This window comes from Pan troglodytes, chromosome 13 (assembly GCF_028858775.2).
Source record: "Pan troglodytes isolate AG18354 chromosome 13, NHGRI_mPanTro3-v2.0_pri, whole genome shotgun sequence".
Classification (NCBI taxonomy): Eukaryota; Metazoa; Chordata; class Mammalia; order Primates; family Hominidae; genus Pan; species Pan troglodytes.
This window is the reverse complement of record NC_072411.2, coordinates 109,738,347-109,882,525: the sequence shown is the minus strand read 5'-3', so window position 1 is coordinate 109,882,525 and position 144,179 is coordinate 109,738,347. Positions and strand designations below refer to the sequence as shown.

Below are 144,179 nucleotides of genomic sequence, written 5' to 3'. Positions count from 1 at the left end.
GCCCCACCCACAACACTGGGGATTCCATTTCAACATGAGATTTGGTGGGGACACAGATACAAACCATATCATCACCCTTGCTGATGCTCAGTTTACCATAAATGTAAAGGTTTATTTCTGGACTTCCAATTCTATTGTGTTGGTCTACATGTCTCTCTTTATGTCAGTTCCACACAGCCTCGGTTACTAGAGCTTTGTAGTAAGTTTTGATATTGAGAAGTGTGAATCCTCCAACTTTCTTTTTCAAGATTGGTTTGGCTATTCTAGGTCTCTTGCATTTTCTTCTGAATTTTAGAATTAACTTGCCAATTTCTCCAAAAAGTCTAGCTGGAATTTTTGATAGGTATTGCACTGAATCTGTAGATCAATTTGAGGGTATTATTATCTTAATAATAGTGTATTGTGATCCACAAACATGGAATAGCTTTCCATTTATTAGGTCTTTAATCCCTTTCAACAATACTTGTTAGCTTTCCGTGTACAAATTTTGCACTTCTTTTATTAAATTTATCCAGAAGTGTTTTATTCTTTTTGATGCAATTGTAACTAGAATTGTTTTCTTAATTTCATTTTGGATTGTACGTCACTAGTATATAAAAATATAATTGACTTTTGTATATTGACCTACTATCCTGCAGCCTTGCTTAACTTGTCTATTAGTTCTAATAGCTTTTGTCTTATTTTGTTTGGTGTGGATTTCTAAGGATATTCTATGTACAAGATCACGTCATCGGAAAATAGAGATAGCTTTACTTTTTCTTCCTGAATTTGGATGCCTTTTATTTCTTTTTCTTGCCCTGACTGGAACCTTTACTACAATATGAAACAGAAGTAGTGAGATCAAACATCCTTTCACTCTAAGGAGGAATGCATTCAGTCTTTGACTATTAAGTATAGTGTTAGCTGTGGGTGTTTCATAGCTGCCCCATATCAGGTGAAGAAATTCACTTCTGCTTCTAGTTTGTTGTGTATTTTTTTTAATCACAGAAGGGTGTTGCATTTTGTCAAATGCTTTTTCTACGTGTGTTGAGAGAATTATGTGGTTTCAGTCCTTTATTCTATTAATATGGCATACTATTTTGATTGATTTTTGGATGTTAAATCAACCGCGCATTCCTGTGATAAATCCCACTTCGTCATGGTGTATAATCCTTAAAATGTCTTTGTCTGGTTTTGGTATTAGGGCAATACTGGCCTCACAAAATGAATTGGGAAGCATTTCCTCCTGTTCTAGTTTTTGGAAGTTTGTGAATCGTTGGTATTAATTCTTCTTTAAAGAAGAATTTTGGTGGAATTCACCAGTGAAGTCATCTGGGCCTAGGCTTTTCTTTGTGAAAAGTTTTAAAATTGCTGATTCAATCTGTTTATTTATTTATTTTTTTTGTGAGACGGAGTCTCACTCTGTTGCCCAGATTGGAGTGCAGTGACACAATATCGGCTCACTGCAACCTCCACCTCCCGGGTTCATGCGATTTCCAGCTAATTTTTGTATTTTTAGTACAGACAGTGTTTCACCATGTTGGCCAGGCTGGTCTCAAACTCCTGACCTCAAGTGATCCGCCCGCCTTGGCCTCCCAAAGTGCTAGGATTACAGGCGTAAGCCACCGTGCCCGGCAATCTATTTACTTACTATAGGCCTGTTCAGATTTCCTATTTCTTAAGCCAGTAGTTTGTGTCTTTCTAGGAATTTGTTCATTTTATCTAAGTTATCAAGTTTGTTGGCATACAGTTGCTCATAGTATTCCCCTGTAATTATTATCATTTTCTTTCAAGATCTGTTTGTGGACCCTTGTAATTATTTTTATTTCTATAAGGTTGGTGGTGATATTCCCTTTTTCATTTGGGTCTTCTTTCTTTTTTTCTTGGTCAGTCTAACCAACTGTTTGTTAATTTTGTTGATCTTTTCAAAGAGCAATTTCTCGCTTCATTGATTTTCTCTGTTGGTTTTCTATTCTGTTTCATTTATTTTTTCTATGTTTGTTATCATTTTTTTTCTAAGTTTGCTATTTGTTTTTCTTTTTTCTTTTCTTTTCTTTTTTTTTTTTTTGAGACAGAGTTTTGCTCTTGTTGCCCAGCCTGGAGTGCAATGATGCAATCTCGGCTCACCGCAACTTCCATCTCCCAGGTTCAAGTGATTCTCCTGCCTCAGCCTCCCTCGTAGCTGGGATTACAGGCATGTGCCACCACGCCCGGCTAATTTTTGTATTTTTAGTAGAGACAGGGTTTCTCCATGTTGGTCAGGCTGGTCTCAAACTCCCAACTTCAGGTGATCCACCCATCTTGGCCTCCCAAAGTGCTGGGATTACAGGTGTGAGCCACTGTGCCTGGCCTGCTATTTGTTTTTCATATGTCTTACGTCTTTTTTGTTTGTTTCTCTATTCTTTAATTACTGCCATTGTGTTGAATAGATATTTTCTGGTGTATTATTTTTATTCCCATATATATAGATATAGATATAGATATAGATAATGTTCCCTATATATGTTCCCATGTATATATGTTCCCATATATGTTCTCATATATATGTTCCCATATATATATTTTCCCATATATATATATTTTCCCATATATACATATTCCCATATATATACGAGAATATATATATATGAGAAAATATATATATATGGGAATATATATATATGGGAATATATATATATATATTTTTTTTTAAATTGAGAGAGAGTTTCACTCTTTTTGCCAGGCTAGAGTACAATGGCATGATCTCAACTCACGGCAACCTCTGCCTCCCAGGTTCAAGTGCTTCTCCTGCCTCAGCCTCCCAAGTAGCTGGGATTACAGGCTCCCGCCACCATGCCCAGCTAATTTTTGTATTTTTAGTAGAGATGGGTTTTCGTCATGTTGGCCAGGTTGGTCTCATACTCCTGACCTGAGGTGATCCACCCACCTCAGCCTCCCAAAGTGCTGGGATTACAGGCATGAGCCACTGCTCTCGGCCTTTTACTATGTATGTTTTAGTTATTTCTTTTTTTAATGATTTCTCTGGGGATTACAATTAGCATCTTAAAACAATCTAGTTTGGATTAATATTAGCTTCATTTCAATGGTATACAGAAACTTTGTAACAATATATCTGTTTCCCCCATCCTCATTTGTTCTTTGTATTATAGTGCCATACAAATGACATCTTTATGATTTATATATGCATGAACACAGTTTTACAGGTGCTACTTTATGCCCTTGTCTTTTTTTTTTTTTTTTTTGAGATGGAGTTTTGCTCTTGTTGCCCAGGTTGGAGTGCAATGGTGTGATCTCCGCTCATTGCAACCTCCACTTCCCAGGTTCAAGCAATTTTTCTGCCTCAGCCTCCTGAGTACCTGGGATTACAGGCGCCCACCACCACGCCCAGCTAATTTTTGTATTTTTAGTAGAGACGGGGTTTCACCATGTTGGCCAGGCTTGTCTCAAACTCCCGACCTCAGGTGATCTGCCCACCTTAGCCTCCCAAAGTACCGGGATTACAGGTGTGAGCCACCATGCCTGGCTGCCCTTGTCTTTTAAATTAGGTAGGAAAAGAGTTACAGACACAAACAGAAACCCATTTATAAGGTTATTTATATTTACCTTTGCAGTTTTATTTTTACCTTTACTGGTGCTCTTTATTTCTTGGATTCAATTACTGTCTAGTGTTCTTTCATGTAGCTAAAGGATTCCCTTTAGTATTTCTTACAGGGCAGGTCTACTAGAGATGAATTTTTTCAGTTTTTGTGTATCTTTGTTTATTTGAATGTCTTAATGTCTCAATTTTTGAAGGATATTTTGCTGGATGTAGAATTCTTGTGTGATGGTCTTTGTTTCAGCACTTTGAATGTCATTCTACTGACTTTTGGCCCCTACAGTTTCAGATGAAAAGTAAGCTGTTAATCTATTTGAGGATCCCTTGTACATTATATGTGATTTTTCTCTTGCTGTTCTCAAGATTCTCTCATTGTCTTGAGATAACTTGCTAACTTGACTATAATGTGTTTCAGTGTGGATATCTTTGAGTTTATCCCACTTGGAGTTTATTGGGTCTCTAGGATGTGTAAATTAATATTTTCCATTAAATTTGGAAAGGTTTTGGCAATTGTTTCTTCAAATATTATTTTTGCCTCTTTTTTTTTCTCCTCCCTCTGTGGGATTCCCATTATGCATATGTGGTTAATTTGATTGCCTTATTCAAAATTTTTATTACAGGCATAAGTACTCCTATAGGTGTACTCTTTAAGTGGAACTGCTAGGTTATGGCAGTGACATTAAGAATTTTGATAAGGCTGGGTGTGGTGGCTCATGTCGGTCATCCCAGCATGTTGGGAGGCCGAGTCAGGTGGATCACTTGAGGTCAGGAGTTTGATAACAGCCTGGCCAACATGGCAAAACCCAATCTCTACCAGAAATACAAAAATTAGCCAGGCATGCCTGTAATCCCAGGTACTAGGGAAGCTGAGGCATAAGAATTGCTTGAACCCGAGAGGCAGAGGTTGCAGTGAGCTGAGATTGCACCACTGCACTCCAGCCTGTGTTACAGAGTGAGACTTTGTCTCAAAAAAAAAAAAAAAAGAATTTTGATACCTATTGTCAATTGCCTTCTCAAACGTTTATAACAATATATCCTCATACCAACAATGTATGAGCAAGCCCATTTTTCTTAGGAAATTTTTAATTGATTACACTGAAGATGCTTTTCAAATACTAGATAAATAACTTCTTTTCAGTTGGCTAGAGTTCCTTAGGTGTGACTTACTGCCTCTCAGAATCTTCCATCAATGCTGCTGTTACCTACTCCTCTAGTTCCTTCTAGAATCATCCTTGAAAAACATTCATGAATGAGGAAGAAATGATGGGTATGTTTCCCAATACTTTTTTGTCTGATCTGTTCTGTTTCGTTCTTTTTTGTGTTTCAGCATCTAACACAGAATCTGCTTGATAAAAGACACCCAGTAAATATGGATAGAAAAAATGTGTTTGAGGCCGGGCATGGTGACTCATGACTATAATCCCAGCATTTTGGGAGGCCGAGGCGGGCAGATTGCTTGAGGTCAGGAGTTCGAGACCAGCCTGCCCAACATAGTGAAACCCCATCTCTACTAAAAATACAAAAATTAGTCGGGTATAGTGGCTCACGCCTGTAGTCCTAGCTACTCAGGAGGTTGAGGCAGGAGAATTGCTTGAACCCAGGAGGTAGAAGTTGCAGTGAGCTGAGATCGCACCACTGCACTCCAGCCTGGGTGACAGAGTGAAACTCCATCTCAAAAAAAAAAAACTGTGTTTGAATAACCAGCTTTTTTTTTTTTTTTTTGAGAAGGGGGTCTCACTCTGTCACCCAGGCTGGAGTGCAGTGGTGCTAACTCGGCTCACTGCAAGCTCCGCCTCCCAGGTTTGTGCCATTCTCCTGCTTCAGCCTCCTGAGTAGCTGGTACTACAGGTGCCTGCCACCACCCCTGGTTAATTTTTTTGTATTTTTAGTAGAGATGGGGTTTCACCATGTTTGCCAGGATGCTCTTGATCTCCTGACCTTGTGATCCACCCGCCTTGGCCTCCCAAAGTGCTGGGATTACAGGTGTGAGCCACTGTGCCTGGCCGAATAACAAGCTTTTATGTATTTAAATCTTTATTCACAAATTCAATTATTTCCTTTTGAAAAATCCTCAGAGGGGAAATTGCTAAGTAGGTGGATCTGTTTATTTTTTGAACCCTTGGTTGGTATTTTCAAATTGCCTGCAGAAAGGTTTGGCCATTTTCCACTCTACCAGGAATATCTGTTTTTCTACCCTGACCAACTACTGATTCGTTTAAATCTATGTAATTGCTGGTTGAAGAATAGGGCATTACAGTTTTAATGCAGATTTCTTGTAGGACAAATGATGTTGAACTTTTTTTTTCTTGCAACCCATGCAGGCATGTTGGACTTTCTATTGTCTTTTGCCATTTTGCTCTCTTGATCAGCAAAAGCACATCACTTTGGGAAGGAGAGCTGGTCTCTCTGAATCCCAGGGGCCACAGCCTGGGGCTGCTCAGGAAATGAGAGGGCTGTTTAGGGCTTGTGACAATCCATTTGTTTCTGAGGCAGTCTCACAAGATGTCATTCTCATTGGTAACAAGAAAAGCAGGAGAGGTTTAATTGTACCTTGCTTCTGGTAGGTTCTCCTTTCCCTGTACCATGACCCAGGCAATTCAGTTTATCTTTTGGATCATAGGAACTCAAGTGTGGGCTTTTGTGATCAGCATCTTGATTAGTGTTGACCTTCCTCTAGGTAGGTAGACTCCAAGCTTTTTTAGTTTTGCACACACATTAGTAAACAATTTCCAAGCATGCATTTCAAATATATGTCTATTAATGAATAAAGTCTAATACATGTATTACATAATACTAGTGTATCAAATACATATAAACCTATCACACAAAACTCTACATCTAGTATATCAAATACATATAAACCTATCACACAAAGCTCTACATTTTAAAGGGTGAGATGAAAAAGATATACAAACATGGTAGTACCAACATTCCTTCTTGGTCAGTGATATTTCCTTCTGAGCACCTCACTTTTGAGTCCACTGCTCTCGTGTATTTGCAGAAAAGTGGGTTGTCTCCTGTCTGAGCTTGTGAGTCGTTTAAATATTTCTTAGGGTGCTAGACTTTCTCAGACACTGATCAGCTGGCTGTGTAAACCAGCACTTTCTATGGGGTTGAAAGAAGGGCACTTTAAACTACTGATCAGTAAACTGAGCCCAATGTCCTTTAAGGCAAAATGTATACAATGGACAGCCAGAGAAGCAAGCAGTGCTAGCCATCTTTCTTATTCTCCTCAATCTCCACTGCCTCAGAATTAGTAGTTAATCTTTTTATTCAAAAATTGCCATTGGAAAGACATAGTGCTCATGCTTGCAACTCCAGATCTTTGGGAGGCCCCAGCAGGAGGATTGCTTGAGGCCAGGAGTTTGAGATTAGCCTGGGCAACATAGTGAGACTCTGTCTCTATTTTTTTTTAAATTGCCATTGACATTTGAGTAAAGGAAAGCAACAGTAGGAGGCTTGGCAGGACCTACCCTATGCTGTTACAGTTTGTTTCCAATTATCCAATTGAGTAAAGTATTATATTACATCATATTGTGTGATATGGTTTGGCTGTGTCCCCAACCAAATCTCATCTTGACTTGTAGTTCCCATAATCCCACAGTGGGGGGTAATTAAATCATGGGTGTGATTACCTCCATACTGTTTTCATGATAGTGAGTGAGTTCTCACGAGATCTGATGGTTTTATAAGGGGCTTTTCCTGCTTTTGCTTGGCACTTCTCCTTCCTGCTGCCATGTAAAGAAGGACATGTTTGCTTCCCCTTGTGCTATGATTGTAAGTTTCCTAATGTCTCTCCAGCCCTGTGGAACTGTGAATCAATTAAACCTCTTTCTTTTATAAATTACCCAGTCTTGGGCAGTTTATAGCAGTGTGAGACTGGACTAATATACTGTGTAAACATGTAAGGTCTCTATATATATTAGACCATTCTTGCATTGCTAACAAGAAATACCTGAGACTGGGTAATTTACAAAGAAAACAGGTTTAACTGGCTCATGGTTCTGCAGGCTGTATAAGCACGGCACAGACATTGCTTGGCTTCTGAAGAGGCCTCAGGGAGCTTTCATTCATAGCAGAAGGTGAAGTGGGAACAGGCATTTCACATTGCAAAAGCAGGAACAAGAGAGGGGGGCAGGCAGTTGCCACACTTTAAAACAACCAGTTCTTGCAATAACTCGCTATTGAAAGGACAGCACCAAAGGGATAGTGCTTAGCTATTCATTAGAAATCTACCCTTATGGGCTGGGCGTGGTGGCTCACACCTGTAATCCTGGCTCACACCTGTAATCCCAGCACTTTGGGAGGTCGAGGCAGGAGGATCATCTGAGGTCAGGAGTTCAAGACCAGCCTGGCTAAATGGTGAAACCTCGTTTCTACTAAAAATAGAAAAATTACCCACTGCATGTGTGCCAGGCTCCTCTCATAAATATGTATAGCTTTTCACTCAAACTTGGTCACTATGTATGATACTGGCCCTGTGAGTCATAAAACCTAACCTGTCCTTTCAAGAGGGAGCACCTTTATTTGACACTGGGGACTTCCTCTTCACGGCTTGGAAATTGATGTGGCCAATAAAGCTCTAAAATAATAATAGTAATATGGCCAGGTGCGGTGGCTCACGCCTATAATCTCTGCATTTTGGGAGGCTGAGGTGGGTGGATTACTTGAGGTCAGGAGTTCGAGACCAGCCTGGCCAACATGGTGAAACCCTATCTCTACTAAAAATACAAAAATTAGCCAGGCATGGTGGCAGGCACCTGTAATCCCAGCTATTTGGGAGGCTGAGGCAGGAGAATCACTTGAACTTGGGAGGTGGAAGTTGCTGTGAGCCGAGATGGTGCCACTGCACTCCAGCCTGGGTGAGAGAGTGAGAGCCAGTCTCAAAATAAATAAATAAATAAATAAATAAATAAATAAAATAATCATAGTAAAAGTAACAACATACAAATAAAAGTTATGAGGGAATTTTTCACCCTCCCAAAGTTTTGGGATTACAGGCATGGGCCACTGCACTTGGCCCAGAATTTCTTCACAGAAAAATTTACTATCAAATGTTTTCATGGAAGTAGTTTTCCCTGAAGAAAGAAGGAAAATCAGCTGGGTGCAGTGCCTCATCCCTGTAATCCCAGCACTCTGGGAGACCATGGTGGGAAACTGCTCGAGGCAAGGAGTTTGAGACCAGCTTGAATCACATAGCAAGACCCCATGTCTTAGAAAAAAAAAGAAAGAGGCCAGGTGCAGTGGCTCACGCCTGTAATCCCAGCACTTTGGGAGGCCGAGGCGGGCAGATCACGAGGTCAGGAGATCGAGACCATCCTGGCCGACATGGTGAAACCCCATCTCTATTAAAAATACAAAAATTAGCTGGGCGTGGTGGCATGCACCTGTAATCCCAGCTACTCAGGAGGCTGAGGCAGAAGAATTGCTTGAACCTGGGAGGAGGAGGTTGCAGTGAGCCGAGATCGTGCCCCTGCACTCCAGCCTGGGCGACAGAGTGAGACTCAGTCTCAAAAAAAAAAAAAAAATTATCCAGTCTCAGGTATTTCCTTGTAGCAATGCAGGAATAGACTAATACAAGTTATATTATGAAACTCAAAGGAGAGAATGCCCACCAATCATCTTGCATGTGGTAGTTGCTCAATAAATGTTCATTCCTTTCTCACTTTTTTTTTTCTTTTTTAAGCCACGGGAATTTCCTTCATTCCTGCTAACTTTGCCACTCTTTTTTTTTTTTTTTTTTTTTTTGAGATGGAGTCTCGCTCTGTTGCCCAGGCTGGAGTGCAGTGGCGTGATCTCTGCTCACTGCAACCTCTGCCTCCCAGGTTCAAGTGGTTTTCATGCCTAAGCCTCCAGAGTAGCTGGGACTACTGGCGCCTGGCACCATGTCCAGCTAATTTTTTTTGTGTGTTTTTGGTAGAGATGGAGTTTCACCATGTTGGCCAGGCTGGTCTTGAACTCCTGACCTAAAGTGGTCCACCCGCCTCAGCCTCCCAAATTGCTGGGATTACAGGTGTGAGCCGCCAAGCCTGGCCCAAAGTTTGCCTCTTTTTTCTTTCAGCATCGATAATGTAAAACATTTCTCCTAGGGTTACTTTAACTAGCTAAAAAAAATTCTTAAGCTTGAAACTTCTATTAGAAAAATCTATGCTCGGCTAGGCGTGGTGGCTCATGCCTGTAATCCCAGCACTTTGGGAGGCTGAGGTGGGCGGATCACAAGGTCGGGAGATCGAGACCATCCTGGCTAATATGGTGAAACCCCGTCTCTACTAAAAATACAAAAAAGTAGCCGGGCGTGGTGGCAGGTGCCTGTAGTCCCAGCTACTCGGGATTCTGAGGCAGGAGAATGGTGTGAACCCGGGAGGCAGAGGTTGCAGTGAGCCGAGACCACGCCACTGCACTCCAGCCTGGGCGACAGATCGAGACTCCGTCTCAAAAAAAAAAGAAAAATCTATGCTCTATTTGATCATCTCCACGTCTATCATGCAACCAAATGGGTTTACTGCTGAGGGAAGTTAGTGGATAGAGGCCGGGCATGGTGGCTCATGCCTGTAATCCCAGCACTTTGGGAGGCCGAGGCAGGCGGATTGCCTGAGCTCAGGAGTTCGAGACCAGCCTGGGCAACAGGGTGAAATCCTGTCTCTACTAAAATACAAAAAATTAGCTGGGCATGGTGGCAGGCGCTTGTAAGTCACAGCTACTTGGAAGGCTGAGGCAGGAGAATGGCTTGAACCCAGGAGGCGGAAGTTGCAGTGAGCCGAGATAGTGCCACTGCACTCCAGCCTGGGCGACAGGGTGAAACTCTGTCACACACACACACACACAAAACAAAAAACGAAAAAAACAAAGAAAGTTAGTGGATAGAGGGATAGAGCCTTGGGTACTTCTGTAATGTGACTGGCATCAAAATTATTTTTGGCATCATGATTTTTTCTTTTCTTTTTTTAACTGTAGGTAACACTGGTGTTCTAGAAATTCACATACACTGAACATACACACAGAAAAACCTGTCTTGAGAGAAAGCTTATCCATCCAGCTCTTTCTGTTCAAATTTTCTTTGCTCCTGATTCAGTTCTGTAAATATAGATTTATATTTAGCCACTTTTTGACTCTCCATATGTTCCTTCTAAAAACATTTCCTATTAAGGAAATTTACACAGTTGTTCTCTTAGAGAACTGCTGAGTGAACGTGACTCTATACAGGTATGTGTTAGGTTTGTCTGCTGGTGGCATCGTGACTACAGAATCAGGAGTCAAGGAAGTCCCTGGAAGAAGGTTCTCCTGCCACACAGCTCCCCAGCTTTTCTGGAAACCTTGTTGCTGATGACTGGAGAGGGTCAAAAACAGTGTCTGTGAAGGCTGGTTTCATATCCCTGGGTGTTTAGCTTTTCTCACCTACCTTCTTTGGCTAGGTGTTGCTCTGTGGTGTGGAGTGGGGACTGGACAGCCAGAGGAGGGGTCGGTCAGGTCACAGCACCACAGGGAAGAGGATGAACAGGAAGACGAAAATGAGTGCTTGTTAGCAGGAAGATGCGCCAATGCTTGGACTCTCTGGGCAGGGTGAGCCTTGAGTTTCCAGCCCCAGCTGAGGGCCTTGGCTCCAGACCTGCCCTTCTTTTTATTTTATTTTGTTTATTTTTTTGAAACAAGGTCTTGCTCTGTTGCCCAGGCTGGAGTGCAGTGGCATGATCATAGCTCACTGCAGCCTCGACCTCCTAGGCTCGAGGGATCCTCCCACCTCAGCCTCCTGAGTAGCTGGGACTACAGGCATGTGCCACAATGCTTGGCTAATTTTGTTTATATTTTGTAGAGACAGTGTCTCTCTGTGTTGCCCAGGCTGGCCTCAAACTCCTGAGCTCAAAGAATCCTCCCCCCTCTGCCTACCAAAGTGCTGGGATTACAGGTGTGAGCCACTGCACCTGCCCTGCCCTTCTTTAAAGGAGCCGATTCCAGCCATCCCAGAGGCCTCAGGCTGCTCCTGCTGTCTATGAAGCCCCATTTATTTGGCTGAAACAGCAGGCAAGGAGAGGGGAAAGGTTCCTTTCGGAGTCAGTGGTGCTGCCTGTGGAATCTCTCCACTGGCCTTTTGGAATCACTCTCTGCTTCAATTTCCTCATCTCTAAAGTGGGGTTCACATGACCTACTTTGCATCGTCACAAATGTGCATGGCACCAGCTAGTGCTCAATGAATATGGTGGTTATACCTCACTCACTGGCCCCTGGACCGCACTTGGCCACCTGTCTGTGCCTGGGCCCTTTCTTGTTTTCCTCAATTTAGCATCTATCTTAACAGCACATCTTGGATTCCCTTTTGATTCGTTTTTTTTTATTCTCTTGCCTTTGCTTTTTATTCTAGTTGATTTGCCCCAGTAGATGGTGAGTTCTGCTTTTTTCTTCCTAGAAACTTTTATGTTTCCATGGTAGCTGAATGTTACCATATTTACTTGAGCTAAAAACCCCTTAAAAAAAAAATCAGCATGACCATGGAGAGGACATCAGGTATTCTTTGCTTGGGATGTTAAAGAAATCTTCCGTAGCCTTCATCAACTCCAGACCTGTGAGGCCCCGGTGAGTTGAGGAGTGCTACTTCTCCTCAACGGGAGTTCTGTGAATGCCACTCCAGGCCTCTCTGCCCTGGAGCATGCATTGGCAGTAAATTCCCTATGTGCGGCTCAGTCCAGATCTTTCTGCCTCTAGGAGCAGGCCTGTGGGCAGAACCTGCACTCTCCTCTGCTCCTTCATGCTACAGGAATTACATGCGAGGCCTGCCCCATCCAGTGCTGGATGAGTCACCTTAGCGGTCTTCGTTCTTCGTAGGTCCATCTGCCTGCAGATATAAGCCTCGCCCTCCAACTTCTTCTGTCTCAGTAAATAGAGGGGATGTTTTTGCCTTCAGCTTTAGTCGTTGTTTTATTTCTCAGCTTGTTTAGAACCCAGAGAAAATAAAGTGAGAGGCTGTTTACTGGTGCTCCCTCACAGACCCTGACAGTATCGTAAGTAAATGAATGAAGCTTGTGGGGACAAGACAACAAGCAGGGGAGGGGACCGTGGCACACTGAGAGGAGACCATAATGTCCAAAGGAAGAGCCAGCTTGGCTCTAGCTCATTGCCATCTTGTGGGCATTTGGACCCATGTTTGCCAGATATTTCAAAATTTTCAAAGAAAGCCATTTCAAATAATTATCTCAATTTTACTATCTTGATTTTTATCTGACATCTTGCTACGGTTTGAATGTGTTCCCCCAAAAGGCATGCATTGGAAACTTAATCAGTGTTGGGAGGTGGGGCCTAATGGAGGTATTTAGGTCATAAGGCTCCACCCTCATGAATGGATTAATAATGATTATAAAAGGGCTTGAGGGTGCAAGTTTGAACTCTTGGTCTCTCTCACTCCTTCTTTGTGTTTCCTTCATGGGATAACGCAGCAAGAAGGTTCTCCCCAGATGCCAGCCCCTTGATCTTGGACGTTCTAGCCTCCAGAACCAGAAGTCAATAAATTTCTGCTCATTATAAATTACTCAGTCTTAGACAATTCTTTTTCTTTTTTTTGAGATGGAGTCTCGCCCTGTCACCCAGGCTGGAATACAGTGGTGCGATCTTGGCTCACTGCAACCTCCGCCTCCTGAGTTCAAGTGATTCTCCTGCCCCAGCCTCCCAAGTAGCTGGGATTACAGGTGCACGCCACTATGCCCAGCTAATTTTTGTATTTTTAGTAGAGACAGGGTTTCACTATGTTGGTCAGGCTGGTCTCAAACTCTTGACCTCGTGATCTGCCCACCTTGGCCTCCCAAAGTGCTGGGATTACAGGCATGAGCCACCGCGCCCAGCCGGTAATTCTTCTATAGCAGCACAAAATGGACTAAGATACATCTCCTTACTTTCAAATATTGACACTAAACTAAAAAACAAAACACCATGAGAGCCAAGTCTGCATGGGACACACAAAACACATCTGTAGGTCAAGGCTTTTTGGAGGCTGCCAGTCGGGGACACTGCCTCCATCCTGCCCTGGATCCTCAGCACTGCATCCTCTCTGATCACATTAGCATGTAACTCCACTCCCACTCCTGTACATACCACCAGGAAAACCTGAACTCCAAATGCCCTGTGTCACCTGGGAAGAGGCACTGCTATAAATACATGAGCTCTTGGAATTACAAGCTAGCATTTTCACTTGACTATTTACTATTCTCTTCTTGATGTTGTCTTTTGGTTTGACTTACTTAAAATGTACCTGCTTTTCTAATTACACACAAATTAACCTATAAATTATGAAAAGGCAAATGGCTTCATACCTTTTCTTGGAATCATCAAAAAATAAGACAGTCAATAGCTTCTTACCCAAACATGTACTATACCTGGGAATATTATTGAACCCTAGGTTAATGAAACACAAATAATGAAAGTAACTACAAATTCTTCAGCATCATTAACTCAAAGGTATCTAATAAGTTGAATTCGCATTTAAACACTTTTGGAGTGAAGTGGGCAATAATTTGATGTGATGTATTGTAACATTCATTCATTCATTCATTCATTCAACAAATAGTTGTCCAGCCGTTTCCAGCTGAAAGCCACAGATGTGACTCTAAAACCCAACAGAACACAAGTCTGGAAACTTCTCCCCTAGCTGCTGCTTCTATTTTGTTGTAGAACAAGAGCATCAGGCATGGCTGCAGTTGTCCAGGAGCTGTGATCAAAAGTGTGATTTCATCAGCAAAATGAAAAATCCAAATGTAGCTATTTATGCTGCATATTCCCTCAAGGTAGCGCTGAGCAGTTGTCTTGTTTTTTCTCTCTGCAGTCAGGTCTTACGGAAATACTGAGAAGCTAGACAAGAACTTAAAAAAGACGGTGGTGAACACAGTTATACCAAGACTCTGTCTATGGTTGTCTTTCTTTAGCACCAGCTGCAGCTTTATTCCTTAAGGCTTTTTGAATATCCTTAAGCCAACTCCTTAGCTGTATGGTAGTGTCTTCAGGGCAGCCAGCCTCACCCTTGAGGGCACCCAGGGTCTGTGACTCACACAGAGAGTTGTGTAGTGATGATGCAAAAATAACTCTCCTGCAGGGTGTAAGTTGTTAGTGGAGTTTGGGTAGTTCAAAGCTTTCATTCTTCTGTTTGACTTAATCTTAAGAGATCTTGTGCCACTTCCCCCTTGCTCCTGGCTGGTCAGTTGACAGTTTCTTCTGCCTGGGGGCTTTTGCAGTTTCTGTTCCCTTGCTTGAAATGCCATTCCCTTGGCTCTTCAAGTGGCTGTTTTCTTCTACTCTTTTAAATTTCCATTTAAACATCACCTCTTCAGAGCCCTCTCCTTTCCCCAGCTCAAATGGCCTGCCCTTGTGTATTAATGGAGATAGGCTATATGCTACAATAGTGAATAAATTCCAAATGTCAGTGGTTAACATGACAAAGATTGATTTCTTGCTGATGTCACAATCCACTGTGAGTTGAGCAACTCTCCTCTAAGCAATGACTCAGGGATCCAGCTTCTCCAGTTTGCCCACCTCTGAGGGTGTGCAGATGGGGAAGAAAGGGCTTTTAGGCAGGGACATTACGGCCCACATCATACTGGCCAGGACCCAGGCATATGAGCAAATGGCCTCAAGTTATTTCGAAGGAGGGGTGAAAAACTAGTTTTCTTCTACATTGATATTTTTTTTTTTTTTTGAGATAGGGCCTCACTCTGTCACCCAGGCTAGAGTGCAGTGGTGCGATCATAGCTCACTGCAGCCTCGAATTCCTAGGCTCAAGTGATCCGGCTACCTTGACCTTCCAAATTGCTGGGATTAAAGGCGTGAGCCACCGCGCCCAGCCAGTTTTTTTTTTTTTTTTCTAATAAAAATTTTACTTTATTTTCTTTCTCCACTTTTGAAGAATAGATTAATTCACTTAATTTTCACAGCAAAGATAAATAGTAATATAATGATCATTTTACAGATAGGACATTGAGGCTCAGAAAGGCTAGGTGACTCACCCACGGTCACCCAGCTAAGCACTGAGGTTAGAATCCAGGACACCAGCCTCCAAAGCCCACTTTGAACACACTCTCTCTATACTGCTTTCACGTTAAAGATAACAAGAAAATTGATAACGTATCAGTTGTATATTTACAGTCAGTGATAGGAAGTCAGTGTTATAAGTATTCTTATTATTTAGTCCTTGAACAACAGTAACTTAGACAAAAGATAGTTTTGCTAAGAAGGCTAAGAAGCAGTGTAGACTAGTGGTTCTCAAAATATGGTCTGCGGCTTCTGGGAAACTCTAACACCTCTCTACAGCATCTATGAGATTGTAACTATTTTCGTAATAATACTAAGATGTGATTTGCCCTTTTCGTTCTCATTCTCCCATGAGTATACTGTGAAGTTTTCCAGGGGTTCCCTGATATGTGAGGATGTCACTGCTGTGATGTTAATCCATAATGGAGGTATGGCTGCTACCTTTACATAAAATAACAAATAGTTTATTATTTTAAGTTTTAACTTCTTAAAACTTAACATTTCTAACACAATAAATATGAATGGTTCTTAGGAGTCCTTAATAATTTTAAGGAGTGTAATAGATCCTGAGACCAAAAAATGTGAGAACTGCTGCTGGGTTAGACAGTGCAAGGAAATGTGTTTTCTGCTATCAGTTTAATCTCTAGTGTACAGCAATTAAGGATCTCAGTTAAAAAAAAAATATTTTAGGCTAGGCACGGTGGCTCATGCTTGTGCTTTTGGAGGCCGAGGTGGGTGGATTGCTTGAGTGTAGGAATTCAAGACCAGCCTGGGCAACACAGTGAGATGCCATCTCTAAAAAGAAAAAAAAATCGTTAAAAATTGTCTCAATTTCTTTTTTTTTTTTTTTTTTTTGAGATGAGGTCTTGCTCTGTTGCCCAAGATGGCGTGCAAGGGTGCAATCTCAGCTCACTGCATTCTCCGCCTCCCGGGTTCAAGCAATTCTTCTACCTCAGCATCCTGAGTAGCTGGGATTACAGTGGTGCACCACCACGCCCGGTTATTCTTTGCATTTTCAGTAGAGATGGGGTTTCACCATGTTGGCCAGGCTGGTCTCGAACTCCTGACCTCAGGTGATCCACCCGCCTCAGCCTCCCAAAGTGCTGGGATTACAGACGTGAGTCACAGTGCCTGGTCTTCAATTTCTTTTTCCTATTTTTTTTTTTTTTTTTGAGACGGAGTCTCACTCTGTCGCCCAGGCTGGTGTGCAGTGGCACGATCTCGGCTCACTGCAAGCTCTGCCTCCCGGGTTCATGCCATTCTCCTGCCCCATACTCCCGACTAGCTGGAACCACAGGCGCCCGCCACCATGCCCGGCTAATTTTTTGTATTTTTAGTAGAGATGGGGTTTCACCGTTTTAGCCAGGATGGTCTCGATCTCCTGACCTCGTGATCCGCCCGCCTCAGCCTCCCAAAGTGCTGGGATTACAGGCGTGAGCCACCGCGCCTGGCCTCAATTTCTTTAAATTTTTTGAAGAACACTTTTAATACTACCTATATTATAACATTGAATAAAAGATTAATTTAAAACATCTCACAGTAACCTGGATTAGAATCAAGAACTCTAAAGAACTAACAGAGGAGCATTAATAATAAATTCAAAAATGTCCTCAATTTTCTCTTTTCCCTAATTCCATTAAAATGGGTCCAATTTGTTATCAGCACAACATTCAATCACTGAGGTCTTCTGTTTATTGGAGATTAGTAGTCTAATCAATTTACCTTCATTGACTTACTCAATTAATGAAAATTGGATACAGGTGAAATTCCATGGCAAAACTCATTCTAACTGCCTGCTGTGTGAACAAATAGCTCTCAAACTTGGCTGATGGTTGGATGTGTTGTCCTATGTTGTTGTCATTATGGTAAACTTCAGTTTAAATAAAATCAAGTGGCCACTTTCTTCCAGTTCACTGCAATAGCTATATGTCATAATAACTTGATATTAACAATTCATGTTACCTTATATAAAAAAAATTGCTGTGTGGCACAAAGTAGCCCATTATCATGCATGAGTAAAGGCTTGATAACAATGGATTCATTTAAATTATTCCAGCTTTTTGAAAACTTAAGTTTCTAAATAGTAAATTAAAAAAACAGAGCCAGGCGCAGTGGCTCACGCCTGTAATCCCAGCACTATGGGAGGCTGAGGCGGGAGGATCACCTGAGGTTGGGAGTTCGAAACCAGCCTGACCAACTTGGAGAAACCCCGTCTCTACTAAAAATAGAAAATTAGCCAGGCGTGGTGGCGCATGCCTGTAATCCCAGCTATTCGGGAGGCTGAGGCAGGAGAATCACTTGACCCCAGGAGGCAGAGGTTGCTGTGAGCTGAGATCACGCCATTGCACTCCAGCCTGGGCAACAAGAGCAAAACTGTCTCAAAAAAAATAATAAAAATAAAAATAAAAAAACAGTAAACCAGGTGAAATTATCCCATACTCTCATGGGTTAATAATGGCTAAGTGCTATTAAGTAATAACTCTGTGCAGGCATACACATGGTGATTCGTATGTTTCAGTGCATTCACCACCACTTCCCAATACTCCAAAGATGTAGGCATTAGTATTATTCAATTTTTTTTTTTTTTTTGAGATGGAGTCTCCCTCTGTCACCAGGCTGGAGTGCAGTGGCAGGATCTCGGCTCACTGCAACCTCCGACTCCCTGGTTCAAGCGATTCTCCTGCCTCAGCCTCTTGAGTAGCTGGGATTACAGGCATGTGCCACCAAACCCAGCTAATTTTTGTATTTTTAATAGAGAAAGGGTTTCACCATGTTGGCCAGGATGGTCTTGATCTCCTGACCTCGTGATCCGCCCACCTTGGCCTCCGAAAGTGCTGGGATTAGAGGTGTGAGCTACTGCGCCCTGCTCTATTATTCAATTTTTTATAAAAGTGAAGAAATTGATCTTTGCAGGATTTAAACTCAGACGGTATGAGTCAATAACCCAGGCTCTCAACCACTATCCTATGCTTTTTTTTTTTTTTTTTTTTTTTTAAGACTGTATCTCACTTTGTCACCCAGGCTGGAGATCTCGGCTCACTGAAGTCTCCTCAACCTCCCAGGTTCAAGCGATCCTCCTGCTTCAGCCCCGCAAGTAGCTGGGACTACAGGTGCACACCATCACACCCGGCTAATTTTTGTATATTTTTGTAGAGACGGGGTTTTGCCATGTGGCCCAGGTTGGTCTCGAACTCCTGGGCTCAAGCATCCACCCCTCTCAGCCTTCCAAAGTGCTAGGATTACAGGCGAGAGCCCCTGTGCCCAACCTATCCTATGCTTTTAAAACAAATCCCTAACAGGTTTTTTTTTTCTTTTTTTTTAGAGATGGGGGTCTTGCTATGTTGCCAGTCTAGACTCAAACTCCTTGGGCTCAAGTGATCCTCCCATCTCAGCCTCCTGAGTAGCTGGGACTACAAGTTTTTGCCATCATACCCAGATCAAATTCAGAGTTTTGAAATAGAAATATTTTCATTACAATTTTATCCTCATTTGCTTGTCTTTGCTGTTTTGGTTTCCAACTATTGTGAGTTGAATTGTTCCTCCCTCTGCCCCGCTCCCCAAAAAGATACACTGAAGTCCTAAACTCCATCTCTGTGACTGTGACCTTATTTGCAAATACACACATTTGCAGATGTAATCAGGTAAAGATGAGGCCATACAGGATTAGGGTGGGCCCTAAATCCAGTGACTGGTGTCCTTCTAAGGAGAGGGAGAATGAGACACAGATACATAGGGACGGGACCGCCACATGAAGACAGAGGCAAACTGGGGTTATGCTGATGCCAGCTAAGGAACACCTAGGGCCACCAGAAGCTACAAAAGGCAAGGAAGGATTCTGTACTGGAACCTCTGGAGGGAGCGTGGCCCTGCTGACACCTTGATTTCAGACTCCCAGCCTCCAGAACTGTGAGAGAATCATTTTTTTTCCCAAGCCACCCAATTGGTGGTCCTTTTTATGGCAGCCATGGGAACTAATACAATGACTTCCTGGGCTGCGGTCCCAGATGAACCTAGAGCCCAAGAGAGACCTTGACTTTTGTATCCCTAGGGAGATGGCAATCAAATGAACAGATGACCTGAGCACACTGAGCTCATGATTTAATCTGGGTTCTTGGGTTATTTTGGTGGTTAGTTTTCGAGTGAGATCATTGTGAATTGTAAAAACCATAATAATGAGACTGCCTGAAAGTTTCTGGAACAAGGTAGAATATTAAGAAAAATACAGCAGGCTTTTGAATTGAATGTAATGATGATGACAGTAGGTTTTTAGGGGAGGGTGGTAGAGTGATCATCTGCAAAGGCTGGGCACTGACCAATGGGATGGCAGTGGGGGCCTGAAGACGCTCCCGCCCCACCTGGGAGGCAGCCCTCGGGCTGACAGCAGAGTGGTGTAGTGTTTTAAACTCTGGTGTGGCTGCCCAATGTGTGCTGATGCTGGCACATGGACGGGAGACTAGGTGGCCTGTCTGAAAATACTGGGGTTTGTCTCAGAGGAGGAAAGAAGGTTTTAGGGAGAAACAAGAAGACTGCTATACATTAAGTATCCTAAAGTTCAGACAGACCTGGGTTGGGGGCTTATGCCTATAATCCCAGCATTTTGGGATGCCAAGACGGGAGATCGCTTGAGGTTGCAGTGAGCTCTGATTCACACCACTGCACTCTAGCCTGGGTGACAGAGCGAGACCCTGTCTCTAAAAAAAAAAAAAAAAAAAATTCAGACATAACCTGAAAGATGGCAAATGATGCAAGTCCTTCTCTAAGTCCTCAGGTCAGAGGCAGACCCCACAGCTTGGTGGCGGAAGAGCAGAGGGAAACCCTGGGCTTCTTCCCAGGGCACATCCCCCAGGACTAGTCCTTTGAAAATTCCCATGAAGGCAGAGCCACTTTGGCTACCTGGGATCATACAAGCATCAACCACCCAGATGAAAATTATGGGCACTGGGCTGGGTGTGGTGGCTCACACCTGTAATCCCAGTACTTTAGGAGGCCAAGGCGGTGGATCACCTGAGGTCAGGAGTTCGAGACCAGCCTGGCCAACATGGTGAAACCCCATCTCTGCTAAAAATACAAAAAACTAGCTGGGCATGGTGGTGGGTGCCTGTAATCCCATTTATTCGGGAGGCTGAGGCAGGAGAATTGCTTCAACCTGGGAGGCTGAGGTTGTAGTGAGCTGAGATCCCGCCACTGCACTCCAGCCCGGGCAACAAGAGCAAAACTCTGTTTCAAAAAAAAAAATATATATATATATGGGCAGTGAATGGGAAGAAGGAGCTACATATGTGTGGCTCTCAGGTTACAAATCCTGTTTACCAGGAAAAAAACTGGTGCAACACCCAAGAATGAAGAAGTAAGTAACAGCAAGTATTTAGTAAATGCTTATAGTCCACTAGGCACTGCTGTAAGCACTGAGTATGTGTTAACTACCTTCTCCTCTCACAACAAGCCTGGGGGGCACGGTAATATCTCCATTTTGCAGATGAGGCACAGAAATGCTAATTCATTGGTCAAGATGGTCCAGCTAGGAAAAGACATAGCCAGGAGTTACATCTAGTCCTTTGACTCCAGGCTGGTTTTCTTCATTCTTGTGCTACATACTGTGTTACTCTATGGTATGTGCTGCAGTGTTCAAGGAGTGTTTGCATACATCATGAGTTTGGTATTATTGCCAATTCCATTTTACAGTTGAGGAAATGGAGGCTCAAGGAGTTTTAGTGCCTTGCCTATGGTTGAATGGTTGGAGAATAGCAGATGTGGGACTCAAGTTCAAGTCCTGCAATCTCAACCTCCCCGCTCCTTCCACTACACCGCTGTGGCTGCTGAGCAGAGGACGTGGCTTGTGTGGAGGTGGTACTCTTGAACATGTTGAATCCGAAGTCACAGTAAAATGGTTAAGCAGGCAAAAGTGCAGGAAAAAAGAAAAGCAAGCCCTCTGAGAAGCTGCACTAGCCTAGGGGAAACCTAGAGGTTGAGTGGAAGTGGTGGGAGAGGGGGAAGAGGGTGAGACTGGAAACTGGTGGCCCAATGTCATGGGAAGGAACCCTGCAGACAGAAGGGCCTCTTAAGTCCAGTGCCATAAAGAAGTCTGGGGGGTCCAAGATAGTGGCAAGACCTGATGTTGGCCAGGAGTAGCTCATCTCAGTAGGGCACAGAGAGCAGACACAGACTCCAGGCAGCTGACTGAGCAGTGCAAACCCAGAGGCAGTAAGCTTGGATCACTCTTCAAATCCTGATTGTGACGGAAGGAGCAAGACAGCATGCTGGAGAGAATGAAAAGAGTTCGAGTCTTCAGATAACAGGGGACTCTCATACACGTGTAAAGGCAAAAAGGAGATGGTGGCGGGAACAAATTGAGGGGCAAGCCTCCTCTGGACTGGAGAGGGGACAGAACACCCAGGGCCATTTGTGGTGGTGGTGGTGGTGGCAGGGGCAGGCAGGGTCTGCCTCTTCATCTTGGAATGGACAGAAAGATGGAGCCAGAGATCACACTTCCATTTCACAAACATGTATTGATGTTTGTGCTAGCTCAAGTCACTTGCAGACAGCAGGTGTGGTGAGGGGACTGACGTCTTTCAAATACAAGCCATCTGTTAGGATCAGGTTGTTTGGTAAATAGGATGGAAGTCAGCCATTATCAAAATAGGTCTGAGGAACTTATAGAATGTTTATATTCTGTTTACATCACTTCCTAAAAACAAAAAACATCCTTTTCACTGGGACTCTGGCTGTATGTATGTCACAGGCACTCCAGCTAGCTTAATCAAGAAAGGAAAATGTCTTGTCTGGTTACCCCGGGTTCCCATGGGACCTGAGAACCCAGGTGCAGCCAGGAAGGGCTCAGGACAAGAGAGGCATCGGGAAACCGGCGGATGGCAGCTCAGCCCCAAGTTTCTGCTGGTGACTGCTCTCTGTAGAATGATTTCTCCATCTATACCGCACAGTGAAGATGTCCCCATACAGGCATGGCTTTATATCTCTCCTTTGCTCAAGGGACCGGCCCAGACTGAATGTATTAGGATTGTTTTTCTTCTTCAGGATATGGGAAAAAAAAAAAAAGCTGCTCAAATGACAGCTTAAGCTAATTAGGGAATTTAATGGCTCAAATAACTGAAAATTCCAGGACAGCTGGATCCAGGTGGTCAAACATCAACAGGAGGCAGCCTCTCTCTCCACCAGCGCCTTCACTGGCCACATTTGCTGCTAGTTTTGTTCTCTTGGGACCAGATGACCAATAGGACCTCTAAATTTCTATCCTTCCCCAACAGGCTGGTTCTCTGAGAGTCTCAAGTCTCAGAATGGGTTCTGGTTAGGCCCAGCTTTGGTTACATGTTCACGTCTCACCTACCTGTGGCCAGGTAGAAGGACTGTGTTCATATTGGCCAGGCCTGGGACATGTGCCTGATCATGTTGTAAGGGCTGAGGATAGACCAGTCCAAACACATCACAGTATAAGCAAATGCTCTATAAAATGTGTTTGTTGGGCGCAATTCTAAGTAGATAAGTTAACTCATTTTAATCTCAGGTTATCTTTGTTGTTTACTCATACAATAATCGCATTATCCCTATTTTATAGATGAGGACATTGAGACACAGGTTAATGCATTTCACCCAAGCCCTCACAGCTAATAAATTGCAGAGCTGAGTTGGTGCAGAACTTGCACTCCAGAAGCTGGGCTCCTGACCATCAGCAGAAGAGAACTGCTGCTACCAGGAAAATGAGAAATAGATGTTGGGCAGGCAGTAACAACAGATGTCTGATAGTCACTCTGCATTCTTTCTGCAGAGAGAATTATGTACCCAGTGCGGGGTTGGGTATCCACCCTGGCCTAAAAAGGGAACATGCCTGGGGGAACATAGGGATCAAGCTGTGCCAAGGTAGTAGCAAGGTGACTGCTTCTACTATGACCTTGGACATGGACTAGTTCCAGGAGACAGGAGGGACAAAGGCCTAAGTGTCCTTCTACCATTATTTTGCAGTCAGGCGTCATAGGATTGGGAAAAGGCCATTTCAGTCATTCAGATAAAAGTAAAAAACACTTTTTTTTTTTTTTGAGACAGAGTTTCACTCTTGTTGCCCAGGCTGGAGTGCAATGGCGTGATCTTGGCTCACTGCAACCTCCGCCTACTGGGTTCAAGTGATTCTCCTGCCTCAGCCTCCCGAGTAGCTGGGATTACAGGCATGCGCCATCATGCCAGACTAATTTTGTATTTTTAGTAGAGACGGGTTTTCTCCATGTTGGTCAGGCTGGTCTCGAACTCCTGACCTCAGGTGATCCGTCCGCCTCGGCCTCCTAAAGTGCTAGGATTACAGGCGTGAGCCACCTCGCCCAGCTAAAGCACTATTTCATACACTGTTAACACTACGATTAAACTGCACTTCGGAATTACAAACAATGCGGGAAAGTAAATCTATCTTTTTGCATATTCCTAACAAGACTGTCAGGAGAGGCCAGGCTCAGTGGCTCCCGCCTGTAATCCCAGCACTTTGGGAGGCTGAAGCAGGAGGTGGGGGGATCACTTGAGGCTAGGAGTTCAAGTCCAGCCTGGGCATCATGTCAAGACTCTATGTCAAGACTCTCTCTATACAAAAAATAAAATTAGCCGGGTGTGGTGGCACACACCTGTAGTCCCAGCTACTTAGGAGGCTGAGGTGGGAGGATGCCTGAACCCAGGAGGTCCAGGCTGCAGTGAGCCATGATTGCACCACTGCACTCCAGCCTGGGTGACAGAGTGAGAAGACTCTGTGTCAAAAAAAAAAAAAAAAAAAAAAAAGATTGTCAGAATTTCTTTTTTTTTTTTTGAGACAGGGTCTTGCTATGTCACCCAGGATACAGTGCAGTGGTGTGACTTCAGGACTCACTGAAGCCTCCACCTCTGGGCTCACATGATCCTCCCACCTCAACCTCCCACGTAGCTGGGACTATAGGTGTGCACCACCATGCTCGGCTATTTTTTTTTTTTAATTTTTTTTTTTTTGAGACGGAGTCTCGCTCTGTCACCCAGGCTGGAGTACAGTAGCGCAATCTCAGCTCACTGAAAGCTCTGCCTCCTGGGTTCACGCCATTCTTCTGCCTCAGCCTCCCGAGTAGCTGGGACTACAGGCGTCCACCACCATGCCCGGCTAATTTTTAGTATTTTAGGTAGACATGGGGTTTCACCGTGTTAGCCAGGATGGTCTCGATCTTCTGACCTTGTGATCCACCCGCCTCAGCCTCCCAAAGTGCTGGGATTACAGGTGTGAGCCACCGCACCTGGCCTTTAAAAAAATTTTTTTAGACATGGGGTCTTACTATGTTGGCCAGGCTGATCCTGAACTCCTGGGCTCAAGTGATCCTCCCACCCTGGCCTCCCAAAGTGTTAGGATTACAGGCGTGAGCCACCACACTTGGCCAACTACTCCAAACAATACGTAGTCTGCCACACACCAACTTGTTTTTAGGATTAAAAATGTATTTTCAAATATTCAGTGGACCACTGGCTTATTTTGATAAAAACAGAGCTCTGCTTAATGGCTACACTGCTATACGAGTTGCATATGTTCCTCAATATTCCTTTTGGTGCTTCCTGAGCCATCTGATACAGCTTAGAACATTGGGAGGACAAGACGGTTGAGAAAAAGTAAATGACACCTTCCTAGAAAACTCATAATATAATGAGGCACATGTTCTATGTTAGAGTGCTGGAGAGGTGGGGAAGGTTTTGCTTTGTTTTTTGAGGTCATATGCTTGATTTCAGCAGAAAGGATGGAGAATAGGGAGAAAAAACAGAAGGGGCCCAAGGCTCCATGCCAGGCTTCAGGGATGAGCAGTCTGGGATCTAGCGAGGTTTAGTAATTTCCCAAAGTCATCCCACTTAAAGAGTCAGAGGAAGAATTTAAATTTTCCATATTTGTCTGGCCCCAAAGCCCATACATGTTCTTTCTTGTGCCCAATGCTGGTTCTCCCTGCAAAAAGGGACAGAGAGAAAATAAAGGCAAGAAAGGGAGGTCTTCGATAAAGGGAAAGCTGAGAGGCAGAAACAACACCAAGTGCAGGAGGTAAGAGAGAAAGGAAATACTAAGAGAGAAAGCGAGAGGACCAAAAAAGAAAACGAAAAAGGAGGTAAAAGACCCTCACTGGTGGTCTTCCAAGTTCCCTGAAGTTACCCTCGAAGCCGCAGGCCCCACCTTCCGATGGAAGATTAATCTGGAGGCCGGGGACGCCGCCTACAGGACGGAAGAGGCCAGGAGAGGGAGGTTCAGGCCCCCGCCAGGCTCCCACCGCGGGAAGCAGGCTCGTGGGGGGGGGGAGGCCCCGGGAGCTCTTAAAAATATCAGCGCTTGCCGGGCGCGGTGGCTCATGCCTGTGATCCCAGCACTTTGCGAGGCCGAGGCGGGTGGATCACCTTTAGTCATGAGTTCGAGACCAGTCTGGCCAACGTGGTGAAACCCCCGTCTCTACTAAAAATACAAAAATTAGCCAGTCGTGGTGGTGGGCCCCTTAATCTAAGCTACTTGGAGGCTGAGGCAGGAGAATCCCTTGAACCTGGGAGGCGGAGGTTGCAGTGAGCCGAGATCATGCCATTGCACTCCACCCTGGGTGACAAGAGGGAAACTCTGAATAATAATAATAATAATAATAATAATAATAATAATAATAAAATCAGCGCTCGGGCGGTAGGGGTGGGGGAGGTGGCAGTGGTTCACACCTGTAATCTCGCATTTTGGGAGGCTGAGATGAGCGGATCACCGGAGATCAGGAGTTCGAGGCCAGCCTGGCCAACATGGTGAAACCCCGTCCCTACTAAAAACACAAAAAAAGCCGGGTGTGGCGGCGGGCGCCTGTAATTCCAGCTACTTTGGAGGCTGAGGCAGGAGAACTGCTTGAACCCGGGAGGTGGAGGCTGCAGTGAGCCGAGATCGCGCCACTGCACTCCAGCCTGGCGACAGAGCAAGACTCCGTCTCAAACAAACAAACAAACAAAATCCCACAAAAATTAGCTGGCGTGCTGGCGCAGGCCTGTAATCCTAGCTACACGGGAGAATGAGGCAGGAGAATCGCTTGAACCCGGAAGGCGGAGACTGCAGTGAGCCGAGTTTGCGCCCTTGCACTCCAGCCTGGGCGACAGAGAGAGACTCCGTCTCAAAAAAAACAAAAACAAAAACAAAAGCAAAAAACCAAACAAAAAATCAGCGCTCGGGCCCCCTCCCATGGCCGGCTCTTGGGGCGGGGGACTGGTAAGGGAGGTTTACCCCAGCTGGTTCTAACGTGCAGCCGCCAGAGCGCAGCGGGCGGTGTGGGGCGAGGGGGCCCAGGAGGAAAAAGAAGCCTGCCCCGGGAGGATGCCGGTCCCCGCACGGTCCCACTCAACGGACCCACTCCAGCCGCGCGCTCTGCCAGGGCCTGCGGCCAGGGTACAAGGCCCTCGGCACCTTCCACGTCCAGCGTGGGTCCTCACGGGCAGGTGCGTCTTGGCATCGGGAGGAGGGAGACTGGGGCACTGGAGTCTGCAGCGCCGCCTGGGGCCGGGGCTGGAGCCGAGCGCACGCCCAGAGCTCCGCGCTTCCGACTGCAGCCAGAGCCCGCCGCCCCCCGCCCCACTTTAAAAACCTGGACTCGGGCGCCACGTGTTCACTTCCCCCACTGTGCTTTAGTTGAAAAGGGTTTTGTGACTTTTCCACTCGATTGCCGCCAAGCGGGCTATTACGCCGCTTCTGACCCCACCGTGGAGACGCGGAGACGAGAGTGACCATGCCTTCTTCGGAGCGAGCTGTCTCCATCATCCGCTAACGCGCCACCTTTAAAAAACAGGCACAACGCGCAAGCGACAAAGTCAGAGGCAGAGAGCGGCGGAGCACATGATAGAAGAGGTCGAGAGGCACATTCAGCGCCAGGTGGGTGGCTTTTCTCTCCCGCTAGGAGAGCCCGGGGCACCCCATGCTCTCCCTGTGCACCCGCGGCAGTTCGGCACCCCGATCTCACTCTTGCTCCCGCCCCCACAGCGCCTCCCTCGGCGGCGGGGGAAACGGATTAAGTCGTCCGTGTACCTTGGGGACGCACGAGGGAAAGCCCCGGTCCCCCCTCCCGCAACGTCACTCCTCCACCGCGCCACGGCCTGGCCCCGCCCTCGCCGTGAGCTCTGGGGGCACCTGCCGGAGGCGGGGTGCCGGGAGACCGGAAATGCGTGGCTCCGGGCCGGGGCCGCCCGCCCCCGCGTCGCGGGCTCTTTAAGGTCGGCGGTTTTTCGCAGCCAGCCCGGGGCGGGGAAAGCGGAGCGCGCGCTCCACGCGGGACCGCCTCCCGGGCCGTAAGTACCGGCGTGGCGGCGCCTCAGCCCGGCCTGGGCGAGCCCTGGGTGCTCCGCCGGGCAGCTCACGGCGCCCCGTATGGCCTGGGGATCGTAAGAGGCCCTGTGACCCCCCCCCCCTCGCCTGGTCTCCCTCTCACCCCTGGAGGGTTGCCGCAGCTCCGGGGCCCCCGGGCAGGAAGGGCGCACTGGTCGTCCCGGGAGAGGGGTGAGTGGGGGGCAGCCATAGGGGGAGTTCGGGGAGGCCTCCGAGTCCCCGCTGTCCCCGCGAGCCGCTTGGAGGCCCCCAGTGTCGCTCACTTCCAGGGTCGGGGAGACGGAACTGCGGCGACCATGTATTTCTGGTTTATCAAACCGCTAACACCCAGTCTAAGGGCAGGTTCTGTCCCATTGTTATCACTATTGAAGCAGCCGATGGAGGAGGGGAGGTGGGTAGCGAAACCGTAGCGAAAGAACCCGGGCCGCCCGGCTGGCTGCAGCTGCAGTCCGGGCGCCCGGGTCTGGGTTGGAAGCGCTGCTTTCCGCGCTGCTTTGGGGCCCTGGGCGATCACCGCCGCTTCCGCCGCTTGTGTAGTTCTGAATTCACGGAGTGGTAGCAGTGCAGTGTATAGGGTATTCTGCGGAAGTTGGAATGTTCTGGGCTTTTTTTTTCTTCTTCCCCAAACAACATCCGTTGAAACAAATTCCGAGCCAAATCTCACTCAGATTCGGAAGAGCCATGCAAAAGAAATTGGACAAAGGCTTCCTCCACCTGTTTCTTTTTTTCTTTTGAACTTGTAAACGACCGTAAAAGCATTTGGAGTTAGTTAAGAACAGATAATGTATCTTTTGGCCAGAGCGTCACCCAGGATTCTTTTGCACGGCAGGTCTGAGCAGAGGGCGGGGTGCAGGCGGAATGGCCCTCGTGCCCTATGAGGAGACCACGGAATTTGGGTTGCAGAAATTCCACAAGCCTCTTGCAACTTTTTCCTTTGCAAACCACACGATCCAGATCCGGCAGGACTGGAGACACCTGGGAGTCGCAGCGGTGGTTTGGGATGCGGTAAGTAAGCCCTGGGGGACCTCTGAAAACGTTCACACTTGCAAGACTGGCTTTTATTTTTTATTTTTTTTAGAACAGCTTTATTGAGATATAATTCACATAGCATACACTTTACCAATTTAAAGTGCACAATTCAGTGCGGTTTTAAAAATACAGTATATTCACAGAGTAGTGCAACTATTACCGCTTCAATTTTAAAAGTTTTACTATCACTGCCACTCTGAAACCCGTATCCCTTAGTCACTCCTCTTGTCCCTCCACATAGATTACATTTTAAAGGTGTAAATGAAAGCTGAGGAAAGTTAATGACTTGCCGGAGAGAATAGGAAGGAAAGCCCCCAACTGCTTTGGACACGAGTTAGTCTTTTTTTCTTTTGAGACATAGTCTCGTTCTGTTGCCCAGGCTGGAGTGCAGTGGCGCGATCCTGGCTCAATGCAGCCTCCGCTTCCTGGGTTCAAGTGATTCTCCCACCTCAGCCTCTGGAGTAGCTGGGGCTACAGGTGCACGCCACCACACCTGGTTAATTTTTGTATTTTTTGGTAGAGATGGGGTTTCGACATGTTGGCCAGGCTGATCTGGAACTCCTGACCTCAAGTGATCCACCTGCCTCAGCCTCCCAAAGTGCTGGGATTACAGGCGTGAGCCACAGCGCCCAGCCGAGTTAGTCTCTTTATTTCACAGAGTATTGTAAAGTGGCAGAGCCCAAAATGGAGATTATGTGTTTTCTTTAAGTTTTCCATAGTTGTAATTGTTAAAAAATTGTAACTGCTTTTTAACTTCTTCCTCTCCCAGCCCTGTTCTGACTTGAGCCCTCAGCATCTAGCCCCACACCTAGGACTCAGTGGGAACTCAATTAATGTTGAATGCATGATTGGCATAAATACAGTTTGACAGTTTTAACATTGTTAGGGATGTTAAACACGTAGGAATAAAAATCTCAATATATTCTAATGTAGTAATACCACTTCTAGGAATCCAGTCCAGGTAACTACATGAAAGTTACTCTGGTAATAATAAAGATATAGGCCTGGTGTGGTGGCTCACACCTGTAATCCCAGCAGTTTGGAAGGCCGAGGTGGGCGGATCACTTGAAGTCAGGAGTTCGAAACCAGTCTAGCCAACATGGCGAAACTCCATCTCTACTGAAAATACAAAAATTAGCCGTGGTGGCGCACACCTGTAGTCCTAGCTACTCGGAAGGCTGAGGCAGGAGAATCGCTTGAACCTGGGAGGCAGAGGTTGCAGGGAGCTGGGATTGCACCACTGCACTACATCCTGGGTGACAGAGTGAGACTACATCTCAAAAAAAAAAAAAAAGATAAATAATAACGAGGAATGGGAAGACTCATAAATGCTCACCAAGAAGAGGAATTGCCAATTATACTCACAGTATGCGGCTGTGAGAAATAAATTATAGTAACAAGTTATGTTAGCTTTATACACTTCTTTCTGTAGGGTCATAAACAAATGTTGAAACCACACATCAAGTATCCAAAACTTTGGCCAAAACTTACCTTCTGATGCCCAAAACGTATGGTGAGGGCCCCTGTGGGGCGATGACCGTCAGTGACGCAGTTCAGAGACCCTTGGGCAATGTGTTGCTTTTTCCCTATGGGTGAAGTTGTGGCTTTGCTGACCTGAGTTTGGTTTAGGAACTGGGCATTCCCTTAAACAAAATCATAGAAATTGTTCATGTCAGTTCTTGTAGAATAGTTGTGTAAACTTCAAGCATAAAAGTGCTGTGACACAGTAAAAAGTTAAGCTTTCCAGGCTGGGTGTGATAGCTCACGCCTATAATCCTAGCACTTTGGGAAGCTGACGCAGGAGCTCAGGAGTTCAAGACCAGCTTGGCCAACATGGCAAAACCCCATCTCTACCAAAAAAAACTACAAAAATTAGCTGGGTGTGGTGGTGCACACCTGTGTCCCAGTTACTGGGGGTGCTGAGGTGGGAGAATCGCTTGAGCTTGGGAGGTGGAGGTTGCAGTGAGCTGAGATTGTGCCCCTGCACTCCAGCCTGGGTGACAGATGGACTGAGACTCCATCTCAAAAAAAAAAAAAAAAAAAAAAATTAAGCTTTCCAGATCCAGCAGGACCCCATTTAGTGTGGGCATCATCTCTGGGCACTGCTATGGGACCCTGTGCTTGTTCTAAGGGGGAGGTTACCTTGCTGCACCAGCTAAGTTCCTGTGTGTGTTGTTAAGCTGGGAATTGAACCTCGAAGTGGGAGAGGGGTGTGTGTAGCTGACCTGAAACCCTGCAGCTACTCAAGCACATGTTGACCTTAATCGTCATCACACTGTGTTTTCACTCAGGCCATCGTTCTTTCCACGTATCTGGAGATGGGAGCTGTGGAGCTCAGGGGCCGCTCTGCCGTGGAGCTGGGTGCTGGCACGGGGCTGGTGGGCATAGTGGCTGCCCTGCTGGGTGAGTGTCACGCATTGACTCCTTAGTGAGCAGAACTCATTGAGAGGTGCATTTGCTGTTTTCTTAGCGCAAAACCCTTTGTGGGTTTTCCCCTTACTGGGTTACTATCTTTTGCTTATACTTATGAGTTGTGGGCCAACTGCTGGGGTTCTTAACTCCAGTGAGGCTAACGGGCTAATTTCTCTCTCTCTAATTTCTGTCTCTCTCTCTCTCTCACACACACACACACTCTGTTATTTATACTTCCCATGGGAGATTGCTCTGCCCCCTTCAATTCTGTGATGCCAATACTGTGATCTTAAAGTGAGTTGATTCAAGGAGAATAATCTTACCCATGTATAGAGTTTTTTTCACATTCAGGGGCTTTCTTTCCCATACACTATCTGATTTAACCCTGTGAGGGAGATAGAGCAGACAGTCTTTTCTTCATTGCTGAGGAAACTTTGCTGGTTTTTCTCTTGTAGGGAGGGCTAGCCCCCACTATAGTTTGTACTGACTTCTTATTTTTAAAATTGTATGAACAGTATACAGTTCTGACTTGATATCAAAGTTTGTCATTTTAAAATTTGGTATACACACATTAATTGAGGCTTGGAGCTAGAGCATTTTTAGGCTTCATTGTTATTTTTATTATTGACTATTGACTCATTTCTATAACTTCTGACATATATAGTTCAAGCTATCTAATCATAAGAGTAGACCAGCTTTCAAGATACAATGTATAATGTTTATCACTTCCATATTGTCACCTGGTGCTCTTGTTAAAATGCAGATTCTGATTTGGCAGGGCTGGACCGGGGCCTGGGAACCTGCATTTCTAACAAGCAGTAGAAATGTCAGTAGTGATGCTGACACTGCTGGTTCTCAGACCACACTTGGGTAGGAAGGATCCAGGATTCCAGAGTATTCTAAACCCATCGCATTGTCTACAGATATTTGAGGACCAGCTAAAGCCCCTCTTTTGTTCTGCCTGTTTTCCAGAAACCCAATACTTTTTCACTATTTCTTTTTCTGCTTAGCTGTTGCTTTCCAAAATTCGACAGGGAGCATGGGCAGGGGTGGTGGTTAAAAGTCTGTGTAAATTGACAGAGGTTTCCGTCCGTTTTCAACCACAGCACTTAAGTCATCGATGAAGTCCTTGCTGGTACACTGCCTTTTATTCTTTTCAGGTGAGCCTTAGAACATTCCCATGTATGTTAGGTATTATTTTTAATTTTCATTTTTCAAACAAAGCTGGGATTCTGGGAGATGAAGCTACTTTCTGAAGTCCTGATCACTGGAGATCTGGGACTCAAAACCAGGCTTGTTAGACACAGTTAGTTGTTTTATTTTATTTTATTTTATTTTATTTTATTTATTTATTTTTTGAGATGGAGTCTCACTCTGTTGCCCAGGCTGGAGTGCAGTGGCATGATCTCGGCTCACTGCAACCTCCGCCTCCCGGGTTCAAGCAATTCTCCTGCCTTAGTTTCCCTAGTAGCTGGGACTACAGGCATGTGCCACCACGCCCAGCTAATTTTTTATTTTTGGTAGAGATGGGGTTTTACCATGTTGGCCAGGCTGGTCTCGAACTCCTGACCTCAGGTGATCTGCCCACCTTGGCCTCCCAAAGTGCTGGGATTACAGGAGTGAGCCACCGTGCCCGGCCTGTTTTATTTTTTTCTGTAACACCAACTTCTCTCTCTGCTGATATAAGAGTTACTATAAGGGGAAATGAGGTTTCTTCTGTTTCCTCCTGAGAACCAGGGATTCATGCAAAACTTTCTTGGCTGGTGTATAGACATGTTAGTGTAGCAAAGTGCATAGGCTTAGTTATACTTGGTTTTGACATTTCTTTTCATTCTTACTAGTCGTGTGACCTTGGGCAAGTTGCTTAACCTTTAAACATTGATTACCCCATCTGTACATTGTGCATAATAGTAATATTTACTCCACAGTGAGGAACCAATGAGATTGCGTGTATAACATCTGCTGGCTCATTGAGTGACACAAAGGAAGTGCTCCATGAGTGTTGATTACTCTCTGAGTACTGCTTTTTCTGATCTAGCAATCTGGATCTCTGGGGTTGGGAAAGTCAGAATAAGATATTTCAGATACCACCACAGAGTTACCATTAGCATTTTGGTATGTTTTGTTTCTCTCCATCTGTATTTTTAATCATAGTTGTAATTATGATTATATATATGTAAATATATATGTCTGCGTATGTGTGTTTTGTGTATCTGTATACACACACCTATACAAATGATGTTTTCACATTATGTCATAAGCATTTCTCTGCTACTGTATGATTTTCATACACACTATTTGTAGTCGCTACAAAGTGTTAGGTTGGAGAGGTTTTGCTGTTGGAGCCTGAGGGTAAGAAAATGTTAGTCTCTTCAAAATAGAATCAGTGAGTACTAGAACAGGTAGTGATTTTGAAATGTCAGGAAGAGATTAATTATTATTCTTTTTAAAGTATATTCTCTTTTTGTAACCTTAGTCATTTATTCCTGAATTTGGGGAGAACCCACCAGAAGCCTGGCGGTCCACTGTGGATGGGGCAGTAAACAGGCTGGCAGGTGTCTCCGGAAGCTTACGTTCTGAGTTTAGTGGGTAGAGGTAAAGAAAGAAGATTAAAAAAAAAAAAAAAAAAGTGGTGCTATGTAGATATTAATATAGGGTGATGAGACTTTCCTGTTAAAAACCAGCTGCTAATTCCCGAGTAGTTCCTGTGTTCTGAGGACTGTGCATTACACCCTTTCATTCTCACAGTCACCCTGCATGGTAAGTAGGCCTTACCTACTTATAGCGCCCTTCCAGTGGTGAAAGGGAGGCTTCTTGGAGGGTAAGTAACTTGCCTGAGGTCACAAAGCTAATGGATTGTGCTTAGAATTTGAATCCAATCTGACTCTCAGACCCTCGTTCTTAGTTTGAAAATCTCCCTGGTCTTATGGTACTTGGAACTGTAGCAGTCCCCCCTCACCTGTGATCACTTTCCCTGGCTTCAGTTACCCACTGTCAGCCTTGGTCTGAAAACAGGTGACTAGAGTATGATAAGATATTTTTTAGAGAGAGAGAGAGACCACATTCACATACCTTTTGTTGTTGTTGTTGTTTTTGAGATGGAGTCTCACTCTGTCACCCAGGCTGGAGTGCAGTGGTGTGATCTTGGCTCACTTCAATCTCTGCCCCCGCCTCTGGGTTCTAGCGAGTCTCCTGCCTCAGCCCATTGAGTAGCTGGGATTGCAGGCACCTGCCTCTACACCAGGCTAATTTTTTTTGTATTTTTAATAGAGATAGGGTTTCAACATTTTGGCCAGGCTGGTCTTGAACTCCTGACCTTGTGATCCCCCCATAACTTTTATTATGGTATATTGTTATAATTATTTTGTTTTATTATTTATCTCTTACTGTGCCTATTGTAGAAATTAAACTTTACCATAGGTATATACATATTGGAAAAAGCATCTTATATACAGGGTTTGTTACTATCTGTGGTTTCAGGCATCCACTGGGGGTATTGGAACGTATCCCTTGCAGATAAGAGGGAACTGCTGTATCCATAGAATAAAAACACCCCATCTTGAAGATAGGAGGATTCTGTAAATTGGGATGGGGTCAGGGAATCTGAATTTTAAGTTTCCCATGTGATTTGATGCCCAGCCAAGCCTGGGGACCACTGTCTTGAAATATAATCCTCAGGAAGATACTGTCTTTGATTTTCCTGTAATTCGAGTGCAAATCTCAGCTGAACTTATGGCTTGTGTGTTTAACTGAAAGCTGGATATCTATACCTGGCTATTTCCCAGCACCTCAAATGGTATCTGTTTAAAGCCAAACTCTTTTCTTTCTAAACTTGTTCTTCCTCCTTTATTCTGAGTTGGCATCGCCTTCTAAGTAGTCACCGCCCCCACCCAACTCCTTGACTCCCCGTCTACCTCCCCTACCCCTTGGAGTCCCACTGATTCCATCTTTTAACTATTTCCTGGATCTGTCTCTCTCTATCCACTCCCACTGCCTGGCTTGAGCTCTCATCATCTGTCACCTGCCTGCATGATCACATCACTCTTCCACCTGGCCTATCTGCCTCTGTTTTGTCTTTTTAAACCTATTTTCTCAATAGCTGTCAGAGTGGCCCATCTAAAATGCAAAATTGATGGCATGACCTGTGCTTGAACACTTGTTTGCCTTCCCACTGCCTGCCTGCAGGCTAAATCCCAGGCTTCTTAGTAAGGCTTTGTTATCGCATCCTGCCTGACTCTTCAGCCTCACTTTTTCTCAGCAAGATTGGAGTGCATGAAGTTCCTGGGACACACATCCTGCTCTGGCCTGTCCCATCTGCCTTGGATGCCCTTTCTTCACACCTTTTCCTTGGTTCATGCCTCATCTTTTAAGCATAAGCTCAGATTTCCCTTCCTTTGGGAATTTTTCTTTGACCTCTGCTCCTCTTGAAAGAATTTCTCCTTTGTGACCTCATGATTTCCTGCGCACACTCATGTTTCTATTATTTTTCTTCCCACACTGCATCACAACTGTGTTTATGTGTCTCTCCCACATGAGACTTTTGAGCTGTGGGTAAGGACTTTCTTCCTCATCTTTGTATCTCTAGCACATAGTATGTGCTCGAATGTTTGCATAAATAAGGTGTTATAAAACTAAAACGAAAAGTGATGACACATGTTTATACATTCTTTTCCCATTACTAATGGACAGCATACTGTGTTGTCCTATTGGGTCAGTCTCCACTAGTCTTTTCTGAACTAAATACTGTCTCACCCTCCTTACCCAGCATAAATCTCACAGGCAGTCATTTTATCACCATCTTCATGTACGGTTGACACCAACTCCCTGCCTTTCCTTGCTTCAAAACAAGCCAGGTTAACTGCAGCCTTCCACTGTCCCTGGTCTGTGCCTCTGTGGCTGAGTGGGGCTGAAGGAAATGCTGCTGCTGGGTTTCACTGTATTTTTTCTTTTGAGATGGGAGTTTCGCTCTTGTCGCCCAGGCTGGAGTGCAGTGGGGCGATCTTCACTGCAACCTCTGCCTCCCGGGTTCAAGCGATTCTCCTGCCTCAGCCTCTTGAGTAGCTGGGATTACAGGCGCCTGCCACCACGCCTGGCTAATTTTTTGTAATTTTAGTAGAGACAGGGTTTCATCATGTTGGCCAGGCTGGTCTCGAACTCCTGACCTCAGGTGATCCACCCGCCTTGGCCTCCCAAAGTGCTGAGATTACAGGCGTGAGTCACCGCACCCAGCCGGATATTCTGTTTTTTTAAAAAACATCTTACTGCCTATCTCTCACTTGAATGTAAGTTGTATGAGGGGAGAGGTTTCTGTTCCATGGCTGATGGTAGTCATTCAGATATGTGTGGAATTACAGGGGGTGGTCAACTGACATTAAGATCCTATTCAGACTTCTGGAATACCTACCAGGTTAGAAGTAGCCTTTGAAATGCCTGGGACAGGCATTAGAGAAGGCCTTTATCTATGAGCTGGTAAAATGAATACTGAGGTGATGTGCAGATGACTCAGTCACTCCAATATTGCCTGCAGAGTGCTCTGTGTACTGTTAAGAAATTCAGAGATACAGTTCTAACTCAAACCTTGGAAAAGGCTGTCTGCATTTTTTTTTTTTTTAAAGGGATAGGGTCTCGCTCTGTTGCCCAGGCTGGAGTGCAGTGGCATGACCATGGCTCATTGCTCACATGACAAAATACCAAAAATAGGGAAAGCCTGTTTCGTGAGGTTAAAATTTTAAAAAAGAATAATAGGGCTGAGTACAGTAGCTCACGCCTGTAATCCCAGCACTTTGGGAGGCCAAGATGGGTGGATTGCTTGAGCCCAGGGGTTGGAGGCCAGCCTGGACAACATGGCAAAACCCTCTCTGTATGTTTGGGGAAAAAAAACAATCATAGAAGAGAGACATTGGCTATTAAGAAATCCCAGTCCACCTCTCCTTAGGCTGTTATGAAGCAGCCAATCTATATGTGTTTATGTAATACATATATAATCACTGAAAAATTACTGAATTGTATGACAGTAATGTAAGTGAAAATACTTGTTCTTTAAGTGGTAAGTTAAAGTTGTTCTTTTCTTTCCTTTTTTTTTCTTTTTTTTTTTAGACGGAGTCTCACTCTGTTGCCAGGCTGGAGTGCAGTGGTATGATCTCGGCTCACTGCAACCTCCACCTCCTAGGTTCAAGCAATTTTCCTGCCTCAGCCTCCTGAGTAGCCGGGACTACAGGCACGTGCCACCATGCCCAGCTAATTTTTGTAGTTTTAGTAGAGACCATGTTGGCCAGGATAATCTCGATCTCTTGACCTCATGATCCACCTGCCTCGGCCTCCCAAAGTGCTGGGATTACAGGCATGAGCCACCACGCCTGGCCTAAAGTTGTTCTTTTAAGTGCAGCCTTGACCTCCTGGGCTCCAGTGATCCTCCCACTCAGCCTCCTGAATAGTGCCACCACGCCTGGCTAATTTTTTTATTTTTTTGTGGAGATGGGATCTCTCTATGTTGTCAGGGCTGGTCTTGAACTCCTGGGCTCAAGTGATGCTCCTGCCTCGACCTCCCAAAGTGCTTGGATTACAGGTTGAGCTACTCGGCCTGGCTGTCTGCAATTTTTATTTTCAGAAAAGATGAAAACTGTCATTGAAATCTATCCACTGGGCAACACACTGTCTAGCAACGAATGGTCAAAGTGGTAGGTTCAGGCTTGTAAAATCTACAACTTGAGCATTTTCATCAGTATCTCATACTAGGACTGTAAATGTCAAATTGAATTACTGCCCTAACTTATGTGTCAAGATAAGAAACACTGAGTATCAGCTGCCACTGAAATAGTGCTTATTGCAACTAGTCTGGAATCCTGTGGGAAGATTACCTATGAAGATTACCAACTGAAGAAGGATGCAAATGGAAAGAATTTTATGAAAGATTGAAACATAATTTTAAATTTCAGAATTTCTGGGGTCAGAAGTAAAGAGTACTACACATATTATATCTTTCCTACAACGTAGATGAGGTGGATCCGACCTGACCTTATGTGCTTGCTCCACCTTAAGGTCTTCTCTTACCCACATTGATTCAAAAAAAAGGATCTTTTTGTCAACAACCCATAAGAAACAGTTTAATTTTCCTACACTGTGTGTAGAAACTTAGCATTAAGAACAAGCATTTTAACCTACATTAATAAAATTAAGTAATTTTTAAGCTTACAATTTTTCAAGAAATATGTAAAACATGTAAGTTGGCTGCTTCATAACAGCCTAAGGAGAAGTGGACTGGGATTTCTTAGTAGCCAATTTATTTCTTCCATGATTCTTTTTTAAACTGTAACCTTACAAAACAGCCTTTCTCTGTTTTTGGTATCTTGTCATCTTTGCAATAATAGTCTGCTCCCAGATATTTGTTTTTTTTGAGACTGGGTGTTGCTCTGTTGCCCAGGCACAATAACAGTTCACTGCAGCCTCGATCTCCCACACTCACATGATATCCCACCTCCGCCTCCTGAGTAGTTAAGACCACAGGTGTGCACTGTGCTTAATTAAAAAAAATTATTTGTAGAGATGGAGTCTCCCTGTGTTACCCAGGCTGGTCTTGAACTCCTGGGCTCAAGGGCTTCTCCCACCTAAGCCTCCCTAAGTGCTGGGATTACAGGCCTGAGCCACCATACCTGGCCTGCTCCCAGATATTTCATTCTTGGATTCCATTTTAGCCTGCGGCCAACTGACTTAAAGATAATGACCCAATGAATAAAGTATGGGCCAGCTCTGTTGGCAGAATTCAGAAGCATCAGCCGTGTCACTGGTTAATTCTACTTTTTTTTGAGATGGAGTTTTGCTCTTGTCACCCAGGCTGGAGTGCAGTGGCGAGATCTCAGCTCACTGCAACCTCTGCCTCCCAGGTTTAAGTGATTCCCCTGCCTCAGCCTCCCGAGTAGCTGGGATTACAGGTGCCCGCCACCATGCCTGGCTAATTTTGTATTTTTAGTTGGCCATGTTGGCCAGGCTGGTCTCCAACTCCTGACCTCAGGTGATCCACCCACTTTGGCCTCCCAAAGTGCTGGGATTAAAGGCATGAGCCACCACACCCAGCCAATTCTGCAATTTATAGGCACAATTTTAGCAAATAGCAGGTATGTCATAGAGGCAAATCAAGAGTCACTTCTACCAGTAGTTAATGCAAAAGGAGCTGTGAGTCATTTTTCTATTGCAGCTGTCCATGAAAGGTGTGATTGATATTCTGCATATCAGATGCAATATTTAAGAGACACTCTACATTTAACTTGACCCCCTCTCTACCTAACAGAATTGTACTGATGTACACATCACTTTTTCTTTGTTCCACATTGTAGGTGCTCATGTGACTATCACGGATCGAAAAGTAGCATTAGAATTTCTTAAATCAAACGTTCAAGCCAACTTACCTCCTCATATCCAACCCAAAACTGTTGTTAAGGAGCTGACTTGGGGACAAAATTTGGGGAGTTTTTCTCCTGGAGAATTTGACCTGATACTTGGTGCTGATATCATATATTTAGAAGAAACATTCACAGATCTTCTTCAAACACTGGAACATCTCTGTAGCAATCACTCTGTGATTCTTTTAGCATGCCGAATTCGCTATGAACGGGATAACAACTTTTTAGCAATGCTGGAGAGGCAATTTACTGTGAGAAAGGTTCACTACGATCCTGAAAAAGATGTACATATTTACGAAGCACAGAAGAGAAACCAGAAGGAGGACTTATAATTGGCTATAATTTATAAGAATGTTGTCATTGAGTGTGTCACTTAAGGTCTTAGACTGCAAATCTAACCATATTTAATGAAATGTCTTACTGTACAAAAAGTCTAAGCCAAAGGTTCTCAGGGGAGAAAGCACATGTGCAGTTTTAAAACAAAGCAGTGCTTTGTCCCATTACTGTGATTTTTAGTCAGACTTTACTCAGTCTGAAATGCAATTAACATTAAAGGATTAAGTGTGAGATTTCGATTTATGCTATTTGTGTATCCCATACTCCTCCCTTTTAATAAACAGTTTCCACTGATGATATGAAGGGCCGGTATAAAGAAGTCTTTAAATGAGTAAGCTTTCTTTGGTAAGATTAAATCTTACAAATTATTTTTAAAACCTTCTGATATATACAATGTTTAGCCGAGTTTTCTAATTTTCTGGATGTAAAACAAAAGGTTTAACCTATACATTCCTTGAGCTGTTAGTGCTATTTAAATCTTTTGCCCTGTTTAGGTCCTAAACACTTTTAGTTGAGTAGGATATGAGCTTTTTTGGGTCTCATATCATGCTTTTTGCCTTAATTTCAGGTATATATATATATAAATAAAGGAATTAAGTAAAAATAAAATTTCAGTTACTTTTTAAAAGCACCTGAAATCTGGCCAGATGCGGTGGCTCATGCCTGTAATCCCACCACTTTGGGAGGCCGAGGCGGGCAGATCACCTGAGGTCAGGAGTTCAAGACCAGCCTGGCCAACATGGTGAAACCCCATCTCTACTAAAAATACAAAAATTAGCCGGGCGTGGTGTCAGGCGCCTGTAATCCCAGCTACTCAGGAGGCTGAGGCAGGAGAATCGCTTGAACCTGGGAGGCAGAGGTTGCAGTGAGCTGAGATTGCACCATTGTACTCCAGCCTGGGGGGGACAAGAGCGAGACTCCATCTCAAAAAAAAAAAAAAAAAGCACCTGAAATCTTGAATAGGTTTTCTATTTCAAGTCAAGAGCTGAGGTTTTCCCCTTCTGTTTTACCCTTGCTCAAATGTCTTAATGCAGTTCTTTCCCAAGCTTTCCCTGCTTCCTTAACAACGCATAGGATGACATTAAAAGTTTTAAATCTCATCCCTGACTGAGAGGTTAGCTTCCTACATATAAGCTCCTTTTGTATTGGACTTGTAATTGCTCATTCAGTGTTAGTATTGCCCTGTAGAGTGTAAGCTCCTTGAGGGCCAAGAATGCTTCTGCCTCTTCCATTGTTGCTTCCCCAGTACCTTCTGTATATTTCATAACCAAATAATGAAAAAGATATATTCCATTTAAAGGGCATTGACTTTGGGTTAAATGATTGTTATATTGTTTTAGGATTATCTATGATACACTTTGACATCTCACACACACACATGAACTTTTCTTTTTACAATGCAAAAGTTTAAACAATAGCTTAAATTTAGACTGCAAGAATATTATAATCTCAATATGGTATTTGGTACTAGAGATAGATTTCTTTTATAAAATCTTAAAAACAGGACGTTCTCTTCCTTTTGAACCTTTATCCCAGAGGTGAAAATATCCAATATGTTGTTTTCTGCATATATTGAAGTAGTAGTTTCACTTTAATAAAGATGGATTAAAAGTTGTGAGCATTCTGTGATATACCAGTTCAACACAATTCTAATACACATGAAATGGAAATATCCATAGCTTACTGAATCCATAAAATGTCAGTACTGCACCATGAATATGAAAGATTGTTTAAAACAAAATAAAGCCTGGCAGTATCACCAACACCATAATGACAAGCCAGTCCCACTTAGGTATGTTATTGGGAATGCATATTCGCTCTGTCACCCAGGCTGGAGTGCGGGGCACGATCTCAGCTCACTGCAAGCTCCGCCTCCCGTGTTCACGCCATTCTCCTGCCTCAGCCTCCCGAGTAGCTGGGACTACAGGTGCCTGCCACCACGGTCCGGCTAATTTTTTGTATTTTTAATAGAGATGGGGTTTCACCGTGTTAGCCAGGGTGGTCTCGATCTCCTCATGATCCACCTGTCTCAGCCTCCCAATGTGCTGGGATTACAGGCATGAGCCACCGCGCCCGGCAGAGTTCAGTTTCTTTAAGATTCATTAACTTTGGAGATGGAAGTTAACGTGGATGGGGCAGGGTGGGTTAGAGGTGGGGAGCTTCAATAATATCCCTGGGTGATCTACCAAATGAGGTAAGCTGTTATTGGGTTGTTTTCTGTTTTCATAAAACATTAGGAATCAGAAAAATTTGAAGGCAGTTTTTTTCCCTTGCCCTACAAATTAGAAGCACAGGCAAGAAAAAAAAAATTCATCAGAAATAGTTGGGTTGTCCAAGTGAAAATCAAGTGATTTTCTTGGCTTTGGACTTAGAATGTTGTTGCAGGTCAGGTTCCTTGGGGAAATAGACTCAAAGATTGAGATTAGGGTGTGAAAAGTTCATATGGGAATGCTTTTTCCAAGATCAATATTCTGATCTTGGAAAGAAGACAGACTGGGAAAGAGGAAGAAATTGGGCTGGGATGTAGTCGGGGAAGTCCTCAGCTAATTCTTTAGAGCTGAGATGGTCCTGCAGTTAGGCCATATTGAGGCAGGGTGATGGTCCTTTATGACCCTGCATGGACTAGTGGATACAAGGGTTATAACCTGAGGCTGAAGACAATATTGGAGAGGGAATCAGTTGGGAGCCATCAGCCACCAACATTCCTGGAAGCTGGGGAAATGAGTGTTTCAGGTGTGGGGTGTGTGTGAGAGAGAAGAGAGAGCGCGCGCGTATCTGGGCAGCACACCACAGTGTCCACTACCAATGTCAGTGAAGTTGGGACTTATTTTTTACTTACATATTTTATCCCATAAATGTACATTTTAAGTGTGCTTGTTTTGTTCTCAAAGATAGAAACCTAATCCAAACCTATTTTACTAAGTCTTGATTCTCACTCACATTGCCCAATTTCTTTAAAGTTATGCAGTTAAATAATCCAGTGGTATCACTAATTTTTCCCCCAATTAATACCAAATACTGCTGCCAAGATGCTATGTTAAAATGTATGTATGATACCAGGTTCTTGGAACCCCACTGTAAAGAATGCTGTTTTCGAAGTAGATTATCACTTAAAGGGTGGCTTGCTTTAGTTCATGGTAGATGGCCTGGATACCATCTTCAAATAGTAGTTGATCAAAATGCTTTTATCTGTTAACTGAACACTAGATTGCAAACTCAGGGCAGAATAACATTATTTGGAATGTTTTATCTTAGCAAATATAATTTATGCTCCTAGAAGGCAAGGATGATAGCATATATCCATATATCATTTTCTTTCTTTCTTTCTTTCTTTTTTTTGAGATGGAATTTTGCTTGTTACCCAGGGTGGAGTGGAGTGCAGTGGCGTGATCTTGGCACACTGCAGCCTCTGCCTGGGTTCAGGCGATTCTTCTGTCTCAGCCTCCTGAGTAGCTGGGATTACAGGCATCTGCCACCATGCCCAGCTAATTTTTTGTATTTTTAGTAGAGATGGGGTTTTAATTATATTGGGCAGGCTGGTCTTGAACTCTTGACCTCGTGATCGACCTGCCTCGCCCTCCCAAAGTGCAGGGATTACAGGTGTGAGCCACCAGGCCCGACCTTATATTCTGTATTTCAAGTGGTAACATGGTGCCCTGTTCATAAAGGGAGTTCACACTGACTCATGAAAAATACACATTCCTTTACAGATGAGTTACCATATGCCTAATTTATGTGCTTTATTTCTCCTTGCCGAAGGTATGGGAGAAATAAATTCTCAGGGATATTAAAGTATCAAGGCATATGCTGAATAACAAAATTACCATAATGCAAAAGATTCACCTCCAATAATAATACCATTTAATTGCTATTTATGGGAAGCATTTACTGCCAATTCTTTAAAAATGAACAAAAATAAAATTTTAAAGTACTTTAAAAAATCACTAATGTACCCCAGTACTGTTAAGTGGCCCTAGATATAGGACTTCACTTAATAGTTGGTAAAACAGACTTGTAATTTGTGTTAGTGTTAGACGAAGTCACAACCTCACTGCTCCCCAGAACCTCTACCTAGAGAGAAGTAGCTTTCTCAAGGTCTTTAACATGAATTGGTAAGTACAGTGAGTATAGAGAACCCTCCTCTGGGAAGCTGGAAACTTGTACTGTCTTAGCACTGACATAAACAGCATGACACCGGACAGTCCTTAGCTCTGTTTTACCTTAAAACTTGAAGTTTTTTTTTTTGAGACGGGAGCCTTGCTCTGTCGCCCAGGCTGGAGTGCAATGGCGCAATCTCGGCTCACTGCAACCTCCGCCTCCTGGGTTCAAGTGATTCTCCTGCCTCAGCCTCCCGAGTAGCTGGGATTACAGGCGCCCGCCACCATGCCTGGCTAATTTTTGTATTTTTTAGTAGAGATGAGGTTTCACCATGTTGGTCAGGCTGGTCTCGAACTCCTGACCTCAGGTCATCTGCCCTCCTCTGCCTCGGCCTCCCAAAGTGATGGGATTACAGGCGTGAGCCACCCGCACCCCGGCCCAACTTGAAGATTTAATTGTTAGCTTTCTGCTCTAAAATCATGTTACACCTTTCCTTCTACAACCAGAGGGGTTAAAAATTTAGTAACACTAGAAAAGATGGCATATTGAAAACTTGTTTCTTTGCTAAGAACAGTTATTTCTGAGGATATTAGAAAGAAAACAGTATTAACAGAGATGAGAAAAGGAAAGCCTTATGAAAGTCTGTGCCACTTCTAATTTTAATTCCAGAAAAAAATGCCTAGACTGTAAAGTTTGACATAAAAATAGTAATCAACATAAGTTAATAAAAATTGCTTAGCAGATACCTAATAATCATTAGGGAACAATATCCAAATATGAAGAAAACCATAATTCAGAAATAACTTTTACTTCTCAGTATCCTGGAGATACAACTTGTGTAGACCTAGTTACCAACCTCTGTATATCTGTAACAGTAAAAAATTTCAAACAGCCAAATGTCCCCAAAAGAGGACTGGTTAAACTGTATCTGTACAACGGCAGCAGTTTATAAACCACTGTTTGTACCTACCTTTTGTGTAAAAAAAGGGAGAGGGAGGAGGAGAGAACATACATTATATTTGTGTATATATGCACAGACTGTCACAAAAAACATAACACAAAAAACTACTTCTTACAGTTTGCCCTTTTCCATGTTTCTTTTTTTTAGAAGTGTACATATTACATAAAGTAAGTTTGAAAACAGTGAGGACATTATAAAGCAAAAACTTATAGGCGAAAATATTATAAGGGCCTAGTACCCAGAATATATAAGGAACTCAGAACCCAACAACAAAATTTCAATGAACAAAGGACCTCAACAGACATTTCTTCAAAGAAGATACGCAGATGGCCAAAGACAACAAAAGATGCTCCACATTACTAGTAATCAGGGAAATGCAAATCAAAACCACAATGAGAGACCACACCCATGAGGATGGCTATAATTTTTAAAATGGCAAAATAAGTGTTGGTGAAGGTGTGGAGAAATTGGAACCTTCATACATCAATGGTGGAAGGTAAAACGGTACAGCTGCTGAGGGAAAGTTTGACAGTTCCTCAAAAAGTTAAATGTGCGATTTCAACATGACCCAGCAACTCCACTCCCAGGCATATACCCCAAATAATTGAAAACACGGACTCAAATACTTGTACACGAACATTCATAACAGCACTATGAACATTAGCCAAACAGTAGAAACAACTCAACTGGATGAATCGATAAACTTGTGGTATATATCTACAATGGCATACTTACTATAAAAAGTGTACTTAGCTATAAAAAGGAATGAAGTACTGATAACATGTTACAATGGATCAACCTCAACAACACGTTAAAGCTAGACCAAAGAAGTAATACACAGTGTATGAGTCTCACATGAAATACCCGGATGTAAATCCAAAGAAACAGGAAGCAGATTGGTGGTTGCCAGGGACAAGGGCGGGGGGAGGAGAAAATGGAGAGTAACGGGACTGTATTTTTGGAGTGATGAGAATGTTTTGGAGCTAGATAGAAGTGGTGGTTGTACACCATTGTGGATGTACTACCACTTAATTGTTCACTTAAAAAGTTAATTTATGTGAATTGCATCTTAATTAAAAACAAGGATAGCATTCCAACTCCTGGACATTATCCTTCCTTTCCATTTGATGTCAGGCCCGTGTTAGAATTCTCATCCGGTTTGGTCACTGCACTTAAGAAAGATGTGGAGAAATTAGGACGCACAGTTAAGAGGAAGGATAACACTGATTAAGGTAGTGCTTTTCTAGGTTTCCCCTAAACAATTTAACAGATGGATAGTGGCACCACTTACGAGATGGAAAAACCAGCGGAAGGAAGATTTGGGGGAGAAGTTAAGTTTTGTCTTGGGCCTGTGTTTTGCAACCTGAGTGTAAAAGACATATGTTAAGTCTTCAGTGGCGAAACACTAAAACTAGAAATGGATCAGTATTTTATCTTTGGATGTGACTTCTCAAGGATGGTCTTGTCACTTCAGTGCCTGGTCAAATGACAAGATGGGCAATCTTTTCCTGAAGGTCCAAGCACCTGAACGTGGCAGGGTGACCCCAGATTCCGATTTGCTTAGAACAATCCTAGTTCATGCCTATTGTCCCTCATGTAATTAACATCACTCTCAAAATGTCTCATTTTGTGCAATAAATTATGTAATCGTTGTTGCAGAAAATAAATGAAATTCATTAAGCCTTCCAATACAATGGCAGGTATAGCAGGCTTGAACACATCTTGGCAGTGAAGAAACATACAAATAATGCAGCTGCTTATTTTCAGATGTCTCATCTCAGAACTTATTTCAGAAGTTAATAGTATAGGAGATAACTTTTTTATTCTTACATCTTAAGCAAAGATTAACCATATCCCCTCCCCTTTCCTTCCAATTTATATGATCACAGAGTTTTAGAATTGCAAGGGGACCTGAGAAGGTATATATTCTTATTGTCCTTTCAGTGAACACGTGTTTTATGACATCAGACACAGCTGGTCGTATGTCTCCATTAGTCATCTTGACAGTAACATCTCCAAATCCACAAATAGGCACTGTTCAATCTTATTGAAAAACAGGTTTTGTCCTGAAAATTAGGGATCCAGTAACTGAAGACATGTTGTTGTTGTCTGAATTAGTTTTGCTGCCTTCCAACACAAGCTTGTAATATATTGTAACTTTAAGTCCAATAAAACATGGCTTCACACTACTAGCAAAAAAACCCCAACAAAATATAGAGATCCCATCCCCAAAAAAGAGACTTACAGAGTTTTTAAAAGCATGTTTATGTGACTGCACATAAATGTTTGTGTAAAAAGAGCATTATGACAGTTGATACCACAAAGATTACAGTAAGAAAAAGCACTTTATGACAATATTTCACAAATTCACAAGGATCACTTTAATATACAAAGCAACTGCTACCATTCTGAACACAAAGCAGCTATTATGTACATAGTGTTAATAAAATGCATTGTAACTCAGTACATTTTTTTCTTTACACATAAAGCACAAAAAGATTTAGATAAAAAATTAAAACAGGGATGTTTCTAGAATGTAGGGAATTTTATTAGAAATGTATTTCCCTCATTATAGTTATTTATTTAGTATTCAACTCCAATGGAAACATCAGAGTTAAAAATCAATACCCTGTTTTGTGCTGACAGTTGTGGGGGAAGTCTTCTTTACCCCAATCCTCAAAAACCAAAAAGCCAAACACCTTTCTAGGAACTTCCCTGATTATTTTGCTTCTAAAAAGTTTCAAGTGATACATCTGGGTTAGAAATAATTCCTTTTGCAGGGAGTGGGGGAGTTACAACTGACATGTGGACAAATCAGTCAAGGACAACTTTACATGGAAAACTGCTAACTAGCACTCTTCTTTGCCACCCCTAATAAATCTATACTCAAAAAAAAGTTGACAATTATTTCCCACTTTTAATATAAATAATTTTATTACATACACAAATTGGAGTGGCACTTGGATAAAAATACATCTATAAAGCATTTACCAATTCAATTTTAAAAACATAAGAAAATAAAACCTCCCAAACACAATGATAGATCATTTCACTTGGCCAACAAACATAAAATCATTATTTGCAGAGATTTTCTTCCTCCCTACCAATTTTTAAGCTATCTCAGATTTACTCTCACTTCTCTGAGATGCTCCTCAGACAAAAGCTTGGAAATGCCATACTTCTATAGGCAAGTAATGTTAGGTCAAATGTGAATTTCCTACTCTTTGATCCTTTTCAAAGACAATTCCAAAAGATTGTTCATTTTCCTTTTACTTGCTGGTGAGAATAATTAAAAATGTATCATGTCATACCCAGCTGGGACCTGCACCCACCGTACCAGAATGCAGACAGGTCAGTGTTTTCTTTCTGTGCTAAAACTGCCTGTTTATAATATCAACTTGCATCACCGGCTTTGTTCTATTTTATTTATATATTTTTAAAATTTTTCTTTTTTTAAAAAATAAATTTCAAGCTAAAACACCTGAAATATAATCCCTCCATTCAAACATTATCTGGTCCCTCTTAAAGTCGGTCTGCCCCCTGAGGACACATACAAAGGCTTAAGCTACATTCACTAATCAATAAGAACTTATCATAAGCAGATGAGACAGATGGAACTTCAGCACCCTGTTTATTTGAAAATTTTCCATACTGACTCAGCTTCATGATATGTTCAGCCCCTCAAAGATTAATGCCTCTCCTAGCCATTGATTCTAGAATGTCAAGGAAACCAGTTCCTAGTAGATACAGTGACTGTGTAGCCAACTTAATAGTCAACATTATTACATTAAGAATATTCAAGATGTATGTAAGCCACCCAACAAAAAGTTCTAGTTGTGCTTTGTACAACTGAGTGAACTATTTATCTCACAACTCTTCACCTACAGCCTTACTATGCACACTTTACTTTCTCCTTCCTCATCTGAAATCAAATTTAGGCAGCATTTCTTTGATGTTAACAAAGCCATTAAAAATGAACATATTTCAGTATATTACATGTGGTCTCTGTGAAGACAATTGCTTTAAAAAGTCTTGTACTATTCTAGACAAATTAATGGATATTTTGGCATACTATGTACAGTATTAATGTTGTGATGAGGATAAAGTCTCATTAAAAATTGAAAATAAATATTATGCACTTGAGTTATTTTCCCTTCAATCTTCATCCAAGATGAAAAAGAATAAAACAAGGTTTGAGCCTGTCTTTTAATTAACTGGGCTAGTCATATCTAATTTCCTGATGTTTTTCTTTTACAGCTGTTTTTAAGGCTAGCTTTTAGGTGCTAAAATATTTTAATCAATGAAAAACTTCCATTTAAAAAGTCACATGATTTGAAGAGAGGAGAAAGACTAAAAAGTTGAGAATTACTTGATGAGGGAATTTCTTAAGTTGCTAATACCCAAACTGGGTCATTTAAAAAAGTGCAAGTTACACCAAACATTTACAAAGGACAGAATGTAAATATAATCCAAATAAATATACAACTTTTCTATTAGGTCCATGAGGGAAAAAATATACCAACAGCTTTCAGGGCTACAAAGGCAACAAAAATAAAGCCTCTTGAAAACAACTGAAAAGGTATGTAATACTATTTCTAAAACTCACTTTAATTCAAGATCTTAACTTTAAGATATATTAGCCCTACTTAATCCTGCAAAATGAAGCAGCCGTGATCTTCAAAATAAACAGAGACCAATTTATGGTAATAGCTGACTGTGGCTGATCATAGAATTAAAAATTTGTTAAATATTAAAAGAAATCTAGATTGAAGTCACTTCAAGTAAGTAAAGCATCCTGGTTTAAACAAATGTTACTTCTTCCTAAGCCTTTGTATGATTCCACATGTCACCCCAAAAGGTAAAAAAGATAGTAGGGATTTGTCCTGAGAGACAGAGATAAACTTCAGCCAGATGACATCTGATGGGATAGGCTGCCTGACTGGTATTGTGCTTTCAGAGACTAGCACTGCTGCTGACCTACCATCAAAACACATTTTCTGACAAAATCCCTGCTCAAATGAAATGCCAAAATTCCTCCCCCAGGATGATTTTTGAAAAAATCAGTGGTTCCTTTAAAAAGCTATCTTCAAAATGTTCTTACCACTGTTATAGCTGCCACAGACAAAGCATACAAACCAAATACTTTTGGGGGAGAGGCTTTCAAGTGACTAGTAACATATTTAAAAGTATCAAGCCAAAGAAAACTAATAAAAAATAAAATACTTGGAAGAAAATTAGAAGATAAAATCAATCATGAGTGCTGGAGTAATGCAGTCATAGAAACTACCAGAAGGGATGCAACAGAACACACAAAAATGTAAAATTTCATCTGACCTCAATATACTATAATACTCAGCATTCCTGACTTAAGAGCTCTCAGAGCTTTAGATTATATACTGTATGTATATATATATATATGTACACATATATTATACAAATGCCACCCCCCCCAAGAATATCTAAATGAAGAGAGCACCTATGACAATATTATGGTTGCCAATATGGTACTTGGGTTTGAAAAAGAATGAACTTAAAATTGTATCTGATAGCAATTATTTAATAATGAACACATTGGATCTAGCCCTTTCTAAGCCACTTTTCAGTTAAACGTTATCAAAGCTTGAAAACTCATAAGAGTAATATATCAAAAATAAACCCCTCCCCACTTCATTTTTATTAGAGTTAATCTGTCTATAGATAAAAGTGCCACATGGCCCTATATTTGCAAAGTGAGCAATACCAAACTTGCTATTTTCTAGGCAAATCAGTAGCATATGTACAAATTCCTATGGTGACATTTTTATTCCCTTTTGGCCAATATAAAGAGAAAAACATTTATTACTGGTAATGTGGCCACATATATTCTTGGCTACAAGGTTTTTAAAAATTATGTCATTTTCTTAATAAAGATTCTCAAAGTTTCATGCTTACAAACAAACCTCCCCACCATTCTTGCATTAAAAAAAGAAAACTGCACAAAAGATGCTTGATTTTATCTTTATAAACTGAAATCTTCAAGTTTCACCAAGGGTCTAAGACAGATTTAGCAACAGGATACATTTCTCACCTCATCATTAAGTAATTGACTTCAAAACCAGTGCAATCATCCTCAAGGTATGAAGGATAAGGTCTTTATAACTTATAAATTCATCCAGCTCACATGAATGTGATTGCCTTGATTTATCAGGGACTAAGAGGACCACCAACTTCCCAGTAAGTAGAAAGCCTGAACTTTTGAAAAAAAGCTTTAGAGAATACAAACTGCTAAACATCAGGCAATTTTTCATTTATAACACTTACGACATTCAAAATGTTCGATTCGACATTTTGACTCAATAAATAATTCCAACTTGTGAACATATTTGTGACTTTGCTTGATTTCTGTTAAACCAGTTTTTAAAAATGACATATCTATGCGGTTACACAATTTTTATGCTATAACTTTCCCCATTAGCTCAGCAGGACAAACATCAAACTTTATAGTTGTTTGAAAGCCTTCTTGAGAATCTGGTGAACTGTCCAAACATAAAGACTACATCACTTAATTCTTAGAATGATGCTCCTTCATAAACTCTGTTCATCCTTGAAAAAAGACAATGGTTTGTTACAAACGAAAATATACCATTTACAAATGTTATTTAAAATCTTATTTTAAAATGGACCCCGCAATTAACACTTAAATCTTCATATTTTGTTGTTAAACAAGCTTGACTTTCTTAAATAACTCTTGACTAAATATAAAACATTAGTTTTCTAAGTGTCTCAACTCTTTTTTAAAAGGAATTTCCTTCCCAAATGAGACATTTTTTTATTTTTATTTTTTGAGACGGAGTCGCCCAGGCTGGAGTGCAATGGTGCTATCTCGGCTCACTGCAACCCTCTGCCTCCTGGGTTCAAGCAATTCTGCTGCCTCAACCTCCTGAGTAGCTGGGATTACAGGCGCCGGCCACCACGCCTGGCTAATTTTTGTATTTTTAGTAGAGATGGGGTTTCACCATGATGGCCAGGCTGGTCTTGAACCCTTGACCACAGGTGACCCACCCACCTTGGCCTCCCAAAGTGCTGGGATTACAGGCGTGAGCCACTGCGCCCGGCTCCAAATGAGAAATTATAACCTAACATTATGTCAGTTTCCAATTTTTAAAATCCACCTTAGTCTTTTTTTTTTTTTTTAAGAGTAACTTAGATTTATCGAGCTTAGTGAATAAAATGAGTAACAATTAAAAGTGGTATTGAAAACAATGTATGATATACACAAATACAGACTGTTTTAATCAGGAATTAAAATTATAAAATGACAAAGGCTATACAGCATATTGGAAAGCTAAAGCAGAACTAATAACTACTCTTTTTACAAGAGAACAAAAAAATGTTTTGTAAGAATGACAATCCAAATATTGCAGTACAGCAGTCATTCAAATATGTCTGAAAATAACTTTCCTTGTGCACATCTAACACTGTACTTTTTATATCCTTACAACTTCTTTCATTTAAAAAATTCACTAGAGATTCTCTGTTAAATTGTTAATATGGAAAATATTTAAAATCAGTATTTTTCTACATGTAACATTTCATAAACAAATATATATCACTTTGCTTTACTGGACATCTTGAAGGCTTTCTTGGTGGTGGTATGTAAGTGCAATGGGCAACAGTAAATTAGAAATATCTTTTTACGTAAATGAGTGACAATATAAATATTTTTGAAGGTGAGGACAATAACATTTATTTTAAAATCTTGTTATATAACTCAAGGGATTGGTTTACTGATCAGCATTTTACTAAGAATTTAGTACTAACTAAAATATGCTTTGTACTTTTATTTACTTTGCTTTAATTTAAAATTCAAATACCATGCTTTTTCGTTCAGTTGGTTACTTCTTTTAATGTATTCAAAAATGTTGAACACATACAGAACTGAATTAAGAAGCAACAACTGCCCTATGGAAGAGCTGTATTAGTACAGAATGCTTTTAAGAACCAAGGACAAATTTTCAGTATTGAAGACAACATACATAAAAAGCACTCCAAATTCATTTCTAATTCCTTCAATACCATGCTAAAGTTCTTTTTCAGAGGGTATGTCTCTTAACAATTTTACATAATTCACAATGAGAATGTGAAAACATGTCAATTTGGCAATCAACACTTCTTCATTGCACCTTACTTACTTTATGCATGCGGCCCACACATTACTTCAGCTCAAGAGGCTGGGGTAATTCTGTCCCTAAGGCAATCAAGGAGCTCAGCACAAACCTTGAAATCATTTTTAAAAAGATTTTCTTTTCCTCATTTCTCCCATCAATTTACAAGTAAACAAATTATTACTTCTTGAGGAGGGTGGGGGTTGAAAAGCAGAAGTCTCTTCATGATTCCTGGCGTTGAAAATTTCTCGAGGGGAGAAGTGGAGGCAGGTGTTGGAACATTCACAGTTTAATGCAAAAGCACAAATGAATGAAATTCTGTAGTTGCTTTCAGGCAGTTTTGCGCATAGAAAAAAAGAAATGTTTAGAAAATAAAATGTTTATTTTGTCTTTCAGGTTGTGGCCAAGCCAGTCCATTTTCCACCTTAACAGGTGAAAATTTAAATCCCAAATTAATCTGATTTGTGGCAGTAAAGGTCCTTAAGTGCTTTTAGCTCCTCAATCAATGTCTTGTTTTGATTTTCAAGCACTGCCACTCTGTTTTCTAAACATTTCACATATTCTTTCTTCTTTCTACGACACTCTCGAGCTGCTTCCCTACAAGCAAAAGAGGACGGGAAAAATTATGCAAATGATTTCCACATATTTATTTTGGATTACCTTTTTTTTTCTTTTTTAAAGAAATAGCTCACAGCAACCAACATTTTAGTATATATTAAGCATTGGAAAAGATATACAGAATTACTTGGAAATCACCTTATATTAAAATTTTAATCTGGCCAGGCGTGGCGGCTCACGCCTGTAATCCCAGCACTTTCGGGGGCCAAGGCAGGGGGATCACCTGAGGTCAGGAGTCCAAGATCAGCCTGGCCAACATGATGAAACCCCTCTCTACTATAAACACAAAAATTAGCAGGGTGTGGCGGCACATGCCTGTAGTCCCAGCTACTTGGAAGGCTGAGCCATGGGCATCGCTTGAACCTGGGAGGCAGAGGCTGCAGTAAGCTGAGATTGCGCCACTGCACTCCAGCCTGAGTGACAAGAGTGAGACTCCGTCTCAAAGAAACAAACAAAAAAACAACTCCATAAACAAACAAGACCTAAATGACCACTTAAAAATTACATCTCTTACTATTAATTAACATATTCTGCATAATTCCTGCAAAACTTGAAATTCTATCCATATCAATAACTAAGAAAACATTAAAGCTAAATTTCAATGTGTAACAATCCTTTAAATAGAAAATCTTACAAACTAATCATTTCAGGGCATTTAAAAAAATCTAACAGTCTCTTCAACAAATGGTGCTGGGAAACCTGGATATCCACATGCAAAAGAGTGAGGTTGGGCCGCACCTTATGTCGTACACAAATATTAACTCAAAATAGATCAAAGACCTAACCGTAAGACCTAAAACTATAAAACTTCTAGAAGAAAACACTCTCTGACATTGGATTTGGCAGTGATATCTTAAATACAACACCAAAAGCAGAGGTAACAAAAGCAAAAATAGACAAATAGGACTATATCAAACTAAAAAACTTCTGCACATCAAAAGACACAATAAATAGTGAAAAGACAACCTACAGAATGAGAAGAAATATCTGCAAATCATATATCTGCTAAGGGGTTAAGATCTAGAATAGGCAAGGTGTATGGCTCACGCCTATAATCCCAGCACTTTGGGAGGCTGAGGTGGGAGAATCTCTTGAACCCATGTGTTCAAGAACAGCCTGGGCAATATATTAAGACCCTGTCTCTAAAAAAAATTTTTTTAAAATTTAGCCAAGTGTGGTGGCACACGCCTGTAGTCCCAGCCGCTCAGGAAGCTGAGGTGGGAGGACTGCTTAAGCCCAGGAGGTCTTAGGTTGCAGTGAGCCGTGATCCTGCCACCTGCATTCCAACCTGGGTGACAAACCAAGACCCTGTCTCAATTAAAAATTAGTTAGGTGGTGTGTGCCTGTAGTCTCAGCTACTCAGGAAGCTGAAGTTGGAGGCCGGGAGGTCGAGGCTGCAGTGAGCCATGATCATGCCACTATACCACAGCTTGGGAGACAGCAAGATGCTGTCTCAAAAGAAAGGGAAAAAAAAATCTAGAATATATAAAGAACTTTGAACTCAACAGCAAAATAACCCAATTTAAAAAATGGGCATAGGGACTTGAACAGAGATTCCTCCAGAGATATATAAATGGCCTATAAAAAGATGCTCAATATAGGCCAGGCGCGGTGGCTCATGCCTGTAATCCCAGCACTTTGGGAGGCCGAGGCGGGTGGATCATGAGGTCAGGAGTTCAAGACTAGCCTGGCCAACACGGTGAAACTCCATCTCTATTAAAAATACAAAAATTAGCCGGGTATGGTGGTGGGTGCCTGTAGTCCCAGCTACTCAGGAGGCTGAGGCAGGAGAATCGCTTAAACCTGGGAGGCAGAGGTTGCAGTAAGCCGAGATTGCACCATGGCACTCTACCTAGGCAACAGAGCGAGACTCCATCTCAGAAAAAAAAAAAAAAAAAAAAAAAAAAAAAAAGATGCTCAACATCACTAATCATTAGGGAAATGCAAATCAAAACCACTAGGTATCACCTCACAACCATTAGGATGGCTACTATCAAAAAACCACCACCAGCAGAAAATACCCATTGTTGATGAGGATGTGAGGAAACTGGAACTCTTGTATACTGTTGGTAGGAATGTAAAATGGTGCAGCTGCTATGGAAAATGGAATGGAGGTTCCTCAAAAAATTAAGAACAAAATTTACCATATGATCCAGCAATCCCACTTTTTGCTACAGATCCAAAAGAACTGAAATCAGGGTATTAAAGAGATATCTGAACACTCATGTTCATTGCAGCATTATTCACAATAGCCAAGAGGTGTAACAGCCCAAATGTCCATCAGCAGATGAGTGGTAAGCAAAATGTGGTATATACATACAATGTAATATTAATATTATTCAGCCTTAGGAAGGCCCTCTGCATGCTAAAACGTAGATGAACCTTGAGGGCATTATGCTGACACAAGCTAGTCTCAAAAAGACAAATATTGTGTAATTTCTCTTATAAGGCATCTAAAGTCAATCAAATTCGTAGAAACAGGACTTACATTAGTGGCTGCCAGGGGCTAGGGGAACGAGGAAATGGGGAGTTGTTGTTTACCAGGTATAGAGTTTCAATTTTGCAAGATGAACAAGTTCTGGAAATCTACTGCACCACAATATGAATGTACTTAACATGACTGAACTGTATACTTAAAACTGATTAAGATGGTCAATTTTGTTATATTTTTTACCACAATTAAAAATAAAATTATTTAAAAAAATCTAACACAGATTAAAAATAATTAAAAATTATTCTTTAGCAAGCTGCTCAATCTAAACCAGTAAATTCTTTTTTAGCTCTGTGTGGTCAAGGGCCACAATCTTATTACTTAACCTTAATTTCCTGACTGTAAAAAAGGACATGGTAATATTTTCTACCTCAAAAGGTTTGTGAGGGCTGGTGTGGTGGCTCACCCCTGTAATCCCAGGTCCCAGCGCTTTGGGAGGCTGAGGCAGGCAGATCACTTGAGGCCAGGAGTTTGAGACCAGCCTGGCCAACATGGCGAAACTCTGTCTCTACTAAAAATACAAAAATTAGCTGGGGATGGTGGCAGGTGCCTGTAATCCCAGCTACTTGGGAGGCTGAGGTAGGAAAATCGCTTGAACCCAGGAGGCAGAGATTGCAGTGAGCCAAGATAGCGCCACTGCACTCCAGCCTGGGTGATAGGTGTTTCCGTCTCAAAAAAAAAAAAAAAAAAAGTTTGTGAGGATCAAATGAGTTAATACATGTAAAGCACACAATACGGTGCCTAGCATGTTGAAGATGTGTTAGCTATTATTATTTTTAGGTAACTCCAAATGGCAGTACATTGTAATTCCATTGATGTCTTCATCCTCATGTAACTATCGATTCAGAAAAAAGTAGCATTTGCTTCTATTTTTCATTTTTGAGATGGGGTCTTGCTCTGCTGCCCAGGCTGGAGTGCAGTGGCACAATGAGGGCTCACTGCAGCCTTGATCTCCCAGGCTCAAGTGATCTTCCTGCCTCAACCTCCCCAGTAGCTGGGACCATAGGCATGCACCACCATGCCCAGCTAATTTATTTTATTATTTTTTGTAGAGACAGTGTCTTCCTGTGTTTTCCAAACAGGTCTTGAATTCCTGGGCTCAAGCTATCCTCCTGCCTCAGCCTCCCAAAGTGCTGGGATTACAGGCATGAGCCACTGCACCCGGCCTTGATACAAATTTTAAGTAAGTATGACTAACATGCTAAAGGCTCTAATAGGAACGGTGGATAACATGTAAGATCAGATGGGTTATTTCAGCAGTGGCATGGAAATTATGAAAAGGAATCAAATGGAAATGGAGATAAAGAATATGTTTGATGTTCTGGTAAGTAAGACTGACACAGCTGAGGAAAGAATCAGTGAACTTGAAGACAGAACAACAAAAAGCTGTGTGAGCGTCTCCAACATCCTAACATATTTATAACTGTAATCTCAGAAGAAGAGGGAGGACAGGACGGAAAAATATTTGAAGAAAGTATATCTGAGATTTTTCTTTTCTTTCTTTTCTTTTCTTTTTTTTTTTTTTGAGATGGAGTCTTGCTCTGTCGCCAGGCTGGAGTGCAGTGGTGCAATCTGGACTCACTGCAACCTCCGCCTCCCAGGTTCAAGCAATTCCCTCGCCTCAGCCTCAGCTGGGACTACAGGCATGCGCCACCATGCCCAGCTAATTTTTTGTATTTTAGTAGAGACGGGGTTTCACCACGTTGGCCAGGATGTTCTCAATCTCCTGACCTCGTGATCCGCCTGCCTTGGTCTCCCAAAGTGCTGGGATTACATGCGTGAGCCACTGCACCTGGCCGAGAATTTTCTAAAATTAATGACAGACACCAAGCCACAGACACAAGAACAATAAGATAAATATGGTGGGGATGGGGGAGGAAGGAGGGAAGAGAGGGAAAATCCCTAGGCATATTATATTTGAATTGCTGAAAATCAGAGGCAGAGGAAGAAAAGGAGCATTATATACACACAGATTTCTTGTCAGAAACCATTTAAATCATAAGAAAAAAAGTGACATCTTTTTTTATTTTTTGAGATGGAGTCTTGCTCTGTTGCCAGGCTGGAGTGCAGTGGTGTGATCTGGGCTACTGCAACCTCCGCCTCCCGGGTTTAAGTGATTTTCCTGCCTCAGCCTCCCGAGTAGCTGGGACTACAGGCGTGTGCCACCACGCCCAGCTCATTTTTTGTATTTTTAGTAGAGAGAGGGTTTCACCATGTTGGCCAGGATGGTCTCAAACTCCAGACCTTGTGATCCGCCTACCTCGGCCTTAAGTGACATCTTTAAAGTCTGTCACTTCAAAGAAAAAAATGATAAACCCAGAATTCTATACCCAGCAAAAATATCTTTCAAATATGATGATGAAATAAACTTTTTCAAACAAAACTAGAGGGAATTCATTGCCAGAAGATCTATTTTCTAAGAAATGTAAAAAAGTTTTTGAAGCAGAAATATAATAGATTAAAACATGGATTTATATAAGGAAATGAAGACAACTGAAAATTAAATATATAAATGTAAAATTAAAAATTTCTACTTGTGCCATAGTTTGCCAATCCTTGATCTAAACCATTTAAAAGGCATGTAGCTCAGTAAAAAAGAAAGACCTAAGTATATGCCATCTACAAGAATCCAACTTCAAATATAAACAGAGAAGAAAAAGGATGGAGAAAGATATATATTATGCAAATACTAATCAAAAGGAGGCTGGGAATGGTGGTTCACGCCTGTAATCCCAGCACTTTGGGAGGCTGAGGTGAGCGGATAACTTGAGGTCAGGAGTTTGAGACCAGCCTGGCCAACATGGCGAAACCCCGTCTCTACTAAAAATACAACAATTAGCTGGGTGTGGTGGCGCACATCTGTAATCCTAGCTATCTGGGAAGCTGAGGCACGAGAATCACTTGAATCAGGGAGGTGGAGGTTGCAGTGAGCCGAGATTGTGCCACTGCCATTGCACTCCAGCCTGGGCAACAGAGCAAGATTCTGTCTCAACAAACAAAAACAAAACAAACCAACTGGGGTAGTTTTATTAGTATCAGACAAAGCAGACTTCTGAAGAAGGAATATTGTCAGGGATAAAGGAAGACATTATATAATAATAAAGAGGTCTATCCTCTAAGAAGACATAATTCTAAATGGAAGATGTAATTCTCCTGTATGAGGCAAAAGCTAATAGAACTGAAAGGAGAAATGAACAAAGGGATGAATGCCTTAATACACTCTCCTGTCAGTGATGATAGACTAAGTAGAGTCTCAGAGATGACAGAATAAGTAGAAAATTAAAAATGATACAGTACACCTGAATGACATAATCAACTACACCTATCTGACATTGATATGATACTTGATAATTTAAGAGAATAAAAATAATACGAAGTATGCTCTTGGGCCATAAAACACCTGGGAAGATCCTCGATTATTTGGAAATTGAATATTAAACATTTCTAAGTCTATAGGTCAAAAAAGAAGTCTCAAAGGAAATAAAAAAAATTTTAAACTGTATGCAAATAAAAATGACAACCCAAAATTTGTGGGACACAGCTAAACCAATGCTAAAATGGAAATTTACAGCCTTAAATACTTATGTTAGAAAAAAAGGGCTTAAATCAATTATTTATATCAAGGGTTGCCAAACTTTGCTTCCCTGCTTGTTTTTGTAAATAAAGTTTTACTGGAACACAGTCAGTATTATCCATCGCTGCTTTGGTATTACAACGGCAGAGTTGAGTAGTTGTGACAGATCATTTGGTCTGCAAAGCCTGAAATATTTACTATCTGGCCCTTTACAAAAGATTTGCCAAACTGATCCAACTATTGTCTTAAGAAACTAGATACCTGCAGATGTTTTCTTAGAAACTGAAATAAGACAAAGGTATATATTAATAGGAAAAAATTTACAGTTAATGAAAAAAGAAACTACAAAGAGAACAACTAAAAAAACCAAAGCAAGCAGGAGAAAATAACAAAGATCAGAGTACAAATCAATACAATTCTAAGGAGAAAACTAATTAAACTAAGAATATTGGTTGCTTAAAAACAATCAACAAAATTGATAAACCTTTAGCCAGACTAAAAAAAAAGGAGGGTGGCTGGGGTAGGGGTGGCGAATACAGAGAGAGAGGAAAGACAAAAATTAACAATATTAGGAATGAAGCGGGGGGACATCCCTACTGACATCCCATACAGTAAAAGAATAATAAACTAACACTACAAACAACTCTATGGTCATGAATTTGATAACTTTGAAGAAATGGACCAATGTCTTAAAAACACAAACTTCCAAAACTCACTGAAGAAGAAATAGTCTGAATGATCCCGTATCTATTAAAAAAAAAAAAAAATTCTCAAAATAGAAAACTCCAGGCCTATGTGGGTTCACTGGCAAATTCTACCAACCATATAAGGCTTAAATAATACAAATATTATAATCTCTTCCAGAAAAAGAGAAGGGAAGGGAAGACTTCCACCTCATTTATAAGGTCAGCATTACCCTAATAACAAACTCACGACAAAGAAACTAAAATCCCATATTAGCCATAAACGTAGACATAAAAATCCTCAACAAAATATTAGCAAATTGAATCCAGCAATGTATAAATGATACTTCATGACCAATTGGGGGTTCATCCCAGGAATGCATGCATATCTCAAAATTGGAGTATGAATGTAATTCACTCTAATAACAGACTAAATAAGAGAAACAACACGATCACCTCAGTAGATTCTGGAAAAGCATTTGACAAGATTAAACAACAATTTATGATGAAAACTCTCAGAAACTAAAAATCAAAGAGAGTTTTTAAAAAAATGTAATGAAGAGCTTTTTACAGAGACCCTACAGCTATTACATTACTTAAGGTCCCCCAAAGGTGTCCATGTACTAATCTCTGCAGTGTGTGAGTATGTTACCTTATATGGCAAAGGGGAATTAGGTTGCAGATGGAATTAAGGTTGTTAATTAGCTGACCTTAAAATAGGAAAATTATCTTGGGTTACCTGAGTGGGCCCAGTTAAACCACAAGCATTCTTAAAAGTAGAAGAGGAAAGCAGAAGAAAATGTGACTGCAGAAGGGGAACAGAGATACACTATGCTGAAGATGGAGAAAGGGGGCCATGAGGCAAAAAATGTGGGTGGCCTCTAGAAGCTAGAAATGGCAAAGAAACACATTTTCACCTAGAACCTCCAGGAAGGAATGCAGTCCTGCTGACACCTTCATTTTAGCCCAGTGAGACCCAATGAAGGCCTCTGATCTTATAGAACTGGAGAACAATACATTTGTGTTGTTTAAGCCACTAAGTTTGTGGCAGTTTGTGACATGCAGCAATAGAAAACGAATACATCCCCTAAGATCAAGAATAGGGCAAAGATGTCCTCTCTCACCACTCCTATTCAACATCATAGCACAAGTCCTAGACATTGCAATAAGGAAAAAAAATTAAAAGGCATGCAGATTAGAAATAATTAAAACTGTCCATATTTGTAGGTGACATGATAATTTGTGTAGAGAATCCCAAAGAATCTACACCCCCCGACAAAGCTCCTAGAACTAATAAGTAAATTTAGAATGGTCATAGGATAAAAGGTAAATATACAGAAGCCAATTTTATTTCCATATACCAGCAATGAACAACTGAATATACCATTTCAAATAGCACATGTCCCCCCACCCCCCCCCACACACAAAAAAACAGAAAACAGTTCATACTTGGGTATAAATCCAGTAAGATATGTACAGGATCTATATGCTGAAAAATAAATTAAGATTATATTGTGTTCATGGAATCAAAAACTAAGTATTGCTAAGATGTGACTTCTTCACAATTTGATCTATAGACACAACACAATCCTAACTAAAATTCTAGCACACTTTCCGTAGACATCAACAAGCAGATTATAAAATATACATTAAAGTGCAAAGGAACCAGTAGAGCCAAACAATTTTAAGAACAAAGTTGGAGGACTCACATTATCAAATTCAAGACTTATTATACAGAACTCAAGGCAACATGGTATTGGCTAAAGGACAGACACAAAGATCAATGGAAAGATATCCCAGAAACAGACTCAAACAAATATGGTCAATTAATTTTTGAAAAAAAGAGCAAGGGCAATTCAATAGAGAAAGAATAGTCTTTTCAACAAATGGTCTGGAACAAATGGATGTTCCTATATAAAAAAATGGATCTCGACACATCCTCACACCTTATACAAAAGTAAACTCAGGAGGGAATTATAGATCTAAATATAAAACTCTAACATAAAACATAACACTTTTAGAGGAAAACAAAGAAGTCTGTGTGACATTGATTTAGGCAAAGAATTCTTTTTTCCCTTTTATTTTTAGTTGACATAAAATAACTGTAGACATTTATGAGATGCAGTAATATTCTGATATGTGTATACAGTATGTAATGATCAAATTATGGTAACTAGCATATCCATCACCTCAAACTTATCATTTTGTTGGGTTGTGAACATTCAAAATCCTCACTTTTAGCTTTGTGAAAATACACAAGTTGTATTTAACCATATTCACCCTATGGTGCTACAGAACACCAGAACTCATTCTACCAACCTAGATGTAAGTTTGTGTCCATTAACCAACCTCTCCCCATGCTCCCTATCTCACCTTCCCTTCCCAGGCTCTAATACCCACAATTTTACTCTCTACTTCCATAAGCTCAAAAAATTTTTAGCTCCCACATGAGTAAGAACATGTGGTATTTATCTTTCCATGTTTGAGTTATTTTGCATAACCCATAATGTCCCCCAAGTTCATCCACATGGCCACAAATGATGTATTTTCATTCTTTTTAGTGGCTTGACAGTATACCACTGTGTATATATACTGCAATTTTCTTTATCCATTCATATGTTGATGGATATTTAGGTTGATTCCCTATCTTAGCTACTGTGAAGTGATGCAATACTGGTTTCCTTTCTTTTGAATAGATACCCAGTAGTAGGATTGCTAGATCATATAGTGGTTCTTTTATTTTTTGTGTGTTTTTTTCTTTTTTCTTTTTGAGACGGAGTCTCGTTCCGTCACCCAGGCTGGAGTGCGGTGGTGCGATCTCGGCTCACTGCAAGCTCTGCCTCCTGGGTTCACGCCATTCTCCTGCCTCACCCTCCCGAGTAGCTGGGACTACAGGCACCCGCCATCATGCCTGGCTAAATTTTTGGATTTTTAGTAAAGATGGAGTTTCACCGTGTTAGCCAGGATGGTCTCGATCTCCTGACCTTGTGATCCACCCGCCTTGGCCTCCCAAAGTGCTGGGATTACAGGCGTGAGCCACCACACCTGGCCCTTTTAGTTTTTTTGAGAAACCTCCACACCGTTTTCCGTAATGGCTGCATTAATGTACATTCTCATCAACACTGAGACAATTCTAACACAAAGAGTTAGAAAGAGTTCACCTTTCTCTGCATCATCAGTGTTTACTTCTTGTCTTTTTGATTATAGCCATTCTAACTAATGATACTTCCTAACACAAAGAGGAAGAGTTCACCTTTCTCTGCATCCTCATCAGTTTGTTACTTCTTGTCTTTTTGATAATAACCATTCTATCTAATGATACTTCATTGTGGTTTTAATCTGACAATTAGTAATGTTGAGCTTTTCAAATATATTTCTTGGCCATTTGTATGTCTTCTTTTGAGAAATGTCTATTCAGACCTTTTGTCCACTTTTTAATAGGATTTTTGTTTGTTTTCCTGTTCGGTTGAGTTCCTTATATATCCTGGTTATCAGTCCCTTGTCAGATGAACAGTTTGTAAATATTCCTCCCATTCTGCAGGTTCTCTCTTCACTCTGTTGTTTCCTTTGCTGTTCAGAAGCTTTTTAGTTTAGTATTTCCACTTAACTATTTTTCTTTTTGTTGCTTGTGCTTTTGGAGTCTTAGCCATGAAGTTTTTGCCAAGTCTAATGTCAGGAAGCATTTCCCCCATGTTTTCTTCTAGTAGTCTAAGAGTTTGGGGTCTTATGTTTAAGTATTTAATCCACTTGGAGTGGATTTTTGGGTACGGTGATAGGTATCTAGTTTCATTCTCTGCACACAGATATCCAGGTTCCCCAATACCATTGATTGAAGAGAGTGTCCTTTCCCCAATGTATGTTCTTGGCACATTTGCTGTAAATAAGTAGATCTATTCTGTGTTCTTTATTCTGTTCCACTGGTCTATGTGTTTTTATATCAATACTATGTTTTGGTTACTACAGCTTAGTAGTATATTTTGAAGTCAGGTAGTGTGATGCCTTCCATGTTGTTCTTTTAGTTCAGGAATGCTTTGGCTATTTGGGCTGTTTTTGGTTCCATAAGAATTTTTTCTTTGTTTTTGACTTTTGAGTTTGAAAATAATGTGTCTTAGAAAGGCCTTTTTGGATAAACTGTTTTAGTACATATGACCTTCCTGTATCTGGATATATATCTCTCTCTCAAGACATGAGAGGTCTTCAGTGATTATTTTGTTAAATAGGTTTTCTATGCCTTTTCCTATCTTTTCTCCTTGTGGCACTCCCAAAATTGAAATATTTGTTTGCTTTATGATGTCCTATGTAGGCTTTCTTCATCCTTTTTAGTGTGTATTTGACTGGGTTATTTTAAAAGACCTCTCTCTTAAAGTTCAGAAATTCTTTCTGCTCGACTGTTTTTTATTTATTAAATTCTTTAGTTCCAGAATTTGTTTCTTTAAATATTTACCTCTTTAATTTCTCATTCAGATCATGAATTGTTTTCCTGATTTATTTGTATTGTCTATCTGTGTTCTGTTGTTTCTTGCTGAGTTTTCTTAAGATCATTATTTTCAATTCCTTTTCAGGCATTTTATTGATTACCTGGTTCTTTGAGATCTGTTAGTGGAAAATTATTGTGTTCCTTTGGAGGTATCGTGTTTCCTTAGTATTTTATGTTTCTTGTGTCCTTATCTTGATATCTGTGCAACTGCTGCTTTTTCCAATTTTATGGACTGGCTTTTGTAGAGAAAGACTTTTACTGTAGATGTAGCTGTAGTGTTAGCTGGGTAGGGTGCTCTGGATTTGATTCTAGGTGGGTTCACATGTGTTGTCTCTGTATGATTTCTTTTACTGTCATCAATGGTGGTATCTATGATTCTCTCATGGCATCTATGATTTCTTCAGTGGCTTAGGCTTCGGTTGTCAGTGGAGGCTGTGATAAAGCTTTGCTGAGGATGGGGACATCAGGTTGGCTGGTATGTGGACACAAAGGCCTTTACGGTGGCAGCAGGCCAGGCAGGCCTATCTGCAGGCCTCTGGGTGGCCCATGTGATAGTGAGAGTGAGCTGGCCTTCATGATTCCAGACAGTGGGTGCTGGTGGGCAGGACCAACCAATCCTCAGGCACCCCAGATGATGTATGTGGACACCAATGGGCCTGTCCATAGGCTCCTAGATGTGTGTAAGTGGGCTGGGCCTATCCAGGCAGAAAATTCATAAATACCACAAGTATGATGTACAAAAGGACACAACTGAGAAAATGGGCCTCATCAAAATGGCAACCTTTTGCTCTGCAAAAGATATATAATGTTAAGAAAATTAAAGAAAAAGCTGCAGACTGAAAGAAAATACCTGCTCTGACAAAGGATTTGGAAAAAAGGTCTCTGAAAACAAAAGAAAACAAACAATAGAAATGAGTAAAAGATCTAAATAGACATTTCATCAAAGAAAACATATAAATAGCAAATCACATAGAAGTCACTAATGAAGGCTGGGCACAGTAGCTCACACCTGTAATCCTAGCATTTTGGGAGGCCGAGGTGGGTGGATCATCTGAGGTCAGGAGTTCAAAACCAGCCTGGCCAACATGGCGAAACCCTGTCTCTACTAAAAATACAAAAAATCAGACGTGGTGGCAGGTGCCTGTAATCCTGACTACTCAGGGAGGCTGAGGCACGAGAATCTCTTGAACCCAGGAGGCAGAGGTTGCAGTGAGCCGAGATGGTGCCACTGCACTCCAGCCTGGGTGACATGACAGAGGGAGACTCCGTCTCAAAAAAAAAAAAAAAAAAAAAAAAAAAAGTCACTAGTGAAGTGCAAGTTAAAACCATAAGATATCCATTATACCAGTTCTAGAGCTGGGGGACAAACAATAAACCTGACAATGTCAAGTTTTGGCAAGGATACAAAGCAACTGAACTCTCATACATTCCTGGTGGGAATATAAAATGGTACAGCCATTTTGGAAAACAATTGGACAGTTTATTTAAAAAGTTAAATATACAGTTAGTTACATTTCATGCAACCAGCCTACTCCTAGATATTTACTCATGTTAATGGAAAGTTCATATAAAAACCTTTATGTGTTGATAGTAACTTTATTTCTCTAAAACTGGAAATAACTGGGATGAAATTCAAAGTGAATAAACAAAGCACAGTGTATCTATAAAATGGAATTATCTGGGATAAGTCCCAACTACTGATTCATGCAACAAAATCAATAAATCTTAAATGCATTTTGCTAGATGAAGGAACCAGATCTAAAAGGCTACAAATTATAATTTAAGATACCATTTATAAGAGATTATGGAATAGGCAAAACTATAAGGGTAGAAAACAGTTCATTGGTTTTCAGGGCGTGGGGGAAGCTGACTTCAAAGGGATATAAGAGAATACTTAGTATTATATAACTGTTAGTTAACTAGTATAATTGTTCCATATGGCATTGTGGTGACAGATACATGACACTGCATCTATCAAAACCCATAAAACTATACAGCACAAAGAGTGAACTTATGTATATGCAAATTTAAGGATAAAAACTTAGGGATGTCAGAAAATCCCAGACTGAAGATTGTGACAAATCTAACTGTACTACAATCATATGATATAACCTCATTGAAAGGGGTGGAGAAAGGAGCAGAGTGAAGTAACTTTAGAAAACAGCACTTTTGCTAAATACTATTAGGCCAAAAACAAAAAGAAGTGTATATAAATACTGCACGGTAACTGGTAATCCTGTTTCTCACAATGGTACATATTATCAATTCTTACAAGTTTTCTGTATGTATAGTAGATTTAAACAAACATATAAGCCAAGTTTCTGTCGGAGAAAGAAGTTACAAACAGGCAAAGAGAAGTCTAAAATGAGCCACGTGGTTAAAGCTTAGAGTCAGATATGTTAGTGTGTATTCCTATTTAAGTATATAGTTGTCCCTCAGTATCTGTGGGGGATTGGTCCCAGGAACTCTCATGAGTATCAAAATCCACAGATGCTCAAGTCCCTTATATAAAATGGCATTATATTTGCATATAACCTATATGAATCCCCCTATATATTTAAAATAATCTCTAGATTACTTATAATATTTAATACAATGTAAATACTATGTAAATAGTTGTTATACTAGATTACTTTTTTATTTGTATTATTTAAAAAATTGTTATATTGTTACTTTTTTTCTTGAATGTGGACTATGGAAAACAGAGCCAACTATATATAAAGATACAGAAATAAGAATGTGTGCATATATGAAGGTGTGTGTGTGTGTGTATGTGTGTATATATATATATATATTTTTTTTTTTTTGAGACAGAGTCTCACTCTGTCACTCAGGCTGGAGTAGTAGTGCCATCTCAGCTCACTGCAACTTCCACCTCCCAGGTTCGCACAATTCTTCTGCCTCAGCCGCCTGAGTAGCTGGGATTACAGGCGTGCACCACCACCCCGGCTAAATTTTCTCTTTTTAGTAGAGAGAGGGTTTCACCATATTGGCCACCATTTTCTAATAAAGGAACTAGAGATTATTGGAAAAACAGCTCATTCCAAGGCTAGGGAAGGGAAAACACAAGATGAGAACCTGGACAATCTTGTAGTCTCAGAAAGTAAAGATGTGCTTAAAAAGAAAAAAATGGGGCATGTCAAAAGGACACAGAAGACACTTATAAAAGATCCCAGTAGCCAAAGCTAGAACAATATGAACAACATAATAAATAACAATAGTATTGGATTATAACTCCCAAAGTATGTGTCTGTATTGATAAAATAAATAATGTGGAGAAGAAACAAATCTTGTTTATAGAATTCAGTTGTTAAATATATAGAAGGGATGGAGATATACAAAATTCCCATTAGAATAGCAAATAGTAATAATTACTGTAGACAAGATTTACTGATGAATTCTAAAACTGGTGGGCAAAACTTTAAAGAGAAAAGAATATATCTGCATAGCCTCCAAGTACTTCTTCTAAAATACACCTAATTACTGTGGTGGTTTTAACATATGACCACAAATTCTTTCATATTCTCCCTTTTAGGAGGTGGAATTTAATTCTCCTCCCCTTGAATATGGGCTGGACAAAGAGAAAAATGGTAGCTCAACAGTGGAGACACCTGGACAGCACTTTAACCAAGTTATCAAAGTTAACATCGCCAATTATGTATGTGCTCCCGGATGTGATGTTATGAGAAAGGCACACTATACCTCTGTGGAATTCCTCCCCAAAACCTATTATCTCAATCTATCCATAGAAAACACTGGACAAATGCAAACTGAGGGATATTCTAAAAGAAAACAGATCACTACTCTTCAAAAGTTACAAGGCCATCAAAGACAAGGAAACAAACTTTCACAGACTGAAGGAGACTATAATTAAATGCGATATGGTACCCAAACTGGATTATGTAAGTAAAAAAACTGGGGAAATAAAATGTATAATTCAGTTAATGGTATTATACCAATGTACTTTTATTTTTGATAAATGTACCCTGGTTATGTAATATACTAAGATTAGAGAAAGCTGGATGAAGGGTATCCGGAACTCTGTATTTTTACAACTCCTTTGTAAGTTTAAAATTACTTAAAAATATATTAAAAATGTATATTTACCTTTGTACTGGTTTGAGTAAAAAAACTGACTTTAGAATGTTAACATTTTAGATGGTGAAATTAGAAGTAATTCAATTTTTAGGTAATGTTTCTTAATTTACTTATAATGAACATGTTTTACTTGTGTAATAATAATAAATTTAAAAAACCTGATAGTAATGTAAATACTCTTTGGTAACCTGCTTTTGTCCAAGAACATCTTCCCATCTTAATAAAAATACATCTTTATTTACTCTTAATGGCTAGTTGTATATAGTTGAATGGATATATTTTAATTCATATCAAATACATTTTAATTTTTTTAGAATTTTTCAGATTTTTTACCCTATCCATTTTCTAAGAATCTGCCTATTTATATCCCTCAACTCATTAGTCTTCTGACATTATTTGTTAAAATGTTTGCTACTTTATCTTTTACTTTCCTAAATAGGGGGTTTATAGTTTTATATGGTCAAATCCATTTAACCTTTTCCTTTGTTACTTCTGCCTTTAGGGAATCTGCTTTTAAAATCCCCCTACAATGTAAAGTTACATAAAGGCAAAGGTGATAGACTGTATTACTTTCACAATTTTTCACTCTCCACTTCCTGTAGGAAGAGTTCATTCCCACTCCACTGACTTTGGGCTTGTCCTTGCCTGTGCTGTGGCTAACAGATCACGAGTAGATGTAACGTTCACCAAAATCAAGCAAATGCTTTCAAAAGCATTGCCCTTTTCTCAAAGAGGTGCTGCTCTATCTAGCCCAGGATCCTAGACCCAGATGGGCACGTGAAGGAGAGCCACAGCAACTGACCTGCAGCTGCCAAAATGTAACAGAAGTGAGGAAGAAATTTTAAGACACTGAGATTCGTGGTTGTTACTGTAGCAACACAAATTAACAGAAGAGCTGTCTACACTTTCTTTTAGAATGTTTACCACTTACCTTCATCTTGAAATAAATGGCAATTTGGATAGTGATGAATTTTTTGGATTACAATCTTTTACTATCAAACTTTAAGATAGGCTGTGTTTGATGTGCATAAGGGAAATTCATCCTAGTGAGCATGCTTAGGAGTGTGCTTCTCTTAACTTTTCCACTGAAATAGCCACACTAGAAGAGGAAACCAAATACGGAGACTCTGGGGGTGCAGCAAAACCACTGCTGGTATAAATTTCTTTTAAATCTCTTATTTTACCTTAAAAATAAGGTTTATTTCTCTCAAATATTTTAGCAAAATGAACATTCAAGGAAAGCACTCCACGTTCACCTCCTTAGGCTACACATCCCTAGCATACTGCCATGTGCTCTGGTTTGAGAGGCACAGCAGAAGATGGCTGCATACTGGAATCAGTGAAGTAGCATGTTTACAGGCTTTGGTGCCAGATATGGGTTCAAATTTCAGTTCTACTAATCTCATAAAGTGTGTGACCTTTGGCAAAATATTTGAATTTTCTGATATTTACCTTCTCCTCCTCTAAAGTGGGGATAAGCTTCTACCTCACTGTAGGTAGAATTAATAAAATAATATATACTGGAGCTTAATAAATAGCACTCAGCAGAAAGGTCAAAGCCAGAATATACAGAATTAGGAAGTATCAGCATATAAAGTAATGCCTGAAATACATGGGTATGGATGAAGGTTCAAAGGAAAAATTTGAAAAGTAGCCAGAAAACCAGGTGAGGTAAGCCAAGGAAGAGTTTAGAGTAATGAGAAGTCAAAAGTGTCAAATACTCCATAGAGTTAAAATTAAATGAAAGAAAATACTAGATTTGCCAAGTGGGAGGGAATTTGTACCTTTTTATAGACATATGAGCGGTATGCTAGTCATAGAAGCCAGATTCCAGTGAATGGAGGCTGAAAAAGTAAAAGCAGCAGTAATCTGGTAACAAAGGGGAAAAGGAACTATGGCAGAATCAATGGGAAGTTTCCTTTTTAAAGAGTAGGGTAACTGTATCTAAGCAAAGTAATGTTATGAAAGAGTCCATGGTAAGTCAGGTAGTTTCCCTGAAGATCTCAGGCAAGCAAAGCCTGGTAGGAACTGTAGTTATGTGCGCCCTGTTCCTAACTTGTTGGTGGCAGTGGTCATAAATCTGAAAGAAAAATAAATAGAACAAAAAGGAAATTTGGACTGCCAGTCAACGGGGGTAAACATTTTGTTCCACACAGCCAAACTACATAGACATAAACAGAAGTCCTTCTGTTGTTTTTTATAATCAAAAGGATTTATTTTTTGGTTCTGCTCCTATGTTTGCTTTGAACTCTTTTCTTTAGTAAGCAGTGTTGTCTTAAATATTACTATTCAGCCTTTGCTTGAGACTTCTTGATCAGACTTGCTTCTAATTTTAAGTTAAAGGTTTCCTTATAAACATTTTTAAAAACTGAAAATATTTTAATTTTTATTTACAGATTTTAATTTATATTTTAAAATATATTTGAATTATGAATGCAGCCTTTATGCTTCTCTTTAGTAAAACTTAAATACTCAAAATCACAGATGGATGGAGCACAAATAAAAGTCACTTGAGGCTGGGCACCATGGCTCATACCTGTAATCCCAGCACTTTGGAAGGCCGAGGAGGGTGGATCACAAGGTCAAGAGTTCGAGACCAGCCTGGCCAAAATAGTGAAATCATGTCTCTACTAATACAAAAATTAGCCAGGCGTGGTGGTGGGCACCTGTAATCCCAGCTACTCGGGAGGTTGAGGCAGGAGAATTGCTTAAACCCAGGAGGTGGAGGCTGCAGTGAGCTGAGATTGCACCATTGCACTCCTGCCTGGGTGACAGAGCAAGACTTCGTCTCGGGAGAAAAAAAAAAAAGTCACTTGGCTTGTTTCCAACTCTTTTTCTAATATCCCAGAAAAATCTCTGCCATTTCTCAGAGTTTAGATATAATTTACTAACATTGTGACAGCTAAGAATATTTTAGGAACAAAAAAGCTGATCTGAGCTGCGAAATTGCACACACACACAAACCCATTTCAACAGAGCACTACAGTTACAAAGTGCTTTCAAAGGAATTCTCTTACTTGACTCTTACAACAATACTTTGGGTGTGTGCTGGAATCCCATTTTACAAAACTGAGCTACAGAAGGTTAATACCTTCTCCCAAAATGGAGGGATAGGGCTAGGACTTGGAAGCCCTGCTTCTTTCACTTTATCAGTGTTTGAAGTATCCTGGGATGAACAGTGAGATACTTTCACTAATTTCAAACTTTTTAAACCTTTACATAACCTTATTTTCATTTTCTTTTCTTTGTCTCGGTCACTTCTATATGAAAGTTCTAAACCAATGTTTACTAACTTATTTTTATTGTTTTTGACGGCAAAATCATTTACAGCAAAAAAGTTACTTTCTGAGAACTGCTTTACCAACATTTCACAGATTTTGAATGTAGTATTTTTTTTGAAGACTATATTTTAAGATTTTTGTCCGTAACATGGTATTCTTAGAATTAACATATTTTTGAAGAATCTTTAGGTGTTAAAATATTATTATTTTGAGTAAAGATATTATTCATTAAAACATGAACTGGCCACCATACATTTACTTTATATCAAGTAAATTTAATATAGATAAAATTTAACACACAGTTAATATACATATATGAAACTCTTGATCTTCTTGAACAATACTATACATGAAAAGAAACCATTTTTAAATAACCTGGCTAACTGGTTGGAGTGCAGACATAGGGAAGTTGTGCATTAAATCTCCTGTGGGGAAACTGCATGAAAGAAAACTACTCCACGATCAAAGATTGACCCATTATCATATAGCTATCTTATAAGTGCAGCTTATTAAATAAAGAAAATTTAGCAAGACCCATTAATTCTGCTGGAAAAAAAAAATCCAATGCAAAGATCCTATTACCAGTAGATGTAAAGATACACATCCAGCAGAATGTGAAGACACACTTAACCCATAACAATCTAAGTAAATGCAGTATTTGTACCTGTTCTTCATTAGACGGACCTCTCTCTTTCGTGCTGCTTCTTCAGCAGGCTGTGTAGGAAGTGCTGGGGAGGATGCCATAACAACTCCAGGGGCAATAGTGCTAGTGGGTGCTGTGCGAATCTGGTATGTTTGTACGTCTCCAGAGGCAGCTGAAAAAAACAGTGAGCATGGTGTAAGACAGAAACATTGCAACTTGATTCAATTATGTGTATCAATCATCAATCTAAGCATGTATTTTGGACTAAAAGGGAAACAAAAAAGAAAAGATGATTCTGGCTAAAGTGTTGAAAGAATCAGCACTCTTCGCGCCACTACTAAGAAATAATTCCCAATGTAATGTATTTATTACAGTAACCTATGTCCGCTGGATCTTACATTTTATTTTTCATTTGAATGCAGTTCTATTCTGTTGTTAACATGCTTACCAACCTTAAGTCTAAAAGGTAAGTGGGGCACAGCTTGGATGATCTTCCTAGATAGAGTATAGTCCTCAGTGTCTTCCTTTGATATTGGTAAATTCATATTAAAAAATTTCAAGTAGACTCTTGCCACGACATAAAAACGACCATGATTTTTCATAAAATAGCAAAATGAAAAAGAAAATAAAGCATTACGGTCAACTATTATAAATTTTGAATTAAAACAAAACTAAAAGTATGAAAAAGTGTATCACTTGATGCCAATTATATTATTTGAAAACATATCGTTTTAATGTAAATGATAATGGCTAAATAAACTGAAGTTTTATTTTTCTAACTGATTCACCATTTGTAAAAACAAACACAATCACTATTTGTCAAACTGCTTCTAAAAACAGCGTAATAATATGTTCTCCTAATAAGGAACCTAATGTTACTTAAAAAAATTTGAAGGTCTTTATAAAATTATTCATATTAATTATTAATATCAATTAAAATGTATGGTTTGAGTGGAAAAGATTTATATACTAAACATGTTACCATCTTCAAACTGACGTTCAGAATTCAAATTCACTGACATCCTGCTTTACAATTTTTGAGTACCTGCATGTAAAGTGAAAAGGTGTTTTACTCTCATCAATAAGCAAAATAGTATCTTTTTCAAATACTCGTTTAATAACAGAATATATTCTGTAAACATTAGGGCTCTTTAAATAAGTTATGACTCTCTCCAGTTGGTGTTTCAGGATTATTCAATTATCCATGGTGAAAGGATACAACTGTCATTACCTAACACAGGCAAAATGCATTATTATTTATAAAAATATTTTCAGAAACAAATTTATTATTATTTCCTCAATCAGCAAATTTCTAACCTGGCATTAACTATATTCTTGAAATATTCAAACGAATCCAAAGAAAAATGGTTAACTGCTATCCATAAAGATTCCTGAAATAAACAGAAAAAAACAAAATAAAAAAAAAAACCCAAAAAAAGCAACTTCTATAATTTGTCGAGAATTTAACAACTACTTTTTCTCTAAAGAGCAGCAGATTTGCATATTGGTATAAGATCCTGTGGAATATAATGTTTTCATCTGAAACAAAAACTGAGTCAAGTGCAGAGGCATCCCAACACTTTGGGAGCCTGAGAAAGGAGGATTGCTTGAGGCCCGGAGTTCAAGACTAGCCTGGGCCACACAGTGAGACCATGTCTCTAGAAAAAAAAAAAAATAATAATAAAAACTGATGATCTCAGAAGATTTAAATTTCTTTTGGGGGGGAAAAGAAAAAAAAAGCAGAGAAACAGAATCCTGAACTTCTGAAGATTGTTTCCAGAGATTCAGTGCAACTCTTATTTTACAGATGAAAAAACAAAAACAACAACAACAAAAAACAAAACACTTTCCTGAGGCTCAGAGCAGCTGACTTTTACTCAAGGCCTCATAGCAGATCCATGCAGTTAGATATAGAATCCATCTTTTCTAACTCCTGATTTCCTGGTCTTTCCTTCTAACCTATCCTGTTTCTTCTACCCCAAAAGATGTTAAAGGTAGATGCAATATTTTTAAAACTGAAAATAGTTGTTTTTATGCCATGACATTTTGGTCCAATTGGAATAATGGAAGAGTTCATGAAAAATACTATCAATATGAAGAAATGTTAACTACATTTGAATGGTGGTTTGCAATATGATACTTACTTTTTCTGTGAGTTTATAAAATTTTAGTATTTTGAAGAATTTACCACACCTGTGAATTCTGAATTCCCTTACCTTGAACAACAACTTGGTTGCTGGGCACTAAGATCTGCTGTCCATCAGTGGTCTGTGCATACTGTAGAATGGTAGTACCCGGCTGAGTGGCAGCTGCATTGGTCATGGTTAATGTTTGCAGGCCCTGTACCCCATCGGTACCATTGTTAGCCAGCTGTATTGCTCCTCCCTGGGTAATGGCAACTAAAAGCCAATGGATTTTATTGTTACAAGTTTAATACCATATAAGACTTTTAAAACATTACATCCAATGTAGAATAATTTGTAAAATAATCTAGGAGAAGTTACAGCAAATAACATCACCAAGAAGGGTCTAATATATTCAAGTAACTTGCTCCTCAGGAAACCCATATTCAACTTCTACAATAGAAATGCACTCTATGAACTGCATTCTAATTTATAATAATAATGCCTGTTAACAATTTTTTTAAGTGGAAAAATGTTAAATTCCTTCTGAAGTTATTTGGTTCTGAAGAGGTTCCACTCTGTGATCCTTTCTTTTATTTTAGCATTAACTGCATAATGTATTAATACTTGTCCCACTAGTAAATAAATTTCTGGAGAGTAGGAATTTTCTTATATACTTTCATACACTTAGCACAGTGGCAGCCATGAAATAGGCACCCAATAAATGGCTGTTTTAACATATAACTAATAAAGCAGTTCATCAGTGCATTGTATTCCCTAACTCTTGTAGAAATTCTTTAATGGTATCTAATCCACTCAATGAAACAACTGAAATATCCTATGGAACTTAATTATCAACAGTCTCTCATGGAATTTTAAAATCAGAGCTCAAGATCATCATTTAGAAAAAAAACTTTTACTGTCATTTCTAAATTATTTAATACATATCCAAGCATTCTCATATAGAACCTTTTGTTGTTTATGCCCTAATTAGCCACACCTGTCATTCATTTGTTAAACAATAAATCAGTCAACTTTTGCTCATATTAGTAGATATTTCACTTTATGAAAAACTAAATCACCTTTATGCTACAGTACATAGAAAAATTTAATTTAAAAATTAGATGATTTATTTGGAAGAAGCATTTTTAGATAGGTGGCAATATCGTCTCTAGACAATTCTCCCTGTAGGGGTCAAGCTTTTCAGAAAGAGAAGGACCAAAAATCACAATATCACATATAAAACTGCAAAACTGATTTTGACTGAGTAAGAAAAAAGTAAACAATGCAGGAAAGTCAACATGTCTGATTAAGCATGTTACTGTCCATTAGAAGGGAATTAGTTTGGGATCAGTTATCCACCAGCTATGGGAAATAACATCCTGAGACATCTGTACATGGAAAATTGATTACTGCCTCATCAAGAAGTAAGAAGAGTTAATGGCTACAGTGTGATTAGTTTAGCAAAATGACACTTGTGAAAAATTAAAATGCTGGCATATACACTGGATCTAGTTTAGCTAATCCCAGAAGTTTTACTTATCTTAGGCAGGGAGAAAAATGAGTAAGAACTATTCTAAGATTAATTTTGCATGATTACTTGAAAGAATCAGAAGGTTAACAGAAACAAATCACAATTTCTCATTTAGAGTTAATGAGTGAATTCTACTGTATTTAACATACCACTTTCTTCTTGGCTACAGAGCAGTGAACTCAAGGTGGGAAGAACAAAGAAATAGTAAACCATATATGACAAGACTGGGTTGTAGTTTGCGTTCCATCACTGAACAGTTTTTTGTTTTAATTTTTTTCTTTTGAGACAGGGTCTTGTTCTGTCTTCCAGGCTGGAGTGCAGTGGCAAGATCACAGCTCACTGTAGCCTCCAACTGGTGGGCTCAAGTGATCCTCCTGCCTCAGCCTCTCAAGTAGCTAGCACAGGACATCAGGCCCTACTAATTTTCTAAAGACATTTTTTTGTAGAGACAGGGTTTTGCTATGTTGCCCAGGCTGATCTTGAACTCCTGGCCTCAAGCAGTCCTCCCACTTTGGCCTCCCCAAGTGTTGGGATCACAGACGTGAGCCACTGTGCCCAGCCATCACTAAACTGTTATTTGATTCTGTTATCTCTTCTCTAAAAACAAAAGCATCTGGGTTCTAGCCACTAAGTACAATTGTTGTAAATATCAAATGAGGTCATGTATATGAAAATACTTTGGAAACTGAAGTCTAATCCTACTGAACACAGTTTTTCTCTATAATATTTATGTATACACTTTATTATTCCAAAAACATTTGAGATAGCTTTCAATAAAACACAATTCATTAAAACAAAAATAAAAAGACAGAAGTCAAGTAACGGATGTATCCTTAGTTATATAAAACAATTGTAGAAGAAAATCTAGACTAAGAAAAGAATACAATTAAACAGAAAGTTAGCTAAGAATCTGAGTTGCCAGAATAAAGAGGGAAACATCATGAGTCATAGTTTTATTTACTGAAACAAAAAAATTCAAGTTCAAAATGACAGATACACATTTTCTATCTAAGAGCAGAATCACTAATAAGATTTTACTATCTGGGACACTGAACTAAGTAACAGATAAATCTAGTAACAGCATGAATTTAATAAAATAACCAATTTAAGGAAGGAGTGGAAATTCATGCCTCCACCTGGAAGGGTACTTGCGGAGGATATGCTTTGATAATTCCACTCTTTTTTTTTTTTTGAGATGGAGTCTCGCTGTCGCCCAGGCTGGAATGCAGTGGTGCTATCTCGGCTCACTGCAGGCTCCGCCCTCTGGGTTCACACCATTCTCCTGCCTCAGCCTCCCGAGTAGCTGGGACTACAGGTGCCCGCCACCTCGCCCGGCTAATTTTTTGTATTTTTAGTAGAGACGGGTTTTCACCGTGTTAGCCAGGATGGTCGATAATTCCACTCTTAGGATATTTATGTAGCACTGTTTGAAACAATAGAAATGTCCTAAATGTTCATCAGCAGAAGAATGTTTAAATAAGTGCTGTATTTACACAGTGAAACACAATGCAGCTATTAAACAAAATATATAACTATGTGTTTTTATATATCTATGGTGAATTCTGACAACCATATGTTCATTTTATAAGTTAAGAAATATAAATGTTGCTGTATATGTATTTATTATATTGCTCTTAATGAAAATCAAGAATATAATGTTAAATCAGTTCCATCAAAGCCAAAGCCATGTGTGCATATACAGAGAGGACACAGGATAAAAATAATGAACAAAGCTTAAAAAATTTCAAAGTATTAATCTCTTTTTTTTTTTTTTTTGAGACGGAATCTTGCTCTGTCACCCAGGCTGGAGTGCAGTGGTGTGATCTCAGCTCACTGCAAGCTCCGCCTCCTGGGTTCAAGCAATTCTCCTGTCTCAGCCTCCAGAGTAGCTGGGATTACAGGCGTCCGCCACTATGCCCGGCTAATTTTTGTATTTTTAGTGGAGGCAGGGTTTCACCATGTTGGGCAGGCTGGTCTTGAACTCCTGACCTCGTGATCCACCACCTTGGCCTCCCAGCGTGCTGGGATTACAGGCGAGAGCCACGGCGCCTGGCTCTATCTCTTAAAACTAGCAATTTTCAGCTGCTGGAGGAGACGAGTGTACCAAATTAAACATCTATGGGGGTGCTGGTACTTTTCTAACCTTCATTTCCCCTTTTTAGATTCTGATAGGCCTCCTTCCTAAAGAGCATGCTTCCTAGTTCAAGTGAGAATCTCTGTAACAGTGAATCTGTTACTGACAGGAGTATGTTGTATCCCTCAGGTATGCTGAAGAAGAAGAAAAATAAACATCATGTATCAATGTCTTCGAACACATATCTTGAATAACTAAAAGCATCTGGTATGAGGCTTCAACTGATAATACACACACATGTACAGAGTTGTAGGTAAAGAGTTGTACTTTATATCTGCCACAAAGATCTTAAGAAGAAAAAAGATGACTAAGCTAATTGAGCACAGTGGATAAAAACCTTAGTCAAAAATGCCTTCCTTCTACTTAGTCTCAAAAGTTTCAGCCTTGGCAGAGTTAAAAAGTTTGCTACTTGAGAACTTGTCTTTAATACAGTTGGGAATGCAACTTAGAGTTACGCAAAACAAAGTTGAACTGGAACTAAAAAATAACATGGGGGTCAAACTTTCATGCATATTTCTTAATTTTTAAATTATTTTTATAAATAGGGATGGGGTCTTAAACTCCTGGATGGCTCAAGTGATCCTTCCACTTTGGCTTCCCAAAGTGCTGGGAATACAGGCATGAGCCACTGTGCCTGGCCTCAAACTTTTATTCATATTTCTGATACAGATTCCCTCAGGGATTAGGAAACTATCTCAGTAAAGAAGTTTCAATGTGTACATTTAATTTGAAACTAAGGTGGGTGGGGAAAAGGGTATAAATGGGTAGCACCGGGTTTAATAAACAAATCCAAATGAAAAAAATCACTGAATGAATAAAGCACTTTGAGAGGCAAAAAAAAAAAAAAAAAAAAAAAAGGGCAAAAGAGAAAAAAGTACCATTCACACAAATGCTTTTGATCAAACAAAGTAAAATTCAAAAGTGCCTTATAACAGATTTTGGTGAAAGATAAGAAGACAGACCTAAGTGCCAGACAGAGACATCATAGAAATGAAAACTTTTAAATAATTTTGTAAGAGCAATTTTTGCTTTATGTGGGCCAAAAAGTATATTACTATCTTTCATATGAAAAGGAATAATTGAATGTGCTGACTCAACCAAGCCACACTTATCCCCACTTGAAACATTATTAAATACGAAGACATTAAAATGCTACTTTCAGAAGGCAAGACAAACTATTAAAATGAATACCGAGATATATTCAAGGAATGATTTTGTTTAATCTAAAAAACTCATGTTCTCTCAACACATGAGGCCTCAAACCTAGGGTCTCAATTAGTGGTTCAAAAACTTCAGACTTTCCATGCATCTGCACAAAAACAAAAGGACATCTAAAAGGTTTATACACTCGACTAATCCTAACTAAAACTCTCTGAAGAAAAGAAAATACTACCATTACAGACCTTTGCATAGTGAAGAGTAAAGGAAATATAATAATGGCAGCAAAACTGAGAAGACTTGGCACTTGTATTGGTTTCTCTGAAGAGAATGCAACTATTAGCTTTTTCTCCTCACTTTTTTCTCCTCACAATAGAAACAGAAATTGTCTATTACTCACTATACTGTCCACTGCTAGTTTGGTAAATTGGAGTTGGCACCGTTACAGTGGTGATGGCAGGTGCTGAAGTCTCCTCTTCAGACTTCTCTTCTTCAATCCTTGGCACTCCTGGTGCATCAGAAGATAAGTCATTCAAAATTTTCCTACAAAATTAGAAAACTAGAATAATTAAAAATATAAGTAAAATTTACTGGCTAAATACAAATACAGTTAAAGATGAGAAAACTCACAGAAAGCTGCTAGTGCTTAGGACAGAAGGTGTTTTTTTTTTTTTTTTTGAGACGGAGTCTTGCTCTGTCGCCAGGCTGGAGTGCAGTGGCGCGATCTTGGTTCACTGCAACCTCCGCCTCCCGGGTTCAAGCAATTCTGCAACAGCCTCCAGAGTAGGTGGGACTACAGGCGCCTGCCACCACGCCTGGCTAATTTTTTTGGTATTTTTAGTAGATGGGGTTTCACCATGTTGGCCAGGATGGTCTCGAACTCCTGACCTCATGTGATCCACCCGCCTTGGCCTCCCGAAATGCTGGGATTACAGGTGTGAGCCACTGCACCCAGCCAGCAGAAGTTTAAAATATATAAATTACATGAATAAACTCTTCATGGGTCAGGGATTGATCTAGATGTCAAAAGGAACCCAAATATGTACAAAAAAAAAAAAAGATGTATTATCTTTAACCTCAATGTAAGGAAGGGTGCAATTAAGGGTAATAATAAGACTGACTACATTAAAAAAATTTTTTGCATCTCAAAGAACACACACACAAAGTCGGAAAGTAAAAAGTCAACAATCAACTAAAGGGAAAAAAGATCAAAACCTGATTTTTAAATTCTCACTTCTCAGATTGGGAAACAAAAAAGTGTTAACAAAATCTGTTAGCAAAGCTACGAAAAAAACAAAAACAAAAACAAAAACAAAAAACACCACACTCTCATACATTGCTGCTGGGAGTATAAAATTGGCACAATCTCGATATAAGGAATTGTTGATATTTAAGGAAATATGGGTGTTCGTGCCTCAATCCCATTTCCAGGAATTCACCCCAATTCCAACAATATTAAAATAAACTCGCTTAAGATTATTCCCATTGGCACTGTTTGTAACTGCAAAATACTGGAGACATATATCCAAGGTCTAAAATAGAAAAACAAATAAAAAGGAAAAAAAATACTGGAAACAATCTATATGCCCATATAAAGGCGAGTGGTTGAATCAACTATGGTACATCCAAATAATGGATACAGCATATCTTTTGTGTAAGGAAAAAAGGGAAATATGAAAACAGACATGTATCTGCTCATTTGTTCAAGAAAAAAAATCAGGATGGATAAACCAGAGAGTAATGGTTTTAGCTATTTACTGGGGATGGGTAGGAAAGAAATGAAAACGACAGAAGGAATAGGGAGGCACTACTGAGTATACTTTTTTTGTGCAATTCTGACTTTTGGTACAGTGTTAAATGTTTCACTTACTAGAAAAAAAAATAAAGATCAACAAGGATGGGTGGAGAAACTCTAAAATGGAATCCAAAAACAAAGGAACCATACCATATTTCAAATGAATAACATAATCACACTGAAAGGTGGGAAAAAACCCCTAAAAACCCTAACCCAAGTAATTTTTGATATCTTAAATTTGTAACAAACTAGTTATAAACGCTGTCCCTTTATGCTATTATCAAAAATGACATCTTCATATATCATGTGCTTAGTCACATAAATTTATAGTTATTGTTCTATGCCTTTGTCTTTCCAATCACATAGGAAAAAAAGGAGTTACAAACCAAAACTATAATAATCCTGGCTTTTATATTTACCTGTGTTATTACTTTACTAGTAGTATTTGGTTGGATTTGCTTCAGGATCAAATGTGTTACATACTAACAGGAGATATACTTCAAAGTTAAAATCTAACACTAGCTATACTTAAAATAAATTATGAATATAAATACATATAACATAAACTGGTAATATGAAATTTCTTAGACCTCAAAATCTATTTATTGCTAGTCACTTAGGATTCTTAATTTAATTGTAAGGACAGAGAAAAGGGTTAGTTTAATAGCCAAGCGGGGGGAAAAAACCATCCCTTTGAAAAATAGGAATATATAAAAAATAATTTACACTAACAAGGAAGATAATTATGAGTCTGAAGTTTCTTCAATGCTGAAGTAAACTTATCAAGATTTATGGAACTGCCCTTCCTGAAGATATTTAATGTGGAGCTAATTTTTACATTAAAAAATGGTTTTGGTTCACCTTGGAGGCAAGGCATGGACTAGGCAACATCTATAACTGAACACAAAAATTACAGTAAGCTACTGCTAAAATTAGGGGATGTTAGTAAAGCATCTCCCTGAGACAATTATTAAATTAATAGCTATCTGTTAAGTACCATGGCATAAAAAATGGTTTGCAATGTGTTCCTAAGTAGATAAATAAGAGCCTCAGAGTTGGCTTATAACTAAAAAATGCTATAACCTTATCAACTGTATTCCAAACTTTTAACAGAAAGACAGCCAGCACAGTCTACAGAAACAGAAACAGAAAAAAAAAAATTAGGACTGGTGAGAGTAACAAGTGCTCTTCTTATTCTGTAGGATAAGCTTCCACTTTATTTGAGACAAATAACTCAAGATGAAGAAAAGTAATCTATAAGGAACTGACGTGAACAACTAACTGGTCTTCTGACATCTCTTTATCTGCAACTACCTAAGACTTCCTCCACATCTTTGATTCTAACTATTAAATTCCATACCTGTAGGAAGGCCTCCTTGAAAGAATTTCCCTTCGCTTTTGGGAATCAGTTACACTATCCACTGACTCCTGTGAATCTTCACTTTCTGCAATAGTTGAAATCTGAAAATAAAGAAAAACTTCATATTGATAATCAAATTTAGTTCCTGTAAAATTTTTATTAAACAGTCAAATACAAAAAGTCATATATAAACTTTATACATGCTTCAGTAGAAAAAAATCAGTTCTTATGGGAGACAACCATACCAATCACTTTCCCCTTCCCTTTACTTACCCTATAAACTACGATGAAGTTAGAGAACCTAAAATAGCTGCAGTTTAATTTTTTTTTCAGGACTCCATGTAATCAATCCTGAATGCATCAGTATTACTTATCAGTTTTTTCTTACATCTGTTGGAACAAAACTACCAACTAAAATAAGGTTTCTGATATAAAGGATAAAATGGATGGCTAAATATTTGGTCCTAAGTCTATACAGTGACTATACAAATATTATTATTTAACTGTATAAACACTTATGAATATATTTACAGTTGTACAGTAAGACTGGCGATCCATCATCACATCCCTGACAGTTGTTCCTAGCAAGTTAGGAAAAACTCCTAACATGTTTCAAAGTTAGCATTCTATAATCACTTTTAAGTAAAAATTCAAGGTAAAGAACTATGCTTTTCTGATAAGAATACCTAGACTGAAAAGTAATGAAGATAAGTGAATAAAAAATTTACATGGGATATTAATGATAGAAACTAGAATTTACAGATGCCTATGTGCCAGGTGTTATGCTAATGCATTTACATATACTACATTACTTAATACTCACAGTAATGTAGGCGCCAGATGGGTACTATACTATTATATCCATTCCATAGATGGAAGAACTAAGGCACAAAGAAGTAACTCACCCGAGTCACAAAGCTAGGAAGTAGTGGAGCCACTGTCATTAGTACCTCCATTGTAGACATCCTTACCAGCATCAAAATCCTGGTGGTTCCAGTCTCAAACCAGACTGTTATAGTCTCAAACCAGGTTTGTCAGAAGCAGCAACCAGTGGTATTTTCACACCTTTTCTAGACTAGAAGAGTTCACTTACCTAAGTATGCCTGATTGTCAAATTTACACTGCCCAAGTTTCTCTAATCAGCAGAAACGTTATGCTCTTTCCTGAACTAGGGGCACATTATGCGGTCAGAGTAAGAATTATACTTAACCAAGACAAAAGGGTCTATGTAGGTCAGCTCCACGTCAAAACATATGGCAATGGCAGTAAGAAAACATATTCAGAAGTACTTGAGAAATTCCAAGCGTACTCTACGTGTGGTCTGAGCCTAACAGTTCTCCCAAGTGGGCATTCATTTTACAGGGCTTTGTGATATGCATGCTCATTTAAAATGAAACCAGGTAAAGCTAGTAACTTGTAGTAAAATATATTTATAATGAAGTAATTTGCCCCATCCAAACACTTTAAAGTCTAAGTACAATCTGAAAGACCTAAAAATCAATAGGCAACATATAATGAATTCACAAATGACAGATAAAAAGATGAGTAATGCTGAATTTAGTCTGTGATTCTCAGCAGAATAATAATGCTGTAATTACTGCCAAAGAAGCACACAGAAAAGTTTCACGTTAATCAGTAGCTGCTGTAACTAGCCCACACACAAGAGTCTCTGCACAAACTTTCTCACATACAGAAGATCAGGAGCTATGAAAAGGCCTGAGGAAAGGATCAGAAATTCAAGGAATAACAAGACTGAACTCAAAGTTGATAGTACTGTGACAAGTGTTGTTTCCCTTCATTAATACACCACTCAGAATTCACTTAGCTCCTCTGTGGCTCTTTCTGTGTCCACTGCTTGACTCTCATATGCCCCATCCTTACATGCTTCTCTTAAGGACACATAATGATTAAGGAACACCCCCCTTCCAAGTTGGAACTCACTAAAACAACAACATTAAAACATGCCATATAAACTACCCACAGCATAGTTTTGAAATGAAACAAATTAATGTTGTTTTTTAATCTGTGTCCTTTTTTTTTCTAACTCTGGATCTATGGCCCTTAATGAAAAAAAAAAAAAAAAGGTTGCCTTTCTCTGACCTGTAAGATTTTGTCAATTCACACAGAAAGAATTAACTTATCACTATTTAGTGCTTGCAACTTTGTAAATGTAAAGAGAATTCAGACCACTGAAATAAACACAACATTTCCTCTTTGGGAATACCATCTGAAGAGAAGTAAGCCATGAAGCTAATTCCTATGGAGTCCCTGATCTCTCTCTTAATCAATAATAAAAATACTGCCACAGAATATACCAAGCCAAGAATGAAGTTTAATGTAAACTATGGACTCTGGGTAATTATGATGTGTTAATGTAGGGTCATCAAATTATAACATAAATGTACCGTTCCGGGGGAGGATGTTAAGAACAGGGGAAGCTATCCATGGAGTTGGGGAGGGAGTATACAGATAATCTCTGTAGCTTCCTCTCAATTTTGCTGTGAACCTAAAACTGATGTTAAAAAAAAAAAAAAACATACTGGACCCACATAACTGAGATCAATAAAAATCATGTCAAAAATCTATTTTTATAAATAACAGAATAAAAACATCATATGAAAAATTATATCCCAATTATAAACATCACGTATCATCATCACATTCCAGTGATGGAACCCCTTCCTTTTATTCTCATCTCCTATCACTTATTAACTTCTTTCTGAATTCCTTAAATAGGTCTTTAATTTTGGCCACTTGTAAGTCAAGAAATTTTCAAAAAGCTAAACTACCACTTGTAGATACAAAGTTTTAGGTCTGTATTTCTCAACTTTGGTTTATTTAAAACCCATACTACCTGTTTATATTGGAAAGGTGGAGGACCCCGTTTTGATTATTTGAAATTTTAAAATAAAGTAACTAGAACCAATCAAAACAATGGTAATATTCGATGTTTCCTAAACCTATATATGGTCCTTTGGAAACTTAAGTACTATCCCTCGGTAGAGTTGAGACTCATGGTTTGGATATAGTTTTTTTTTTTTAAGATTTTTTTTTTTAAGAGACAGGATCTCACTCACTCACCGAGGCTGGAGTGCAGTGGTGCGATCACAGCCCACTGCAGCCTCAAACTCATGGGCTCAAGGGATCCTCCAGACTCGACCTCCTGAGTTAGCTGGGATTGCAGGCATGCACTACCACTCCCAGCTAATTTTTAATTTTTTTGTAGAGACAGGGTCTTGCTATGTTGCCCAGGCTGGTCTTGAACTCCTGGCTTTAAGCAATCCTCCTGCCTGGGCTGGGATTATAGGCCACTGCACCTGGCCTTAGATACAGTGTTTTACTCACTGGATCAAGAAGCTTACTGAAAGTCTAGATCAATGATCTTCCAACTCTTTTGATCTGCATGTATCTCTTATAAATAAGAAAAATTTTACACAGGCATACATTTTTCTTATTTCTAAATTTTAAGTATTCGTATTATAAAACAAGAGTTCTTAAAGAGATATGATAAGCATAAATATTAAAAATTTATATATTTCTTAAAGATAAATAATATTATTTTTCAGGATAGTGAGAATGACATAATATGCTTCATTAAAAATCATTTAACACTTTTATTTTTTGAGACAGAGTCTCACTCTGTCACTCAGGCTAGAGTACAGCAGCATGATTTTGGTTCACCGCAACCTCCGTCTCCAGGGTTCAAGCGATTCTCGTGCCTCAGCCTCCCGAGTAGCTGGGACTATAGGTGCCTACCACCACGCCTGGCTAATTTTTTTAGTAGAGATGGCGTTTTGCCATGTTGGCCAGGCTGGTCTCGAACTCCTGAGCTCAAGTGATCCGCCCGCCTCAGCCTCCCAAAGTGCTGGGATTACAGGCATGAGCCACAGAGTCTGACCTCATTTAACACTTTATAACAGTCATTTAGAAGTCAGATTCTAAGCCTGGGTTTTCTGAAATGTGATTTAACAACTGCTGGCATTGAAAAAGAAAACTTCATGTAGATAACAAAACTAGGTGCATTTGAGGTATGCTTACTAAATAATCATTTTCATTTGCATCTACCAATTATGCAAGCTTTCAATGAGATTTATCTAGTTTATTATTTTCATCTCCCTGGCTCTAAGTCAGTTTATTCCATGTTAATAGGAAGGGGTTACAATTTTGTATTTTTAAGAAATAAGTTCAATACCTGCTGAAACTCCGGAAGACTCCTGAACAATTTACAAAGTTCTATTCCTAGGGTTTTAAAATATGTAGATTTGACATTTTAAAGGAGACAAACTTACGTTGTAAATTGCATCTCCAATCACTTCCCTCCTCACTTACTCTATTCCAGCCATACCTTTCTGTTATTCCTTGATATCCCAAGTATACCCTCACTTCCAAACCTTTCGATCTGCATGCCTTAGCCTCCTTCATTGCCTTCTGGTCTGTGCTGTGTTCCCTGAGCACATTACATAAAGTAGAACACCCTTCCCTCCACATCATTCTCCATCCCTTTCCCCTGGCTTTATTCATCTCTCTCGTTAATTCTCCTAACCTGACACAATTTATTTTTTCATAGTCTGTCTCTTTGCATTAAAATGTGATCTTCTTGAGAACAGAGAAGTATTATTTGCTCATTGCTGTCTTTTATAGCAAGCAGAACAGTGACATAGCATGTCACCAATAAACATTTGTTGTAGGAATGAATGATAATTTAAAGTAATAATCTATTCTCACAACAAGAGAACTGTACCTTGTATATTTTGGAAACTTTATTCTGGAATATTAATGAGGTCTCCCATCTAGAAGATCCTCTCCTTGTTTGATCATCTCTTTTGATATAAACTATTTCCTAGTTGTTAACACTAATCACCATTAACTGGCTAAGATAACTATTAAAATAGATATTCTATAGTTTAGGCCTTTTAAAGAAAAAAATATTATATTTGTATCTCTATTTGTAGAATCCAGGGTTCAATAAGTCCAACTTTTCTTTTATAAATACACACTCTTAAATTAGAAGTACAGCTCACCTTAATGGACCTTAATGGACAAATGTGTTCCTTAAAGATGAATACAAGCAAATAAAAAAAAGAGAATATTTCTATACTTAATGGCCATAAAATCTTCATGTCCAAATTATGTTGCCCCAGAATAAAGATTAAAATCAAGAATACAATCAACAATAACACATATTACAATAAAAAACAGTAATCTTAGCAAATTTTGTGGCTGTAACTTAAGTAATTTTTGTGTTCTTTATAGAAAGATCTTCTATAAGTGAAAAAGAGAAAGGCAGATGTGCCCAAGGCCATTTGACTTATTAATGTCCAAACTGGGTCTGGAATCTAGGTCTCCTCACTAGCAAATCAAGTTTTCTCACTATTACCAAGAGGAGCATATGGTTAGGGAATTAGTAATGGCACAGTATGGACAATGGTAAGGTAGCACTCAATGGAATAAAAACTAAGGCAAAGGACTATTGCTCGGTCATTGTGATTTCATAGAAATATCAAGTTCTTAGATCTTTACATGCACAACACTATCTTTTACTTGTTAACAAATGCCATTCCCAGTGTCTTATGGAAATTCATACAACTGGTGATTTCACACAAAAACATTACTTCTCCTCCCCCACACTCCCACTTAAGTGTCAAAGTGAACCAAAAGCACAAAGACAGAATGAAGTAGAGGTGGTTAATAGCAGTACGATGACTCAATAGTATAAAATGGCTGACAAATTCTACTGAGGACATTAATAGAATGCTTCCAGGACAAAGACAGCACTTCTCCCCTCTACAAATATTAATCAGTTCTGGTTACTATATGTAAAGAAAACATAACAGCGCTCACCCAGAAGAAAACAACCAGGATGGTGAAGAGGAAACAAAGTTATACCATCTAATAAATGGCTAAAGAAAAATAGTTTGTTTAGTCTGGAAATTTTCTTAAAAATAGGAAGGGTGCGGGGGATGGGGAAGAGGAAGCAGTCCAATAGAACAGGAATTAGACTTGCTAATCTAGTTTCCGAGAATAGAACCTGTGTTTACCCGGGATCACTAGGTAAAAGTTTTAGGAAGATCTATTTTGGATCATCACAGGGAAGAATATTTTAGCAATCACTCCTAATTGTAAACAGGTTACCTCAGGAGATTGAGCTTCCTTTCTCTGAAAGTGTTCAAGTAAATGCTGGACTACCATTAGGAAGAGGGGAGAAATGTTAAACAGAATTAAGCAACAGACTAAGGGCTGGGGAGGTAACAAGTATGGCCTAGACCGAGAAGATCTCTGAGGTTTTTGTTCAAGTGTTGAAATTTCATGTTTATAGAGAAAAAGGACAAAGACATAAAGAATAATTTCTCACCTTCCTTTCTAATAATAGTTCTCTCCAAATCTAGGACCTAGGACTCACCTGTGTTCCGGAGAAAAGTCTTTTTAAGTCCTTACAGGAAGACTGTGAAGCAAAAAATATGAAATGGGAGGCTGGGGTTATGGCCTACTTGAATGAACGTTCAAGTCTTTTTTTTCAATAAGCTCAATTGCAATGATCTATACTGCTCTCGGTTCCCTACAGTTAAACAGAGTAGTCACCTTCAAAGGTCTACAGTGCCTTTATTACCTGTGGATCAAACCCAAAGGAAAGATCTCTCCAAAGAATTAGATAACATGCATAGTATAATTCCTGACCCTTAAGATGTACCCTCTGAATATATTATTTCAAAGTTACACACTGTAACTGAAAACCCTAAGCACAGCTGATTTTACAAATGCTTTATGTAATCTCTAAGGTCAAATAATATCTTAGGTAAGGTTATTAATTTTTGATCAAGGGTTTATTTTTCTCCAATTGCAGATTTAGAAAATTAGTTACTATTTTTGCATCTCAATTTTCCTTAACTGAGGTACTTCAGTCCTACAGTTTCTCCCAAACACTTCCACTTTATCTCATGTACTTCATTATTTTCCCCAATCAATTCTTTTTCTTCTGCAGCTTAAGAAATTAGTCATTTTCTTTTATGTTTGTTCTTCTGTATATATGTTCCTATACATAAGGCGACTATACAGATGCAGCATATTCCTATACTGTGAATAAAATAAACTGAACTAGATGTGTCCTTATTTTCATAACTAGTGAAAGGAGAGAGATATGGCTATAAACAAAAGTTATTAAAATAGATGCAGAACTTTTTATACACATACCTGAACTGTTTGGACTTGTGGAGACTGAATAACTGATGGCTGGGCCGCCTGAATGACTCCATGGACTTGAACTGTCTGCCCATTGGGCAGCTGTACTAGAGTTACGGTGGGAGCAGATGATGTTGCATGAGCTGCTGGCATAGATACCTATGGTGTTGAACACAGAAAAGAATTATCATCCCAGACACTCTTTGGCAGTACTCATGTTCAATATGAAATAACTTTTTAGAAGCAAAAACGTGACCTTTTTGCTAGATATGTATTTCACTGATATGAAAGTAATGACTAAATTTAATATTCTTTAAGAAAAAACACTATAAAAAACACCAAAAACTATACCCTTATCCTTTTCAGCTCTTCCCAAGTGACAAAAAATTAAAAACTATTTCCATGTTATACCAAATATGTAATACAGACTCTCTGAACATGAGATATCACTTTATTTGTATGGCACTTTACATTTTCCCACCTGCTTTCATTTCCAATTTCTGATTTTGCTATTTGAAGAAACTGAAGACTGGGTGATAAGGATCTCCATTTTTAAAAACACAAATAACTGCTCAATGAGATTAAGTGTTCACCCAAGGTCAACAGATATACTATCCTTGAAGAAACATAAAATTCTAAAGAATATCATGTTAAATAAGTCACGTTCTAAAATCTAACTGCTCTCAAGCATAAGCAAACCTGACCTACTAAGTCTAGAACTAAGGCAGTTTTAATGAGTCAATACCCAGGTTAAAAGGGTCCTTAAATCATACATGTCTATCAGATGTTATTTATTGCTCCTATGCTTGAACACATTCAAGGATAGGAATTTTATTTGCTAAATCAGGAAACAGTTACTGGGGACCTATGTTCCAGGAATAATGTTAGAACTGAAACTACAAAAGTGAGAAAGATAGGGGTCTCTGACCTCAAATAAATTATTGGGGGTATGTATGCGAAGGAATGGGGAAAAGAGACACAACACAATTCAGTTTAGTAATGAGGTTTGCTAAAAGAAAAATGGACACACTGAGAATTACTCTACCCAACCTAAGAGAAGGGGAGGCTATCAGGGAAGAATGTGAATTTAAAACAAAAGAAAAAAGTTAGACTTGTTATTATTACTTACAGGGAAGAGTCACAGAATTTCAAGCACAGAGTGGAGTAGTGGCAAAAGCAAAGAGAAACAGCACACATGGCAGAGTGGGATAACCAGCAGCTCAGCACCAATGGTGCACATAAGTGTGTTACTGTATGATGTATGAAGTAGGGAGAGAGAAAACAACAGAGGCAGGTGGGGCTAGATGTGCTAGTCACAAAAAGCCTGTATTATGTCACCTCAGAGAAACTGCATTTTATCCTGAGGGTATTGCAGAAGCCACTGAAGGGCTTTTGAACTCCTGAATACCATGGTGATGTTTGCTTTTAGATAGATCACTTTAGGCCGGGCAATGTGGCTCACGCCTGTAATCCCAGCACTTTGGGAGGCCGAGGGGGGTGGATCACCTGAGGTCTAGAGTTCGAGACCAGCCTGGCCAACATGGTGAAACCCCATCTCTACTAAAAATACAAAAAATTAGCCAGGTATGGTGGCAGGTGCCTGTAATCCCAGCTACTTGGGAGGCTGAAGCAGAACTGCTTAAACCCAGGGGGCAGAGGTTGCAGTGAGCCGAGATCGTGCCATTGCACTCCAGCCTGGGCAATAAGAACAAAACTCCATCTCAAACAAACAAACAAAAAACAAAACAACAAAAAAAATCACTTTAGTGGCAGTGTGAAAGATATATATTTCAGGGGGAAAACTGGTGGTGGGGAGACCAACGAAGAAAGCCCATGAAGTAGTTAAGGAAAGATGATGAAGGCAAAAAGAGGGCAGTTAGTAGTAGTAGAGATGGGAACAAGGGAAGTGATTTTATGAAAATTTGGAAGCAGTCCAGAAAGGGCTTTATGAATAGTTAAAAGAGGTGAAGAGAGGAACTGCAGATGACCCATGTTTCATGTCTGAAAGAGAATTGGCAGACAGTCCTTAATTGAAAAAGAGAATGCAAGAAGTAAGGATAGGCTTTTGGGTGGCTGGGGTTGTAATGGAAGATGATGAAAACTAATCTGACATCTGAATTTGTAGAGATGTTTATTTTAGCAGGCAGCGAAATATGTGACTGTGAAGCCTGGGGGGAAGATCCCTATAAAGACAGAGTCTTTGGCATATAGGTTAAAACCAGAAGCTTCCATCTCTGGATAGTAATAAAGTCCTTACTTATTAATCACTTTCTCTCTGGCCACTATAAATCTTGCTTAGTTTTATTTGATTCTCAAAATGTGGTCCATGGAATAGCTTCATTAGAGTCACACAGGATACTCTGTAAAGTCAACTCTAACAGGAACCCAATCATACTTTCCCCTACACTGAAGTTTGAGAACCATAACCTTATTCAGAGTATCTCATCTCAATTCCATATAAATGCTCTTGTAATATTTGAAGCAATTACTATGTTCTCTTTCCTGAGTCTTCTCTAGGGAAAATATACCTAGCTAACTCAATGAATAATCCCTTTTCTACACTAATAATTTTATATAATGGCTCCTCTCATTATAAATTTATAAAATACAGATATAAAAAATAAAATAAAAACCCTTTATATTCCTATCACCCATAGCTAATCACTTTTAATATTTTTGTTGTACATCTTCTAGATGTTAAGGCACATGTACATTCAATTTTTATTTGTATTTATTTACTTTTTGAGATGGAGTCTCGCTCTGTCACCCAGGCTGGAGTGCAGTGGTGCGGTCTCGGGTTCATGACATTCTCCTGCCTCAGCCTCCCGAGTAGCTGAGACTACAGGAGCCCATAACCACACCCAGCTAATTTTTTTGTATTTTTAGTAGAGACGGGCTTCACTGTGTTAGCCAGGATGGTCTCAATCTCCTGACCTCGTGATCCACCTGCCTCGGCCTCCCAAAGTGTGGGGATTATAGGTGTGAGCCATCACACCCGGCCCGTACATTCAATTTTTATAACATGCTATCTTTACTCAGCCAACTTTTCTTTCTCATAAAACCACTGAAAAACATGCTTTACCATATCAAAAACACAAACTGTGAGAAAATGGAAGTAGGGAGAAAGGAATTCCCAGGATGACACAATACAGCCTACTCTGGGGACAACCAGACTGGACAAAATAGTGTGACTCCAGAGATAATATGTGTTAAGGGCTATCATCATAAAGAAGCCTGCTGGCATTGCATCTTCTTCTTTTTTTTTTTGAGAGGGAATCTTGTTCTGTCACCCCGGCTGGAATGCAGTGGCGCAATCTCAGTTCACTGCAACCTCTGCCTCCCGGACTTAAGCAATTCTCCTCCCTCAGCCTTCTAAGGTTGCTGGATTTACAGGTGTGTGCTACCACGCCTGGTTAATTTTTGTATTTTTAGTAGAGATGGGGTTTCACCATGTTGGCCAGGCTCGTCTTGAACTCCTGACCTCAAGTGATTCGCTCGCCTCAGCCTCCTAAAGTGTTTGGATTATAGGCGTGAGCCACAGCGCCCGGCCTAGCATTGTGTCTTCTTCTTTCTAAAGGGCAAAATGTACAGATGAGCCCAGATTCTTATCTGTTGACCCTATATTGATGGAAGTCCTGGCTCTCTCCCCTTCAATCCTGCAGCCTGCCTCGTATGAGTACATTAGATGTATTTGGCTTTGTCTTATTCCTGAAGGCTGGAGGTAAACCCTGGTGGTCTTAGGAGAAAACACAGAACAGCTCACTCCTACTGACTATATTCTTGCTGGAAATCCAGTATCTGGCTCACACTACCTCAGCCAGACACCCAAGTGTGGTGAGTCCTCTATTTCCCATGATTCATTCTTGCTAGGTGACTTCTCTAGGAACTTTTAAACTCTTGGAGAAACTGAAGCTACATATATCAGAGCTTCTGCTAGGATTATATTCTCCTGGGAACCTTCATCTGAAAGAGACGGTATCACACTATTACCTAGCAGGTCTGTATCTGCTATTTGTTTTTTAAGTTAACCACCTTTCTCATTCCTATCTATGTAAACAGCTGTTAATAAAATAGTTGAGGAGAATGCATGCAAACAAAAACATAAGAATGAGAGAAAACATTCTTAAAGATAGGATGTTAAAGAGAAAGATAAAATGAAAGAATCAGAAATTATATTTAAAATATACAGGAAACAAAAAACTGCTATCATCCTTAAAATTTCCTTACATGTCAATTTATTTGCTTATCCTAATTTTTAGTTTAGTTATATAAACTTAGGCTTTCATATTATCTGCATTCCCACTGTTGAAAAATAAATGTGTCATATTAAAAAAATAAAAAAAGCAGTTTTCATACATAGCCAAGGTTTTCTTCCCTTATCTGAGAGCACCATTTACCCATAAGTTTAAAATGTAATTATTTCTGGATCATTTCACTAAAAATACTGTATTATTGTTTAATAATACATTTTACTGTTATTGAATTAATACTATCATTTCTAAATATACTCTAATACTAAATAAATAGGAATTTTGATATTGTAAGAGTATCTCTGCTCATTCTATGTATATCTATGTAATAACAACTAAATTCTCTTGGAAACGTATTCCTCTAGGAAGAGACACAAACTGGAATCTCTCCATGTATTTTATACCTGGGCTAATGTGGCAATCTGTGGCTGGGCTTGAACTGTCATTTGTTGGTTTTCAGCTTCTGTTACAGCTGCATCTCCACTCTGCTGGTTCTCGGCTCCAGATTCCATGGTCATTTAGTTACCTATAATAATATGGAAGAGTGTTACAAGCACCACAGTGCTTTGTGCTTTCGTGACTTTAAAGGCAAATTTCAAGTTATAAATAGGTATATATGTGGTGGTTAGGTTACCAAATGAACTCAGAAATCTAGCTAAAATATAATGTAGCTGAATTACCATCAAACTTGTTCAAATTTGCTGAGCTATAAAAGTTCTAGTCCCTTCAAAGAAGAAAAAAACATTTCTTCTCCCTTGGCTGTTTCTTCCCAATGGGATATTACCTTGTCTAGAAATAAAAGATTCTTCTCTTACATAAATCTCCCCTACTAATAAGGAGAGGTGCAGTGGTAGCAAAATTATAATTTTTCAAAACTATACTAATCAGGTACAGAGAGATGGCAGAAGAGTGGAAGTGAGCTAATGATGACAGAGTCTATTAGATATTGGCTTCATAATACCTCCTATAAGGGTATTTCCCCCCATAAGAAGGAAGAAACAGCAATTGTAAGCTACTTCCAAAAGTGATTACTAGTGGTAGGACAAAATCAGCCCGTTTCAAGCCCAAAATTTTTTAGAGATGAGTTCTTGCTCTGTTGCCCAGACTGGAGTGCAGTAGCATGTTCTCACAGTTCATCTCAATCTCAACCTCAAACTCCTGGGCTCAAGTGATCCTCCCGCCTCAGCCTCTGGAGTAGCTGAGAATACACGTGCATGGCACCATACCAGGTAATTTCAAGAGCCCAAGTTGTGGAATTTCAAGGTAGAAAGGTAGAATAAATGGCCACAGAGCCAAATTAGAGGTGCCAAACACTGAAAAAGTTAAAGCATTCTGATACCTCACCCCATGTATAGCATGCAACACTATACTGTACACATACATCCACACACAGAGAAATCTTTTATTTATATATTTTAATTGTAAAATTCTGGGTAAGACAAAAATTGATCTTACATTTGGACTCTGCTTTGCTAAGCACTTAGTATATTTGTAGGGTAATGTAACACTGGATGGCAGCAAAAGTGGAGTGGAGAGCAATTCCTACCAGCAGTAGCTACTGTAAATCAAGGTTAGAGAAATCTCTGGTAACTGGGGAAGCAATCCTGTCTAAAGGGTTCAGGAAAATAGGCAATGTTTCTAGTGCCTATTATAATTCAGTGCCTCACATATTATGTGTCAAAACAAATTTGTTAATAGTGAGGGACTACCTTTAGTGATTCCACAAATAACACAAAAAGCCCACGACTTTTCCAGAATATATTTCATTTATTTTATAACTCTGAAATTGGTCATCAAAACTGTCACTGATCCTTGTGATCATTACACTCCATCACAATGCATTACATACTAATACATCTTGCTATCACTCATAAGGTTCTATAAAGTGTTTTACAAGTGACAGTTCAAAAAATGGAAATGAAAATAACTCTGTAGAAATGAATAGTTTGGAAATACCAAAATCCACAAAACACAGATGACAAGGAAAAAGAGCAACAGACTTGACTACATTATTTAAAATATTCATAAAGCCACAAGTGCACTGACCATATAATCGATAGTAATATCCAGAGACGTAGTTCAACAGTATTCACTGTAAAATTTTTTTAATCATAGCAAAAAAAACCCTGAAAACAATTACCCATCATTAAGAGAACCATTACAACATTGTAACCATGAAAAAAATTAATATATTGACACATTGTAAAATAGAGCCCCATTTATTTTTTTAAAAAAGTAAAACAAATTGTTGTAAAGGTTTATGCATGCAAAAGGTGTGCAAGATTAAACACTAAACTATAAGCAGTAGCTCTGAACAGAGAAACAGAATTTTGTAGAACTGTACAGAATGACTTTCACCTTTAACTCTTTACATATTTCAGTATTTTAATATTGACTTAAGTATCTTTCCTCCCATGAGAATGGATTCAGGATTACTTGGATAATTAAAACAAATTTTAATATCAGAAGACATATATAACACTTTAAAATAATAAACCAAAACTATACTTTAATCATGATTTTGAGATGCATACAAAGTTTTTTAAATACCAGATACTTTTTTATATGAAATTACCATTTTTGTTTAAATTTTGCCTATTTACCCTATATTTCTAAATTATAAAAAAACTTAAAAATTATCAAGTAACTGGTTATTATCAAATAATCAAATTATCAAATAATAACTGGTGATTAATTCACTGAGTTATATTTTGCAAACTGTGGTCTTTTAAACTAAAAATAAGAAAGACATCAAATGTAACAAACAACAACAACAAAAGTTTACCTGGGCCCGGCGCGATGGCTCACGCCTGTAATCCCAGCACTTTGGGAGGCCAAAGCGGGTGGATCGCCTGAGGTCAGGAGTTCAAGACCAGCCTGGTCAACATGGTGAAACCTCATCTCTACTAAAAACATAAAAACTAGCCGGGTGTGGCAGTGGGCGCCTGTAATCCCAGATACTCAGGAGGCTGAGGCAGGAGAATTGCTTGAACCCAGGAGACAGAAGTTGCAGTGAGCCAACATGGTGCCACTGCACTCCAGCCTCGGTGTCAGAGTGACACTCCATCTCAAAAAAAAAAAGTCTACCTGTAAGTTATCCATAATTTTCGTCTTGAAGAAAATGGCATATAAAAACAAAAAACTAGTTTCAATAACAATAAAATAAAATAAACAAATGAATACACTCAATGACAGTAATGAGTCAAGGTATTAAGAGCAGACATTCACAGCCGGGCGCGGTGGCTCACGCCTGTAATCCCAGCACTTTGGGAGGCCGAGGCGGGTGGATCACCTGAGATCAGGAGTTCGAGATCAGCTTGGCCAACACGGTGAAACCCGGTCTCTACTAAAAATACAAAAAATTAGCCAGGCGTGGTGGCAGGTGCCTGTAATCCCAGCTACTTGGGATATTTGGGAGGCTGAGGCAGGAGAATTGCTTGAACCAGGGAGGCGGAGGTTGTAGTAAGCCGAGATCGCGCCACTGCACTGCAGCCTGGGTGACAGAGCAAGACTGTCTTACCAAAAAAAAAAAAAAAAAAAAAAGACATTCACAATTTTTTCTTCATTTTCTCCCCCTGTAAACCATCATTTTATCTAGAATGAAGATAAATACAAATGTATCATAATACCTCCTTTGTAGACAGAGTATACACAACCATTTTTGGAAGACTTTATTCCAAGCCACATTTTTAAAGCTATGCTGTCATCTGGTATGCGTAGTTTTACCCTACCATTTGATTAAACACAATCTAATGCACAGATTGACCATTTCTTTCATTTTTATTTACAACACATTGAGACTACTTAATCTTTTTTGACATTTAAGGTATAGAACACCATTACAACTTTTTGTTTTAGAAAATATTACTCCATTACAATAAAGGAACAAAGCCATTAGTGAATCCAAGTAAATTTTAGTTACAAAGACATACTCAAAATGTTTTTCATCCTCTTCCCTCCACAACTCGATATTTCTTTTTAAAACAAAGTGTGATATTTCCAATGTATAGAAGCCCCATTTAAACAACTGGTGTTTTATTATCATTTCATTCAAGCAGCCTACCAATCCTTTTTAGGGTAGAGGATAGCTTTCTTTTTTGAGACGGAGTTTCGCTCTTGTTGCCCAGGTTGGAGTGCAATGGCTCGATCTCGGCTCACTGCAACCTCCGCCTCCCAGGTTCAAGCAATCCTCTTGCCTCAGCCTCCTAAGTAGCTGGGACTACAGGCACCCGCCACCATGCCAGCTAATTTTTTATATTTTTAGTAGAGATGGGGCTTCACTGTGTTAGCCAGGATGGTCTCGATCTCCTGACCTCCTGATCCGCCCACCTCAGCCTCCCAAAGTGCTGGGATTACAGGCGTTGAGTCACTGCGCCCAGCCGAAAAATGTCTTCTAAGTTTAAATCCTCTGATCCTAGGAGCTGAGACCATAATTACAAGGCCACATAATAAAATAACATTTATGGTAAAGGAAGTATTTCCTTTCACTATATACTAATACATATAACAAAGAACGACCCATTGAGTAAGAGGTCACCTAGCCTCTTGATCCTAGGCAAATAGAGATATTCCCATCCATCTGTATAACCATGAGACTGTAATACAACCTGAGATTATTAGCATTTTTTAAAAAAACTACAAGTCATACTATTACCCAATGAAGACTCTTAGTGGAGACTGTCTTTTATCTATTATGCTGCTCTGGTCATAACTGTTGTTACAGTTATTAAACAGTTAATTAACAGTCCCTTTGCTTAACTTGTGAAGTTTTTCCTTTCCATCCTAGCCTCAAGAAATTTATCTGATTAGATTTCCCAATAGTAAAGGGCTGTAACACTTTCACACCCCGTTCCACAGTAAAAACAGTAGTAATTAAAAAGTTTAAAATGTAGTTTAGGTAAACATCTCAGCAAAGTGTCAAATGAGTGCTTCCTCAGCATTTAAAAGAAGAGACTATGTTCAGCAATAGTCAGGAGAATGAGAGAATTCCAAAGAGGCATTAAGGATGAATACAGTATTGATAAGTTTTGGAAGAACTTTTTCTATAAGAAAAATGGTATCAGCAAAGGGTTGAACTATAGCCCTGTATGGAAATGAGCAAGTAGTGGCTGATAAGAGACTTTGCATAGAAAACAATGAAAAAAGGTAAACGATAATAGCCACTCAGAATAAAGCAATGAACAGAATAAAAATTTTAAAAACTCTGCTTGTATGTAGCTTACATTCTAGTAAACAAGTAAAACACGTAAGTCAGATGATGGGAAGTGTGTAGAAAAATAAAGCTGGGAAGAAGGTTGGAGGTTCTCAGTACAAGGCTGACCATCTAACTCTTACTAATAAAGTAGCATTTAAATTCATCTACTCAAGACCTGCACAGAACTATACTGAATCAGGGACAAATTCTGGCACCACTGTTTCCTTACCTGACTACCTATAGCAAGTTAACAAAAATCTTCATCAAATTACAAATTAAAGCTCATAATAGAAAGCAAGCGCATATTACCACTTTTTCTTTCAATCATTAAGCAAAAGGAAAGAATACATATTTTCGCCTTAAAATATTTTGACCTTTAGGAAGTGTCCCAGTCCTTATAATCGTCAACATTCTAGTTCAAGTTTATGAAAAATAAACCCATCTTCCCCACAACCTAGTAAACTTTTAAAACTCCTAAATCTAGGGCAATTTTGATCCCATTTAGGATCAGAGATAATATTCAAAGAAATGAGTCGTGAATTTTGACTCTAAAGAAATAATACATTCATAACTAATGGAACACATGCTATGGTTAAAAAAAAAAAATAGAATGACCTCAACTAGAAATGAGAAAAACACATTTCCCTGCACACTAAGTGGGCAACTCCTCCTGAATTCTCAGCAATCAAAAATTCCAGGGATTTAAGGAAATCACATGGCAGAACTCCAAAGTCTCCAGGGTAACCACAGCAAAACGCATATTTGGGCACATGATTTTCAAACTAAATGACTATTTTGTTGTCACAGTCAGATATGTTAACTAAAAATACTCTGCATAAATATATCTAGAAGTACCTACATGTGATACATAATTATTTCTACACAGTTATGTTGTGCCTGTATTTAGTTTTTAGGGTAACTGTTTGAAAGCCTTGCTAATACATTTTTTTTCTTTTCTTTTTTTTTTTGAGATGGAGTCTCGCTCTTTCGCCCAGGCTGGAGTGTGGTGGCACGATCTCAGCTCACTGCAACCCCCGCCCCCTGGGTTCAAGCAGTTCTCCTGCCTCAGCCTCCCGAGTAGCTGGGACTACAGGCGCGTGCCAATTTTTTTGTATTTTTAGTAGAGATGGGGTTTCACCATGTTAGCCAGGACGGTCTCGATCTCCTGACCTTGTGATCTGCCCACCTCGGCTCCCAAAGTGTTGGGACTACAGGTGTGAGCTCGTCTAATTTTTTTGTGTTTCATCGTGTTAGCCAGGACGGTCTCGATTTCCTGACCTTGTGATCTGCCTGCCTTGGGCTCCCAAAGTGTTGGGACTACAGGCGTGAGCCACTGCGCCCCAGCCAAAGCCTTGCTGATACATTCTTACATCCTTCAAATGTCTTAATTTTCTAAAGTGTTATAATGTTCAGGTGCTATACGATAGACTTTAGCTTTCCAAGAATCAATAACTAGGGTGCACTGTCTACTGTTTTCCCCTACTTTTTTTCCTGCACCTTTTTTTTTAAGCGGGGGAGGGTTAACCTTAAAATACTTGTCATTTATCTTTACCATATGTCCAACCTGGCAGAACTGAGCTGTTATCTAATCAATACTGGAAACTTAGCAATGCTCCAGGTTTCTGATGCTAATAATAGTCTATTGGTGTTAAATATAGCACACCTTCATTGAAACCAGACAGGCAAAAAAGCATATTCAAATGTCAGATGCATATACATGTATGTATATATGTACACACACTCCTCAACATAGATCAACCTCAACTGAATAAACTTTAGATTAGACTGATCACACTGTAACAAAGGTTATAAATATTTTAAGGGAACAAGTCAGAGCAGACAATGTGATAAACGAAAATAAATTGGTATCTTTATCAAGCTGAGTTTTCCCTGTGCTCCTACCAAGGTCTTTCTGCTTTTAACAGAGAACAAATCCTTATTTCAGCCTCCAATCTAGATATTACAAAGCAAGAAAAGTTATACATGAAGTTAACTCTGTGATCTGAATTTGATAAGATTTAAATTACTTATATGACAAAAACAAAAGCTTGAAAATTTGTTTACTTTTATAAACTGTATTAATAGTAAATACCAAAATAACCCGACCACCACCATAGTCATCAAAAACAGGGCAATAAATAGCAAAAAGGAATCTTTTTGGGTGGGAGCGGGGGAGGCAGGCGGGGATAGAGTTTTGCTCTTGTTGCCCAGGCTGGAGTGCAATGGAGTGATCTCGGCTCACTGCAACATCTGCCTCCCCGGTTCAAGTGATTCTCCTGCCTCAGCCTCTCAAGTAACTGGGATTACAGATGTGCACCACCACACCTGGCTAATTTTTGTATTTTTAGTAGAGACAGGGTTTCACCATGTTGGCCACGCTGGTCTCAAACTCCTGACCTTAGGTGATCTACCCGCATCAGCCTCCCAAAGTGCTGGGATTACAGGTGTGAGCCACCGGGCCTGGCCCCAGGAATCTTTTCAATATTATTTAAGAAAACAAATTCTCTGATTTATTTATTGGATTTAGCTCAGAGAAACTGTTTTAAGTTCAATATTTTGTATTTTATCATTGCAGTTTTGTAATTACCAGGGTATTTGAATGCCATCCTTGATAAATTTGTTTTTAAAAAATGTAGCATATTCTATGACAAAGATATTGTTCTTGAAGGAAATATTTAACAGAAGTGTGTTAGAAATAATGCCAGCCAGACGCAGTGGCTCACACCTGTAATCCCTGCGCTTTGGGAGGCCTAGGCGGGCAGATTACTTGAGGCAGTTTGCGATCTGCCTGGCCAACATTGTGAAACCCCGTCTCTACTAAAAATACAAAAATTAGCTGGGCGTGGTGGTGTGCACCTGTAATCCCAGCTACTCAGGAGGCTGAAGCACAAGAATGCTGTACCCGGGAGGTGGGGGTTGTAGTGAGTCGAGATTGCACCACTGCACTCCTTCCTGGGTGACACGGTGAATGAGACTCCATCTCAATTAAAAAAAAAAAAGTCATCTGATATATAGAAACATATTGCATGGTTTGACAGCCATCTCAGAATATGTGACTAGCTCTATAGCACCTTTCAACAAGAAAGCTGTAGTGCTTTCTTAAAGTTTTTTGTTTGTTTGTTTGAAATTAAGTATTTGCAAAGTTTACTTGCCTTGTTTTCCTTCAGGTAAGACTATACTCACGAATTTGAAACAAGTCTTCATGTATGTGACCACCAAGAGACAGTGTTGCTTAGCAAAGCAGCAGCCACGACTATGCAATATTTTAGATAATATTTTTATCTCATCTCTTTCCATTCCCCTTTCATTCCAAACACCCACTTAATGGGTGTTTCACAGCTTTTTACACGTTGAACACTTGGAAGAACTGATCTCACAGAAACCTCTATACATGAAGTGTTACTAAATGGCTATTTGGAGCTCATTTTTTTAAGAAAAAAAGGATTACATACTTCCTACATACAGTTACTTTGACAAAAACAATTTTTATGTTGACTAAAGAATGAAGCTGTCTTCAAATGTTAGTTCTGCTTCGTAAACTAGCTCAATGCTGAAACTGTAAGTACCCAAAAGTTACTATGCCCCGAAGTTAAATATGTATAGCCTACTTACATTTACTTAAGAAAATCAAAGTGATTACGTCAAAATCACTACATCCAAATGGGAGATGAATGTCCAAGTGTTTTTTAAATAAGTTTATGAAGTAACATCTGTTATTTTGAACTAAATTTTGAAATGTTATTCTTGGTGAATTATTTACAAATTGGACATGGAAGAGTGAAAAATTCAGTTTTCTTGAGGTGAGACAGCACATGTTATGGGAGGAGTCATAATACAGGAATTCTGGTGTTAGCTAACTTCACAGATGGAGAACAAAAGATGTCAAGAGATTTGTAAGGAATGTTCAAGACTTCAGGGTTATAACAGCCTCCAATATTATAAAAAATGAGGAGTTCTCTGTAATATTTGGGAATGGAACTATGTGGACTATTATGCAATATGCTAATTACTTTTATTACATTTTGCTTACTAGTCAAACAGCAAAGGATAAAGCCCAAGAACTCAAAGGTACCAAGGATATACTGGACTACATTTAAAAACTGACCATGGTTAATCTTTAAAACTGACAAATGGCATACAGGCAACAGTACATACTTTATGTACAGGCTTTGATTTGTTTTTGTTGTTTTTTGTTTTTTTTTTGATATAGGGTCTCACTGTCCCCCAAGCTGGAATGCAGTGAGTGGCATGATCTCACCTCACTGCAACCTCCGCTTCCCAGGTTCAAGCGGTTCTCTTGCCTCAGTCTCCCAAGTAGCTGGGATTACAGGCACCCGCCACCACGCCCGGCTAATTTTTTAATTTTTAGTAGAGATGGGGTTTCACAACGTTGGCCAGGCTGGTCTCAAACTCCTGACCTCAGGTGATCCGCCCACCTCAGCCTCTCAAAGTGCTGGGATTACCAGCATGAGCCACTGCGCCCAGCCTATTGTTGTTGTTTCTTTTTTAATCTTACGGTTCACTCTTGGTGTTGCACATTCTACAGATAAATGCGTAATGATATGTGTCCACCATTACAGTATCATACAGTGTATTTTGCTTTATGTACGGTTTTGATAAAAGACTTGCTTCAAGTTCAGGCATCTTCATCTTTAATCTTGAAAGAATCAACATCAAGTCCATCCTTCCGTGTAGATGTACTGTTTTTCACCAACCTGGTGGTGATTTCTGGTAAGGTCATTTTGATTACTACAATCTCACGCTATTTCTCATGTCTCAGAGGCTGGAAGTACTGTCATAGTAAAGTATCAGAGTTAATAAAAACTCAAAGTAGAAAACCTTCCTTTTAAGCTTTGGACAATTAATCTAATTTCCTCAGTTAAAGAAAAATATGTTTGGCCAGGTGCGGTGGCTCATGCCTGTAATCCCAAGACTTTGGGAGGCCAAGGCGGGCAGATCACCTGAGGTCGGGAGTTCAAGACCAGCCTGGCCAACACGGAGAAACCTTGTCTCTACTAAAAAAATACAAAATTAGCCAGGCGTGGTGGCGCATGCCTGTAATCCCAGCTACTCGGGAGGCTGAGGCAGGAGAATCGCTTGAACCTGGGAGGCAGAGGTTGCAGTGAGCCGAGATTGCGCCATTGCACTCTAGCCTGGGCAGAAAGAGCGAAACTCCATCTCAAAAAAAAAAAAGTTCACTTCCTTTAATCTGTACAACTCTAAAGAGAAATTGTTCTTAACCTTTACCTTTCAAATTTATGACCCTTTAATAAAGAATCACTCATTAAACAAATATTCTGCGCCTACTACGTAGTAACGACTACAGCATTTTCAGCAGAACTGAAAATTACTACATAGTAGTAGTCCCATACTATGGGACTATAGCATAAAACATATAAGAACCTTTCTCTGGAATTAGGCCAGGCAGAGTGGCTCACGTCTGTAATCCCAGCACTTTGGGAGGCCAAGGCGGGTGGATCACTTGAGGTGAGAAGTTCGCGACCAGCTGGCCAACATAGTGAAACCTCATCTCTACTAAAAATACAAAAATTAGCCGGGCATGGTGGCACATGACTGGAGTCCCAGCTACTCAGGAGGCTGAGGCAGGAGAATCACTTGAACCCAGGAGACAGAGGTTGCAGTGAGCCGAGATCATGCCACTGCACTCCAGTCTGGGCAACAGAGTGAGACTGTCTCGAACAAAACAAAACAAAAATAAAAGAACCTTTCTCTGGAATGCTTCTACATTGTTGGTGGTATTAGTTCAACCATTGTGGAAGACAGTGTGGCAATACCTCAAAAACCTAGAGGCAGAAATACCATTTGACCCAGCAATCCCCTTACTGGATATATACCCAAAGGAATATAAATCATTCTATTATAACAATACATGCACGCATATGTTAACTGCAGCACTATTCACAATAGCAAAGACATGCAATCAACCTAAATGCCCATCAATGACAGACTAAAGAAAATGTGGTACATACACACCATGAAATACTATGCAGCCATAAAGAACAAGATCATGTCCTTTGCATGAACATAGATGGAGCTGGAGGCCTTTATCCTCAGCAAACTAATACAGGAACAGAAAACCAAATACCGCATGTTCTCATTTGTAAGTGGGAGGTACATGATGAGAACACATTGACACATTGGTGGTTGGGGGGACAACACACACTGGGGCCTGTCAGAGGGTTGGGGATGGGAGGAGGAAGAGCATCAGGAAGAACAGCTGGTGAATGCTGGGCTTAATACCTGGGTGATGGGATGATGTGTGCAGCAAACCACCATGGCACACGATTACCTATGTAACAAACCTGCACATCCTGCACATGTACCCCTGAACTTAAAAGGTGGAAATAAAAAAGAACCTTTCTCTCAAGAGCTTACAGAAACTAATGAGAGATAAAATATGTACTATATATGAAAGAGCTTGACAGGTATAAATTATTATAACTAGTTTAACTATAAATTCCTTCCAAACAAGTACTTAACATCAGTAATTTAAAACCATAAACTTCTATTTGGAAACGGTAGGAATACAATGAACTGTGGAAAAAAAGAAAGAATAGCTGCCTATTTATGGTAATCTGATGCAGATCTGATTAAGAACATAATGAAATCAATGTATTTTTTCATGATCTTGGCTAGAATATTTACCCTAAGTGAGCTACTTACAAGCCTAAACTAATATTGCTTAAAAAGAAAAATTTTGGCCGGGCAGTGGCTCACGCCTGTAATCCCAGCACTTTGGGAGGCCAAGGCGGGCAGATCACGAGGTCAGAAGATCGAGACCACAGTGAAACTCTGTCTCTACTAAAAATACAAAAAATTAGCCAGGCGTGGTGGCGGGCCCCTGTAGTCCCAGCTACTCAGGAGGCTGAAGCAGGAGAATGGCATGAACCCAGGAGGCGAGGCTTGCAGTGAGCTGAGATGGTGTCACTGCACTCCAGCCTGCACGACACAGCGAGACCTCGTCTCAAAAAACAAACAAACAAACAAACAAAAAAACAAATTTTGGCTGGGCGCCGTGGCTCATGCCTGCAACCCCAGCACTCTGGGAGGCTGAGGTGGGCAGATCACAAGGTCAAGAAATCGATATCATCCTGGCCAACATGGTGAAACCCTGTCTCTACTAAAAATACAAAAAAATTAGCTGGGTGTGGTGGCATGCACCTGTAGTCCCAGTTACTCGGTAGGCTGAGGCAGGAGAATCACTTGAACCCAGGAGGCAGAGGCTGCAGTGAGCCAAGATAGCACCACTGCACTTCAGCCTGGTGACAGACTCCATCTCAAAAATAAATAAATAAATAAATAAATAAAATTAATAACCATTAATAAAACAGAAACCCTGAAAACTTTACAAAGAGATAATGCAGTACTACAAGAGTGATGAAGACTACGCCTTACTTACTGTGAGTTTCTACACAGTAAATACATCACTTAAATTCTCCACGACTCAGCTTATTTGTAAAAAATGAAGGAATGACTACTCACTCCCCCTTCATAGGTAAATGTTTGTAACTGTGAATTTCCCAATATGGTAGAGTTTGTAAGTTATAAACTACCATTGCAGTCATTATAATAAATTCTCTCATAATAAATAACAAATTCTTGAATCATAGTTACAACTGGGCCTCTGTATCCAAAGATTCAGCATCTGTGGATTCGACCAACTGCAGATCAAAGATATTTGGGGGAAAAAAATCCCCAAGTCCCAGAAGTAAAGCTTGAATTTGCTGCATGCTGACTCCTATGTTGAACCCATAAGAGTCAAGTGATGGGCAGGCACTGTATAAGGTATTATAAGTAATCTAGAGATGATTTAAAGTATATGGGAGGATACTTGTCGATTACATGCAAATACTATACCACTTTATATAAGGGACTCAAGCATCCGTGGATTTGGTACCTGAGGGGGTCCTGGAACCAATTCCCCATCGATACCAAGGGACAACTGTGCTTCAAATTAAAATGTTTCACTCAAAATTATTTCTCGATTTTCATCTTTGCTTCTTTCATCTGTCACTACAAACTGAAGGATATGGACACAGAATAAAGGGAAGGCCTGAGGTAGGTGGATTATAACTCCAAATACACATTAGTAGCTTCAGTTATTTTTCATTAAATAATGGTATCTTGTTTGCCTGGGCCTTCACAGAGATCAGAGATATTTTTTAAATGTTTATAATAAACAAGAATTTATGATATACACAATATAACACCAAAATACAAATAAAAGAAAAATTAGATGAACTGGAAATCATAAAAATTAAAAACTTTTGTGCTTCAAGAGACACCATCAAGAAAGTGAAGACAACCCACAGGAGAAAATTTTTGTAAATCATGTATCTGACAAGAGATTTGTATCTAGAATAATAAACAACTATTACAACAAAAAGCCAACCGAATTTTAAAATGTGCAAAAGATCTGAACAGAAATTTTCCCAAAGAAGATATACAAATGGCCAAATCAGCACATGAAAAGCAGCTTGATATCATTAGTCATGAGGGAAATACAAATCAAAACCAAACTGAGCTACCTCTTTGCACTCAGAATGGCTATAATTGAAAAAAACAAAAACAAAAACCCAAAACCCCAAAAAACAGATGATAACAAGTGTTAGTGAGGATGGGGGAAAATTCGAACCCTGATACACTGCTGGTGGTGCAGCAGATTGGAAAACAGCCCGGCAGTTCCTTAAATGGTTAAACACAGTTACCATAAAATTCCATTCCTGAGTATATACTCAGAGAAATGAAGGCAAGTCAACATAAATGAATGTTTATGGCAGCATTTTCATAATAATCAAAAAGTCCAATGTCCGTGAACTCACAAATAAAATGTTGTATATCCATAAAATGGACTACTATGGCAATAAAAATGAATACTGATACATACTACAACATGAATAAACCTTGAAAACATTATGCTAAAGGCAGCTCATCACAATGGACATTATGCTATATGATTCCACTTATACACAATGTCCCAGAATAAGCAAACCTATAGAGACAGAAAGGTGATAGGTGGTTGCCTAGGGCTGCAGGTATGGGGAGATTAAGAGGTGATGGCTGAGAGGAGATGTGTAGATTTCTTTTAGGGGTAATGAAAATGTCCTAAACTGATGGTGGTAATAGATGCACAACTTTGTGAATATACTGAAAACCACTGAACTGTACACACCAAATGGGTGTATTGTAGAGTATGTGAATTATATTTCAATAAAGCTGTTTAAAAAAGAATCTATGATGTCCAATTTTTAACTGTAATACATATACAGTCATGTGTCACTTGATGGTAATATGTTCTGAGAAATGCATCATTAGTTAATTTTGTTGTGAAAACAAAACCTAGATGGTATAGCCTACTATGTACCAAGGCTACATAGTATAGGCTACAAACCCATACAGCATGGTATTGTACTGAACACTGTGGGGAAATGTAACACAACGGTAAGTATTTGTTGTGGAAACATATCCAAACACAGAAAAGGTACAGTAAAAATAAAAGATATAAAATATAAAAGATAAAAAATGGTACACCTGTACAGGGTGCTTATCACAAATGGAGCTTGCAGGACTAGAAGTTGGTCTGGGTGAATCAGTGTGAGAAATGTGAAGGCCTACAACATTACTGTACACTATTGTAGACTTCAAAGGCACTGTATACTTAGGCTAATTTTTTTTTTTTTTTTGAGATGGAGTCTTGCTCTTGTCACCCAGGCTGGAGTGCAGTGGCGCAATCTTGGCTCACTGCATGCTCCACCTGTGGGTTCAAGCTATTCTCCTGCCTCAGCCTCCTGAGTAGCTGGGATTACGGGCGCCTGCCACCACACCTGGCTAATTTTTGCACTTTTAGTAGGAACAGGGTTTCGCCATGTTGGCCAGGCTGGTCTCGAACTTCTAACCTCAGGTAATCCACCTGCATTGGCCTCCCAAAGTGTTGGGATTACAGGCGTGAGCCACTGTGCCCATCCAGGCTACACTAAATTTATATAAACAAAATTTTCTTTCATCAGTAATACATTAACTGTAGCTTACTGTAACTTCATATGCTTTTTAGTTTTTTTAACTTGTCAACTCTTTTGTAATAACACATAGCTTAAAACACAAATAAATTGTACAGCTGTATAAAAATATTTTTTCTCTAAAGGGTTTTTAAGTGAAAGCAAATTTATTAATAAAGTAAAGCAATAAAAGAATCTAAGGTTTTTCCTTTTTTTTTTTTTTTTTTTTTACTTTTTAAACTTTTTTGTTAAACTTTATTTTTTTGACACAGGGTCTCACTATGTCACCCAGGCTGGAGTGCAGTGGCACAGTATCAGCTCACTGCAATCTCTGCCTCTTGGGTTCTCCTGCCTTGGCCTCGTGAGTAGCAGGGATTACAGGCATGCACCACCAAGCCCAGTTAATTAATTTTTGTATTCTCTGTAGAGACAGGATTTCGCCATTTTGCCCAGGCTGCTTGAAACTCCTGGGCTCAAGCAACCCGCCTGACTCAGCCTCCCCAAGTGCTAGGATTACAGGCGTGAGCCACCATTCCTGGCCACTTTTTAAAATGTTTTGTTAAAAAGACATTCACACGTTAGCCTAGGCCTACACAGGGTCAAGATTGTCAACATCACAGCCTTCCACCTCCACAACGTGTCCCACTGGAATGTCTTCAAGGGGCAATCACATGCATGGAGCTGTCATCTCCTATGGTAACAATGCCTTCTTCTGGAATACCTCCTGAAGGACCTATCTGAAGTTCTTAATAGGTTTGCTTACACTAGCACAGGACCACTGTTGTATATGCAATCTGTCATTCACCAAAACGTTCTTATACAGTGCATGACCGTATATCTCTATCTACACTAAGGAGAAGAATTGGGAGTCAGGAAATCTACATTTCAGCCCAATTTATCATTGTATTCCTGTTTATATCTTACCTTCTCTTACGTGAAACTCAAAGCTCCCTGCCTCATACTCAGCATTCCTCAAAATGTAGATCTATAATCTAATACTTTCTTCACCAATTTGAGTATGTCAAGTTCATTATATGTCCATGTCTTCATTTTTTTGTCCATTCCACTGCCTAGAATACACTCCATTTTATCTGTGCTTACTTAAGTTCTTTAGTATTCACCTTGAATTCTACTTCTCCCACAAAACTTTTCCTCACTAAGCCCCTTCTCTTCTGAACTCTGTAGCTCTTCAAGACAGTAAAAACTCTGTCATGTACTCTGGCACATATAAATCATTATTACACTATTTCATCATCCCTACTATACCATAAGATTCTTGAGGGCAGGAGCCGTATAGTCAGGCTTTATTGCTTATATCAACTAGAACAATCTTCATTTAATACCTAGGTATTTTTATAAATACCTAACTGAATAAATTTTCTTGCGATTATTTCACCAACCATAATAAAGTCAATGGTCAATAAATCTTCACTGAATAAATGATTGATAAATGGCAATACATAAAGTCAAGGTGTCACCATTGATCACAGCCAACAATAGAGCTACTACTGATACTTATTATAAGAAAATGACTCCCCTTTAAGAGTACAAATAGGGCTGGGGGCGGTGGTTCATGCCTGTAATCGGAGGCTGAGGCAGGCAGATCACACAAGGTCAGGAGTTCGAGACCAGCTTGGCCAACATGGTGAAATCCTGTCTCTACTAAAAATACAAAAAAAAAAAAAAAAAAAAAAATTAGCCAGGTATGGTGGCACATGCTTGTAATCCCAGCTACTTGGGAGGCTGGGGCAGCAGAATCGCTGGAACCCAGGAGGCGGAGGTTGCAGTGAGCCGAGATCACACCACTGCATTCCAGGCTGGGAGACAGAGCGAGATTCCTCTCAAAAAAAAAAAAAAAAAAAAAAAGAGTACAAATAATTCAGAATAATCTGTAATTTTCACTTCAGTGGTGAAAAACAAGGTATTTCTGTGTCCCCTACTGCCAACTACTTACTTATACCAACAGGGATAACAGCCCTCAAAAATAATGGTTATTTAACCTTGGGTAAATTACAAACATTTTTAGTTACATCTGTACTGTCATACAATTACAACCAAAAACTCACAAGTAGATAACCAGATCCTTAGAAATTCACTTAAAATTGATGAAAGAAACGTCTTCATTTCAGAGAAGATGCACTAATCTTTGGGAAAAGACACATTCTATCATCATTGGTATAAGTCAACTTTCAGATCCACTCTACTCCTAAACTATTTTATTAATAACTTCCCTTTTAACCCTTTCTTATCTAATCAAATGTCACTTCTCTTCTTTCAGAAAAAACTCACCATCAATTCCTTAGACCTCATCCTCTCAAAACCTCGTCCCTTTTAAGATTATTTTTTAGAGATCCTAGAATCATCCAAGAGGAAGAAAACTGAAAGGGTGTTTTTCATCTTTGTTCACACAGCTAGTCTCATGGTAAACTCCTTTATCACCTTATTTCAACCCTAAGAAAAGGCAACTTAGCATCTGTAAGTTCATCAAGGAGTACTACTGTTTATTTTCTTTTTTAGAAGTTGAGATTATGTACCTAGCTTCAAGAATTTTTTAATACATAGTGATTTTTCATCACTGGAGATGTATAATGCACGTATTAAATTATAGGTAATTATTCATCACTGGAGAAACTGCCTTCTCACCTGTTGGAATAAACGCCAGAATACGTTTTTCTAAGCTAACCTCTTTCTGGTAGCCTAGAAGACAAATGAGGAAACATCTGGGCAAAATATAATACAGGGTAAGCATCCCAAATAAAACATCCAAAATCTCAAACTTTTTGAGCACTGACATGATGCCATAAAAAATTCCCACACCTGACCTCATGTAACAGTTCACAGTCAAAACTGTTTCATGCACAAAATTATTAAAAATTTTGTATAAAATTACCTTCAGGCTATGTGTATAATGTGTATACGAAACAAATTTCATGTTTAGACTTGGGTCCCATCCCCAAGATAGCTCATTATGTATGTATATGCAAATATTCTAAAATCTGAAAAAACCCAAAACTGGAAATACTTCTGGTCCCAAGAATTTCAGATAAAAGATTCTCAACCTGTAAAACCTATCTTCATAGGGCCTTGTCTGGCAGAGCTTAAAAAGAGAGAGAGAAAAGGCAAAACAAAAAACAACAACAAAAACCCAGTAGATAAGACAAGAGTGTGTATATATTAAGGGGAGTCAGACATTCTGAATGTGAAGAAAAACTAATGTCTATTCTTATTTAAGTTTTGTCTCAAAAACCTACATTTACAGATGTGATAAAACCACACATTCTACTTACAACTTCAACAAGCTGACCAGCATCTGGCTCTTCTATAATGACTAAACTAGCATATATTTAATTGGCAGAGAAAAAACAACCACGTTCCCATTATCAGTTTGCTGCTTTAATGATCTTTGCCTCCACCCCAAGAGGCAATCCACTGATGATTCCATGACACTGTGGGAAATCATTTAACTTTGTTAGTCTACAGATATGTTCCAGATAAAAAACGTTCTGCCTTTACAGATTTCAATGATCTACCCCACCCCCATCCCCAAATATGTAAAGACAAGCACTTTGTAGGCCAGGCGCAGTGGCTCACGCCTGTAATCCCACCACTTCGGGAGGCAGAGGTGGGTGGATCACGAGGTCAAGGAGATCGAGACCATCCTGGCCAACATGGTGAAACCCTGTCTCTTTAGCTGGGCATGGTGGCAGGCGCCTGTAATCCCAGCTACTTGGGAGGCTGAGGCAGGAGAATCGCTTTAACCCAGGAGGCGGAGGTTGCAGTGAGCTGAGATCGCACCACTGCACTCCAGCCTGGCAACAGAGAAAGACTCCGTCTCAACAACAACAACAACAAAGCACTTTGTAAACATTTTAATCATTTAGCAGGTACAAATAGCACACAGTAATATTTTATTTATGAGATGGCATCTTGCTCTGTCACCCAGAGTGGAGTTCAGTGGCGTGATACTGGCTCACTGCAACCTCCACTTCCAGGGCTCAAGCAATTCTCCTGCCTCAGCCTCTCACGCAGCTGGGACTACAGGCGTATACAACTATACCCAGATAATTCTTCTATTTTTAGTAGAGATGGGGTTTCACCATCTTGGCCAGGCTGGTCTCAAACTCCTGGCCTCAAGTGATCCGCCCGCCTCGACCTCCCAAAGTGCCGGGATTACAGACGTGAGCCACCACGCCTGGCCAAATAGCACATAGTAATATTTTAAATCAAATATTAGTAAAACCTCAAAACAATATTCTTACATTAAAAACTTTGTATATATGATCAACGCATAAACACCAACTTGGGAATACAAAAAACGAAATATACCATGACAGCTTTTGTTTTTTTCTTAAGACAGAGTTTCGCTCTTGTCGCCCAGTCTGGCGTGCAATGGTGCGATCTCAGCTCACTGCAACCTCTGCCTTCCAGGTCCAAGTGATTATCCTGCCTCAGCCTCCTGAGTAGCTGGGAATGCAGGCGCCTGCCACCATGCCCAGCTAATTTTTGTATTTTTAGTAGAGACGGGGTTTCACCATGTTGGCCAGGCTGGTCTCGAACTCCTGACCTCAGGTAATCCACCTACCTCAGCCTCCCAAAGTGCTGGGATCACACAGGCGTCAGCCACCGCGACTGGCCCATGACAGCTTTACTTAATGATGTTTTCTGGAAAGAGATTTGTGCCCTTGCTGCTATATTATTAATCACTTTCTGAGTTTAATCAACTTAAAAAAGTCATAGTGTGTACATTTTAAAGATAAATACAAACAGCATGTATATTTAAAATGTACTACAGCATTCAGGCATGGTGGCTCACGCTTGTAATCCCAACTCTTTGGGAGGCTGAGGCAGGTGGATGGCTTGAGCTCATGAGTTCGAGACCAGCCTGGGCAACATGGCGAAACCCTGTCTCTACAAAAAATTAGCCGGGCCTGGTGGTGCGCGCCTGTTGTCCCACTCACTCAGGAAGCTGAAATGGGAGGATGGCTTGAGCCAGGAAACAGAGGTTGCAGTGAGCCAAGTGTGTGCCACTGCACTCCAGCCTGGGTGATAGAGCCAAACCTTGCCTCAAAAAAATAAAAATAAATAAATAAATAAATAAATAAATAAGTACTGTAGCTCAATGCTGTTTCGAAAAGCTAGAGGAAAAAAAAAAGGTAGTGAAACGCATTTTGTGCTTTGGCTGAAATACGTATTACTTGGTCCAACTGGTTGACCAAAGGTTTTCCACAGGGGGAAAAAAATCATCTATGCAGTAAAGTTTATCATCTCAGCAATCATATAGGTGAATCTCACTATTTTTAAATTTAGGTACAAAATATAAAACTCACATAATTACATTAAGAAATACTAGAAAATCGTCAAGGTAAGTTAACAAGTATGTAAAAAATAAATGAATGCAGGGAGAAATCTAGTATAGTAATCAGCCTTACTGGGTAATAATATCCCATGAGCTGTCTGTTAAAAAAAACCCAAAAAACACCGGACTATATGAAATGTTCTTTCTCATTAAGAAAGAAAGCTATAAAAACCTTTTGGGCCAAAATAATAATTGAAAGAAGTAGTCTGTTCAGAACTGTAAGAACCTCAACAAAAGAGTTAAATTCACCTTGTGAGTTAACTCTTAACCTGGCTTGCTTGCCTCCTCATGTACATTTTGATCATTTTACGAAAACTTTTAAAAACTGGAGTTAAACAGGAAATGAGGGACTTTAAATAACAATTTCCTGTCACAAACTATTTATTTTTCATTCAAATAGAAAGTTTTTCATTTAAAGAAATAAAGGCAAGATGGCAGTTTCCCTTAGTTTAAAAGGTCATATAAGACCTAAGAATAAAAGCAGCTCACTAACTGGTTAATACAGTCTACTTACATAATAAAATGCTTCCAATTGTATGTTAAAAAATGAAGAAGCTCTTTATGTGCTGATACAAAATTGCTAAGCCATATTAAGTGGTGGGGGTAAAGCATGATATAGGAGAGCGTATACCTAGTATGCTACCATTTGTACAAAAAGGGAGAGACTGTACATACATATTTGCTCGTGTTTGCATAAAACACCTCTTAAAGGACAAATAAAAAATTGCTAACACTTAGGTAATAGGGCAAGAGAATGTAGGGCATTTTGCTTTTATTATGTTTTGAATTATAGATCATGTGAATGAATTACTTATTCAAAAAACCAAATTAGAAATATAAAAAATATACTCCTCACTTCACCAAAGGTGATCCCTTTTTCCTTTGACTGCTTTCTTTTGACACATATTTTGCCTCAGTCACTGTGTCCCCAACAGTTCCTGAGGATAGAGATAAGACAGTGTAATTCATCTTTGGATTTGTTGTAGCTTCTGACCCACTGTATTACATATAGTAATAATAAATAATTTAAAAAGTAACAGGCCAGCTGGGCATGGTGGCTCACGCCTATAATCCCAGGCATTCAAGACCAGCCTGACCAACACGGTGAAACCCTGTCTCTACTAAAAACACAAAAATTAGCCGGGCGTGGTGGTGCATGCCTGTAGTTCCAGCTACTAGGGAGGCTGAGGCAGGAGAATCACTTGAATCCAGGAAGCAGAGGTTGCCGTGAGCTGAGACTGCATCACTGCACACCATCCTGGGCAACAGAGCAAGACTCCGTCTCAAAAAAAAATTAAAACAAAAGAAAAAAGCCTTGTCAACACTTGAGCACTTGACACTTGCACAATGCCTGGGACTTAGTATGTATTACTTTATAGTTAACCCCCACAATTCTGAGGTAGTTATTCTACACTGATCAGAAAGGAAAGTGAGGTATTAAGAAGTTAAGATAACTTGCCTAAGGGCCCACAGGTAGGAAGTTAAAATAAAGCTTAAGGGACTAGCTATCATTAGTTGTAGCCCTAAGGTACTTTATGTTTATCTCGCAATCTTATGAAATAAGTAGTAGTATTCTAATTTTACATATAAGGAAACTGAGGCTGAGAAAGATTAAGAAACTTCCTTCAGGACACAAAATTCCTTTAGGGTGGGTACAGGATAGTAGTGGCAATGCTTGGATTCAGACCTAGGCCTATGATTCCAAACCTCATGCTCTTTCAACTACATTCTCTGTCACAGTGAGTGCCAAATAAATATTTGAATTACCATAAACTGTTGTCTCAAGTGATACTGCAGTAGAGATGAGTTTACACATGGGTAAGAAAAAAAAAATCCTGCATTTTTCCATCTTGACATCTTATTACATTCTTAAATTTAGATTTGAGCTCTATTCAATAAAGAAGCCATCAAAGTTACACCATATATCAAGATATTTGCAAAACTATGTCACAAGCTGGCTGTAAACAAGTTTATGTAACTCATATCTGATAAGCTATTTATGGAATAAATGAAATTATAAATTTCGGTAATATATTGTAAGCATTAGGTTAAAAATAATTTTCTGTTATAAAAAGTAGAATTTAAAAACAGGTGAAGAAGACACATACTTGGTTTTACTATAACCCCATAACCATACTGTATTCAAACAAACAAAACCAAATGTCTTAGAATGAGAGAGAAATAAAGCTACTTCTCTATGAAGAAACCAAAATTTCTAATAATGAGACCTAATCAAGAATATGAGTTTCAGAAAGTAGAAAAAGGTGCCATTTTTATGGATCAGGTGTCTAAGTTTCGTCAGGCTCTTTATGTGAAAAAAAAAAAAAAATCACTCAAAACAGGTAACACTTAAGTTTTAAATTCCCAAAGAAGTGTTCTTTTAACATTCTTCAAGCCAACTCTGTCAAGTAATTTATTAGCTTTCTAAATGTAGGTGTTCATGAAAAAAAAAAAAAAGATTCAAGCAGATCCAGCTGTAATTTTTACCCATGGCTGGAACAGTGCAGAAGTACAATTTAGTAACATGTTCCAGGTGAATGTTCAAGTATTAATGAATATAAGTTTGAAGTTTCATCTGGAATTGCTAAGAATCACAAATTATGAACGTATAAATAATAAAACAGGCCGGGCGCGGTGGCTCACACCTGTAATCCCAGCTAGTCGGGGGGCTGGGGCAGGAGAATTGCTTGAACCCGGGAGGCGGAGCTTGCAGTGAGCGAGCCGAGACCAGCCCACTGCACTCCAGCCTGGGCAATAAGGGCCAAACTCCGCTAAAAAAAACAAATAAATAAAAATTAAAATAAAAAATACAATTTAAAATATCTCTCGGGCAAGACTAAAGAAAGAACTTATCAGTAAACTTTTTTTTTTTTTGAGATGGGGTCTCGCTGTCACCAGGCTGGAGGGCAGTGGCGCGATCTCGGATCACTGCAATCTCCACCTCCTGGGCTCAAGAGATTCTCCTGCCTCAGCTACCCTAGTAGCTGGGATTACAAGCACGCGCCACGACACCCAGCTAATTTTTGTATTTTTAGTAGAGACGGGGTTTCACCATGTTAGCCAGGATGGTCTCGATCTCTTGACCTCGTGAGCCGCCTGCCTCGGCTTCCCAAAGTGCTGGGATTACAGATGTGAGCCACCGCACTCGGCCATCAGTGAACAATTTTTTAAAAATCTCACAAATGAAGAGTCATATATTCTTTCTTTCTTTTTTTTTTTCTTTGAGACGGAGTCTTGCTGTGTCGCCCAGGCTGAAGTGCATGGCACGATCTCAATTCACTGCAACCCCAGCCCCCCGAGTAGCTGGGATTACAGGCGCGTGCCACCACACCCGGCTAATTTTTGTATTTTTAGTAGAGATGGGGTTTCATCATGTTGGCCAGGCTGGTCTTGCACTCCTGACCTCAAGTGATCCGCCCGCCTCGACCCCCCAAGTGCTGGGATTACAGGCCTCAGCCACCGCGCCCGACTTATATTCTTAACAAGAAAAAAAATTCTACTCTACTGATAGTGGCTTGCGGAACAACATAAAGGAAAAACGATAAGCTACCATTATCAATACTATAATTTTTTTCAGTGTTTGGAAATAAAATCATTTCCCCAATCTTTATAGAAAACCTCCCTTTATTGCCTCTTCTTAATTTTCTTGGAAATGACAAATTGCCAATGTGGTCTTTTAAAGAGAAGCAATACAGCAAAGCACGTTTTGGAAAAGTGACTAGAATACAGAAAAATAAGACAGTGCTTCTGCTGCCAATCAATATTTGTTCTTAACCAGAAGGTTTGTACGTATCAATCACAATGCAATCATACAGTGACAGACAAGTATTTTTAAAACAAACTTGTTCGTCTTTTGCACCACGTAAAATAACTGTTCGGGGCTTTACTTTTAAATCAGGAAATGAGCCATAAATGTAAAAGATTTCAATAGGCAGCAATCAAAAGTATCTTCTACTAAACCTTCAGAAGTTAGACGCCAGCTGAGGTTAGAATTATAACTTGAGATGGTATTACAAACTTAAATAGGTCATACCGCACGTCCTTCAAAAACTGTCTTTTAATTTTTAATGTGTCAATGACTTTTCTGCTGTCCTCTTTTCCCAACAGGCGAAGAAAAAATACAGCTTGTGGCTTAAATTGTCAATCTCAAGACGGGGGTTACCTACTGCATGAGAGACAAATAATGGATACTTTAATGTCTATTTTTAGAAGTAGTATTAAATCTCTCATTAAAGTTCACACAGAAATTCGTGGGAAATATGGTAGGGGGAGTGGGACGGAGGGTGAGGGGAGATCCAGATGACCCAAACGCGGTTGGCAAGGTTGCACCCCGCGAAATGATGTAAAACAAGAGTACATCGGCTGATACTCGTTCCAACGAAGTGTTTCAGAATGATAGACCTCAAGTGATGATTACCTTATTAAAAAGGGTTAAAACCGAAACTGTTTTCAAACACCAGCTTCCCTTTTATAAGATCCCAACAGTTTAAAAAGTTATTATAAATGTTTTTCTTAGCACCCTTTCTCCCAAAAAGCATGCATTTCCATGACTGACTTTAAAAAAAAAAAAAAAAAGCAAAGGGGTGAGGGAGTCAAAAATTCCCCCCAAAAGCACAAGCTCTCATCTCTCAACTAAGCAACACAGGGCAGAAAGCAGCATTTCCTCAACGGTGTAGGAGCGGTGGGGAAAGGGCACGAATAAAATACAGCACGAGAGGAAACCTTGGGTTTCGAACTTTATTGCACAAAGAGTGGAGAGAAGAGTAGGTCAGACGTTGCAGCTCTTCCCCTTGCGAAGCGGGCATGGCAGGCACCGAAGCCACCGGGAAGGCAGCAGGCACCTTCACCTCCTCTGCCCTCAACTGTCGCCTTCTTCCTCCTCCACCCCCCACCGGCACCTAGGCGGCGGCTGCCCCGGAGGCCCGGCCGGGTCGGGCCGGGGGCGAGGCGGGCGGCGGGGGCCGGACGAGCGAGCGGCGCGGGGGGCAGCGCCGGGCCGAGCGGGCGGCCTCCCCCGGGGCGGCTCCGGGTTCCCGGCTCCGCGCCCGGCCCGGCGGCGGCGGCGGGAACGCGGGCGCCAGCTCGCCGCGGCCGGCCGCCCGCACACACCCCCGGCCGCCGGCTCCCACCCCGCCCGCCGCCCGCCGCCCCCCGCCATGAGCGCCGCCGCTGGCTGCAGGCAGAGTCGCTGCCGCCCCGGCCGCCGCTGGCTCCAGTCCGCCGCCATTATTCTTTGTTCGCTGCGAGCGGCGGCGATGTTGTGGGGCTCGGGCGGAGGCTCCATCTTTACCGCGGCCCCTCCTGCGAGGGGAAGGCCCCAAGCGCGGGTGTCCGGCGCCTCCCCGTCCCCCCTCCGTCCCCCCGGCTCTCTCTGGCTCCTGCCTCCTCCTCCTGCTCCTCTTACCGGTGGTACAAGCTCCTCCGTCACTGCTTTCGTTCACGGCCCGGATCTCGCTGGAGTTTTATTCTCTCCCCCACGTAACACACCGCGTCAAACTACACCTCCGCCGCGTCACTCACCAACACTCCGCTTCTCCCAGCCGCCCGGGCCACAGGCAGCAGCAGCCGCCGCCGACTGAGGAGCCGCAGCCAGGGAGCCAGCCAGCGCCGCCCAGTGCCGAGTGCGCAGCGGCCGCGCACGGAAACAGCCGAGCTAGGCCCGGAGCAGCTCGAGCGGCCCCGCCCCCGCGCTGGGGACGGAACTTGCCGAAGACCTTCGGGTTTCTTCGGGCGACGAGAAGGGGTTCCGCCGGGAGAGGGAAGGCGAAGGCGGGCTGAGCCCGGCGCCGGGAGGAGTGGTCTAAACTCCACCGCGGCTTTCGCATCGATAAAGCCGGCAGCGGAAATTTGAAGGAGGAAGCGGGGTTCGTGTGTGGCCCAGTGGGGGAATTCCCGAGGGGTGTCGACGACTTGGTGGAAACCCCCGCGCAGGCCTGCCCCTGCGGCGGTGAGCGGCGGGCTAGAAGGCGGCTGCGGCTGCCCTGGCTCTGCTCTTGACCGCCGCCAGCCCCGGGAACTTTCCGACGCCGCCGGGAGAGGGGGGACGGGCAGCCCGGGCTGGGACGCGGCCGGACCGCTGGAGCCGTGCGGGCTGGGGAAGAAGGTCTGCTGCGCCTCTGCCAACGTCCCGGGGCCTGGGGCCCGGGGGCGTCGTGGGACCCCCGTGGGGACGGGTTTTCCTTTCCGAGACTCCGCGGAGAAACCTGGCGGCCGCCAGCGGAGCATGCTTTTCCGGGGGGCGCTGGCCCCGATACTGTGGCACCTCGCGGGGCTCTGCCCGGACCATGGCTGACGTCGACGGCCCTCGGAGGCCTCCAAGCCACACAACCTGCCCGGACCCCTGGAAATATGCCCCATCCTACCTGCCCGCCTTTCTCCAGACAACATCCTGTGTCGCTTTCTTTCCTCAGCCTGTTTTCTACAGCAGGGATTCGCACCCACTGCACCCTAAACCCAGCAGGGGGACTTCCGTGGCTGGAAACTACTGAATTGTTCTTTCAGAGGTCTCTCAGGACGGCACCACTAGGTCCCCATTCTCCTTGATAGTGAACTCTGCAGCCCTCTCCTTGGGGTTTCAAGTCTTTTTTTTTTTTTTTTTTTTTTTCCTAATGAGACGGAGTCTAGCCCTTGTCGCCCAGGCTGGAGTGCAGTGGCACGATCTCGGCTCACTGCAACCTCCGCCTCCCGGTTTCGAGCGATTCTCCTGCCTCAGCCTCCCAAGTAGCTGGGATTACAGGCACCTGCCACCACACCTGGCTAATTTTTGTGTTGTTAGTAGAGACGGGGTTTCACCATGTTGGCCAGGCTGGTATGGAACTCCTGACCTCAGGTAATCCACCCGCCTCGGCCTCCTAAAGTGGTGGGGTTACACGTATGAGCCACCGCGCCCGGCCTCAAGTCTTAATCATTCTTTTCCTGTCCTTTAAAGGAGACGTGTCTTTAGGAAGCAGAGAGGGTTCGATTCTGGACTCCGCCCATGACTCACTTCTCTTGTAAAGAAAGAGTTGTCCTTCCTGGTACTCCAGGTACCCTACTGTTTTCTTATGGACTTTGCCCGTAACGAGTCTCCTTTCCTTCTGTTACTCTCAACCTTTCCTTCTCTACCGGCTCTTTCTTACTAGTATTTAAACATGCTTAAGTCTTTCAATTCTTTAAAAAGATTTCTCTTCTCCCTAAATTGCTCTCCAACAACTGCAGCTGTCTCTTACCCCATGGACAGTCTTTCATGTCCCACCTCCCAGCCCTCTCCAGTGTCCCCACCGCTCACCTGAAGTGGCTCTGAATTGTCCACAGACAAGCTTCATGACTGTAAATGCAGCGGATCATTTTCAGTCCTCATTTTACAAGCCCTCATCCCAGTATTTGACACGATTGACCACACTTGCTTCCAAATACCCTCTTCCCTCTGGTCTTATGTCCCAGGTTTCCTCCCTACCTGAGTTTGCTCTTTAACAACCAGCTCCTCCTTGATCTACCTCTTACACATTGGAATCATGCTGAGCTGAACCGTGGCCCTCTTACTGAGTCTCCGCATACACTTTCCTAGGTGGTCTTATGCTCTCCCAGCAGCATCAAATACCCTCTGTCTCTTCAATCCATAACTCAAGCCTAGATCTTGCTCTGGAATCCTACATTCATAGTTCCCAACATACTGCCTTTGGTACACTTTCATTTGGATGACTTAGGGCATTTCAAACTCAACCTGTATATCATAATTCCTTCAAAACGCTCCTCCCGTAGTCCCTGGTTCAGTAAAGGGTATCTTAGCATTACCCAGTTCATGCCAGAAACCTAGCACACCTCCAACACACAGCAGAATCACCTACATCTGTCTACTCCCTGGAAAATTGGATTTGTGACCTCTCTCTGTTCCCATGACCATTTTTTCATTCCCATTCTAGTCTAAACCACTGTTGCCTCTTGCTTGAAGTCCCACAGTAACCCATTCAGGTCCTCCAAAACTGCTCTTGCCTCATTCCAATACATTTGCCATACTGCTGCCAGAGTAATTTTTAAAATATAAATCTGATCATTGACCTGCTTAAATTCCTCCAGTGGCCTCCCTTTGCTTACCACACATTGTCTAAGCTCCATTATCTGTACTTGTCTTTCTCTCCAGCCTCTCCATCTGTCCCCCTAGCTGCTTGCACTCCTGCCATAGTATTTTAATTTTTTCCAGACTCTCCTCTTTTTATTCCCTACTGTAGGCTCTCACTTCAGGGCATTTACGCATGCCCTTCCCTTCCCCTGGAATTCTTTTCTGTCACCCATTCCTCCTACCTAACTGTAACTTATCACTTTCTTTTCCAATTCCTACTTCTCATTATTTGTTTAGTGTCCATGTAATTGTGCAGGTAAGGACCACGTCTGTCTTGTTCACTACCAGCTTTTCCTCTCCCTAGCAACAGCACAATGTCTAGAATATAGTGGTACTTGTTAGGTATTTATCGAATAAATAGTGAATTTCTGAGTGGTCTCGGGCAAAGTTTTCTCAACATTTGAGTTCAAATCCTGGCTCTCAGTGAGTTCAGGTTGCCGTAGTAAAATACCATATAGACTGGTGGCTTATAAACAACAGAAATGTATTTCTCATAGCTCTGGAGGCTGGATGTCTGAAATCAGGCTGCCAACATGGTCAGGTTCTGGTGAAGGCCCTCTTCAGGGTTGTAGATGACTGTTTTTTCCCTTTACCTCACAATGCAGAAAGAGAGCAAGAGCTCTCGGGTTCCTTTTATAAGGCACTAATCCCATTCACAAGGGGTTTACCTCCCAAAGGCCTCATCTCCTAATACCATCACATTGAGGGTGAAGATTTCAAAATACTAATTTGCAGGAGACGGGGGTGGGGGTGAATTCATTGCACTGGCTCAGCCACTTATTAGCTAATGACTTTGGGCAAATTGTTCATTCTTGTGCCTCAGTTTTCCCATCTGTAAAATAAAGATGATAATAGCACCTCATAGTGTTATTGTAATGATTACGTGACATAATACATGTGAAGTATACTTGGAACAATGTTAGGAAAAATGTTGCCTATTACTAGCTTTTACTTGGATAGCTTATCGTTGTGTCAAATACGTTTTCAAAATTGAGTTCATCTTCCTGCTCTTCTTACCGTGGCTCTATACATGATATCAAAAAACTTTGGAATTATTTACTCATAACCTATAATTATCACCCACCAAATATGGTGAGTTTTTATTTAAAAATGTGTTCATATTCATTCTTCCTTTTTATATACACTAACCTTCATTTAGACTCTATTATCATTGATTATTTTGCTAACTTCCTAGGTGTCTTCTAACTGGAGGCTAGCTTTCCCTATTCATTTGGGCCCTTACTGTCAGACCAGTGGGCCTCAAACAATTATTAAAACATGTATTATTCTTGACTTCTGCTCAAATGACCTCCGTTCCCACCTAACTTTGTTCATTCATTTATTCAATCATCCATTCATTCCAATGCAAGTTATTTTACTACTAACATTTTGAGTATACTCTAGATTTTCAACCTCTCTACTTTGACATTTCTCTCTTGGATATTCTCTTTTCGGATATACTCTAGCATTTTCAATCTCACTATCTGACATTTCTACTTTCAGCGTCCAAGTTTTGTCTCTGGGATTTGGAAGCCACCTGCATTTTAAAAGAAATTTTTTCCAGGATCAGTCTCTCGCTGTGTTGCTCAGGCTGAAGTGCAGTGGCTGTACACAGGAGCGGTCATCGCATGTGACAGCCCCACACTCCTGGGCTCAAGCGACTCTCTTGCCCTCAGCCTCCTGAGTAGCTGGGACTACAGGTGATCCCCCATTTTTGACTCAGTTTTCCAATTGCAAAATGTGGTCAATATCAGGGAGATGAAAGAGAAGCGCACATGGATGTAACTTGATAGAGTATAAGAAAAGTATCTTGAAAGAGGTCCAGAATAGGGGGAAGGTCCCATAAGATGATTATAAAAGGCTTCAAAGAGAAAGTAGTATTTGAGAGCTTTTCTATAATCACAACTTCCTCTTCCTGTTATTTTTTGCTCATTTCTGCTGTCGAATATAATTTTCATCCTCACTGTGAGCTCAAGTTCCATGAACCCTGCCTGCCCTAGTTCATCACCTCCTGTGATTTGCTTTCCTACCTAACCCCAAGACCATGGTGACCTATTTCATTTATTTTAAAAATATCTGTGGGGCACCTCCTTTGTGCCAGGCATTCTTCTAGAGACTGGGGAAATTATGAACAAAACAGATTGTCTTTCCTCTCAAATGTCCTAACATTTTCAACTTCTCTACTTGGGAGGTAAACCCCTTGTGAATGGGATTAGTGCCTTAAAGCAAGGAGGGAGATATATTATGGGTTTCTTTCTTATTTGGTAAGATTTCCTATAGTCTTAATATAATAGATAGCAATAAATAAATACTTCTGGGTGAGGAATTAATTGAAATCCTCAGTATCCCTCTATTTATAATGGCTAAAAAAATGTGAATGACCCAAATGTCCCCATTACTGAATAGATAACCACTTAATTTGTTTTTGTCTCTTTTATATACATGTACCACTCTTAACTCTTATGACTATACTTATTCATTTCATGTATACTTACATATATTCTTTATTGAACCATGAACTCTCTAAAGGCAAAGTTGTGTTTTGTTGAACTTGTATCCTAGTAACTGTCATGTAATAGTAGGTGCTCAGCAGTGTCTGTTGAATGAAAGAGTGAATGAATGGTAACAGTTTCTCCAACACTGGCCAAGGGAGTGTGCTCTACCCTGCTGATTCAAGCATCAGATCTACTCAGAAATTCTTCCCCTGCTGAGAAGATGGGGATGCTGAGACTCTTCACAGTTGAAATCAATGTGAAAGGAGGTGTTATCAATGCTCACTAAGTAATCCTGTGGTTTTATTTTATTATTTATTATTTATTTGTTTAGTATTTTTGAGACAAGATCTCACTCTGTTGCTCAGGCTGGAGTGCACTGGTGCGATCATGGCTCACTGCAGCCTCTATCTCCTGGCTGAAGCAATCCTCCCACCTCAGCCTCCTGAGTAGCTGGGATGACAGGCACACACCATCATGTCCAGCTAATATTTTTAAATTTATTTTTTGTAGAGACGGGTCTCCCTGTGTTGCTTAGGCTCGTCTCAAACTCCTGGGCTCAAGCAGTCCTCCCACCTCAGCCTCCCAAAGTGCTGTGATTACAGGCATGAGCTTACCACACCCAGCTGTGATTTTAATTTGACTTTCCAGATAGAAAAGAAAGCACTAATCTCTTCACAACTATTTCTGGTCTGTTTACCAGTTACATTTCCCCCATGCAAATTAATGTATTGCATCTTAAAATTGATTTTAAAAACCAGAAAAACAAAACAAAAAAAGTTTTGGCTTTTACTTCCCCTTCCAGCTACTGTCCCATTTTTTTGTTCTCCTTTACTATAAAATCCTTGAAAGAGTTCTATATTCACTGCCCCAATTCCTTTTCTCCTGTTTTCTATTAAAACTATTTTAACTACCTCTTGCCCCCAGCATTCCACTGAAATTACTCTCCAATTACTTTGTTATTTTGTTAGTTAATCCAATAGCCGGTTCTCTGTCTCTATCCTTGACCTATTAGCATTTGCCATAGTTGATTACTCCCTCCTCCCTGTAACACTTTCTCCACTTAGTTTATAGGATACTTCAGTCTCCTGGTTTTAGTCCTACACTACTGGTCACTGTTCTCAAACTCCTGCTCATGACCTCTTAATATTGGAGTGTCCCAGGCCTCTGCCTTGGAATTTTTTTCTTCTGTTCCTACCCCCTTTCCCATAGTGCTCTCATTCAGTCTTCTGTCTTTAAATGTAAATATGCTCACAACTCCCAAGTCTTAAATCCAAACTTGTATTCCAAGTACCTCAGCATCTTTACTTGTATATTTAATAGACCTCTTCATTTGATCATATCCAAAACAAAACTCAGCATACCCCTTCCCCTCAAAAACTTTCTCTACCTACAACCTTCTTTATCTCAGTTATTGGCAACTCCATCATTTGATTGCTGAGGCCAACTCAGCAACTCTTTTATATCCCACATTCAGTTTGTCATCAAAGCCTATTGCTCTCTCTTAAAAATATATGACCACTCTCCCCAACTCCACTGATAGCAGCTTGGTCCAAACTACTGTCATCATTGACTAGAATTTTGTATTAGCTACCCTTAACATTCATTCTATTCTCAACACAGCAGCCAGAGTGATGCCTTTAAAATATAGAGCAGGCCATATTAAGACTGTTCAAAACTTTCTAAAAGCTTCCTATCTCACTCAGAGTAAAAGCACTTATTTTTACAATTAGTCCCTGTACACCCCCTTACCTCTCTGGTCTTAATTCCTTCTGTTATTCCCCTCCATTCTCTGTTCAGTCCCATTGGCGGCCTCCTTGCTGTTTCTCAAACACTTTGAACACACTTTCTCCCAAGAGACTTTCCCCTTGCTATTTCCTCTGCTCTGAATGCTTCTCCCAGATATCCATGTCTTCCTTGACTCCTCACGTCTGCTCAAATGCTCCTGTTTCTGTGAGGCCTTTCCTTACTACTCTGGTGGAAATTGATCACCGAACAACCACCTCTTTGCTCTTTTGCTCTCCCTATTTTCCTTTACTACTTATTTTTCTCCATTGCACATATCACTTTCTCTGTGCTATATATTAACTTATTTATTGTGTTTATTGTCTGCCCCCTCTAGGGCAGGGACTTTTGTCCCTTTTTTTTTCACTACTGTTTCCTTAACATCTAGAAGAGTGCCTGGTACACAGCTGGGACTCAAATATTTGTTGAATGAATGCAATTGAAATTTTGGATGTAATCTCCTGGATTAGCATAAGCAGGTCTTTCTTAGACTGATCACCTGTAGGTGCATGTATAAATATTGAGCTTCTGTATTACAGCCTGAATCATGGTGGCTCCACCAAGCTAACAGCTTCTTGTGGTGCCCAATTTCTATGTGGCTATACTCTGCCATTTCTGTCTGGGTTCCTGATAACCTTAAAGAGACGAAGACCTCTTTGAAGCTTTCTAGTCTTCCCATGTCACAGAGTCGGAACTGGAGAACTGATCAGCAAGATTCTGGTAGCTTGTAATTAGCATTTCAAGGGCCAAATGGTAGGATACTAGTGCTGCTGCATGCTCCATCTTCTCTGCAACTGAAAGCAATACCATGTAAACATGTCAGGTGGTCTCTTATTATCTTAGAAATTGCAAAAAGTCCAGTGGCTGGCACTAAAACCAGTAACAGTAACAAGCAAAGATTTATTGGCTGGGTATGGTGGCTCAAGCCTGTAATCTCAGCACTTTGGGAGGCTGAGGCGGCCAGATCATGAGGTGAAGAGTTCGAGACCAGCCTGGCCAACATGGTGAAACCCCGTCTCTACTGAAAATACAAAAATTAGCTGGGCACGGTGGCACGTGCTTGCAGTCCCCAGCTACTTGGAAGGCTGAGGCAGGAGGATCGCTTCACCCGGGAGGCGAAGGTTGCACTGAGCCGAGATCGTACCACTTGCACTCCAGCCTGGGCGACAGAGTGAGACTCTGTCTCAGGAAAAAAAAAAAAAAAGATGTATTGAGTGCTTGCTTTGTGCTGGCACTGTTCTAAACACCTTTTGATATATTACCTAATTGAATCCTCACAACAACCCAGTGAGGGAAATATTAATATTAGGAACATTTTACAGATGAGTAAACTGAAACCAGAGAAGAAACGTGTCTGTGGTCTTAGAGCCAGTGAGTGTCAGAGTCAGAATGTGAACCGAGGCACATTCTGACAGGCTTTAGAGCCTGAACTCTTAACCATTGTGTTCCACTGCCTGCTTACAGAATGAAAAAGGGAGAAGAACTTTACCTTGAAAAGAAAGCAAAATAACTATGACTCCATCACAGTAATTCTGCCATTCTAAAAGCACCTTCGTAACCAAGCACTTCTGGCATCAACCCTGTTGCTGTTTCATGCATAATACAAGATTTAGGCTGACTGGCCTCCAAGGTACTTTGTCACTCTTTCTAGTCAAAGGAATGGGCTCCTCGAAACACTCTGCCAAACCCTTCCCCTGTATCTTTGCTTCACTAGCTCCTGCTCTTTAGCTGAGCTCTTAAGGGTGTGTCATTAACTGTTGAGAGCCACACATAACTCCCCAACACCAACACCCTAGTCTGGTTTAGGTCCCTGGACTCTATGTTTTTATTTCCATCAAAGCACCTATCATAACTGTCATTGTTTGGTGAATTGTCTATTTCCCTGCTGGACTAATCTCTGTGAAGACAGAGATTGTGTCTGTCTTATTCATTGCTGTACCCTTAATACCTATCATGGTGTTTGGCATGTTGGAGGAGTTTGATAAAATTTTTTTGAATGTTCCAACCAGACTTGGTAAAAAAAAATCTGAATGAATTTAAGTGATATTTCTATAGCCTATCTGCAATTATATCCAGGTATTAAGGTGAATTTTCTTGTGGCTAGGCTAGCCTACCTTTTTAGAAATGGAAGAGATGATTTTCTTTCAATCTGCCTTCTAGCTGTTCGGTTTTCGTGTTATGGTATCACTGCCAGTGCCAAAATGCCAAGTTTTCAATTAGTGCCACTGTCTGCTTCAGATACAGCTGACATTCAACTGCTGTGTGATGGATGTTTTCCTAGGGTCTTTTACATATATGTGCTAATTTAAATTCAGATAACTTCTCTGGGTTTCAGGTTCCTCAGCTATAGAACCAAGTTACCTAACTGACTTCCTCAAGATCAAACTTGTAAGTTTGAGAATTGGGGTCTGAATTTAGAACTTCCAATTCTAACTTTAGCTTTTTTGTTCATATATGATGTTGCCTTCCTGTTCCCAAGAATCCTATTGATTCTTCTCTACTAGTCCACAGGTAGCACCAGATTACTAAGTAACCTGCACATTTCATAATCTTGTCATATGCATTTCCTTTAAAAAAAACTTTCCCCCCTCTCATTTTTTTTCTTTTTTCTACTTTTATTTTCTTCCCATTCCTATTCTGCCTGCTTTCCAAAACAGTGACAGAGTTTATGAAAACATTTCTGAGGCCTGTTCTAGCTTCTTTTCTTTTCTTTTTTTCTTTTTTCTTTTCTTTTTTTTTTTTTTTTGAGATGGAGTCTCGCTGTTGCCCAGGCTGGAGTGCCGTAGCGTGATCTCTGCTCACTGTAACCTCTACCCCCCAGGTTCAAATAATTCTCCTGCCTGAGCCTCCACAGTAGCTGGGACTACAGGCATGCACCACCACACCCAGCTAATTTTTGCATTTTTAATAGAGATGGGGTTTTGCCATATTGGCCAGGCTGGTCTTGAACTCCTGACCTCAGGTGATCTGCCTGCCTCGGCCTTCCAAAGTGCTGGGATTACAGGCTTGAGCCACCATGCCTGGCCCTGTTCTAGTTTCATATGTGGATTGAGGACTTTAGTGAGATTTGATTATTTCTGTGCTGTTATATCTATATCAGAAGTAGATGTGAGAAGAGTCTCAAAGATTGGAACGTAGGGCACATACTATTTGGGTTCCTGATTAAACAAGATGACCGAACAATGCTTTTTACTCTTCTTTTTCCTGATACCCCACAGTAAGGAATAAGAAAAGTATAAAACTGGCCAGCGCAGTGGCTAACACCTGTAATCCCAGCACTTTGGGAGGCCAAGGTGGGTGGATCACCTGAGGTCAGGAGTTCGAGACCAGTCTGGGCAACATGCTGAAACCCCATCTCTACTAAAAATACAAAAATTAGCCAGATGTGGTGGTACATGCCTGTAATCGCAGCTACTTGTGAGGCTGAGGCAGGAGAATCGCTTGAACCTAGGAGGCGGAGGTTACAGTGAGCTGAGATTGTGCCACTGCACTCCAGCCTGGTTGTTGACAGAGCAAGGCTCTGTCTCAAAAAAAAAAAAAGAAAAAAAAGAAAAGAAAAGAAAAATCAAAGTATAAAACCTTATGTAGAACAATGCTGTCTCCCCCAAGATGTCCATGTCCTGATTCTTGGAACCTACGAATATGTTTTCTCTCATGGCAAAAGGGACTTTGCAAATTTGATTAAGTGAAGGAGTTTGAGATGAGGAGATTAATTTGGAGGTTTTGGGTGGGCCTAATGTGATTACAAATATCCTTATAGGGAAAGAGGGAGGAAGGAGAGTTAGGATTTGCTCCACTGCTGGCTTTGAAGAAGGAAGATGAGGCCATGAGCCAAGGAATGCAAACAACCTCTGGGAGCTAGAAAAGTCAAAGAAACAGATTCTCCCCTAGAGTTTTCAGGAGGAATGCAGCCCTGCTGACACCTTGATTTTAGCCCAGTGAGACTGATTTTGTACTTCAGCCCTCCATAACTGTAAGATAACAAATTTGTGTTGTTTTAAGCCATTAAGTTTGTGGTAATTTGTTACAGCAGCAATAAGAAATTAATATAACCTTCTGAGGACAAAAAGGGCAGGAAAGGAGGTAATAGAAATTGAGAGAACTCAACATATGTTTGGAAGATGAAAAGTGGGTGGAAGAAAGGTAACTGACTTGGCAGAGTAGAGGGAGCTGATACCTAAGTGCCTGCAGAAGGAATCGGAGGCTGTACTTTTTCATTCCATTTGCAGAAGCTAGGAAAAAAGTACAAAGTGGGGCCTACAGAACATTTTAGCTAAACATTTAAAAGATATATAGGCTGCTAAAAAATTGCTCACTAAAATATATCCAAGTTCTGTTATGCACACAGAGCTTTCCTTCACCATCTTAGTGCGTTCTTAAATATGACTGGAAAATCAGGGATTAGCATACGCTTAAAGAAAGTGTTCAGCATGAAAGAGATAAGTCAGCAAACCATCTAACCAACTGACCAAACAAACAGAAAATCTGATGTGTTTGAATGTATTGAGATGAGATTTGAACAAGTGGTAGATAGTTCTGAATTAGTGATATCTTCTTAGAAAACTAATGAACAATACACTTATTAACTCCAGGGAAAACAAAGAGTTGGGTAGGAGAAGAAAAGTAATCATAGTTTATATTTGGCTCAAATCTGACTAAAATACAAGGTTCTAATAATAGAAATACTAATTATTAATCTAACTAAAATAATGATACACGGTGAAAGGTGAATGTATGTGGTGGGCATGCAGAGAGGGAGGAGACCTCTTATTTCCATAATGAAGTCAATAAATAATGTCTAAAGCAGAAATATCACATTGCCACAACTAAAACATTTTATTTAGAGATATGGTAGTCAATTCCAAAGAATCAGCTAAAAGCATTTACAGTGGCTGTGTTTGGGGAAGGGTAAATATTCAGTGAGAGGGCTTTTGACTCTTCAAACTATGAACATATATAACTTTGAAAAGGCTAAATTATTTTTTTTTAAAAAAGGACTAAAAGATGATCTTAAAGAGAAAAATGATAGATGTTTTCCTAGATTAGAAACACATGAACATTAAGATTGAAAGAGGTATTTAAATCTCTTGAAAAGGACCTGTGACCATGACATTTTGGAATAACAGTTATTTTTTTAAAAACACATACAACCTTGTAGGTGGGGATTAAGGGTTACATACAAAGGATTAGGAGTGAGATTGGCCTTGGACTTCTCAACAGCATCATTGAAGCTAGAAAATAACGTATCAATGCTTTCTAATTTGAGAGAAAATTATACCAAATCCAGTATTCTGTTGTTTTCAGACTACTAGGTCTTCGCCTGTTATGAATACTTTCTCAGGAAGCTACTAGAATACCAAATGAGGGAGTAATCCAAAAAAGGAGCCAGGAACAAGGATATAGCTGTCAGCTTAGGCTATGATGCAGTAACAAATAACACCAAACTCTCCATGGTTTACATCATAGGTTTATGGGATGCAGGATAATGGAGCATGCTCTATCTGGGACATTGCTAGTCTTATGACAGAGGGAGAAGACAGCGATGGTAAGTCTGCCTTTTAAGCTTTCACCTGGAATTGATGTATCACTGGCTAATCCAAATCACCTGGTCAGTTCTGAGTTTAACAGGGCAAGGATCCGAAATCCTTCTATTACAGCATGTCTATAAGGCTGACATCACAAATCATGGCCAAGACTCATATCAATGGGATGAAGAAGTAGAATCCACCCCAATGCAGGAATAGCAAATATTTTGAACAATAATACAACCTATTTCAAAAGGAACCTTCTTATAGAAGGGAGCAGAAAGAATGCTCAGGACAGTATGTGTGCAACGGTCTCAGAAGCAACAACTTGGGATTGAGAAGGATAGGTAAGAGAGCCCCAGGAGGAAGGTCAGGTTGGAAGGTGGGTGGGTGACATCTGTTGCTTTTCTGACAGGTTTAGTTATTAGATAGCTGCCTCTCTGGGTGGGCACTAGAAGATAGGGAGAGATGGGGTAAGAGACTGCTGTTTTCTCATCAGCTTTTTTTTGTATGAAGTGTTTTTAAAAACTATGCAATGTAATAATATACGTTTAAGCTATTTTTTAAGTGGATAGAAATTTACTTTCTCTGATATGTCAGTGTGTGTGTGCATCTGTGCTGTGTATATGTTCTGTGTTTGTGTATATATGTGTGACTAATTGTCAAACTATAGTTAGGGATAGTTTGTTACTGTCTGCTGCAAGATAAGTGCAGGCATTGAGAGTAAGCATTTATAAACTTGAATAGTAATTTGACAGAATATTTTATGTCTATTAAAATCAATAATGTAAACTTTTTGGGCTTATATTTTGTATTCTTGGCTTTAAACATTTTGCTTTTCTAGTAATTCATTTTAACTGTATTTTACAACGGCATTGGTCTGCAATGGATTGGAAATTTTAAAAAATTGGTCCATCTTTACACAGTGTAGAAACACTGGTTTAAGGTACAAAGGTAAGATTATAGGATAAAAATATTTGAGAATTGTTATGCTAGAACAATCAGCAAATCACTAATGCTACATTTTCTGACCATCCTTCCTCCTCCATGATTATGAGAGTTCATGTAGAAGAAACAGAAGCGTATTGAAGTCAGCACTCCCTGTCTTTCCATAATTAAGTGATTCACAACAGCCTTCTCTTCCTCCATCTTGCCCTCTCAATAAAGCACCTGGAAAGAACCCAAAGAAAATAGTGATATTTTCCAACAGGCCATGGGAAAACAGCATTAGCAACCCTGAGAAGGTGGAGACACTTAACTTTGTGAGAACAACAAGATCACTTTTTTGTACTTCTGTCCAAATTCTGCATTTTTGACTGTACTACTTTCATACCAGTGAGTGTTAATAGTCAAATATCTAAAGCATTCATAGTAATAATGCAAAATGATAGGGATTCTCATGCCTTTTTAACTGATTCATTGGGTTCTTGCTTCTTTCCCTTCAGACTTTATGCCCATGCTACCTGATGCTAAAAGAAAGCAAAGAAAATGTCCACAGCAAATGTCTTTTGGGGCTTAAAAACTGATGCTTTACTGGGATAAAGTAAAATTTATCATAGGATGTAAACAGTTCTTGTTAAGAATAGTGACACTTCTTTCAATATATAAGTAAAAAAGATATCAGTAATTCTACCCATCCTAAAGCTGAAGTTCACGTGCATCTTGATAAAGCGCTTCTGTTCTCTGTGTTAGTTGTGGTTCAGTCATGAGTGTTGTCTTGGTAATACTGGAAAACAGAACACAGAAGACTCATGCCCTAACAGGAATCATTACTACCTAAACTCAGTTACAGGATACAGTGGTTCATGCCCAAGGAGCATCCCATCTCTGCATAGTAAAAGGTTGTCATAACATGGTTAGGAGTTTTTCTAAAACTAACCTTATCAGAGTATCTGACTTGTGTGTTCAGATGCTTAATCAGTGGTTGTCTTCCCAACCCCCCCCCCAAACACACACACACAACACATTTACATTAATAACATCCAAAGAAGGGCTGGGTCTATTTTCAAAAGGTCCTCCCAGCAAGACTTTTATTCTCTCTCCACCCTCCCCACTTCTGCGACGATTTAGAAACAGGTTTCTTGTCTGGGTGTGTACATATGATGGGGAAGGGGAGAATGAATCTTTTTTTGTTGTTGTTGTTTTCGTTTGTTTATTTGCAACTTTAAGTTTGTTTCCTTTGACAATAAGGCTGTGAAGAATTATGTCTCTTTTCAGGATTCCCCCCAAATTTATTAAAGTATAGTTGACAAATAAAAATTGTGTATGTGTCAGGGCATGGTGGCTCATGCCTGTAATCCCAGCACTTTGGGAGCTCGAAGCAGGAGGATCACTTGAGCCCAGGAGCTCGAGACCAGCCTGGGCAACATAATGAGACCCTGTCGCTACAAAAAATAAAATTACTTTAACTAGGCATGGTGGCATGTGCCTATAGTCCCAACTACTCAGGAGGCTGAGGTGGAAGGATCACTTGAGCCCAGGAGTTGGAGGCTGCCGTGAGCTATGATCATGCCACTGTACTCCAGCCTGAGTGACAGATCCAGGCTTTGTCTCTAAAAAGACAAAAAAAATTACTAAAAAAAATTGTATGTATTTATAGTACATACAATGTGATGTTTTAATATATGTAAATATTATGGAATGATTAAATCAAGCTAATTAACATATCTATCACCTCATATACTTATTCTTTTTTGTGGTGAGAACATTTAAGATCTACTCTCTTAGCAATTTTCAAGTACATAATACATTATTCTTAACTATAGTCACCATGCTGTATCATAGGTCTCCAGAACTGAGAATAAATCTTTTAGTCTGTGTACATCCCTGGGCAGCAAATGAGAATACGAACCCTTAAAAAATTCAATGTCATGATTGCTAGTGTTATTTTTCTGTGTAAACTTTTCTTAGCAAGGAATCTCTTCCTATTAACTAAATTCTTAACTATTTGACATACTTTTTTAAAAAGTCCTGTCAAAAATGACAATGATTTATTGTACATGTTTGTTTTTCTTCCAGGAATATCTTCTTGCTAACAGAACTTAGAGGAAGGCACATATGCCTATGCCTCTCCTGCACAAGCAGATTTTCATATCATTAGGGTTTTACATTTATAGATCAGGAAACATGTCTATTCTATCGTAATCCATGAGTTGGAGCAGATACATTTACAGTTCTGAGATCCTTTTAAGATTAGAGGCCCCTTAGTACCTATATTCTCAAACTATGAATGAGAGTTATAAAGAGTGAAATGGAATTGAATTAGCTAGAATTTGTTGTGCTCACAGTCCTGGCTCTTGCCAGTATAATTTCTTAATCAAAGTCCACAATCTCCTTAATTAGGCTTCTTCCAGGACGAACTACATTCTTTTTGTCCCTCTCTTCCCCCAGTACAATTACCCAGTGCAAATTCATGGACCGAGTCTGCAGATGTTATTGTCTAATATGTTACTGTCTGATACTCTGTAAGTGTTACTAATATCTTTCCATGGCACAGTCCTAAATAGTTTTCGTAACTGTGGTTTTGAGCCTATGCTTTTGTCATTATGTGTCAGAGTTTCTTGCACATTTTCCAGGAAGCTGCAACTGAATCATTTTCAGGACTTTTATATAACCTAGTCTATCATCTGTAGTCCAAGATTAAGCAGATACTGCATGCTCTTGTGGCCTAAGTGATACAAGATGCGAAAGGGTTATAACCAAACACCCCTAAGTAGCTTGCTGAAGCCCAGGAATGCTTACTGGAATTATCCACAATATGTGATAAAGCCAAAGGAGTTTAAAAAACTTAGGGCTTGTCCTAAGTTGTCCCTTCCTTGTCAGAGCTTGCTACACACACAGAGGCCGAGCACCTGTCATGTGTTATGAATTATATTACGCATTCAGATATTTGTCTAAGCCATTAGACTTTAAGTGTCCCAATCCTCTTAACCCCAACTTCTCCTTCTATGCCTGAATTTTGACCTTAACAGAGAGAACCAAATTTAGCATTCTAAACACAAGACAGAGGAAACTAGAATTCGAGGTCTACATGGAACAGAGATATAGGCCACACTTGGGATAACATATGGAGCAGGTATGAAAGGCCTGTGCTAAAGATTTTGTTCTTAAAATTCTTAAAGGTGAGGAATTATTAAATAAGAGGCTGATGACCTTTTTCCAAGAAAAAACATTGCAAAGTATGAAAATCTTATGGGACATACAGAAAGTATAAATTTACTTTGCTATTTTGAGCTTTTGCTGAAGAGGAAAATAATGGCAACTACTTCATAGGATTGTTGTGAGGATGAAGTGAAAAGATCCAAACATATCACTTTGCACTGTCCCTGGCACATTGAAAATGATTAATATTGGATATTACTATCATATTTCATTGCATCTGATTAAAATGTCATTTTTGTATCACCAATAAAAATTAATTTCCAATTAAACTGATGCAATGATTTATCACCAAATTATTTTACATTTATGAAAAAATATTAGACTTATTTAGACAGGTTTTAAAAATCATATTATTGTGCCATAGATATAAAGGCAAATGTAAACAAATCTGTAAACATAACATTTCAAGTATTTCTAGGATTTTTTCATGATCAGAGTCTAATTCTTCAGGATCACTTTTCAACTCAGAGACATTGATTTCTGTGTTTTTTTCCTCAAAATATTGTCTGTGATATCAAGTATTGAAAGTGAGAAATGCAACATTTCTAAAATGTTCCTCTCTGCAGAATCCCAGATTTTCTTTCAAACTACTATGCCCACTCTCCTTCTGTTTGCTCCATCTTACTAGAACGTGTCAATGGAAGGTTTTTAGAAAATGACCAGGTTTATATTCTTTTCTGAATTCCTGCTCTTTGGATCCTAACTTGTTTCTTTCATAGTCTCCCTGCTTTGTTCATGATAACTCCATTGCAGTAGTTGCTTAGATCGAAATCCCAGGAGTCATCCTTGGGTTCTGTCTGTCTCTTACATACCACATCTAATCTACCAAGTTTCTATATAGAGAATTCGCCCTCTTTTACTGCTACTGTTCTGGCCTGAGGCATCATCATCTCTCACCTATAATTACCTCTTAACAGGTTTTTCTGCTTCTGTCTTGGCCCCACTACAATTCTATTCTCAACATAGTGGCCAGAGCAAATCTTACAAAACTAAGTCAGATAATGTCTCTCCTCTACCCAAACTCAGCTCTCCCAGCTCCCCATTTCGCTCAGAGTAAAAGCCAAAGTCTTTGTAATGGCTACAGGTCTGACAAAATTAGTGCTCCCTGCTTCACCTCTCTCCCTCTCTTCCTTGCTTCTGGTGCACTTTGCTCAAGACTCACTGGTCTCGAAGTTTCTCAGTCTCATCATCATGCTCCTGCTGGAGGGATCTTTGCTTTAGCTCTTCCCTTTGCCTGGAATCCTCCTCCTCCAGGATCTACAGAGTTAACTTCCTCACGTCCATCAAGATTTTGATGAAATCTCATGTTCTCACTGAAGCCTACCATGGCCACCCTATTTTAGACTGCAACCTGAATCTCTTCTGTGCTCCAGTCCATCCCATTCCCTGTAATCCACTCCGCGGTTTCTTTTTCCCATAGCACTTATCAGTATAACATACTACAACATTTATTTATGTATTGTAGTTTATTATCTATCTTTCCTTAGAAGGGTAGGCATCTTTGATTTGTTCAGTAATGATTCCTAAGTGCCTAGAACCATGTCTCATTGGCATTCATTCAATACTTGTTGAGTTGTACTGAATTGTGATAAATCCTATGAGCAATGTCAGCACAAGGTGCTATGGGAGTATATAGAAATGACCCCACACAGATCAGGTTAAGAAAGACTGTGAAGGAGTTGAGGCCTCCCCTGAACTTTCCTTTTTTGGAGATGAAGTCTTGCTGTGTTGCCCAGGCTGGGGTACAGTGTCTGTTCACATGTGTGATCATAGCATACGACAGCCTTGAACTCCTGGCCTCAAGCAATCCTCCCCACCTTAGCCTCCCAAGTAGGTGAGACTACAGGCACACCTCAGCTCTCAGCAGAACTTTTTTTTTTTTTTTGAGATGGAGTCTCGCTCTGTCGCCCAGGCTGGAATGCAGTCATGCGATCTCGGCTCTCTGCAAGCGCTGCCTCCTGGGGTCACGCCATTCTCCTGCCTCAGCCTCCTGAGTAACTGGGACTGCAGATGCCTGCCACCGCACCCGGCTAATTTTTTGTATTTTTAGTAGAGACGGGGTTTCACTGTGTTAGCCAGGATGGTCTCCATCTCCTGACCTCATGATCTGCCTGCCTCGGCCTCCCAAAGTGCTGGGATTACAGGTGTGAGCCACCGCACCCGGCCTCTCTGCAGAACTTTTAAAGATAAATAGAGTGAGGCAGATGAAGGAACCACGAGAAGCAATGAAATCATAGATGCAAAGTGCTCCATTGGTGTCTTAGTTGGCTTGAACTGTTATGACAAAATACCATAGACTGGGTGGTTTAAATGACAAACATTTATTTCTCATAGTTCTGGAAGCTGGGAAGTCCAAGATCAAGGCATCTCTCTCTGTGGGTGAACACCCACTTCCTGGCTTGCAGATGGCCATCTTCTCATCTTCTTATCATGTCCTCACATGGTGAAGAGAGACCTAGAGACATCTCTGGGATCTCTTATAAGAGCACTAACCCATTCATGAAAGCTCTACCCTCGTGATTTAATCACCTCCCAAAGCCCCACCTCCTAATATCATCATATTGTGGATGAGGATTTCAATATATGAATTTTGTGAGATCACAAACATTTGGTCCATTGCACTTGGGTATTGTTTCAGGTGGCTATTTGGATTGAATATTACCAATTGATTCCAATTCAGAGTATAGAAATCAAACCTCATGGGTAATGCACTTTGTAGAATACTTCTTCAGCAAAGCTTATATCTGCCTGAATTGTACCATGTTATCATAGTGAGCACTCATAACATTTCATGGTCAAATTGCATTGGCCGGGAGTTTCAGTCTGACCAGCCAAGGTGCCAAATCTTTGTTTTGGTCAACAGGGTAGCCAATAATAAAAACACTAAGCCAAAATCATAGTTAAGGTTTACAGTGAATATCTTTGGAAAGTAATGCAATGACTTAGAGATTTTTCTCATTTGAGATGTTCTTTTACCAGGGATATATTCGGAGATAGAGCCTTCACTATAAGTACAAGACACAAACCCACTCTTAAATCAGCTTTGTAACATATGATGTATGATTTATGTGTTCTTAACACTATGTGCCATCTGGTGGCTTCATATTTAAGTAATTTTTCTTGATAATTAGATACCAAGCTTAGTTGTTTCTACCTGTTAGAGAAATATATGTGTTGTCAACATGTAAATATAACACATTTCAGAACAGAAAATTCTTGAAAATGTTTGCTTGTGCCCTTTAAATTTTAGTGGGCTGATACAAAGCCTCCTTGCTCTCCCAATTTTAACTCTGCTCATAGAATTGCCTAAACTCAGTCCCTTACTGGCACACAATAAGCAATACACATTATGTTAAGTAATTGAATCAAATAGATTTTGATCCAGAAGAAACATATAGCATAAGCCTAAAGGACTTTAGGGAACATAACTTAATGTACATTTTGGATTTGTAAAATAGGGCTCATCATAGTTATCTATCTCAGTCTCTATGAGAATTAATACAGGCAATATGAGTTGATATATGTAACAGTCTTTGGCACACGTCTTTTATTAATAGACTTTATTTTTAAGGAAAGTTTTTTTTTTTCTTTTTTTTGAGATGGAGTCTCGCTCTGTCATCCAGGCTGGAGCAGTGGCAAGATCTCAGCTCACTGCAATCTCCACCTCCCAGGTTCAAGTGATTCTCCTGCCTTAGCCTCCTGAGTAGCTGGGATTATAGGCACCTGCCACCATGCCTGGCTAATTTTTGTATTTTTAGTAGAGACAGGCTTTCACCATGTTGCCCAGGCTGGTCTTGAACTCCTGACCTCCAGTGATCCACCCACCCTGGCCTCCCAAAGTGCTGGGATTACAGGTGTGAGCCGCCGCACCCAGCCCTAAGGAAAGTTGTGGACTTGCAGAAAAAGCAAGCAGATAATATAGAGAGTTCCCATGTAACCTCCCCACTCCACCCTACCCAAAGTTTCCTCTATTGCTGACATCTGACATTAGTATGGTACATTTGTTATAATTAATGAAGCAATATTGATAGAGTATTGTTTTGAACTAAAGTCCATAGTTTATTGAGAGTTTCTTAGTTTTTGCCTAGTGTCCGTTTCTGTTCCAGAATCCATCCCAGGATACTGTGTTATATTTAGTTGTCATGTCTCCTTAGGCTCCCTTGGCTGTGTCAGTTTCTCAGACTTTCCTATTTCTGATGACCTTGACAGTTTGAGGAGGACTGGTCAGGTATATTGTAGGTTGCTCCTGTATTGGAATTTGTCTTTGGCACATTTTAAAGCTTCTAAAAGTGTTTGTTACTGATATTATTGCTTCATATTCAGATTAAATGTGGAACAAAGCTAGGATATGGGCAGGGGATAGTTTTGTTGAAAATTTAGTATTTAAAATATTTATTTTGAAGCATAGTCAATTTATCAGTGCCAAAAATGGACAAAATTTGGTTTGCCTACATCCATCCTTCCATCTTCCATTCAGTAAATATTGTGAGGATAGTGTGTATTAGATGCTGGGGATTCAATAATAAAGAAAACGTAACTGCTTTCATAGAGCTTCCAGACCAATAGGAAGAGAGTCAAACAACTAAAGAAATAATCTGCAAGATAACTTGTGACAGTAAAGAAAATATTCTTATATTAAAGAACATCTTAGTAGGTGAGGGGAAAGGGGACTAACTTTATTAAGATCATGCATTAGGATATTATAGAGATAGAAAACAGAATAACAGGCTTAAACAAGGTAGAAATTTTCTGTTCAGGAAATCAGGGAGTCAGTTCAGAGCTAATGTGGCAGCTCCACAGTGCCAGGGTCCCATACCCCTTCCACTTTGTTGCTCTGCTGTGCGTGGATTAATTTCTCAGCATCATCTCTTGTCTAAGACTATTTCTGGGGCTCCAGCTATCACATCTGAATTCCAGCCATCATGAAGCAGGAGGAGTCAGAGAAGATAACTCCCCTTTTCCCATTTCTGTTTACTTTTTGCTGTTTTGACAGAACTTTTTATTTTACTTTTTGTTGTTTCTGTTTTGACAGAACTTAGTCAAGGGGCCTTATGCAGCCACCTTACCTAGTCTCTTTGTCCAGGCGGCCATGTATACCAGCTAAACATCAGAGGTTTTATTGCTATACTGGTTCTCACGCTATGGCGTGCATCGGAATCACCGGCAAGACTTGTTGAAATACAGATGACTGGCCGTCATCCCCAGTTTTTCATTCAGTAGGAGAATAAGAATTTGCATTTCTGACAAGTATCTATGTGATGCTGATAATGCTGGTCCAGGACCACATTTTGAGACCCATTGCTGTAAAAAGGGAGCATGGCCAGATACAGTGGCTCACACCTGTAATCCCGGCACTTTGGGAGGCTGAGGTAGGAGGATGACTTGAGCCCAGGAGTTTGAGACCAGCCTAAGCAACATAGCAAGACCCCCATCTCCACAAATAATAATTTTAAAAAATTATCATGCGTCTGTGGTCCCAGCTACTCAGGAGGCTGAGGCAGGAAGATCACCTGAGCTCAGGAGGCTGAGGCTGCAGTAAGGCTTGATTGCACTACCACACTCCAGTGACAGAGTAAGACCCTCAGGTGACAGAGTAAGACCCTGTTAAAAAAAAAATGAAAGAAAGGAAAAAAAAAAAAAAGCAAGCATGGATATTGAGGGAACACTCTCTGACTTGGACCATGATATGGACTTTGATCATTTACATTTTTTGTACTGAGACAGACTATGCTTTCTTTTTTTTTCTTTTTTTATTTTTTAGATGGAGTTTCGCTCTTGCTGCCCAGGCTGGAGTGCAGTGGTGCAATCTTGGCTCATTGCAACCTCCGTCCCCTGGGTTCAAGCGACTGTCGTGTCTCAGCCTCTCGAGTAGCTGGGATTACAGGCACCCGCCACCATACTCGGCTAATTTTTGTATTATTATTATTTTTTTTAAGTAGAGATGGGGTTTCACCATGTTGGCCAGGCTGGTCTTGAACTGGTGACCTCGTGAACCACCGCCTCGGCTTCCCAAAGTGCTGGGAGTACAGACATGAGCCACCGCGCACGGCAAGACAGACTGTGCTTTCTTAGATCAGGTATCTGGTCTTTGAGATGTCTGTTCTGGGTAGCTTTATGCAATTTAGTCATTTTTGTGTAAGGTCTGTTTTCGTTATCTTACTGCTATGTAACAAACCACCTCAAAGCAAAGTAGCTTAAAACAGTCATTTGCTTATGATTCTGTGGATCTGCAATTTGAGCAGGACTCAGTGGAGCTCATGCTGGGAGTACAGGCATGAGCCACCATGCCCGGCGAGACAGACTGTGCTTTCTTAGATCAGGTATCTGGTCTTTGAGATGTCTGTTCTGGGTAGCTTTACACAATTTAGTCATTTTTGTATAAGGTCTGTGTTTTCGTTATCTTACTGCTATGTAACAAACCACCTCAAACAAAGTAGCTTAAAGCAGTCATTTGCTTATGATTCTGTGGATCTGCAATTTGAGCAGGACTCAGTGGAGAAGTCTGGCCTCTGCTCTTCATGTGCTGGCTGGTCTTGACTGGATAGAAGGATCCAATATGGCCTTCCTCACATGTCTGGAACTGGCTGTCAACTGGGGCACCTCGGTGTTCTTCTAGGTGACTCTCTAGCAGTACAGCAGTATACCCTGGACTTTCTTACATGGAGGCTTGGAGCTCCAAGGGGGCAAGATAGAGGTTCTAAAGCTTCTTTAGAAAGCCTAAGCCTAGCAATTAAACTGAATCCTTTCTGCTAGAATCTCTTGGTCGAAACAAATAATGAAACCAGCCCAGATTCAAGAGGAGAGGAAGCAGACTTCATCTATTGATGGGAGGAGTGGCAAAGTCACAGCAAAAAAGAGCATGCAGTGGGGAGGGATTATTATAGC

General features: G+C 40.2%; 2 protein-coding genes across 58 annotated transcripts; one reads left to right on the top strand and one right to left on the bottom strand.

The window, feature by feature from the left end:
• The first annotated feature begins 27,319 nt into the window (after positions 1 to 27,319).
• Positions 27,320 to 70,179, top strand: METTL21A (methyltransferase 21A, HSPA lysine). 43 transcript variants are annotated; one of them, XR_010149849.1, is made up of 7 exons: positions 27,932 to 28,067; positions 28,726 to 28,901; positions 31,217 to 31,328; positions 32,444 to 32,497; positions 57,464 to 57,564; positions 68,651 to 69,017; positions 69,816 to 70,179. XR_010149849.1 is itself a non-coding variant. In XM_063790689.1 (6 exons), exons 2-5 carry the CDS (start codon positions 28,755 to 28,757, stop codon positions 57,550 to 57,552), a joined length of 402 nt encoding a protein of 133 aa, XP_063646759.1. In that variant the 5' UTR covers positions 27,744 to 27,859; positions 28,726 to 28,754; the 3' UTR covers positions 57,553 to 57,564; positions 68,865 to 69,461. The 43 variants fall into 43 exon arrangements, 35 of the variants coding, with proteins under 35 accessions (XP_063646762.1, XP_009442389.1, XP_024210801.1 ...); XR_010149852.1 differs by lacking the exons at positions 27,932 to 28,067; positions 57,464 to 57,564; positions 68,651 to 69,017; positions 69,816 to 70,179 and adding exons at positions 27,320 to 27,446; positions 49,626 to 49,707; positions 53,669 to 53,770; XR_010149848.1 differs by lacking the exons at positions 27,932 to 28,067; positions 57,464 to 57,564; positions 68,651 to 69,017; positions 69,816 to 70,179 and adding exons at positions 27,320 to 27,446; positions 37,434 to 38,014; positions 39,668 to 40,372.
• On the bottom strand, positions 47,375 to 121,035 carry CREB1 (cAMP responsive element binding protein 1). 15 transcript variants are annotated; one of them, XR_010149841.1, is made up of 10 exons: positions 120,638 to 120,894; positions 95,072 to 95,193; positions 90,430 to 90,576; positions 89,642 to 89,683; positions 83,242 to 83,342; positions 80,487 to 80,629; positions 75,354 to 75,536; positions 73,159 to 73,309; positions 53,300 to 53,869; positions 47,375 to 51,710 (listed from the first exon to the last, which is right to left on the bottom strand). XR_010149841.1 is itself a non-coding variant. In XM_016950377.3 (9 exons), exons 2-9 carry the CDS (start codon positions 95,183 to 95,185, stop codon positions 53,725 to 53,727), a joined length of 1,026 nt encoding a protein of 341 aa, XP_016805866.1. In that variant the 5' UTR covers positions 95,186 to 95,193; positions 120,638 to 120,894; the 3' UTR covers positions 48,571 to 53,724. The 15 variants fall into 15 exon arrangements, 10 of the variants coding, with proteins under 10 accessions (XP_016805866.1, XP_054535212.1, XP_063646748.1 ...); XR_010149842.1 differs by having other exon boundaries at positions 48,571 to 51,710; positions 120,754 to 120,873; XR_010149843.1 differs by lacking the exon at positions 89,642 to 89,683 and having other exon boundaries at positions 120,638 to 121,030.
• Positions 121,036 to 144,179: the final 23,144 nt, after the last annotated feature.

Excerpts from the sequence above, each read along its gene's own strand:
- METTL21A (XM_009444114.5), top strand. The coding sequence starts at position 28,755 with ATGGCCCTCGTGCCCTATGAGGAGACCACGGAATTTGGGTTGCAGAAA. Across the intron at positions 28,902-31,216 it reads CAGCGGTGGTTTGGGATGCG|GCCATCGTTCTTTCCACGTA; the intron begins GTAAGTAAGCCC and ends GTTTTCACTCAG. Across the intron at positions 31,329-32,443 it reads CATAGTGGCTGCCCTGCTGG|CACTTAAGTCATCGATGAAG; the intron begins GTGAGTGTCACG and ends TTTCAACCACAG.
- CREB1 (XM_016950377.3), bottom strand. The coding sequence starts at position 95,185 with ATGACCATGGAATCTGGAGCCGAGAACCAGCAGAGTGGAGATGCAGCT. Across the intron at positions 75,537-80,486 it reads AACTAGCAGTGGACAGTATA|TTGCCATTACCCAGGGAGGA; the intron begins GTGAGTAATAGA and ends ATTGGCTTTTAG. Across the intron at positions 53,870-73,158 it reads GTCCGTCTAATGAAGAACAG|GGAAGCAGCTCGAGAGTGTC; the intron begins GTACAAATACTG and ends TTTTGCTTGTAG.